Raw genomic sequence first — 144179 nt, 5'->3', positions numbered from 1 at the left:
CATTAAAGGCATTGATGGTGGTAGAATGAAGAAATCACATCCACATATAGAGAAAATGCAGAAGAGAACACTAAAGAATGAAGGCAAAGATTGATATACAAATCATGAGAACAAACTAGAAAGCAAGATCAGTTCAATTCAATATAGAATGAACACTCAAAATGTAGAAATGATGAAGAACATGAGCAAAGGTGGCAAAGACCAATGTTGGAATCAATTTGATGAATCAAGAATGTTTGATCATGCACCTCACCAAATTGACAAATCAAATAAGCAAAATAATGCATTTCATTGGTGACTTGAAAAGTTAAAGTCATAAGACTAGGCATGCTCCAAGCCATCAAATCTTGAAAGATCAATACATGGTGGTTTCCCACATTCTAGAAGTGTCCAAGAAATCAACAATGCAAGGAAGAGATAATGAGACATGTGCCTAATGGGCCATCACTTTTCATAAAGTATAGTCAAAATGTAGTCACAAGGTGCCATGAAGTAAAGAGGTTCAACATCAAATTTTCTAAGAAATAAAGTAATGCTTCTTATTGACCCCATGTATGCCACAGTGTACCTAACTAGAAAGAAGGACCTACATCGGAAAAAGAGAGACTTAACAATGATTTATTACCCCCATCAGATCTTGGAAAATTTGTAGCATGCGCTTTCTGACTTTCCAAAGTTGCACAAAGTTTAGACAATGCAAGAAAGTGACCATTTGACACATGTAATGGTGGACCCATGGAGGATTTTCACATTTATTCTCTTTTATATTATGACTTTTTGTCTGCTAGAATTAGAAAGGATAACAACTAGCTATAAATGTAACCTCATTTGATAATATAGAGGTCAAAAAACATGATGGTGAATTGGTTTATAATTCCATTTATCCTATTTGCTTGTCATGTTTTGTTACCCATGCATAGATTAGTTACCCATGAAGGACAATTATATGTGATCCTATGATAATCAAATAGATTCCATTCCATTTTGATATTTGTAGTTAAGGTGATTCTATGTACTTCTGTCATATATGATTTTACTTCCTCTCTTGTTCATTTCATTTCATATTATGTTAGATAGTTGATTAGGAATTGAAGGATAGATGTGTATGAATCTAATTCTATTTTATTCATGTGTGGTTGTCAAAATAAATTCCATTTTCCCTCATGTGCATTTATTTTTCCATTCATCTTCTACATTTAGATGAGTAATTTGCATTTAGAATAGAATTAGAAGTAAGAAAATAGCAAGATAATCTACTACAATCAGTCCATTGTGTGTGATAGTTTATTCATATACATCTTACCTAAGTTGTTTGTGACTACAAATAATTTGGTTATCCTTTACTGCTTTTAGGTTAAGAGCTTATAATATCAAGAATTTGTGATCATGTAAAGGCATATTCATTGCATATTATTGTGAGAATCATAGTGAGATGTACCTAATTAATTTAGAGGAAAGTGATAGCATACATACATCAACCCATTTATTGGTAAACATCTTTTTGTTTCTCCAAACATTGGGTATCAAAGAGGCAAGATTATTAAATCTAATAGGAGAAAAAACTGTCAACCAACAGTTTTTGGCAACTCTACTGGGGAGAATTCAAATGAAAAACTTGAATAATTTCCCTTCAATTACACTCAAAATACATATATTTGAGTTTCAAGAAAATACTTGTGGCATTCAAGTGTTTTCCATAAAGGCTTGATATTAGTTTATAGCCTCAACCTGAAAAAAGTACAAACAAATTCAAAATTTAAGACTAGTAAGATAAATTTAAAAAATACCATTTATCTAAACATTTGATACACTTTGGATCCCAAATATACTAGTATTGCCAAGGAGAAAGGAAAGCTTGAACCAATATATGAAGATCTCAAGAAGGCTAACTTTCCTATCCTTGAAGACATTTGTAGAAGAAGAAGAACATGTGTAAGGGAATCTTTAACCAAAAAACTTCATCATACTCCATTGTCTATAATTGTTCCTCCAAATATAACATAGAAAAGTCAATCCCCTACTCCTCCTATTGTCAAAAATTATATTCCTTCTATTTTTGGTGCTTTGCTATTGATTGTTATTGTTCTTCCTATTTTTGTTACTTTTCAAACAAATCTAATCACTATACCAGCTGTTATGGCACAACAATGGGGAAATGCTATTGGTCCTCTTGCCCTTGGGGCTAATAATGATCAGCAAAGAGCATCAGGGAAGAACTTTCCCAAATTCAGTGGAGATCGCTCCACTTCTATAGAACAACACTTGAGTGCTTTCCATATGGCTTGTAGTGTAGTAAATCCTCAACATGAGGTAGTGGTAATCAAATTGTTTGTAGACACACTGGTGGATAATGCTACTAATTTGTTTCATGACCTACCTATAGGATGCATCACAAATTGGAACATCATGAAACAAAGGTTTGAGGAAAGATACAAAAGCATAGAAGATGCACAAACCTTGTTATTATAATTAGCACAAATAAAGAAAGAAACCTTAGTTTCTATGAGAGATTTTAATGCAAAATTCAATAAAATTTTCAAAATAATTCCTACTAAAAGTGCACCTATTGATGATAATAAGAAAATGTTCTACATTAGCTTCATGCCACCTAATCTAGGCTACTATATTAGAAGAGAAAATGTAGCCAACTTACAAGCTATTCAAATGCTAGTGGTGGAGATGGAGGATGACATGATAACATCTAGTAAGTTGAAAAGAGATTTTTAATCTAGAACTATGGGCAATATAGCTAACTCTTCCAATACTACAGAAGCCATGCTTCAAAAATTGACTAATGAGCTTATTTCATTGAAAATTAAGTCAATAGACCTACTTATCAACCTCATTGGAAAGGTTTTAGAAATCCAAATGAAGGTAAAGCTTTGAAAATACAACCTATGCAATAGAGATTAGCAATAGAACCTACTCCAAAAAGACAAAATATGTTTTCTTTTCACCTTAGAGCAAATCATGATGGAGATACATATGCTGATATGATTAGATATAGACATATGGTGGATAAGAAAGAACAAATAATTGAATATCTTGAAAGTGAGGATGATCATGCTCATTGTGGTGACTCTAAAAATTATTTCTTAGAGTATGAGTTAGATTTAGAAGTAGGAGGATACTGTTTCACTACTCTAGAAGGACCTCAGTTAATAGTAATGACCAAAGATCAAAAAAAGTAGAATTTAAAATAACAACTCAGTTCATGTCAAGAATCATGTACCATCAAATAAAGGTGATAAAGACAAGGACATAGTAACTTGATCTTTACAAAAGGAGTATAAAGGTAAGTTTGCTAATTCCTTTGACATGGTAAAATATTGTGAAGAAACAAGAATTCAGATATCTCCATTAGATTATTTGTAATCTAATCTTGATCAATTGAAAAGATTACTTGAGCATTGCAATAGTAAAGAGACAGATCATGGTAATCTTAATGCCAATTTTGAACATCATAATAAGGCTAGCACTAGTGGAGCTTCTTTTGATAATGAAGATTTTTGCAATTCCTAGACTATTTCAAGAAGAAGAATCTACTGTTTTAGCTACCTACCCACATAAAAATCTAGATCCTTTCTATATTTCTTTATTCATCAATGAAAATAGATTGACTAATTACATCATAGATTTAGTAGCCTTTGATAATGTGATTCTTTCTTCCATTGCAAAAGTATGAATCCCATTGACTACAACTTTTGGTAGATGTTACTCAATGGATGCCAAACAAGTGTCATTACTAAGATAGATCAAAGATGCTCAAGTTGCCCTTGCTACTTGCCCCTCTAAGAGATTGAAACTTACCATTCTGGTAGAAGATATCCCTACAAGCTATGGAATGATCTTGAGTAGAAGTTTTTGCAAAGACATGCGGGGAGATATAAAATTAGATTGGTCTAGTGCCACTATACAAGTTTGAGAGAAAAAGGTGAAGCTAGAACTAGAAGAGAAAGAAAAAATTACTGTTTTGAAATTAGATGAGCCTAGATCTCAAATCTTGTATCATGGAATATAGTTTGGAAATTATATTTTTTTCTTTGGTATCCTTGAGATCTTAGAAGAATCAAAACCAAATAAAAGTGATCAATTGTGAACCCTAGAATTTTATGGTAGTTATGCAAATGTTGGCTTAGGTGCAAGTGTGGTGTTGATATCACATGATGGAAAAATAAATTGTTTTAATTATAAATTAGATTTTGAAAAACCTAATAATAGGGTATAATATGAAGCTCTCCTCATTGATATAATGATAGAAAAACAAAAGGGAGTCAAGATTCTTACATCTCAAGGAGATGGAAAATTGGTGGTTAGACAAGTCAGAAATCAATAAGTAGTGAAGAATTCAAGATTGAGAAACTACCATGGTAAGGTTTGGGATGAAATTGAGGGATTTGATGCTTTCTCAACTACATGAATACTTAGAGAATTTAATTCTAGAGTTGACTCTTTGGTAGTCTCCACATCATTGCTCTTACCACACCCTTCTTTAAAAAATGAAGCCTATAAAGTAGAATTTCTATTTAAGCCTAATGTCCTTGATAATGAGAAGTCATGGTGGGTATTTGATGATGATAAAAAAATAATAAAATTTGTTGAGGGGGAAGATCCTTTTTAATGTTTTTATTTTCAAGGAAGCACTAATTCAAATGGTGGTGATTCAATAATAGGTGACAAGAAGAAAACAAAGCCTAATATGATTCAATTGAAAGGTAATAGATTCCATCTCATTTAATCTCTTTAGACAAACTCTTTGATAAGAATGATGCATATATAAAGAGAGAAAGAGAAAATAAGGGAAAGGCATGTGGTGAATACAATGGTTTCAACATAGGGATAAAAATTAACCCCAAGATGATAAACATTTGAAAATGTTGCACACCAGAAGAGAGAATAAAGATAAAGAAATTACTTATTTAATTCCAATATGTATTTTCTTGGAGTTATAAAGACCTAAAGAATTTCATGGGAAGGAAGTTCAAACATGAAACCCCTTTTAAACTAGAAGCAACACCATACAAACAGAAACAAAGGAACTATAATCCTATAGTTGAAGGAGCAATCTTCGAGGAAATTGAAAAAATGCCATAGGCCAGGATTATATACCCTATTCATCATTCCACTTGGGTGGCTAATATTGTACTAATGAGAAAAAAGAATGGAGAAATAAGAATTTTTGTAGATTTTAGAAATCTAATCCAAGCCTCACTCAAAGATATTTTTTCTCTCCCTACTATGGATCATCTTTTATAGACTATTATAGGATTAGAGATGATGCCCATGTTGGATGGATTTTCATGATATAATCAAATTCAAGTAAATGAACCAGATTAGTTCAAAACTGCATTCACCACACCATTGGGTACTTTTTCCTACAATAGAATCCCTTTTGGCTTAATCAATGTTGGAGAAAATTTTCAGCATGGAATGAATTTAGCTTTTGAAAACTTGAAACATATAATTGTTTTCATATATCTTGATGATTTGATAGTCTTTTCTAAGAAGAGAAAAGATCATATCAGGGATCTAGAAAAGGTGTTACAAAGATGTAAAGATAATGATATCTCTTTGAACCCAAAGAAATCAATATTTTGTGTTACAGAAGCCAAGTTTCCATGTCATATTGTATCCCAAGAAGGAGTAAAGATTGATCTAGATAGAGTTGGAGCTATTTAACAACTAAGTCTACCATTGAGAAAAACTAGAGTGAAGTCTTTTTTTGGCAAATTAAATTTCTTGAGAAGATTTGTTCCTAATTTTTATGAGATAGTTACAAATATAGTTGATATGATGAAGGGAAGTAAAAATTTCAAATGGAGTGACATTAGGAAAAGGGATTTTGAAGATATCAAGAATGTTATTGCCAAAGCCCTTGTACTTGTCCATCCTTATTACACTAAGAAATTCATCATTTATTGTTACGCCTTAGAACATACCATTTTAGCTATATTGATGCAAGAGAAAAGAGAGAGAATACAGGCTCCAATAGCTTTCATAAGTATACCATTTAAAAAACAAGAGTTGAAATATTCTCAAATTGAAAAAATGCATATGCAGTGGTGAGAGCCCCAAGAATTTCAAATTTTACGTCTTGCATTTTAATTCAATAATATATGTGTCAGATCCTATAGTAAAAAGTATTTTGACACAACAAGATGTTCATTGTAATAATAAAGGAGTGTGGATAGCCAAATTTCAAGAATATGATATAGAAATAAAAATGACCAAAATTGTACGAGGAAATGCAACCTATAAAACCTTAGTAGAAGATCAATAATTCAAATAAAAAGATATGCCAAAGGTTCTTATGGTAAGTCTTTAGGATCCTTAGTTCTCAAATATTGCTTTTTTTCTAACATATGGTGAATGTCCTAATGGATTGACTACTAAGCAAAGGAGAGATGTAAAAACTAATGTTTTAAAATATGTAATTCATGAGGATTTCTTGTATAAGAGAGAAATTGATGGAACATTTTAAAGATGTGTGAATAAGGAACAACAAGTAAAGTTTTTAAGATCTTTTCATGATGAGGCATGTGGAGGACATTTTTCTAGCACTATCACTACATTCAAAATTTTGAGAAAATGTTATTTTTGGCATGGTATGTTTAAAGATGCATATAAGTGGGTTGCTAATTGTGAAATACAAGATGTTTACTAGTTGCCTTACCTCTTAGGTTAGTAGTAATTGAAGCTCCTTTCCATCAATGGGGTTTAAACTTTATAGTCCCAATTAATCCTCCGCCTAGTCAAGGACATTTATATATATTGACTACCACATATTATTTTAGCAAATTGGTAGAGACAAATCTAATGAAGAAAAATTCCTCACAGGTGCTATGTGAATTTATCAAGGAACATATTCTAGTAATTTTTGTAGTTCCTATGAAATTAGTAATGGATAATGCATCTTACTTTTCCTCCTTAGAAATCATTGATTTTTTCTATGATAATGATATTCAAGTTGGGTGTTCCTCTAATTATTCCCCTCAATAAAATCAAAAAACTGAGTCTAGTAATAAGAACCTAATTAATATTTTGAAGAAATTGCTCTCAAATAATAAAAATATGTTGGCACAAGAAAATTCATGATGTTTTATGGGCTCATAGAACTACACCTAAAAGAGCTACAAGTATTTCACCATTTGAATTAGTCAATGGAGTGGAATCTAATTTGCCACTACCATTAGAACTATCTACTTGTAAATTAAAAATTTCAATTGAAGATGATGTCTTCCAAGATGTGTTAGAGAAGAGGATCTTGTATCTTATTAAATTGCAAGGATAGAGAGAGAGAGAGAGAGAGAGAGAGAGAGAGAGAGAGAGAGAGAGATGGTTGAAAAAATTACTGAACATTAGGGAACGATAAAGAAACTATTTCATAGAAGAGCAAGGCCTAGAAAATTTATGGAAGGTGACTTGGTGTTGTTATGGGATAAGAGACATGAGACAAGAGGCATGCATTCCAATTTTTAGTCTTTGTTGAAAGGACCTTTTTAAATCACACAAGTAAATCAAAATAATTCTTTCAAATTGGCATTTACAACTAGAGAAATCTTGCCATAATCTTATAATGGATAGGATCTAAAGTTATATAAAATAAAAAATTGAAAAATAGGTAATGCATATGTAGTAGATAGCTAGTTAGGTTTTCCTTTTCATGCATTTTGCTTAGTTTAGTTTCTTGTCTTCCTTAGGTAGTTCCTTGTTGCTTTCTTAGTTTAGCCTATTCCTTTTGTTTCCAAGTTGTCACCCTTGTGCAGAAAAACATATTTCTTGGATTCTCTCAAGAATTAGCATGCTTAAATCCCCAAACAAAGTTAGTTGTTGCCCAAGTTTCAATTCATATCTTTTCCCTTAAGGTTTTCAATCAACTCAAGTGTCAAAGTCTTGAGTCTGAGTTTAGATTGCCTATAGGATGATCTTTCTTCTCATCATTCCTTGGAGTTAACCTAATGCAGGAATCATGTGAGAAATGCATCTATCCAAAGCTAGGTTATTAGGGTTTTGGGATGGTTTGTTCATGCTTTATCCTAATAAGAAGAAGCTCTAGATATTCTACTGATTCATATTTTCTTGTTTCTTATGATGTTGAAGACAAAGATTTATGCTGTGAAGTAGTTCTTTATGAAAGAATTCCTCAAATCTCTAAGAAACCATAACTCTATGATCAAATGTTCCATTAAAGGTATTGATATAGGTAGATTGAATAAATCACATGCATATACATTGAAAATGGAGAAGATAACACTGAAGATAAAGGTGAAGAATGATATACAGATCATGAAAACAAACCAAAAAGTAAGATTAGTTTGATTCAATATAGAATGAGCACCAAAAATGTAGAAATGATGAAGAACACAGTCAAAGGTGGTGAAGACCAAAGTTGGAATCAATTTGATGAATCAAGCATGTGTAATCATACCCTCACCAAATTGACAAGTCAAATGAGTGAAATAATGCATTTCATTGGTGCATTGAAAAGTCAAATTCTTACATGTTAGTTGGGTCCCCTTTTTTAAAACATAAGATTGTCCATGTTCCAAGCCATCAGATCTTGAAAGATCAATGCACGATACTTTACCACATTCTTAAAGTGCCCAAGAAATAAACAATGTGGGAAAGTGACAATGAGACATGTGTCTAGTGGGCCATCACTTTTCACAAAGTATAGTCAAAATCTAGTCATGAGGTTCCACTGAGTAAATAGGTTCAACATTAGAGTTTCTAAGAAATAAAGTAATGATGCCTATCTACCACATGTATGCCACGATGTACCTAGCTTGAAAGAGGGACCCACACCACGAAAAGAAAGTCTTGACAGTGATTTATTACCATTGTTAGATCTTGGAAGATCTACATCATGCACTTTCCCACTTTCCAAAGTTGTGCAACATTTAGACAATGGAAGAAAATGACCATTTGACATGTGGAATGGTGGACCCATGGAGGAAGCTATAAAGTAAAGTTCTAATGTTTTAATCTTGAGTATCAATTTGAGATCAATGATGGGAATTCAAAGTTTTGATGACCATTGGAATATAAAATATATGGATTTGGACCGAAACAACAAAATATGAAGAATTAAAAATTTTCTATAGGAATTTTTGAAACTACATGAAGATGAATAGTCATGGTGTATTTTTAGGAATATCATGGATTTAGAATCATCAATAGAAAGGATGCCATGTGTTCATATGACATTATATTTTCACATTTATTCTCTTTTATATCATGATTGTTTCTCTACCAAAATTAGAAAGGATAATAGATAGCTATAAATGTATCCTCATTTGATAATACAAAGGTTGGAAAACTTGATGGTGAATTGGGTTATAATTCCATTTAACCTATTTTCTTGTCATGTTTTATTGCCCATACATATATTAGTTATGCATTAAGAGTTGAAGGACAATTATATGTGATCCTCTGATAATTAGATGGATTCCATTCCATTTTTTTATTTGTAGTTAAGATGATTTCATTTACTTCTTTCATATATGATGTTTCTTCCTCTCTTGTTCATTTCATTTCATTATGTTAGATAGTTAATTAGGAATTTAAGGATAGATGTGTATGAACCTATTGGTAACTTGATGAATTCTATTTCATTCAAGTGTGGCAGTCAAAAGCAATTCCATTTTCCCTCATGTGCATTTCTTCTTCCATTCCTCTTCTACATTTAGATGAGTAATTTTCATTTAGAATAGAATTATAAGTCATCAAGATAATCTATTGCAATCATTTCATTGAGTTTGATAGGTTATTCATATACATCTTGCCTGAGCTGTTGGTGCCTACAAACAACTTGGTTATCCTTAACTACTCTCAGGTTAAGATCTTATAATATCAATAATTTTTTATCACATAAAGACATATTCATTGCATATTATTGTAAGAATCATAGGGAGTTGTACCTAATAAATTAAAAGGGAAGTGATAGGATACATACACTAGCCCATTTGTTGTTAAAAATCCTTTTGTTTCTCCAAACACTGGGTATCAAAATGTTGAGATTATTAAATCTAGTAAGGGAACAAACTATTAATCAACACAATCAAATAATAGAAGGAGTCAATTAGTACTCTAGTGCATACCTTGAACATATTATAGTTGAAGAAAGACTCAAATCAAACTCCTTATGAACTATGGTGTGGATACAAACCTAATGTAAGTTACTTAATAGTATTTGGTAGCAAATCTTATATCTTGAAGGAATCTACAAAGCATAAATTTGATTGCAAAGGTGATGAAGGAATATTCCCTAGGATACTCTTGCAAAAGTAAACCATATAAATGTTTGAATTTAACAACTCATAAGAACATAGAAAGTGCATATGTAAGAACTAATGAGTTTGAAGAAAAGAGGAAAGAAGAAAGTAGCAAAGAACCTAAGGATTATAGAAAGTTTGTCAACTATGAACCTAATACATTTCCAAATCAAATTGGAAGTTGGAAGACTTCACCTCCCAAGTACCCAAAATCTCTAAATGCTACCAAGTTGCAACTAGTGCAACCCAAGTCATAGTCAAAAGCTACTGAGATGTTGCCAGAGAAAATCAAGTCTAATGAGATCGAGTCATGGACAATGGGACCTGATCTTGATATAGAAGATCATGGAAAGGTTAGTGGAACAAATTCCAAATCCAAAGTACCTATGTTAGCAAGATATGTTAGAAGGCACCACACACCTTATCAAATCATTGGAGACAAGTCAGATGGAACAATTATAGGAAATAAATTGAAAGGTACATGTTTGCTTGCTGAATTTAAACCTAGATCAGTGAAATATGCTTTGGATAATGAAAATTGGATTGTAGTTATGAATGAAGAAACAAAAGATATAGAGAGTGTAAGAATTTGGTATAGCTTTGATACCATGTAAGAATTTTCCTAAGGGAAAAATTCACCCAAGAACTAAAAACTCAAATACAAGCACATCTCTAGACCAAAAATGGATATGACCAATTAATTAGAGTATGTCCTAATACATTTCTCTAATTAGTACGTTTAGTACATGATATACAAACACAGTAGGAGTGCCTGTATATAAAGGCTTCTCAAGAAGCACTTGGAATGTCTCTAGAAGGAGCCAAGAGATAAGATAAGCATCATGACAACTAAGCACATGTCTTATCCATCATTCTAGATGAGTGGATAAGAATGACAAGGTTGTAGACACCATGTGCTTAATTAGTGTGCTAACTCCTATGTTGTAGACACCATGTGCATAAAAGAGGTTGCGAACTCTTATGTTGTCAACATGACAACTCACAAGAGTGCACATACTCCTAGGTGGACAATAAATAAATAATAATAAATATGGATAAACCTAAGTAAACTTAAGTAAGTGTAAATAGTAAATACTTATTTACACCAACACTCCCCCTTAAGTGCAATTTAGGGGAATGCCCTTAAGCTTAGGAAAACTAGGATGATATGCATAATGGGTCCCGGCTACTAGGCCATGTTAGGTACCCATGTACAGAATGATATGTGAATCTCTCATAAAGAAAAGAAAGAGGGAAAACCTCATGGGAAAAAACCTACCCCAAAAGAGAGATGAAAAGGGATGCATGGATGGGTGGAGTAATCAAGACTCCCCCATTATGTATGTACATCAATTATATACAAGAGAAAAAAGGAGAAGGACAAAACCCCCTAAGAGGAAAATGTCCCCCCCAAAAAGGAGGAGACAAGGTTGCTCCCCTCCCCACCCCCCCTAAAGGTAGTGTGTTGATCATTGAGAAATGCTCTGATGTAGAAGCCGATCCATGACCACTAAATGATGTTCCTCCCCTTTGGAATAAACAAGAGGAAGGGTACAAAGGAGATGCATCCCCTAGTTGGAGAAGGAATCTCTATGATGAAAAATATCTCTAAAACATGTCCAAGTGTCCCTATGTTGATGCTGATGATGGCTTCCTCCAAAACTACTAAAGAGAAGTGCAGATCAATCAAGTAGTGATTTAAAATATGCTTTAGGAAACTAACTATCTTCTCAAATGTGAAAGAGACCTCCTATAGATGTTGTACATAAGTATCCACAATCATATCAGCCTATAAAGATGGATCATGTAGAGAATGGACAATGACTAGAGAAGGGTTGTCCTTAGCAAAGAGAAGTGAGAGACCATCAAAGAAGTCTTCCATATCTATTGTGTGTGACTCCAAGAACATAACTGAAGTGTCTGGCAAGAAATTGTCACCTAGAAGACCATGTGTACCCTATAGTGCTGAAGTACATGAGTATGTCATTACGAAAATGGATGAAGTATCTACCTCAAAAAGAAGATGAATGTCATCAATAGTGTCTCACACATCTTCAATGTGAGACTCCATGAATAGGCTTATAATGGCAAAAAGGAAATCATCGCATGAAGGTATAGTAGGAAGACATGAAGGGTCCTACTACATTGAATCTGAAGCATCTATGGTTGGAACAAGATCAGTAGGAGCAATAGGATTTGGAGGTATGATCTCATCTAAAGAGGATGTAACAACAACTAGATGTAAGATATCTTCTAGGAATGGAGGGATGTTTAGATCTTCATACTTCTCCCAAAGATACATCCAAAAAAAAATGGATCAAATGACTTAATGTTGGACATTGTATCCATTATGTCATCAACCATAAAGAGAAAGTGAGTATGCCAAATGATGAAACTCGTGTTAGCATGATACTCAAGATCTGGCGAATAGGGTAGTGCATTGTGCTGACTAAGATATTTGACAAGAAGTTGATTCCATTCCTAATAGTTGTCTAGGGTCAAGTAAATCAAATCTTCCTCTTCCATCATGGACCAATCAATGAAACCTCCAAGAAATCAAAGAACCCCCCCCTATGAAAAATTACGTTGTTGGCACTTTATAACCACTTGTTAATCTAGGGCCTATTTCTGAAAGTAGTATTTCTATTCAAAAAACCTATAATCTAATTGTAGATCTAGAAAGTAGACCAAAAAAATGGCACTTTTGAAAAAAATGGAACTTGATTTGGTGTCTAGATGAGCCCGTACTAAGCATTTTATGTGGCAAAATTTGGAGATTTTGAGTTGCAAAAAAATTTAGGAGCAAAGATCTCAAACCACCTGCATCAATGTGTAGATCACAAAATCCTACCCCAAAACAAAAAAAAAAATGTTCACAAAAGGGAGTTTGTATGAGGGGAGATATCACTGTTTGAAAATCAATGCTATTGTTAATTTTTTTGAATCATCACTGCACCTCCAAAAATCAAATGGCTCTAGATTTTGCCTAAGATGTCTGGTTTGGATGAGAAAAAATATGATCTAGGGGTTTTTGGACCTTTTGAATGTGATGAAAATATCTGATTTGCACTAGCAAGCTCCAATCTTCACCTAGAAAAAATCTTTCCTATGGCCCGATGACCAAAAAAATTCTGAAAAATAATGCAAATTTGGAAAAAATAGCAGAGATGTAGATGAAAAAAATGCAGATCTAAAAATTAAATCTATAGATCTGAAATGATCATATCGATGCTGCAAATCTATCCTTCAGGTGTCAATTTGCAAAAAAAATTGCCTCACAATTGACTTTGGCCTAGGCTAGGCAACTTTATAGGCAATTTTTACTAAATGAACATTCTGAACACAATGGAAAGGTCAGATCTAGCTCTAGACACTCCCAATTTCTATAGGACTCTAGATTCAGGTTGAGGTGTTGAAGCAACCAATGGTCTCAAATGGCTATGTGATGAGAAAATCTCCAAGAGCTCTGATACCATGTACGAATTTTCTTAAGGGAAAAATTCACCAAGAACTAAGAACTCAAACACAAGCACAATTATAGACCAAAAATGGATATGATCAATTAATCAGAGTATGTCCTAATACATTGCTCTAATCAGTATGTTGAGTATATGATATACAAACACACTAGGAGTGTCTATATATAAAGGCTTCTTAAGAAGCAACTAAAATTTCTCTAGAAGGAACCAAGAGATAAGATAAGCATCATGACAACTAAGAACATGCCTTATCCATCATTCTAGATGAGTGGATAAGAATGACAAGGTTGTAGATGCCATGTCCTTAATTAGTGTGCTAACTCCTCTGTTGTAGAGACCATGTGCATAAAAGAGGTGTGAACTCCTATGTTGTCAACATGACAACTCATAAGAGTCCACATACTCCTAGTTGTACAATGAATAAATAATAATAAATATGCATTAACCTAAGTAAACTTAAGTAAGTGTAAATAGTAAATACGTATTTACACCAATAGAGAAGAATAAGACTTGGAATTTTGTTCCTAAAGCCAAAGATAAAAATGTAATTGGCACAAAGTGGGTTTTTAGAAATAAGTTGAATGAAGATGGAGAAGTGTCTAGAAACAAAGGAAGGTCAGTATGAAAAGGTTATTCTCAAGAAGAATGTATTGATTATGGTGAAACCTTTTATCTTTTTGCTAAATTAGAAGGTGTTAGAACTTTACTTTCTTATGCTACACATAAAAGATTTAAAGTTTATGAAATGGATGTAAAAATTGCATTCTTGAATAGATTTTTTGAAGAGGAAGTTTACGTAGAATAACCTAAAGGTTTTTTGGATCCTATAACAAATGATAGGGTTTGTAAGTTACAAAAAGTGTTGTATGGTCTCAAGCAAGCTCCTAGAGCTTGGTATGAAAGACTTCATAACTACTTGATAAAGATTGGTTTTCAAAGCACAAATGATAATAGTATTCTATATATCAAAGAAGGAAAAAACAAGAAAATTGTGTTGGTTGAAATCTTTGTGGATGACTATTTAAAGAAAATGATGATTCATGAAAGGAGTTTTTAGAAGAGATGCATAAAGAATTTGAGATGTCCATGTTTGGAGAGATAAATTTCTTTGTTGGATTGTAGATCCAATAGAAGAAAGATGGTGTCTATATTACTCAATCCAAATATATTGAGGAGATACTAAAGAAGTTTGAAATGGAAGATTCAAGACTAGTTGGAACACCCATGTCTACTAGACATAAGCTTTCCAAAAATGATGATTCAAAAGAGGTAGATCAAACCACATATAGATCAATGATTGGAAAATTGTAATATGTAGTGCACAGAAGGCCTAATATTGCATTAGTAGTTATTATGGTGGAAAGATTCTCAAAAAATTCCAAAGAAAATGACATGATGACAATCAAGAGAATCCTAAGGTATCTGAAGGGTACTAAAGACTATAGATTATTGAACAAGAAATGAGGCAATTCGTATTAGAAAGAATTTACAAATGCTTATTGGGTAGGAATTGTTGATGACAAAAAGAGCACCAGTGGTTGGAACATTCTTTCTTCGTAAAAGACTAGTGTCTTGGACAAGCAGGAAGCATAATTATATTTCTCAGTCTATAGTAGAGGCATAATATGTGGCACGAGCGATTAATTGTTCCAATGTTTTTTGGTTCAAGAAACGGTTGCTCGGTATGAAGATAGAAATCAAGGATCTAGTGATTATATTCTATGATAACACTAATGTAATAAATATATCAAAGAATCATCTGATGCATACCAAAACTGAGCACATTTCCATAAAATATCATTTTTTAAGAGAATTGGTACAAGATAAAGAGGTAAGATTGACATATGTGGATACTAAAGAACAAATTGTAGACATATTCACTAAGCCATTATCTAAGGATGCATTTTGTATATAAGAGGTAAGTTAGGGGTCATTCCCCTATCTAAAGCTCACTAAATGAAGTTTAGTGATGCATCAACCAAACCATGTTGAGGAGCAATCAATTGATGCAGTTTTAAAAAGGGCACATTGCATATGAATCTATACATAAGGTACACTGATATTGATTGAATATTGTCTTTGGCATGAGATGTCAAAGAGGAAAAGTTTTTTGTTATATCACAAAAATTGTCTAAAGAGGGAGAGTATACATTTGACATAATTTTTTTTATTTGAAGATGTTAGAGAAAGAAGATGAACTTGGTTTGATATCATAAAGGGAGAGTGTTCTATCACAAGAAGATGTTGAAGAAAGAGTTTTGTTGACAGAGGGAGAAACTGAATGAAGAGTAGAGGAAAATTGTTCCTCAGTTAGTGTATACCAAGTAGGGTCAACTAATGAAGGATTTTCTTATTTTGGCATATTGAGTTCAATTGATTTGCTTGTTGGTTCTAGCTAAGGAGATGAATATTAAGTATTCTAAGTTGTACCCAAGCAGACTTGACAATGTGTAAGATATAAATATAAGGTCAAGTTGAGGATCAAATGTGTGCAAGTAATAAAATGTTAGAAAATGTTTAGAGGAAATGAATTATAATGATAAGCAAAATATCCTTGTTGAGCTGGAAAGATACATTTGATTAGAAAAGATCAACTATACAAGCTAGAATTGAGATATGTATTAAGAAATTTAGTTGCACCAGAAATCGGGTCATCTCATTGTTACTCTCTAACCATTGTAGCAGTGATCTAAATCTCTTAATAGAGTTGCCTTAATAGCTATTTGTAAATCCTCTAACAAGGTGGCATTTCTAGAGTGAAGTGTCTAAAGGCCTCTAACAAGGCCACTCCTAATAGGGTGATTAAATACTCTAACTAGGTCACACCTAACAGTGTGTTTTGTAACCTTTAACAGGGTTGGCTCCTAATAGGGCTCACTTTAGAAAAGTCAAAATTAGTAACTAGTTGCAATTGGTGGTTTTTCCCAAATTGGCTTGCCACTTTAAATTTTGGTGTCACTTGTGTTCATGCTATTTATTTTATGTGTATACAACTAAGTCAAATAAGGTTAATCACTGATAATATCTTAATATTTGAATTTATCAAGTTATTGTTGTTGCTTCAGTGTTTGCCAAGTTGCAACATTTACTAGTGTAAACTGAGTGCCTATGTATTTACCAAGCATTAGTATTTTCAATGAAGTTTATATTATGTACTGACATCTAAGGGATCTAGGATTATTTTAGTGGTAGCTAATTCACCCCTCCCTCTTAGTTACTCCTCTTATATTTCCAACATATCCATGGTCTGAACAGGGCATTATGCAGAGGGAGATAAAAGGTCTTAAAAGGAAAGTGCATCCTTTTTAAGATGGTATAGTTAATAAGTTTAATAAAACCAAAAAACTAAAAAGAATGAACACTAAATGAAAACCTCCAATTATACCCAAGGTGAAGCTTAACTCTAACAGATCTACCAAGAACAAGGAAGATACGCAGGGAGGAATTATTAGATACAATGTTCATAAAAAACTTTTGGCTTATGTAGGATGCTTAAGCAACAACATAAATAATGCAGCCAAAGTGGTGATCCAATTTTGGAGACTGAAGTTGATTTGCAATTTAGGGTAGGAGCATGTTAGCATTGGAGGTGAATCTATACTAGTGGTGGAGGTAGTTAAAGGAAACCATGCCCCAGGGTGGTCACTAAGAGGAATTTTGAGGGAAATTTGGCATCTTCTCACAAAAAAACAAAAAATTATGACCAATAGCACACTTACTAGGAAGGTAACATTGTGGTAGATGCCATGGTGAGTCTGGGGTTCCAAGTCGAGGCTTTATAATGTTAAAGTTAGATGGACGAAATTCTTGTCGATATTCACACTCTAATAGAGAAGGAACAAAATTTTGTACAAAGTGTTAGATAAGTGCATTTAAAATAAAATTATTTTATTGTTATTGCGGGTGAAGACTTTATAAGGCTAAACATAGCTTCAAATTTGATTTCAAACCATGAGGATGAAAAAACTTTATTTTATTGTTAATATTGTTAACCAAAAATGAAATGATGGAGAAATTATGAAACATAATGGTTATAAGATGGTAGAGATTTTGGAAGATTATGTCAGTTTAAAACAAAGAGTAGATATTTATTATTTAATTATGAATTATTCAAGTGGCTTTTTGAAGTACAATTTCTAGAGGCTTAGGTGGCTATTAGGAAAAGTAAGGATGAAATTCGACATGTGGTTTTCTACTATCAAAGGGATGTATGTTTTAAAGTCATTCCTTGTAATTATCACTGTAGTTTGGCTTCTAAATTTCTTGTGAACCAATTTGAGTTCATTTTCTTCCTAAGTCTTTTGAGAAATAACCAAGGCATTATCAAACAAGGTTTTAGGGAACTCTAAGTAGGGCTCAAATATGGGGTATATGATTCATACTTTGACCTCTAGAATTGAGGATTATGCCAAGAACCATGAACTTGGATGGTTTTGAGGAAAGGTTTCTTATTTTTGTTCATAGAAGCCATGGAAAGGTATGATGACCATATTTCAGATCAATTTATGAGATTTTGTGTTGCAAGGAAACTTGTCATTAATGGTATCTCTTTTCATGTAAATAAGGAGATAATCACCATGATCATTGGTCTCTCTATGGATGGACATAAATGGAAAAGGGTAGTGAAGGTTATGGACGAGACCAGCATGAATAGATTTTTCAAGAAGAATGACAAGCTAATGACGTTTTTGGGTTGTTTCAAGAGAGAAAGTCTCCCTTCCTTATGGAATGAGTTATGCTTAATCATCATGAATATATCTTACCTTAGAGGGTAGGTTTAGGGTCTATTATTTTCATCATTTTTGTTATTTTATCTTATACTATTATCCACCAAGGCTTATTTCTTTGACTTTATAATTACTGCGTTACCCTTCCGCTCCCCACTCTGCCATTAACAATTAGGGCTTTCCTTTTCTTCCTAGCAATGGTGGGAGTTGTTTTCACACCTCACTCTAAATCCCTCCCTCATCTCCCCTAATCTACCCTTTGAGGAAATCCAAAGAAAAATAGGACCAAGAAACAATTGAAAGTTGAAAATAAAGATGAAATCGACATAGTTGAGTTAGAAGTAGAGAATAAGGGTGGTGGGAAGAGATCTAGGACCAAAAGTAGGATAAGAATGAAACAAAAAGCCCATAGGGAATTAAATATTAATGATGAAATAGAATGTGAAACCCATGAAAATGAAGAGTAAACAATCAAAGAAGAGGATGGAGAGGAATAAAGAATAAAGAGAAGAATAAAGCGTAAAAATTTCTATCTTATCCAGTAGGGGCTTATGAAAAAATTATATATCCAACATCTAGCCAAAAACTCACCATTCTTGGTTATCCCTCTAGCCTCTATCACCCCCTAAGAATCCTCAAACCTTGGACTTGGCCCTAGCCACAAGAAATTCAAGAAAACCCATGGCCCTAAAATCAAATTGACCTTGAGGTTAAAATCAACTTCATTGAGTTAGATTTGGATACTAGGAAGGGTACATAGAGTCTCAGGAGAACCTATAAACATCTCTAGTTTGAAAAATTGAAGTCCCCCCCCCCCTCCCCAAGCATGATTCCACCTCTAATTCTTCTTAAACTGATGCCAAACCTTCGAGAAAGAAGACTCTACTTTTGGACACCAAACTTGGCCCCAGTCCTCTTAGCCCTACCCATATCTTTGACACTCTAGAGGCTACCCTAGATAGTAGGTAGGAATATATCACATTCCCAAGGAAAGAAACCACCAAATATGCTAGGAAGAAAGTAAAGCATAGCCACAATATGGCAAGACTGGAAAGGCTTGAGCAATCTATGAGGGAATTGGCAAACAATCAAATTGGTCTATGCTAGAGATTTGAAAATTTGGTTGAGTTTCCCACCAAGGTCATGCACTCTGTGGCCATAACCCTATACCTTTTGTAGGTCAGTAAGGAGGAGAAGGACTTGGGAAAAGCTACCAAGACAACTTGATCCATCTATGGGTTTTTGGCAGAGGAGTAGCTAAAGACCAACCTAGACAAACTAGTTAAGGTGGAGGGGGAGGATGTAGACAAGGATGTTCCTAAGGAAAATAAGAAGGACAAGCATGAGTAGGAAGAGGGTAGCTAGCCCTAGTTCTGGTGTTTTTATACTCATAACTCTGAAGTTGGTACCCCAGAAGGTTTTCATTTTTATATTTATGTCAACATATAGTAGTGATTTACTTAGTTGCCACTGGTCTATTTTATAATCTTTCTCACATATTAGTTTAACAACTGATAGTACCATAATTGGGCTATGGATATATCTTATTTTTTGAAGTTTAAAGTTGGCATAGGGTATATGACTGGAAGGTAACCTTCTGCTAATTCTTTAGCCTTTTTGGCTACTATCTAATACTTCAAAAAAAAAAAAGATTTGGAGGGGATGGGATCTAAAGGGAGTACTTCAGTGTTGGAGGAGATCAAAAATAAGAAAAATAAGAAAAAAGTTAGTCACAATGAAACCCATGTGTTGGCTAGATTTACTATGAACATGGTGGATATCACTTTTGGAGTGGTTCTTTTCCTAAGAAAGAAAAATGATGACTTGCCTATGATGGAAACTTCCCTTGTGTATGTTGATAAAAAAACTAAGAAAATAGTTTCTACTAACCCCATGTTTTTACATGTTAAGGCTAAAAGGGCAGGAAATGATAATTTTTTTGGTTCCCAGGAATTATTTAGCACTATCAAGGACATTAAGAAGGCTATGTTCATTCTCAAGGAACACTTTGAATCTTTAAATGAGAGTTTCACTTCTCTATCCAAATTCTCTCTCCAGGTCACCATGTTGCCACTATCACTCTTCAGATGTTAAAATAGGAGAACAAAGAGAACAACCTCAAAGTGGAAAAGTCTGCTAAGCTCTATGGCTTCTTGGTGGATGACTAGGTCAAAGTCCCAATGGCTAAGAAAGGGAAGGAGAAGTCCAATGTTCATGCCTAGTATTTTTTAATTTTCTACTAATGAGACTCTATACCTAGATATGTCCAACTTTTACCTTTAATTTTAGGTTGATAGGCCTTATAGATTATTTATTTTTAATTGTTTAGATATATAGTAGATGTGTTTGAAGTTGTGTAGTTATACTTTTGTTTATAAGTTAAATCTTGGTGTGGTTCAATAGATGCCTTTTTAGTTATGAGTTGAATTTTCTTTCCACTAGTTTTTTAGTATTTCTACCAGTGTTCATGCGGGTATGTATGCTTATAACTGGACTAGGAGTACTAGTAGAGTTAATATATTTATTTTATTTTATCGGCAACATTGGTTACTAGTAATTTTTTGTTGTAAATGTGATGTTAATGGCTTAACCATGATTATGTATTGAGGACCAACCCCCTCGTTTGGCTTCCATTAATATAAAAAGAAAAGGGTACTTTCAATGGTATGAGAATAAAACATGATCAAATATAATCATAAATATCATAATTGATGAAGATTATCACAAGCAATTATTAAAATTTAGGCCCCTCCTAGTTGCGATAAGGCAATAAAAACACTATTTTGTTCAAATGTGATGATTTAAAAATGGTCCTTGTATAATGTTTGGGCCCTAAATATAAATGTAATATAATATTTTCCATTGTATAATGAGTAAATTGTAGGTTTTAAAATAATATTACAAGGTGCTATGTGAAATTACCAAGGCAGATAAAGTGTGAAATTGATAACATATACAATATATGACCACAAAATTAATCAAATCTCAAATATGTAAATTTTAGGAGACTCACATGACTAATAGAGAAGTTACCATTTATTAAACTATTTGATGTCTTTAATGGCATACCAGTCTTTTGAGAGGAATTGTACATTTTTGTTATAACTCTACAACCCTAGATTTGGATTTGAAGGCATAGTAGTTGATTAGGGATGAGTGGAGTTGGATTTTTTTCTTTCACTGTCATTTTCATTATGAACTAAAGTTAGAGAGTTAAATTATGTGAAAAAAAAAGTATTTTGAAGCTATTGATTATCCTTTCACTTTTCTAGCTTGTTTGAAAAGTTGTAATTTTTCATCTATGTAATTAAGAAATCCATACAATACATAATTAATTCATGCTTGTTTTTCAATATAGATCCTTGATTATTCTTAAATTTAGATGTCTAACCTGCCAAATATTTAGGTTATTCCATTTATGTCTCATGTATTGAATTTTTTTTTTTGACAAATAGTCCTTTTTAATTAATAAAATTTACTAAGATTAAAATTCACAAAAAAATGGCTGGGGGATACAGGATCACCCCGCGAATGAGTTCAATTGGCTAAAGCTGGAGAAAACAACATGGCCGCAACCATCAACTATAAACTATTCATAAAAAAAAAAGAAAAAAGATTTAGAACAACCTCATGCTGCCAAGGTAGTACCAGCAGAGGGAGGAGGATCATCTTTATCAGGAAATCCCCACGCATCAGTGGGATTGTGAGGCAGACTAGGAATAGTCCAGCCGTCAGTAGCATCTGTAGGATCTTGGGTAGTTGCTATCTCTACATCCTTCTTGTCTGGCCATGGAGGAGAAATTTTCAAGGCCAGCCGAGGAAACTTGCCAGAGTGTGCCCGTCCAGGGGGAGGAGCCGGAGACTAGCTAGAAGCCTGCCCAGGGGGGGATCCGGGGACCAGCCAAAACCACCACGTGGTGGGAAAGTGGAGCGGCACCTCCAACGGCCATGATCACCACTGGGAGAGCAGTGGCGGGGACCCTAGGAACACGACGTGTGCAAATGGCAGCTAGAGGAATGGCGTCTGGAGCGGCGACTGCGAGATGAGGAGGCATTAGCCAAGGCATCCGAAGGCACTCTAGCAATGGTACAAGGAGCATTGCCAGAGTGGTTTAACAATTCTTGTAAGTGGGAAACCTCCAGGGAAACTTTATTAGCTTGCACCTGTATCTACATAATGACATTGTTACAAATGCATGCCTTAGTGTACATTGCAATGTTAACATCCAAAAAACTGTGAGTGAATAAAACTGCATTACTGTCTTTCCATCTAGAGAAAACAAAATTTCCATCCTGAAAGTATGCCAAATTTGGGAAAACTTTCGAGGAAATCTGGGGGAATCACCCAGCAGGATCATGTGCCATGAAAAAGGTTCGGGCCTGAAAGGCATGAAAAAATCATGGTTCCAGTGCCAATAATTCTGAGCACATTTGCAAAACCAAAAAATATGCAAAAAGGACTCAGGTTGGCCATAGAAAGGGCATCTAGGATCAAGAACCCCAATGTGCTTGAGCCGAGGCCCCAGGGGAATACCTTGGAAATCAAGGCACCAAGAAAAGTGAGCAATCTTAGGTTCTGTAATGGCACTCCAAATGGTGTCGAACCGTTTTCTCCATTGAAAAAGTGAAGAATGCAAATGCCATCGTTGATTAAGCATGTCCACCATCAGAAGGTGGGGCGAAAGCCATCTTTATCCCATATTGGGCTTATAATTGGTAAATGGAGTGGCAGGAAACCACTTCCAATCATATCACCAAGGTTGAACAGACTGAGTCCCCACTTTATGAAGTAAGTGCATAGGGATAGAAGACAACAGAAGCTCATAAGTCTAGCAATCAGCACATACTTGAGGTGGTATTGAACTTGCATATCCTCCCAAGACCTAAAATTCATGGTGACTCTTGAAAAAATGTCCTTAGTAGTGTGAATGCCATGTTTATAGAAATGCAGAGCACTGGCACCTTGAGTCTTGGGAAGAGGAATACCCTGGAAGGCAAAAAGGGGAGACCACCAAATGTTCTGCTGATTTAAGGATAGCCCATTGTGGAACTCATTACTAGCCCAATGAAGCCAAGGTTTAATAGCTTCCCAGGCTTTCTAGATGCTCTTAATAATGAAAGAGCCCTGTATGACCACTAGTTCTTGCATAGTGAGAAGGGTCTAGAAACCAATTCCCTTCCACGCCAGTCTATTAGCAGGGAAGCCTGAAGAGATGCAATGCCTGACAAGAACTTTCCAGGCTTCATCTCTAGAAATAGCTCTGATAATCCATTTAGCACAGAGGGCAAGGCCCTACTTCCGAGTGGAAAGTAGGCCGAGACACCCAGATTCCCTTGGGAGATAACAGAAATCCCAAGCAACTCTGTGAAAACCATGATGATCAAAACTAGAGGCCCAAAGAAAATCTCTAAGCAAACATTCTAATTTGATATATGAAGCTTTGGAGGGAGCCCAACAAGAAGAATAAAACACATGGGTGGTAGCCAAAATCTTAGAACAAATCTAGAATTTACCAGCAAGAGAAAGCCTCTTAGTGATCCAATAATCAAGCTTTTTGGTAATCTTTGTAAGCATAGCATTCCAAAGTTCCATAGGGGAAGCTTGGAAAGAAAAGGGAATGCCAAGAAAGTGGAAAAGCTCTCCATGAGTAACCCATTTCCATTGGAATTGGCTGAGCCAAGGTGGAGCTAGCAAAAAAGACTATCGGTAACAGAGCGTTTTATGCCATTGAATGGCAGAGCCAAAGGCTTGACAAAAAGTGTCAAGACAATTTAAAGCATTTTTTATGTTCTCATCATCTTCAAGAAGAGTGAGAAAATAATCATCAGCAAAATCACCATTGACTAATTGGGAGGAAAAATCAGGCAAGAAAATGCCACGGACCAACCTAGAAGACACAAAGTGAGCAAGTAAATAACCAAAACCTTTGGTAGCAAGGACATATAACACTGGAGCTAATGGACAACCTTTTCTAATGGAACAAAAACGTCCAAAAGCTTCAGATTGCAAATTATTGATGGTGATGCAAGAATTAGCATCACCAAAGAGCATCTTCACGGACTGAAGGAAATTGGGACCAAAACCTAGAGCCTGAAGCATAGCCAAAATGAAAGGCCATTCAATGCGATCATAGGTTTTAGCAAAATCTATCCTTAAAAAGATAGCCTGCTACTTGGACTTACGGGCCCATTCCATACCTTCCCAGACAGCAATGATGTTGTCAAGAATATACCTGGATTTGATGAAGCCAGTTTGTTCAGGCCGCACAATTAGAGGAAGCATATGGCAGATTTTGAGAGAGAGCACCTTAGCAATGATCTTATAAGACACATTTAGGAGGGTGATGGGCCTCTAGTTGCAGATGTCCTCAGGATCACCAGCTTTAGGTATGAATTTAATATTGCCTTTATTTATGATCACTCCTAAGCTTTTAGAATGGTATGCTTCAAGATAGACTTTGTGTAGATCGGGACCAATTTGCTCCCAAAGATGTTTATAGAATTCACAGGGAAATCCATCATACCCAGGGGATTTTTCATCCACCATGGAGTAAGCTACCTCTTTAAGGTCTCGGAGGGAAAGAAGTTGCTCACAGAAAGCACATTGCTCAACTGCGAGGCGGTTTGGAGTAACAGTAATACACTTTCTGAGAGCCTCCTCCTGAGCAACCGAATGGGCCTGCGAAGCAAAAAAGTTCTCATAGTGAAGAACAAAAGCTTGCAAGATGTCTGGCAGAGTAGAAAGAACATTAGTTCCCTATTTTATTTTTTTAATCCCAACATTGGTATGACGGGCTCGAAGAGCCTGGAAGAACTCCTTCGAGGCTTTGTAACCAACCTCCAACTAGTGGAGACGGGCTTTGATTTGAGCTCCTCGGCCAGCATAGTTATCAGCAATTTTCTTTTCATGGCGAAGCTTGGCAAGCTGAAGTTGCAGATCCACATCAAAGGGGTTGAAGGTGAACGCTTCAGAGGCTTTTTTGAGGGCAAGGGTGTTGGCTTCATAAGATCATTTTCTGAAAATTGCCAACTGACGCCCGTAGATGCGCAAAAAATGAGCCATTTTGGTAATGGCATCATTCCACCATTGAATCCAACCTCGATGGGAATGTGGACATGGTTCCAAATTCCAGACACGTTGTATGTGGGAGATAGTGGAGGCATGCAATAGCACAGATGTGTTAAGGAAGAATTGAGACTTAACCACTTTGGGGATAGCTGTTTGCCAAGAAATACCAAAATAAATGGGATAGTGGTCTGACAATGTCACATCTATCAAGGGAATGACAGGTAGATCACGATCTTCAAAAAAATAAAAAAAAGATTGCGCCGAGATCATAGCACGATCAAGATGTTTCAATATGCGGTCAGGACCGGCTCAAAAATTAGACCAAGTGTGCCAAGCCCCATTATCATGACGGTGGCTAGTATTGGGATCAAAGAGGCCCAATTTATGATGCATGTAAAATCAGGATTCTCTTTCCCTAGCTATCCAACGGAACGGCAGAATGCCATCTTTGTCAGAGGCCACTTCAACCATATTGAAGTCCCCACACAGGACCCAAGTAGTTGGCGGCAGGTTGTCAATAGGCAAAACCCACATTTGTGCCCTTTCCACAACATCATTGGAGGCATAAACATTAATGACTCCAAAAGAATGATTGTTGTTGGAAAGCAAAAGCCAAATAATACGGTGTGTGGGGTCTGAACCGTGCGAAATAATAGCAGAATGAAGGCGAGGTGACAGGAGAGTAACTACACCACCTTGGCCAGCTTCATGCTGAGAAGAAAACATGATGCTATCCTGCCAAATGATGTGGCATGCAGCAGAAAGCATGAAACCAGAAATCTTAACTTCTTGCAGGAAAAGAAAGTCTAAATTCCCAAGTCTATGACGAGTATCCCGGACATAGAATTTTCTGGGGAGGTCTATGAGACCTCAAACATTCCAAGAGAGGAAGTTCATGAAAACTCTTCCATATCATCCTCGTCCTCGAGAGAGGAGTAACTATTCTGCAAAAAGGTAGAAACTGGGTGAAAGTCAGACAAAAAATCCTCTGGACTTACAGCCTGCCATTTGACCCCTGATATCTCCACACATTTAGGAGGACTGCGAGTACTATGGAAGAGACTGCTAGAGGAGAATGACCCCCAGCCAAGGACAAGGTCTTGATGGATTCCTTAATCCCCTGCGAGCCAGCAGGGTTTGAAACCTACAGAACCGAAACCGATGCAACAGAAGCCGCTGGCGTCTCCACGCTAGCAGGTGCTGACACTTCGATGAAAGCGGGAGGAATCATGATTATGGCCACATAGGATGGCTTGTGGGCCAAAGGATTCAAGGTAGGCTTGCCTTTGCGCCCATCAGTAACCCATTCTTCTTTTTTTCCTTCGACCTGCTTGACAGGTGTTGCTTTAGGCTAGGGTTTGATCCTAGGCATGGCCAAAGGGCAGTCCCTGATCTTGTTTTTTGCAGATTGGCACCTATAACAAGTGTTAGGTAGGTTCAAGTAAAGCACCTTCTGTGTGAAGGTTTGAGCGCTAATCTGGATTTCCACCGAATCCTTGAGATCTTTAGAAAGATCAACTTCAATGTAAACACGCCGCTAAGGGCGAGCATTAAAAAATTTATCTAGCTCCCTGGTAACAACTTTGCCAAGGGCTTGGGCAATAGACTCAATAAAAGGCTAGTAGGGCAAGGGTAGACTTGGGAATTCAATCGAAACAGGAACCCCAAGCTTTTTATCATCCGAGATAGAGAAGTCTCAGGACCATTTCTGAAAAACAAGCAGAGAGGAACGCATAGACCAAGGGCCGTTGGTAAAAATTGCGTCAGCTTGCGACGGGTTAGCGAAGCGAAATAAAAAAAAAGCCTTTGGTAAGGTTTTGCATAGCGTGAAGGCAAACGCCATGAGGAGTCCAGCTTTTGTTAACCCATTCTTTGTGCATAGCTTTAGGGGGGGTCCTACCAACAAAATACCCTATCAAGGTATGTTGTTCTAATCAGTCACATGCAGCATCAAATTCTTGCAAAGGAAGGACAAATATCAGGATTACCTCGTGGACAACCTTCGGGACAAACTTGCGTGGGTGTTTGTTTGGTAGTGGCACCATGGCAGTCCGAAGTAGCAGCGTGAACACCAGAAGCAACAACAAAAGTATTGAATTTACATTTCTAAATTATCCCCATAACCAAAGTAAATAGCTATCTTCTTTAGTGCATCCAAAAATTCCTTCATTGACAAAATCGTTTGAATAATTTAGTTTAATTTTTTTTAAACTAGAGTTAGATAAATGGAATTTGTTTTCTTCTGCATCTAGGGTGTTATATCAAAATGTCATCTTCGAAATTACATAATTTTCAAATATGCTTATTGTAATCTATAAGGCATATTCAAAGAATAAATGGAGCCTACTCTGGAGGATAACTAACAACCAAATTTAGATATATATTATGTGGATTTTCTCCTTAGGAGGGAAAGTAAAGTAGAATGTATAGAAGGGAATATGAGTTAGGTTGATTGAGATTATGGTTTTAAAATTGATAGCTTAACCTATGACAACTAAATCCTTAGATGGAAATAAATCAGAGATTTTCCATTCCTATTAACAAATGGGATTTTCTTCTTATTAAAATCTAAGTTGACCTTTTTAGAAGAGGCTTCATTAACCAATTAAAACCATTTTTAGGTCAAAGATTACAATGTGCACATAGTCATCCAGAGTGAAATGGAAGACATTAAGCATAAGAAGATCTAGATATTATCTTATTAAAAATGAAGCCATCATTCAAAAGATTTGAAGGGCTTCATTTTGTCTTATACATGTCCAATTGATTTTTTCTAATAAATAGGTTGAGTTGCAAGCTAATTGCTTTATGAAAACTAGATCTTGAAATACTTTTATTTGGAGTAGTTAAAATTATAAAAATACATATTTTTAAGGCTTGCTTATTATTTTGCTATTTAGTTTCTTACAACTTAGCCAATAAAATACTATGAAGGGTATTTTATTGTACTTGCTCGTACCATTGCATTCAGTATCAAAGATTAGTGAATTAGTTTTGAACATGTCCACCAATTGTACTCAAGTATTTTTACCTCATTTTATTTTTTCCAAAGTTTAAATGTTTTTCATCAATTAAATATATTATTAAAATTATTTTTTCTGCACTATAATTGGTTGAAGGCATTTGATATTATAGGAGCCCTTTTTTGAAAGCTCCCTCCATATGCATTTTTAAGGGCAACATTTTCAGAATATAATGATCTATACACATTCTAATTAAACATAATTGCTTAGATCTGAAAACTTACACATTTGAAACTAGCATAAATAAACTAATTTATTTGTTTAATCTTTTAACTTCTAAATTTATCTTTTAAGATTTACTATTTTTGAAAGAATATTAATTCAAATCTTTTTTATATTTTCCAAAATTTATCTTTTAAGAAGTAATATTTTTGAAAGAATATTATTTCAAATATTTTTATATTTTTCAAAATTTTATACCTTCCAATTTGTCTCTCTTTATCAATATTTTCTTATAAAAATAATTTAATTACCATAAAAATGAAATAAATGAAATTATTTTTAAAATTTGAATTTGAATTTTTTTACATTATTATCTAACTTAAATATTTAAAAATTATCAAGCATCCACTATTTAACAAAATAAAAAATATCAAATTACAAAAAAAATTCTTTATATGACGAGTACAATTAACAAAAAAAATTTTACATAAAAAAAACATTAGTATGTAATTTTTTTTTTTAAAACTTTCAATTTAATTTTATTTAAATTAAAATTGAAATGGTATTCATTGTATTTTCTATAATATTTTACTATAATATATTTTGATTATACAACTATTTTTATCTATGAATAAATCTTTCTATAACAATACATTATTGTAATGGTGAGTATATGTCACTATGTGACACTTGTTAAATATAGCTATTCATCAAACATTTAGAAACTAAAGGGAAAATTACTATGACATGTTTAGATAGATTACAATGATGAATATGAACACGTCCATGATAAAAAAATTATTTAGAGATCTGAAAAGACACATCTTTGAATAAGATTGTAATATTTATTTCAGATAAATTAGATTGTGAAAGAGGTATTATATCAAAGGTTTTTTTTTCTTCTTCTTCTTTTTCTTATGTAAGGTTTCATACAATCTCATTGATATGTAGATACAAGATATTATGGCAGGATCACTACTAGAAACGTTAGTGAATTCATCAAGACCCTATTAGCAATAGATAAGAAACCCATTTCACCGCCAACTCTTAACTTTGCCTGTTTATGTCGAGGGAGAAGAAGAAGAAGCGGTGCCGAGAACCTTGGAGTGATTTATCAATGGGTTATTTTGTAGTGAACAAAATGCCATTGATTTTCAGTAATAAGTTAGGTTTTTGTTCTTCAGTGTTTCGGAAGAATTCTGATTGCTTTGTATTTAAGAAGCATTCTGTTTTAGCGTATGCACCAAGTTACTAAATAGAACTTAACATCTGTTTACATTTCATGAATTCTTCATATAGTGAACAACTCCATTTCAAATAAGTTTTCTTCTGATTTCTCTGTGGATTAATTCTAGCAATCTTACTGCTCATTGCTCTGTCTGTGATGGGCATCCTGATTTAGCGTATGCACCAAGTAATCCTCAGTAAGCTTTAATGGATTTTAATTCCGTTGACGTTGAAGAGGAGGTGTTGTGAGGTTGTGCTTTTTTTGGTTGCTTTGGTGGGAATTTTTAGTTATCGAGGTCACTGTTTCATTGGCGATGGGAAATTTACATTTTATGGAGGAATGTGACCGTAATGTCCAACGCACATCGGTTTTGTCCTTTTCTGGCGGGCTAGGATGCCTAGGGATTGTGTCCCTGACAGTCCCTGATTAAGAAAAATAATTTGTTTTAGGTCAGCTTAAATTTTCAGATGAGTTGAAATAAGTTACTTGGCCGAGGTTTTTAAATATATTTTATTAACATCATAAAATTCTTAAACTTTCATTCGATGCTAGGAGGGAAGATAAAAAACCAGTTTGAGAGAAAAAAATTCTTGTGTAGTCTGGTATTCAAAAAGAAAAAGAAAAAAGTATTTTGTTCATAAAGTTTACATAAACATATGTAAATTAGAGCTTTTTATATATCTATGACAACTTTATATCAAAGTCAGAAGAATCATATGGCTTTCTCATACTCTTTTGATAACATCTACATGTTTCATATCCTACAATTTCCACATCTAGCATGATTGTCTATGTGTGACAAAAACTCCTAGCAGTATGTTGGTAACACAATTAGATTTTAAGTCTATAAATAACATTTGATTAAAGAGATTCAATCATTATAGGTATTTCTAGTCTTCACATACCAAACAACCATATTTTTCAAAGAAAAGTGGAAAGTGTACAATAAGCATATAGCCATCGAGTAGAAGAAAGGACATGAATGAACAAACCTTGAAATTATTTCATATATTTTAAAAATCCTTGTAATATTGACTATTGTAATTGCTCCATAAGAAAATAGTTAGGATGAAATATAATTGATACAATCACGTTTAAAAATGGAGAGTAGAAGGATGATTAGAAAATAAGAAATATAAAAAGTCTCACTGGAATTTTTTTTATTCTAGTTGAGGCTGACAACCTCCCACATATATGCCTAATTACGATCATCCACTCGTCTTATGTTAAGCCCAATGGCTTACTACAATCACAGACATGGGGTTCAATAGTGTCATGTCAAAATAAAATGAAATATAGAACGAAATGCAAACATTATACAGAGTTAACAAAAATAAAATAAAAAATTTAATTGTTTTCTTTTTAAAATATCCCATTCAAAGTATACAATTTACTTTGTTGTTATTTTAATTTTTTTTAAATAACTAATTTTGAAAATTGTGTATACTTTTCCACTTTTACAATTTTAAAAAAAAAATTTAAAAATTAATTATTTACTAAATCAAGCTTTGACTAAATGGATCAAATGGTAAACCTAAACCAAATTAAACCATCACACTAAATGTTTAAACATATCCTTAAACAAACTCATCCCTAATCCTTATTAAATTATAGTTATTAGTTTAGTCATAATAATAACTTTAATTTGTTTAATGCAAAACATAATAATAAACCATATTAAACTTGACTAAAAATCAAAATTGTGGATGACACTCACTCCCAATATATATTACAAATATATATAAGAAAAGTGTAATTATAGATGATTGAATATTATTAGCATTTAATTATTTTATTAAGTTTAAAGTTGATTAAGAATCATGATAAGTTATAGGATTCTATTGATGTGCATTTTCCTCCATTTTGTTTAAGTTTTGAATGTATTTTAAAATCTGTGTTGGTTGTGTGCCATTGATTCTCATGTTTCTTGGTCACTAAGATTTGATGCACGAGTTGATTAGAAAATATAAAATATAATGCTTTGATTTATTCTGCATGTTTAAATAATATTTGTTTTGATGGACAAACAAATTTTAGGTACCCAATACGGGCCCACATGTGCCTAAAACCTCTTTAGCTAAGAGCCCATGTTTAAATAGTCATCTAACTTTAGACAATGATTGCACAATTAATAGTGCAACAACTCATGTAGTTATTTTTTACATTGTCTTACTTTCACTATGTGCACAATTAACAACACAACCATGTAACAATTACACAACAAAAGATTATTTCACACAACACATTATAATGCATTTGATGAATCTTAAAATAGTTGTACACAAAATATTGAAATACAAAATTATAAATATGTTTTTAAAACTTTTTATATCATGATAGTAACTTTATAAGTTAAAATATTTAAAATTTTATTATTTTCTCAAAACTAATTTAGTTATAGTAGAGTAGATCAGGTAGCTAAGTTCTTTTTTAACTCACTTCTAAAGAAATAATTTAAGACTTATTGGTAAAAAAATTTGTCATTGTAAAAGTGGCCTAATGGAGTGTATATGTCAAACCATTCACAATAGTTGGATAGGCCCTTGATATGCGGCCTTCCTCTGCATTTAGAGGGGCAACTCCCTCCTATGATATAATTTTGAAGTTTTTTGAATAAATATGAAATCAATTTTTTTACGATAAATAGAAAGCCATTAATGATAAATGCACTAGATGAGTTCAAAGCTTTCCTAGACTAACTTAAACTCAATATATACAACAATCAAGATCTACAATTGAAGGCTACAATTACCACAATGTTGATTTGATAATTCATGAACATTTTCACAATACCATGAAAACACCCATTACATAGAAAGGATCAGCTTTTCAACTTTCAGATATGTAAAAAGAGAACTCAAAATGTTTTTCCTTTTTATTTTGTTGCACTAAGAACATAAAAGAAATTTCTCATCACAGGAACAAAATCTGTACACACTTTCCAAAAATTATCTTGTTACCAAAACTTTAACATAGTGTCCCCTTATTTTCAAATCCAAAAAGTCCCTAACAAGTCAAAAATGACTCCTTATATAGACACAGAGGTTAAGAACCACCTCTTCATGGTAAATAAGTACCTCTAAAATACATAGCTTGAGTAAGATTAATTAACCTTTACAAAATTAACTAATATGACTTGAAATTTAGACCTTACACCTTTTAAGAGGAAGATTGGATAATCAATCCTTGTCGATCTCCTTTTAATATTTGAATGACTTATTCAAGTTACATCACTTTATTGACAAACACATCTCTCTTTTCATGAAGAGTTCCAGAGCATTAGGCTATCAATATGGATGGAATGCTCAATTTGTGGAAGGAGCTATGACTGAGAAATGAGACTATCGAAGGTGCAGGTAGAAGTTGCGGTGATATTGCTATATGTCAGAATGTGTAAGGTGTAATATTTCACCACCTTGTTTCACATTTAATGGGCTTCGTCATTATTATTAGACCCCTCATTCCTACAGAAATTGTTGACTCTTATAACACATCCATGAGTTCTTCAACATAAAAAGCACAACTCTATGGCTACTGGCTTTAGTATCCTTTCCTTGGTGAGGAATAATACTGTGCGGTTTGTATATGTTTTTATGTCTTCAAAAATTTTGTTAATTCTCTCTACGTAGGGTGTAAAAGCATCATAGTAGTCCAGAATAACTATCTGCTTCAATTCCAATGCCTAATCCAAGGAAAGGCCTTCAATGTTCTTTTCTATGTGTGATCTGCCACTTAAAACTTCAAGAACTACCATTCGAAAATTGTACACATCTGCCCTCTCTGTAAGTTAACCTTCCATTGCCATTTATATAATTACATTGTTCCATTGCTTCCATTTTACACATCTTGTCTGTGCTTGTTTGATGAGCAAATTCACGGGTTGAAGTCTGGATCATTTTGTCAAACAATTTGTACACCACCTTTTTCTGAGCTCAATGCATTGTGCCAAATAATTGGGCTGTGAATTTCACTATTTCATCAGATACAATGTTTTGTGAATCTCGTGTATGGCCTTGGGCTCATTGAACACTAATCGTGAGAAGGGACTGGGAGCTCGTGAACAAGATGAAATAACTAATGACATTCAAAATGTATCTACCCATGTGATTCATCATCTGCCAACCAATCTTTCTACATCCAGGCTGGACTGACGAAATGGTAGAGATTGAATTGTCAGGAAAGTTACATGTTTAGATTACCAGTTCTTACTTCTATATTCAAATGCCTTTCAAAAAATATGTGTTTTGAATCTCTAACCTTAATCTTTTTGGATGAGAGGTAAAGGTTAATGGTTTGGAATGCCTGTTTTGAAAAATTTTCTTAACCACTTTTTGATGGAGAGGTTAAGATTTTGAAATGAAACTCATTTTTTGGACCCCGAATTTTAACCTTTATAGAGGTTAATGGTTCAGAATACATGTTTTGACATTTTATCTTAGCCTCTTTAAAGGTTAATGGTTAAAATTTTGATTGAAAATACATATTTTGGTTCCCTCCATTATGACAACTTTTGATTTAGAAGCTAGATTTTAAAAATTTGAAGTGTCGGACAAAGTTGGGAACAAGTTGGAGATATTTGAATGGAAAAATTTCTCAAAAACTCTAGGGTAAAATGGCCATTTTAATGCTTAAAATGAGGCATATTTTGAAGATAACCATAGCACAAAAAGGCAAGGATTGAGGCAATTTTGATATATGGGCAACAAGACTATTCAATTTTTATGTTATTTTATTTATTAATTTTTGCATGTCATTTTCAAACATGGTGAACTTCATGTCTAAGAAAATATAATCATATGCATAATTGTATTTATATATTTTTCATTTTAAGTTGTAATGTGTATACTATTCAATATGAAGAAATTATAATAAAAAATAAATATTTCTAGAAATATTCAAAAAGGTATCTATTTTAAATGAGATTGCACTCAATATAATACGAATGTGAAAAAATAAATTGTTTTAAATAAAAATGATGATTAAAAATGAGATTAAACTTAATAAAAAATAAATACTACAAAAAACATAGGACTAAATAGAATTGAAATACTTATAAGACTAATCTTCCATAATATGAGTAGAATGTCATGTTTATAATGTGTAAAAACAAAAAATAATTAATTTTTAAAAAATCATAACCAAAATAAAAATAAAAAAGAATTTTTTTTAGATCAAGCTAGCAAAATACCATAGAATAAGAAAAATAAATAACTAATAGTTTGGCAAAAAATTAACCTAAAAAGTAGAGACATAATTTTAAGAAAAATATAACTCAAAAAAATTAAGTAATATCGAACTATTTAATTAATAAGGCTCCAAGGTATGACTATGTTTTACATAGCTATGTAATTTGAGAATATTAGAAGGGAGGTTGTGGCTTGGAACAAATCCTCCTTTAGGGACATCTTCAAATAGAAGAAGGAAATACAAGGGAAACTTGAGGAGTTTTGGGATAGTATCGCGAAGGGGGGCCTATCCCTTTCCACCCATGAGGAGGAATAGAGTTGGTGAATGAATTGGAAGCAAGATACTAAAAGAGAAGAAGTCTTCTAGAAATTAAGATCTAGGGTCTAGTGGCTTAGTGAAGGGGATAGGAATAATGATTTCTTTGATAGATCAACTTCTAAACATAAGAAAATGAACACCATTCAAAAACTTTTTGACGGTAACAATGTTGAGCTAACCAAGGAGGAAGAGATTGGGGGTTGGACCACAACATATTTCTAGGAAATATATAATCTTTCTTAGATGTAGGTGGATCAAAATAAGGAGAATGATTTTCTCGAGGTCATAAACCCAGATGTTGATGATAGAAAAAATCAAGATTTGATTAAGAAAGTGTCTAAAGAAGAGGCTAGAGATGCAACTTTTTCTATGGGATCCTTTAATAGTCCAAGTTTGGATGGATTTCTTCCAACCTTCTTTCAAAAGTTTTGAGATATGATAAAAAATTATTTGGTTCATACCACATGTGACTTTATCATAATGGGTAGAATCCTTAAAGAGATGAACTAGGCCTTTATTATTCTAGTAATAAAGATAGAAGATCCTACTCAACTTGAGGAATTTAGACCAATTAGCTTGTACAGTACCATTTGCAATATTCTATCCAAGTCTTTTGTGAATCACATTTAGTCTATCATGGAGAAGGCTATTAGCCCTACTCATATTGGTTTTGTCCCTAGGTGTCAAATTTTGGATGTTGTGATAACTTCTCATAAGGTTCTTCATTCTATGGAAAAAATTAGGATCCTAGGTATGGAAATGAAACTTGATATCTAAAAAGCATATGATAAGGTTAGGAAAGAATTTATTCTCAAAATTATGGGAAATTTTTGCTTTGAGGAGAGGTTCATCTCTTCGATTAGAAAAATGATTAATATTGTTCACTTCTCAAATTGATAAAAGGTTCTTCAAGGGAATTCTTCATGGCTAAGAGGGGGCTTCGACATGGAGACCCTCTATCATCCTATTTATTTATTAAGGTGGTTAAAATTTAGGAAGAAAAATTATGGCTATGGTAGCTCAGGGAAAGATTGTAGCATTCAAGAAAACTATGACTCTTCCACTAGAGATTCAGCAATAATTTTTGGATGATAACTTCCTATATGGTTTATTCTCTATTAAGGAAGCAAAATCCTAGAAGAAAATCTTGAATCAATATAATGAAGTATCTAGAAAATGTGTTAACTATCATAAAAGAGAACTATATTTGTTTAACCCAAAAATGGCTCTCAAAAAAAGGATAACAAGGGAACTAAATTGCCAACTGGTGGGCCTCCCTAACATGTATATCTGGGTCTCCCCCTCATGGTGAAGGAAATTAACCCTTAATTCTTCAACACTAGTGGAAAGAACATAAAGGAGCTAGCGGTTAGGAAAGGTAAGGTGCTCAAAAATTACAACTCATTACTTCCTCTCTCTAGGGGATCCATGTCTATTTTTTGTCCTTATCTAGCAACTTTGGAGACATCCTATAAAAAATTTAGTGGAACTTTGTTGTATCCATAATGGAGAAGAAGATGAAATTGAGTCTTGTTAGTTGGGATAAAGTGCATAGATCCAAAGCTTTGCAGAGTAGAATATTTAAACAAGGCTCTCATAACTAATTTTTGTTGGAGACTAGCCCAAGATTTAGCTAAATTGTGCCAAATTATGAGATCCAAATGCTTGGGAGGAAGGCCTTTTAATCAAGAACTTTTCAGTTAAGGTCTCCCATTTAGATAAAGGATATAGACCAATATTGTGAAGAATATAAAGTATTTAAGGGGAGGTATTAGGTAGATAATTGGAGATGGGAATTTGGTGAGATTTTGGGAAGACATATGGATTAGTGGCTCCCTCTAATTTTCACTAAATTTTCTCATTTAAAGGAACATGGAGTTTATAACTTTGGATTCAAGGTCTCCAATTATATTGAAACTGGTGAGTGGCAAAATTTTAACAATGTTAGTTTTAATTTGGTGGAGAAAGTTGTTTATGTGGAGGTGGGACCCTCCTTAAAGGTGTCTATATCCCCTCATTCCTATCAATATAAAATAATTTTGGACAAAATTTATCATGGATAATTTGGTGTGAAATCGACATATTATAGTATATTTGGAGAGTGGAGGCCTTGGACTAGAAATATGTTTGGCATACTCATTTCCTCCCAATGATCAATTTCTTTTGGTGATCTTATATGCATAGTATACTCATAATTGATAAACTCAAAAGGTATGGTTTCCAAATTGTTAATCATTTTTTATTGTGTAGTTGTAAGGAAGAGACTGTCTCCTAGCTCCTAATCTATTACTCCTACTCTACATAGATTTTGAAAAATTTATTCAATTAGTTGGAAATTTCTTGGGTTTTGAATTGTGATTCTTAGTAATTCATTCTAGGATGGATATGTCCCCCTATCACCTCGTCATTAAAATATTATGGAAAGCCATTCCCCCTATGTATGTTGGAACATATGGAAAGGGAACACAACTATATATTGAGGCAGAAATTTACCTCACTAGAGGTGGTCTTTCAAATAATTATTGTTCTCATTAGAGAATGTACTCTGATCTAGAAATGGAAGCCACATACCCCCAACCCCCTTACAGAACTAGACAAGTGTTGGGTGAAAGTGTGGGATATATCTCATTTAGTGGAAAAAAAGATAGCTTAAAGGCCCAAAAAAGGAAGGGTGCTAGATGGAAGTCAACCCCTCCCCCCATGCCCTCCCCCTTCGCCGCCACTACCCCCCCTCCACCCCCCATCCAAATTAGTGGAAACATAATTTTGATAGATCAAGGAGGAACAAAAGGGTAGCCTCAAGAGAGATTATCCAAGTTTAATAGGGAATTTGCATGAAGAGATATGCGGGGAGTTATGGGAGAGTTTCTAGTAATGAGAATTACTCCTATAGAGTTTATGCTGAATTTCTTTTGTTAACTGACCCAACTTGGTCAACATTGTCTTTGAACTTGGTTAACACTAAAATGCTGGCTCAACTTGGTTGAACTTTCACTTAATCACTCCCAATAGTCACAACATTTGAAAATTGGTTGGATTAGTTGGGAAAGGTCTTCAAATATCCCTTTTAGGTAGGTGGAAGACAAAGAGACACACACAAAATATTTAATTTTGCATTTTGAATCAATAAAAGATCCCATTTTTCTTGTGAAATGTTGCACTTTCATAGTGTACAGATTGGTACAGATTGACACATGTGAATAACCAATTTTTTTCAAATCTTGAGCATAATAGCAAAAGAAAATAATTTGTTTCATTTTTTTAAGTGCTCTATAACTAAAGTTATTTGAAGTTCTTTCTTGGGTGCATCAAAACCCTCCATTTAGTGACTAGCTTTAGGAATGACACCCTAACTTGCATTCCCACCATGGGAATTTTATGCCACTTGGAAAAATGCAAGTTAGGAGGTTGTAAAATATAGTCCTTGAAGGAAGGGAGATGGACAGAAAGGCAATCACATTTCCTAGCAAGCCCTAGGCCAAACATCTCTATGTGTTTGGTACAGGACAACAAGTATTGAAGTGTTGTAGGTACTTGGCAGATGGATGAAACTAATCTAAGGGCAGATAATGATCTCTTGTGGTTTTTTCAATTATTGATTTGTGTTTCATTCACAAAACCTAGCAATTAGGCCTAAAAGACAAATTTTCTATCTATGACCCTTGGGAACAAGATAGGTAGATCAAACCCATCAATTTGAATTACATAAGTATTTTGAAGCCTTTCCACTCCCCTATAGAGTTGTAGGTTCCCATTTCAAGTATAAACCTAGTATTTGGAGATTTTGTGGTTAAGACCTAGTTTTGCTCTTTTGTGTGCCTAGGCTATGTTTTTGTGCAACTCTATTTAAAAGGTGTAGAGCCTTCTCTTTACTCTATTTTGGGGTGTTTGAAGTAGTTCAAGGCCACACCACATAATTTTTTCTTTTTTAAGGGATAGCTCTACATCAACTGGCATCCGAGTAGCCTAAGATCCCTTAGTGTAAGAGATTTGACAACACCATGGAAGGAGAAGATGAAGGAGGGTTATCTTCAAGGATGACCAATGTATAACTTGTAAAGTACTTGGGAGACCAGAAACTAAGGCAATATAAACAAAGAGACAAAGAGATGTAGTTGATGAGGCAAGAGATGGATAAGCTTAAAGAAGATATTTGTAATATAAGTAGTGAAAACTCTAAAGATGTTAGACAAGGGAGTGATGAAGAACCCCTTGAATAGTAGGAACAAGAATGTCCTTTTGACCAGAGGCTACTTGTGAGGACTTTGAAATCTATGGAGAGAAGAACCATGGATGCTAAACTTTACTTGCCCACATACAATGGGAAGATGGACTTAGAGGCTGCAATAGATTGGGTATATGCCCTAATTAGTTTCTTTGATTGTAAATACATCCCTGAGAACCAAAGGGTGAAGATTGCCAAGTCTAGACTCAAGGGATCTGCACTCACATGGGGGAACTTCACTCAAGATGATAGGGTGAAGAATGAAAAGAATCCAATCACCACATGGAAGAAGATGGTGGCTCTACACAAACAAACCTATGTCCTTGAGGATTATGAAGTTCAACTTCATCAGAAGAGGATGATTTTGAAGTAGAAAGAGATGGACATCGCTACCTATACTAAGAAATTTCAAAAGTTGGTGATGAAATCCAAACTTGTTGAACCTAAAAGTGTGAAACTTGTAAGGTACATGAAAGGACTAAGGATTTCCATTCAAGATGAATTAAATTTGATAAGCCCTATCATTATAAACTAGTGATATTAGTTGGCACTCAAGATTGAAGAAACATTCAAGAGAAGGAATGAACAAAGTGGTAGAAATAAGGGAAATAATGATAGAAGAAAATGAAAAGTTGGTGGTAAAGGAACACAAGGAAATAGACCTCAAAGATATTATAACAAGGAAAGTACCCAAGGTGAGAATACTTCAAGAGGTTGATATAGAGGAAGGACATGAAATGGTAGAGGTAGAAATGGTGGAAGAAACAATGGGAAGATCAAATGCTATAATTGTAACCAGATGGGCCAATATACAAAATAAATATCTCGAAAAGAATAACAACCAAGGAGAATGAAGAACTAAACTTGTTCAAGGAGATGATGATGATGATGAAAGTATTAGAGATTTTACTACTGAAGAAGGGGCTACTCTCATGATGAAGAGGACATTAATCCAGACACCTATACTAGTAGAGCCTCCATAAAGGAAACCTCTCTTTAGGAGACACTACAAAAATCATGAAAAGTTATGTAATGTAATTGATTTTGGTTCTACTAAAAATCTTGTTTCTAAAAAAATGGTAGAAAAATTTAATGTAGAAAGAATACCCCACCCTAATCCCTCCCATGTATCTTGGCTAACCAAAGGGCATAAAACACTAATAAATCAATAGGCCTGGGTAGATTTTCAAATAAAAGATTACAAGGATAGAATCCTTTGTGACATTGTAGACATGGACATTTGTCACCTTTTACTAGGTTGTCTAAGGAAATATGACCTTAAGGTCAAACATGATGGTGTCACTAACAAATACCAAATCATGAAAGATGGAAATAAATATAATTTTCTTCCCAACCTTGACCGTCACCAAGAAAAGCCCAAAGAACAGTTAGTTTTCATAGAAGGTGAACAAGAGATGTTGAAAACCATCCAAGACTCTCAAATATGGTATACCCTAGTCCTCAAACCTAAGATAAAAGTAGTCACCCAAGAAGTTCCTAAATAAGTAATGGATCTACTACAAAAGTCAAAATGGATACTTGTAGTAGATACTCCAAATGAACTCCCACCATTGAGGGACATCTCACACTAGATTGACTTCATTCTAGGTGCTTCTCTACCCAACAAGGTTGCATATAAAATTACCCCTGATAAGAATACGAAGGTATCTAGAAAGATCAGTGACCTATTTGTAAAATGACTCATTCAAAAGAGTCTTATCCCTTGTGTAGTCCCTAGTGTTTTGGCCCCTAAAAAAGATGGCAAATCAAGACTTTGCACTGACTCTAGGGAAATCAACAAGATAACCATAAGGTATAGGATCCCTATACCTAGGATTGAAGGTATTTTAGATGAACTTGGAGGAGCTTTCTATTTTCTAAAATAGACCTTAAATTAGGCTATCATCATATAAGGATTAGTCTTGGAGGTGAGGGGAAAGTAGAATTCAAACATGAATGGCTTTGCATGTCATTTGGTCTAAGCAATTGCCCTAGAACCTTCATGAGGCTAATGAATGAAGTAATTCATGAATTCATAGGTAAGTATGTGGTCATCTATCTTGATGTCATATTGATCTTCAAAAAGTCCAAATAAGAACACATGAAACATTTGGAACTAGTCCTTCAAAGGCTACATGAAAAGAAGTTGGGAATCAACCTTGGCAAGTGTACATTCATGTAGACAATATTGGAATTCTTGGGATTTGGCATCTCAAAGAGTACCTTGAAGATGTATCATGAAAAGGTTGAGGCTATTATTAATAAGCCAACACCTTAAATAGTAGGAGAAGTCATAATTTTCTTTGAATTGGAAAATTTCTATTCAAAATTTGCCAAAAACTTCAATCACATATGTGCACCTCTTTTGGATACCATCAAGGGAGGAAAGAAGACAAATTTTTAATGGGCAACTCAAGAAGATGAAGGATTTGAATACTTGAAAGGTAGGGTAGCATAGTATCCAATCTTGGCAAGTTACCTACCTTCAAAAAATTGTTCATAGTAGTAACTGATGCAAGTAACCTTTCCATAAGAATAGTTCCTAGTTAGGAGGGAAGACTAGTGGATTTCTTCTCTAAAAAGCTAAATGATGTCAAGAAAAAGTATAGTGCATATGACCTAGAACTATATGCTATGGTGTAGGATCTAAAGAAATGGAGGCACTAGTTTCATCCTAAGGAATTGATTGTCTATATGGACAATCATGCACTAAGCTTCCTGAATAGCCAAGACATGTTGAGTTACACACACATGAACTGGGCTGAGCAACTCCAAGCCTTCACATTCTGACTCAAGCATAATAATGGTACAACAAAAAAAGTAGTAGATTATCTCAGTAGGAGAGTCACCTTGGTGGAAGAAGTTCAAGTGAAAAGCATGGGGATTGATGCCCTTAATTAGTTTTACAAAAATGATCTAAACTTTGGGGGAATTCATAAGATTTGATCTACATTACCTAATGCATATAACTCAATATATCATGAATATTTGTTGAAGAATGGTCTATTGTAAAGGAGGACAAATTTGCATTTCTAGATGCTCCATGAGGGAAAACCTGATCAAAGAGAATCATTTTTTCACATTAGGAGGTCATTTTGGGATTGACAAAACTCTAGAACTCCTAAGGAGAAACTATTATTGACTCAAGCTACCTACTAGTATCAAAAAATTTGTTGAGACTTGCACAATATGACAAATTGAAAAGGGAGTAAGGAAAAATCAAGGTCTTTATAAACCTTTACCTTTTCCAAAAAATCCAAGGGATAATGTGAGCATGTATTTTTTCTTAGATCTTCCAAGGACAAGACAAGGTTTTCATAGCATTTTTGTGATTGTAGACAAATTTAGTAAAATGTCTCATTTTGTTCCTTGTAAGAGCTCTAATGATGCTTCACATATTGCTAACTTTTTCTAAAAAATTAGTTAAGATTCATGAATTAAAAACATCCATTATCTTAGAGAGAAATGTGAAATTCCAAGGTCACATTTGGAGGACCTTATAGAAAAAGTTGGGCACAAATCTTTCCTTTAGTTCTGCGTATCATCCACAAATAGATGGGCAGATTGAAGTAGTCAATAGATCATTAGGCAACCTTTAAAGGTGTCTATCAAAGCAACATGAGTAGACATGGGATGTGATCCTTCTCAGAATATAATTTTACTTCAATAACTCAGTCAATAGGTCAACAGTGAAGACACCATTCATAGTAAACACTAGTACATTAGGCCCCCATTTTTGACCAAAGGCCTATTTGGGTTAAATTCTTTTTTTTTGAAAAAATGGGCCCAATATGGTTGAAATTATGACCAAATTTTGACCATGGCTAAATTGGTTATATTTTGACCTTTAGAACATAAGAAAAAAGGTCACAACAGTGTTAATTTTGTTTTGGCGTGCACCATGACTGCAATGGGTGGGAGTTTGGTGCAGGGTCAATAGGAGAGGAGAAAGGAGGTAAGAATCTGGTCATTAGATATCATTCCAAGTTTTTTTATCTATGAAAAAGTTGCAGAGGCAAATTCCAAAGCTATTCAATGCTTTTACATTTTCTCTTTCTCTTCTACTCATCACAATTTAAAAAATAGAGCCACTGTTAATTCTTTCAGGTCACAGAGTTGTTCTATAGATGATGTTTAGGTTTAGGGTTAGCATAGATTTAAGTGCAAGGATAAAGCTGTGGAAAATTTATATTTCTGATATAATGCACTATTCATTTTTTGTATTTCTTTTGCATGTAGGGAATCTAGAGATGTCTTGGTGTTGGAAAACTTTGGATCGGAAACAAAGAATGTAATATGCCATAGCTACTCCCATTTTCTTTTTCACTCAAATTAGTAGCATTACCTCTGATAGAATTTGATCCAAACCCATTCACATAGGTTTCTGGCCATTTTACTGTAGATTGCTTTGCAAGACATTAAACATGAACTCAATGTTTGGGAGGATCGATATATTGTAGAACATTTGTATCTGCATTCCTTTCCTTTTCATTCCAATAGTTTATTTTCATCTTTCTGTATGGCTTGCATCCACAAAATGACCTTGTTGAGTCAGGAGTCTTTTTCACTACTTTATTTAAAGAAGAAAGGAAGCTTAGCTTTCAAGTTTTCAAAAGAACTTCATTGTAGAGTTTAGAGCCCCGGCAATGTAAACACTATGAGGAAACTATACGAGATGCATTGTTATAAGTTATAAAAGCTTTCTTGGTGTAATCTAGAAGTACCATTTTAAGGAACTATTTCTCCCAAATAGAAAATGTACTATAGTGATTCTAGTAGATGACGTGTAGATGAGTATGCTTGTGTGGGAGAAAAAAGAAGAAGAAAAGAAGCAATTTGCTTTATCATCTCTGGCTAAAGACGTAGCTCATACTCTTGAAGTTGTGTTATATTCTCTCATAGATAGTCTTGCTATAAATTATTATTCATCTTTTCCCTCATGCTTGTGCTTTGAATGATTAGGAGTAGCATGTATCTGATGTACTCATTAAAATATACTTTGTCCTCAATTGAGGGATGATTTTTGTACAATTTAATGTGAATAGCACACAAATTGTATTGCACATTTATCTGCTAGATGTTGGGTACGTTGATTTGACATAATAAATTAGTGGCTGCTAGTTCTGATAGATTCAAACTTGTGAAAAAAATTCTAGAAAACATTTTTACTATCCAACATAGTTAACCTGAAAAACCAGCAACTCCATGGATATATCCACACAACCTCTGTAAGTTTTTTATATGCATAGCTATGGGTATTTTGTTTAAATTTTCAAACTTAGTGCCATCGACTTAAGTAGTCCTTGATATGTTCTACTGATAAGTCAATGAGTCACTACTGATATGTAAGACATAGAAACAAATAGATTCTTATTATGGACTGGCGTATTTATTGCTTCTAGGCACTAACATACTATAGATCTTTACTTTTGCATTAGAAACCTTGTGTTTGTTAAGCAGTACAAACTTAATAATTTTACTACCTAGATCAGTGGGATCAAGAATGCTTTTGAGCACAGATCTAGGTCAATTCTTGATTTCCAACTCTTCAACTATTTTTTGTCAAATTTTCACATAACTCTTGTATCACTTCTAGTCCTCCAGGAAAATTCTTGTTTACTTTGTGTTCTTGTGATGTAACTTTTTAAGCTAAGCCAAAGCTTTTTGATGTCTGGGTTTCAGGCTTGCATGCTTATCTGTTCAGTGAGATACATTATATGATCTTTTTCCTGTTGACATGATGAATTTTGAAGAATGCACTGGTTTAGGTCTAGCCCTTTTTCGTACTTCATTCTTGCATTTGTAGAAATGTTTCTTTCATACTATTATTTGAATTTGTAATAGTAGGTTGGATAGTTATGGACATTTTAATCTGTAAAATATATACCCCCACTTGGGTCTACTCACCATGTCATCATTCTAGAAACTTAATTTATAGCAAGGTAGTTGTGAGGCCTTAGTTTTATTTGTTGTTTTAATATAGAATTGCAAATATACAATACCTTGGGAATAGTAAATAGTTTCTAGCTATTGCTTCCAAGTTCAATGACCCTTCTCATGTTCGTAGTTGTGTCTAATTCCATGCACTGCCCCATAAACAATGATGTAATTTCCACATTTGAGTGGTATCTGCCTTTTTCCATAAGATAGTCATCCCCAAAAATAATGGAAACTTTATGCATGATTTCATTTTTTTTGAATTTCATTTTTTTCAATCTATTGTAGGAAACTTTCCCCAAAAATACAATCATTGCTTTTGTGGCCCGAAGAGAGAAATTTTCCAACATTGTCAATGGAAAGGTGGTATTCACTAGCCATCTCCAAGCATCCAAAAGCACCTTTGAATGTGGTATCCCTTTTGAGATCACAATTTCTTCCACACAAGATATCTACCACTCTATGGAGGATTACGAGTGATGCATTTTTGAGTTTGTATTTGACTTGTGTACTTGCCTATCTTCTCACCAATCCTTGGCATTGATTTTCCTTAGGTCTATGAAGGTCATTGCATGCATACGATCCTTTGACTCGATGGTCACATTAGAAAGTTGGGTTGCATCCATGCTTCCCTCTTTTTTTACCATAATATTTTGAAACTTTAGAATGTTGCAAGTAGACTTGAGAGGATCTCCATCACTTTGTTAATTTTCCAGTAATACAATCTCCCCTAGGAAAACATTTGTCATGATAAGACAATGTCCTTCCAAATGAAATTTTACAATTGTGATTGACTTCGGTAACTAGACCCAAGCACAACCTTAGCTTCTGCTATGTTATTGGCTCCAATTATTGATTTCTATGTATTCAAATCTGATGCATCTTCTTTCGAGCTTGCTATTCCTCATTGAATACTAGAGATTGTCAAAATCAAATGTGTTTAAGCTATATTTGAGATTGTGTTGGATAATCTTGCCACACATCTCAAATTTAAGTTTTGTGTTTTTCTGAAAATTATTTAGGATTGGGCAATAAAAACCCAATAATCTAAAAGAGTGCTACAGTAGCACATTACCAACCATCCAGTATTATTATTAATTAAGTGTAAACTTAGTCCCATCACAAATAAAGATACTCATTTTATTCAGGTAATTTTTCCATCTCTACCATCACCTATCATTATTTGCAGCAACTTACACATATTCATAGGGATCATATCACAAATCACACACGTCGTGATTATAATGAGCACCTGTCTCAAGTTAATTAGGTTTCCATACATCACATACATAGTAAGTAGCTCCAAAATACATCACAAAGACTATAGTGACCTGCTCACACATGAATCACAAGACATCATGGGTCAACGCAAGAATTTGGGTCTCACTTTTGGCCAAAAAGTGGAATTGTTTTTCCTATTTTTGAATTTTTTTTGTCAATTGATGTCAAAATTTGAGGTATTTAGAGATTGAGCATTAAAAAACTCTAGAATAAAATTTTTACTATTCGGAATATAGTTTTTGAATATGTAATTTATTTGTGCACCCATATGATAGATTATATTTTTGGTATGGATCTTTAAAAACTACTTTTTCAAAATGCCTATTTCGGGACCATACCATGCTCATGTACGGACACCATAATTTGACACAAATCAATGAATTTTTGCAAATCCTTTTAAAGGGAGTTACCTAATACACCTAAGATTGATGACAATATTTTTCCTTAATTTTTTATTGAATAATTTTTTTATTATTAATTATTAATTGGCTATAAAGGTAAATTTTAAAACCTCTCTTGTACAGACCACATGATTTGATCAAAATCTCACTTTTTTCAATTTTTTTTTTAACATCAAAAGAATTATATGTAGATTGATGACATATAAATTAATTTAAGAAAAATTATAAAATAAAAATGTTATTAAATTTTTAGTGAATGTCACTTTTTAACATTTAGGAGATAGTTTTGATTAATAATAAATAATGAAAAAATAGAAAATAAACTAATAACACTATAAAATTTACAATTTTGAAATCAGAATAGTAAGACCTATAATGGGTTTTCGTCTTGTCAAAAAAATCAATAGGAATGACTATAAAAAATTACGACAATACCAAAAATTGTCGATTAAATGCCTTAGAAAAAAAAGGATCACAAAGGCATGGCTTGGTGGGACCAAGCCTATGCCATGCCTTTCCCCAAGGAAAAATCCCATGCAAAAGTCAGGAGCCATACCAAATTCCTGCTCACATCTGACGAATTAGGCACCTAATTTGTAATTCAAAAATTAGGTGCCTGATTGCTTTGAACCGTTGTACCCAACTTTTGAAAATTGGGTACTCGATTCTTTTAAAAATTGGGTACCTGATTTATAAATGGTTACCCGATTTATAAACAGGTACGTGATTTTTAAAGAATTAGCTACTCAATTTTTAAGCAATCAGGTACTCGTTTCTAATATACTCGTTGGGCCCCAAAAGCTACCCCACTGACCCAATTTCAATGATTGAAATGATTGAACAATAGTTTTGACCTACAACACCTAATTTCATCATGCTTTTTCTATTTTCTTGTCCTCTTATACAATTTGTAGGCTACTAATTCAAATTCAAAATTAGTGCAAACATGGGATCAAAAAAATGAAGAAAGAAGAAAGCAAGAGCTCTAACAGATTAGCAGATTGCAGCAAATAAAGAGAATTAAGCACAATGTCAATGAGAGAGAAGATAGAGAATTAGAGACTTGAACAATGTTTCAAAGGAGAAAGACATTGAGGATACCACAATGGATGAAGAGGTCAAAGAAGAGAACCCAATACAAGAAAATTCAGGTGCACATTCTAATCATGCATTCAATAGAAGTATGTCTCCAAACCCTCGAATTTTCTCTCGTGATGAAATTGGTGATTTTTTAGAAGCAAGTTACGATTTAAATGATTTAGATTTTCTTCATGAGAAGCAATTGTCAAAAAATCATGCACAAAACACTCCAATTGAAATGCCTGGCCCAAAAGAAATACCAAGAAAATTTGAAAATGATATTCAAATCCAAAATAACAGTGAAAATAGTAAAGTGTCTAAAAATAAAAATTGCATGAATGTAGACATAGAAACGCCAACTACTCAACAAACATGTCAGGATGATAGTAAAGCGTCTGAACATAATTTTCATATTCCTAATGATGTGTTAGATAATCTTGAGGGATTGGTTTCATGGAGACAAATTAGGACACATGCTAATAGATTGCATAGGCATTTTTTTTATAATAAGAAATTTGGGTTTCAATGTCAACTAATGTTGCAACTAATTATAATGTCTAAAATGCGAAAAGTAATGAGAAGGTTGGGAATGTATGCAAAACCCAAGAATAAAAATGAGTCTTTAAAACAAGTTGTATCCACTATTTCTCTTTCTTTTGATGTTATCGAAAAGAGAACTCGGTCTAAAGATAAGAGTGCAGCAAAAGATAAGATTGCAGCACAACGAGCAATAACAACAGCTTTAGTTAACAAATCAACATCTGACAAAAGATTGATTACCAGCATAAGTGGATATCTTAATGTGAATTGTAAGACTTTAGAAAGAGCTATAAAGACAAGGGTTAACTTTGAATGTGATCCATCAAATATTTTATGGAGTTCTAGTAGTAGACTCCTGAGATGTGATATGAAACTTACTAGTGAAATCAAAAGTTTGATTGAATTTTTTTGGCATGATAATACAAGAGTATCACCTAATTCAAGAGATGTTCTTAAATTGAGAATTGGGTCAAAAATATGTGATCCACATCTTAAACACCTTTTGGAAATGACTCAAACTGAATTGTTTAAAAAGTTTGTAGATGGTAAGGTATTAAATATTACCATTAGTCAAATATCTTTTGAAAAGTGTAAACCATGGTATGTAAGGATTAACAAGGAAAGAATCACATGTTGTTGTAAAACTCATATTCAATTTCATTACCATTATGATGTATTTCAATCTATACATGGTACCATGCATAGCAAAGAAATGTTGCAAGAATGTGGTATAAAAATACCACCTCAAACTATAAAAGATTTCATATCAGGTTTTTTTTGTAAGCCACCTAATGATTAATACTTTCATTTCAATGCATGTCTTTCTAGTACATGTGATATGTGTGGCAATCTTTCTTTGTTAGATGAATGTTTGCATGAAAATGCTTTGACTACTTCTGGACAACAATTAGTTGAGGTAAAACTATTCAAAACTATTGAATATCCATTGAAGGATGGGAATATTGGAAGAAGGTGTGATCTAGTTACAGATAAAGTTAGTTGTCATGCATTTATGGATGAGTTTAAGAGTGTTATTATACCAAAATATGTTAAACACTCTCAATATTCTAGATGGCTTGGTGGACAATTTTGCATATGTAAGAATACATTTCCAATTGGTACTATACTTTAAGTTGTTGACTTTGCAGAGAACAACACGCTTGCACCGCAAGAAGAGGTACAACCACAATATTACAATTCAATGCAAGTAACAATTTATGTTCATATAGTTTATAGGCATACACCTGACAGTACAGAGGAAGATCAAAAAATATTGAGAGAGTATCATTTTTATTTAAGTGATAATAAACTCCATTAATCTGAGTTTTTCCAATATTGTTTCAAGGTCTTTTATGATAATTTAAAAGAGAGACAAATTCAAATGAGACAACATTGGATATGGTCAGATAATTGTATAGGATAATTCAAGAATGCTAGAATGCTCTATTGGTTGAGTAGGACACATAAGCAAACTAACATCCAACATATGTGGAGTTTTCTTGAGGCTGGACATGATAAAGGAGAACATGATGGTGTTGGTTCATGTGTGAAGAGAGCCCTTAGTAGAGAGCAATTAAAATTTGAGGGAAAAGCTAAATTCAAAAATGCACATGAGATTGTCGAATGGTGTAACAAATATTTATACACGGGATCAAGTCAAAACTCTACAATCAAACGTTTCTTCTACCTAGTTGAAGAAAATAATATCCCTTCAAGATATGATTGTGATACAATTAGTGGTTCAGCTAAATGACATTCATTTAGAAGTTCAGATTCTAACACTTGGACTATATGGATTAGGGAGCTTGCTGGTTTTTGTCAATTTTGTCTTGCAGTTGAATGGGAAGAATGTGAGAATACATAATGGGTTGAAGATTGGCAACAAAGATCATTAGCACCTCTTGACACACATTTTGAAGATGATATAGTAAATGAAGGCCAGAATGTTACTTTTGCATCAAAAGACTATCATCATATTTCAAACCTCATAGAATCTGGTATGCATAATTTAATTAGATTTTTTTGCGATCTCATGCTTCAATTTATACAATTTGCATATGTACACTTATGTGATTAAAGTGTTTCTATACTTTATCTTATCTTGTAGGACATTTTTATGCTATTATTGCACCTACTGATAATGATGAACAGATTGAGTATTGACTAGCTAGATGTGTGGAACCTAAGAAAAAATTGACATGTCATCAAGTAGACGATGATGGTTTTGAGTACCCAATTGGGTCTGTTGTTGTGGCTGGCACCTGGCTACATAGATACCTAACAAGAAGAAATGGTTTGCCAGCATTTGAAGGCTACCAAACCAAAAGGAAGATTTTACACTACTCTCATTTGGTTGTGGCAACAAATATCAAATTAGAAAGATACAAAGGGAGACCCACCAATAAGGTATTATGGACAATTTCAATGGATGAGCACAAGACAATCATAGATGCATTACAAAAGAGAGAGGATGTAGATGGTACAGTGGGATGACTACATTTAAATCAAACATATGTAAGTTTTTTCATTATTGTATTATTTTTATATATATGTAGTTATATAATTTAATTGCATGTATGTTTGTGTTGTCAATACCAATTTAGAGAACTTATATACCTCTTATTCAGGTCTCAATTACAATTTATGCAAATTTAAATGTTAATGTGGATCGAACATCAACATCTTGCGCAATTTCACATAGTAAGTACATAAAAATTACACATATATATTTACATAGTTCAGATACCTTGAATATTAATTTATGTGTTTATTAACATGTGTGTTTTTGTTTTACATTTTTATTTTACAAGACCTCATTTGAAGAGATGTGTTCAACCAATTTTATGTTTCAAATGAGTTCACTGAACTATAAATATATCATTGACATTGTCTTAGATATATTGTGAAATATGTTGTAAAAACTAATTAAAAAATGAGAGTTTACTTCTATTTGAAAGTTAAAGGTATGTGCACTTGATAAATTATAAATTAATTGTCAATTTAAGTAATGACCTCCTATTTTGTTCCATTACTTTTACATTCAAGCATGTTTAAATTAATGTTTGTTTGAAGTTTCAAATTACTCTTGATTGTAATATTAAAAACAAGTCACTTGCACATGATAATTTAAAGATCATTACTCATTGTATTGATTATATGTTAGATCATTACTCAATGTATTCATTGTATTGATTATATCTTACATTACCAAACAACACATTAAGATCACTTATGATGTACATTGTTAGGTACGTTATCCATACATGTGTGTCTTAAGGGGACATGGGAGTCCTAATAGGTCATGTTATGTCTGTTATAGGCTATGATAGGTATTCATATGTTTGTTACCACATAATAGGTCTTATTAGGTGATAATGAGTCTTACATTAGCAAACAACACATTAAGATCATTTATCATACATTTTTAGGTACGTTATCAATACATTTTTTAATCTATTAGGTCAATTTTATTTGTATGAATCTCAATGCATAAATTGATGTGATATTTATCCAATAATGCTCTATAGATAGTTAAAATTATTGTTCATCTTGCATATATACTTACAAAATGTGTCATATGTTCATGAAAAAAGTATGTTAGAATAAAGAAAATGGTTTGAATATACTTAAAACATGGTGAAACATAGTAATATATGTACTGTATACACAAGCATGATAAGAAGTCATAAAAAAATAGTACATGGTCTAACATACAGTTTTAACTATCCTAACACAAAGTGTATACATCATAAATAATATATACATCATAAAAACACAATCTATAGGTGCCAACAAGACCTAATCTATCTGATCAAATATCCCCTTTGCTCTACACGAAGAGGACTCAGATGGATCATCATGTGTAATATGAGTCATCTCGTCATGTCGGACACCCTGTGAGGTAGATGTATCACCCTGTGTAACATGAGGCACGTCTCATCATGTACATGCTTAATTGAAATGGGTCTCAAAATCTAGCTTGCAAATAAATTAAATATTCACTACATAATAAAATAATTATACCACATGAGATGGGTGTTCCTTAGTAATGGGAGGAGGTGCACTGTCAAAACTACCAAATGCAGTAGTGGTGAGGTCCTGTAATTTAAAATATATACATTTTTTAAATTTGATTTTAGAGCATAATGAACTATACATTATGTACATATATCATAATACTGACCTCAAATGATGACGTAGGTACCTCCATCTGGCTAAGTCATGTGCTCTCAGCAACACTCATGGTGACGTAGTCCTAAAATTATGGATACATAAACATTTAGTCAAAATTAAATATACATGAATAATTACAAAGTACATAATTTGTACACTAAATTTTTTATAGACTATAAATTTAACATGTATATATAATGTATATATCATACCTGAGTAGTAGCCAATGTCATAGATGTGTCTATAGGTATGCTAGCACAATAATCATAAGATGGAGTCAAAAATAGACTATACCAAGGCTTGTATGGATGAGTATGATATCCATGCTCCTGTTTGTAAAATCAAAACACATAAAATATATATACATGTGAGTCAAAATGGTTCAGATTATAAGTTAATAATAATGTACATATATAAAAACAATACAAATTATTTGTCTTCAGTCAAAAGTTCATACCACATGTATTTGAGGCTGTGCCTCAGTGGTAACTCGAGTAGGACTTGTACTAACATCAATATGTGTAGATGCAAAAAATCTCTACAAAATCAAATAAAAAGAACATATGAGCACATGTTATTAAATTCAAATTTGAATTTAAATTTTTACAGTGTAATTCAAAGTGCATACTATATAAGGGACACCAACGTCTATAGGTCTCAGAAAAAGAGTACACTGCCTCCTAGGAGGAACAATATCATCCATCCTTTGTTATTTGAAAAGTACAAATTAATATAGTTAATACAATTACAAATGTACGTAATAAGTAAATAATTATATGAACTTTATATTTATATTGAAATTAAAATTTTACCTGCTGCTCTTGACACTCTCTAGGCTCTCCCTGCTGCATGAGGTCAACAAATGATGACACGTCTATCTTGTCACTAACATCACCATGGGAAATGTTTACAACATCATCAAAATATATACCCTCAGCATAATGGTCATCATGTGCTACACAAAGATTGCTCTAGGGGCCTGTGCATATGCCTCCATAGCTAGTACAAACATGTCCAAGTGGACGAGCATGTACCACCTGTGTCCATTCCTATATTAAATTACCTGAAAGCGCACTCAAATGGGTAAAAGAAGATGAAACTACATGATGATGATGAGGAGTAGGCACAACAAGTGCAGGAAGAGGTACAAGGGGCTCAGCTCACCTGTGGTTTTTTGTTCTGTCACTCAGCTTTGCCCCAAGCCTATCCTGAGGCATCCCTCTAACAACCACCTGAAATGATTTCATATCAAAATAGTTGGGTTTCAAACCCAACTCAAACTCAGCCCATAAATTACTAAGGAAGTACATGGGCACCTCATGGTTAGTGTGTGGTGGATGGTCAAATACCATCCACCACTACTCCCAAAAATGTGCTGCTATGCGTAGACGTATACACCACCTAACGAAAATGTGAGGCTTCTTATCACTAATTGGTTCACCCATCTTAGGGTTTACAAAATAATGTTGAAAAATCCCTTTATCTATATGCAGGTTATAAACATCTCTGTATGATAAACCATCAAAGTAGAAGGCACACATGCTTTCCCTCCATGATCTAAATGAATTGATGTCTAAATCAAAATGATGGATGGATTCAACCACACCTTGCATGCTATTTGCAAGATGTAGTAGGTGAGGGGGGGTGTCTCTCACGTTGAATAGCCTCTATATCACTCATGAGGTCATTGAAGTTATGCCTCATGGTCTCACGGAGCTCATCTACGATGGGTGGTGGAGGTGTGGGTGGAGGTGGAGGTGGAGGTGGAGGTGGAGCTAGAGATGGAGGGGGCAGAGGTGGGGGTATGGGAGGGGGAGGGGGTGGTGGTGGGTCCATCAAATATAATCTGCATATATATTTAAACAACATAAAACATAAAACATGACAAAAATACATCACAACATAATACATGACGAAATTACTATTTAATAAAATTTAAATCTAAAATTTATCAACTAGATCTATATAAATTTGTATATCTTTATTAAAATCATATCAATTAAATAAGTAAAGTTAATCACTTAAATCAAATTAAACATTAAATACTAAATTTTTAAGTCTAATCATAAAATAATAGTCGAAAAAAATATATCTAGGTTAGTTCAAGGTTTCTTTTCTTAAAATAGGAGCCTCCAAGCTAATTTTGCTTTCATATACACTTATTTTGTGACATTGGGGGATTGTATGAACTCATTACGGATTATACATGTTCATGTCTCAGGATGAAACAAAGTTAAGATTATGACAAAGTTATGGTTTACAATTTTGTTATGTTAATAGTTTTCATGATGGCTAAGCTTAAGATTATTATAATGATTGTGATCCTTTAATGTTAGGGAACTTACCTAGGATTATGGTTTTAGTTAAAATTATATTTACCTATTTCAGATATTTATTATGTTCCTATTGTTTATAGGATATGTAATAGATGGCGTTAAGATGAGAGTTAAGGTTACAATTATCTAATGAAATCTTACAGATAGAATTATGATTTGATTAAAAAATATTTATGATTGTAGTTTGAATCCTAACTATTATCCACTTTTTAATGCAAACTATAAGTGTAGATCATGTCAAATAATGAACTAATACATGTGAACCCTATCCCTAACCATATAATAATCCTAATTCTAATAATAATCCATAATTCATTACGTTATGAAGCTTTGGCTATCCATTTTATTGCTAGCGTAATCCCTTGGCTATCCACAAAATGTTCCTAATAGATTTATATAGAAGACCAAATTGATTTAAATAAAATGAGCAGGAAGAAGAGAAACTTACACTCAATATTCAAGGAGAGAATCTTTTAACATACTTGAATTCTACCAACCAAAGTGAGATAATTAGAGTTCCAGTTGTTAAGTTTTCCAAAGATTTTCTTGTTGATATAAAGAAACATTTCATTTATATGTTAGGGTTTACTACAAATGGAATCCCTAGGTACATAACCACTTAATTATGAAATCTCCATCCAATACCATATTTACTACACAAGGTAGGGGACTCAATATTTAGCCCCAATAAGATAGATGTAGAGACATAAATCTTACTACCCAATACAAAGAAAAGAGGTCCAATTTGATCATTAAATGACTCGTGTTGCACTCCTCTAGCTTAAAAAGAATACAAATATATTATCAACAAACTATGTACATTAGATATTTATTAATTATTTGTAGATTAGATCCTCTAACTTTTAGAGACAACTAGTTATCTCTAAGGAGATAATGTAATGAGTCAATGTTCAACAATAAAAAATAAAGATGATGCAAGATGACACCCTTTCATTATTGATCTAGAAAGTCCTAAAAATTATGATCTAACCCCATTAATTTCTTTACTAAAACCCTAACACCAATCATAAGAGAGGACACCATTTGACTTTTAATATTGGATGGAGGGCTTGCAACATCATCATAGTGAAATTCCATTCCACCCTTTTGTAGACATTTTCATAATAAATTACTTGAGCATGCCTACACTCTATCCTAGAAATGTTTCTCAATCCAAAGTCTTCCAATAGGTTATCAAGTTCTCCAATATGCATAAATATCCTTAACAAAACACTTTTGTGTAGGGTTAATGATCTTGGGTAGGATATCTTCTAGTCTAGAGGCTAAGACCTTGGCAATAATTTTTTTGCATGATATGTATTTAGGAGTGTCCTGTCTCTAATTTTTAATGAGATTCTTATCTCCCCTTGGGGATCAATTGATTACTTGACCTAGGGATTTTATGAGCCCTTCGTTGATCACTTGATCAATTTTATGAGCCCTTCATTGATTACTTGACATAGGGATTTCTCATTACTAATTTTTTGGATCGAGGAGTTGATTTATGATAGAAATGGGTTTATCACTTGGAATAATGCATCTTCATTCTAGGAGTGATGGTTCTCATTTTATCCCTATCTTCTAAATCATTTTGAACTATCATTGTCTTCTAGCCAAAAAAAATGATATTAAAATTAGGAAAATGATCTTACTATATATATCACTAGGGGGTGGGTATTTCTTTTTATAGAATAAGGCAATATTTTGTTATGTGGCCTTCCATTTTGCAAAGGAAATAAATATTTAGGCTACCCATACAAGAAAATAGGAAACAAATAGGGGAATCTCCAGTCTCCAAAAAACACTTTTAGGCACTTCCAACCCAAGATAAATAGAAATTAGTCCATCCTAACATTATTATCTAGTTAGGGATTGCAGTGTTAGAGTGCTTCAATACCCTCCTAATTAGATATTACATGATGAAGACTCACTTAGGATATAAAGGTTTAGGCATCCAGTGGAAAGACAAGTAATTCACTTCTTTAGATATATTGTTAGGCATCCAAGAGTCTAGTCTGGGCTCCTACTCGAACTGATGTGGACACCTCCACCTCTTGATGGTCAGGGAGGGTTACTTAATTAGATGCCTGATTCGTTCAAGTCTCTTCTTATTTTTTTATGATGTATCATTTTGAGACCTTGATATCAATGTTTAATTAGTTTTAGGATTAGGGTTCAATTTGGTTTGTACTGTTTGATTATGTTTACATGCTTAGGTTTCAATTAGAACAAGAGTTAATAAATTGAATTAAGTTTTAAAGTGCTAAATTTGGTTTTAGATATAGAATTATAGTTAGAGCTATTAGATTAAAAACCAACATTAATTCAAAAAAGTTAGGTTTGAATTTTGTTTTAAAGTGTTCAATATATTATTGAGTTCTAGTTTAGGGTGATTTGGTTTAGTCTTAAGGTCAACATTTAACTTGGTTCAATCTTCTAGGGTAATGGTTCAATTTGGTTAACAATTGGGGAAAGGATTTTTAAGGTTAAATTCAAGGTTTCTACTCTTAAGCTGGGATATATAATTAGCTTTATGATCATAGTTTAATTCAATTTGGTTTATAAGTATAATATTAATTAGTTAAGGGCCAAGGTTACCTTTAAATATTAGGGTTTGACATTTATAAAATTAGTACTCAAGGTAAGATAGGAAAGTTATTTAATTATTTATATATTACCTGGTCTAGGTTTTAGCAAATTAAGATTAAGGTTAAGATGATAGTAGGGGTTATGATTAGAGTTAAATTCAATAAAAATTGACATTATAATTAATCCTAAATGACACCCCACCAAGGGATCCAAAGAACTAATCAAAAGTTTTACTAAGCAAGCAATAACATACATAAAAAAACATAAGAGATTGCATTCCTTAATGAGCACATTTACATTTCATTTTTAAATAATTATAAAATACTAAAAGTAAAATAAATAACACATCCACATGAAAGAATATTAACTACTTCAGTTCAATCCATTTAAATAATTTATATACATTTGTTCTGAATGCCACTTGGCAAATTAATTCAGAATGCACAATCATCCACTGTACATGTCATAGGGTATGAAAGGCTAAAAGAATATACATTTATAAAATAGTTTACATCATCCATTTTCGATCCATGAAAAAAAGTTCAATACAATTTAAATAAAATCATTTTAAATACTATAAGTTTTTTGTTTGGATCCCTTGGCAGACTGTTATGTGATTAAGTACTTTATATATGTTTAGGGTTTTATTTATATGGTAAGGTCAAGATTATAGTTTAAAAAATGAATTTACATCTAATCTAATCATTCAACATTGTAATAAATACATAAATTAAATACATTTCAAAACATCTAAAATAATAATTTTTTAAATAAACATTTATGAAACTATATTTCAATTAACAAATACAAAAATTTAAACATCTAAGTTCATTAAAAATGTAAATTTACAATTTTACGTACATATTAAAAGTGAAAAAATAATAAATTAACATACATATTAAATTGAAAATTGAAAAAAATAAAGTAAAATAGTATAATACATATTAAAATACTTGGTGTATCGAAAACTAGCAGCAAGGGGGTAGTCGATAGGGCTAAAAATTAGGCTCCCGTATGCGTCTCTTATTGGGCTCCCATTTTTGAGGTCATGAAAATGACCTCAAAAATGCCAAAAAAGAAGTTATATAAACTTTTACAAATTGGGTACCCGATTTTTAAGCAATCAAGTACCCAATTTTTTAAAACTCGGTTACCCAATTTGTAAAAGGACGGGTGCCCGATATTTGAGTGGCTTGGGCACCCGATTCGATTTTCAATATTGGGTACCCAATTTTTAAAATTTGGCTTGGGTGCCCAAAGCTTAATTTTAGAAACGGGTACCCATTTCTGAGAAGTACAATTTCGCAAATCTGACTTCCACAGAATTGCGACCCAACTTCTTGCGGTCACCCTCATATATATATAATCTAGAATCATTAGGTTCATGCAATAGTTAATGCTATCGGCATATCCGTCATTTGAAACCTCTTTTATTGCCATAGTAATTGACTGTGAGTTTCATTGAAAAATTGTTGTTATTTGTCATACGGATACCAATTTTTTTGAGTTTGTGGGATTGTTTTAATCATGAATAGAAATTTTCATGTGGGAAGAAAAGTGAAGAATGGAGTTCCTCTGAGAACTCTAGAAAGGTTGCATCAGTGGCAGCAGGGATGCAATTTGGATGGGCTTTGCAGCTCTCCTTACTGACACCATATGTGCAGGTTTTAGGTATTCCTCATACATGGGCTAGTTATATATGGCTATGTGGCCCTATTTTTGCCATGTTTGTGCAACCAATAGTGGGGTATTATAGTGATAGATGTGAGTGCTCTCAGGGAACAAGGAGGCCATTTATAGTTATGGGAGCATGCATTGTGGTAATGGCAGTTATCCTCATTGGATTTTCAACAGATTTAGGATGTATGTTTGGTGATTCAATCTCATACAGGCCAAGAGCTATTACTATTTTTGTTTTGGGGTTTTGGCTCCTTGATCTTGCCAACAATATGCTTCAAGGGCCTTGTAGGGCAATCCTCACAGATTTATCAAGCATGTCATGCTTCTATTGTTTTGCTATTTGTTGCAATGGTATCTAGAAATTTTATGTTTAAGATGATGGTTAAGGCCTTACTTACAGCCTTTTTGAGCTATATTTATTTTTCCCCTATCTTTTTTTCAATCTCATCTTGTAGTATTGTTCAAGGTAACGGTCAACTTGCATACATTTGTCCTATGTTGGTGTTAGCTCCAATCCGACTTGAACATGACCATTTATACAAAATTTCCAACAAAAAAGTACCATGTATAAAACAACTCAAATATTTAGAGAAAAAAACCTTTTTGATTAATGCAAAACTTTGACATTTCCCACCTCCTGAGGTTTTCAATCTTCAATGCCCAATGTTCAAGACTTTTCCATGAAGGGTTGTCTATGAAAGCCTCCTTAGCTTAGCCATGCAGAAAACAGACCTTAAAGGAAGTATATGTTTATAGAATGTCTCTGTTAAGATCAGCCATTATAGGATGGTTAGGTGATTAATTTTTAATCTACAAAGACTAATGTTTAGATTCATGAAACTATTACTATATTAATCTGCAATCAACTATATTTATTCCCTTCGGAGAAAGTTTTACCTATGGGATATTTTTAATTTACCATGTACAAAGGGATGTACCAAATGTTTTTGCTTTCAAAAATTTCATCAAGCAAAATATTTCATTACCATAGCTCATCATAGGTCTTTGAAATTGTTTCCCTACCACATTTAAAGAGGCTTTGGTTGAAGCCAATAATTTCCTATGGTTTATCATTAGATTTCATTAATTGTTATAGAGTTTTAAAATTTAGCTCTTGATGGTTGTAATTTGAATAATTATGCTCATCAAAGGCTATATCTCACTATCTTATGTCAAGCATTTCCTTTTAGGAGTGCATATTTCATCAAAGGCAGTGCTAGATAGGTTTGGATTTTTTATATTCTAGTGTGTACCCATTAAAGACTCCTCTACTGCCAATGTAGTTTCTTTTCTCAATGGAGAGACTTTCCAAAAAGAACATCCATACTTGGTTTATATTTCATTGAATGTATCCCAGAAAGGTCTAATTTCTTCGCATTCCTTGGAGAGGGACATTGTCCATAGGGAATTTCACTCCAAGGAAAAAGTTGTTCATTTTCATGGGCTAAGTAGTGCAAATTTTGAGGGAAGAATTCTCAATCTCCCTATCATTGAAGGACTCAATATAGTGTTTCCATGAGAAAATTTTTCTCTTCACAAATAACCACAAGAAATTAAAACTAGGCAACCATAAATGAACTCTAGATTGTATTCTCTTGCTAAATGAAGGACTTTAATTTGATAAATGAAATATTTTACTGAATTCTAGTGCCTCTTGAAGCTCCACCCATATGTATTTCTAAATGCTTTTCCTCTAGCCGGAGAAAACTAGAGGCAAACTAGGAGTGCCAATGCCTTTTTATCACTATTTATGGTAGTAGGGAATGTGTTAGGATTTGTGATTGGTTCTTACAGTAAATGGTATAAAATTCTTTCGTTCACAAGAATAGAGGCCTGTGGTGTTAGTTGTACTAATCTAAAGTCTTCATTTTTTATAGCAATAATCCTCTTAGTGGCTACTACCATTCTTAGTGTAATAGCCACCCCTGAAAAAAGATGGTCAAAGGCTCAAGCAGAAGCATAAGTGAGGGCAAAGGCAGTGGAAGGTAAAATTAATAATCCAGTTGATGAAAATGATGAAGATGATGAGGAGCAGGAGGCTGATGAAGCAACCCAAGAGACATTCATATGGGAGCTATTTAGTGCTTTCAGAGATCTCCCTTCTCCAATGTTTTATTTACTTATTGTAACTGCACTGACATGGCTTGCATGGTTCCCCTTCTTACTCTTTGACACAAATTGGATGGGTTAAGAAGTTTATAAGGGAATGCCTTTTGGTCCTGAACCTCTTCCAATTTTATATGATGAAGGTGTCAGATTAGGATCATTTGGCCTAATGCTAAATTCAATAATGCTAGGAACAACTTCTTTGATGATAGAAACTATGGCTTGCAGGACAGGCCCTAGATTATTATGGGCAATCACAAACTTCATTCTATGCCTTTTTCTTGCATGTACTATTATCATCACCAAACTTGCTAAAAATCACAAATCTGTACCTCCTCATAGTTCTGTTAAAATTGCAGCTTTGGTTGTTTTTGCAGCCCTTGGAGCACCTCTTGCGGTATGTTTTAGACCCTCCCCCTTTGATAGTTATCTTGGATGTTATGTATATACATATATAATTTCTAGTTTCTATTAAAGTGACTAGTTTGATATTAAAGTATCATGGTAAGTGCTATTCTCTATACTTTGGGTAGTTATAGTTTACGAATTTGATAAAGATTGATTACCTATGACATTTGAAGGTAACATATAGCATTCCTTTTGCATTAATAAGAACCTTTACTTCAGATTCTGGAGCAGGTCAAGGTAAATATTCTTTAATCAACTTATTTCCTTTTTAGTGCTTTCACAATTATTTTGAACATTTAATTTTCACTGTCAATTCAATCAACATATTCCCTCAAATAAACGTATTTTTGTTTTTTATGCTTTCATGATTATTATGAACATTTCCAAGGCTGTGAGTAAATTTACTGCAAATTCAATCAACACAATCCCTTCTGAGTTCACTTTTGCAGTGCAACTATTTTTTGGTTTTAGAAGTACATGGTATATTTGAATATTTCTCTTGATGGATATGAAGAAATGCAAATTATTCAGAATGCAGAATTAGCAGTTGTTGTATAGTAGAGAGCCCATTGAAATTACTACTTCCACCACATAAACATTTATGCATAACTAAACAACTAACCTCAAATTGTCAAATACCTATGAGAAATGTTATTAACTTAGTAGATTAAATAAAGTAACAACATAGCTATTTACAGTCAAAAATATCACTCACACTATGCTCTTGGCTGAAATATCTAGCTCATTTTTTTGACGAATAGTGCGTTCTCTATTAATGAAATATTAAGTATTCACAAAAAAGGGTTGAGGGATACAAGGTCACCCTACAAGTTTAAATAAGATGTGGCCAGAGATATCTAGCTCATTTCAATATAATAGTCTTCTGATTAATAGTTATCATCTAATTGGCCCCTTTGTTGTGATTTACAAGGATAGTGGCACTTATGCTTCTGAACTTGATGCAAACTAGAGCCTTGTATTGCATGTCGTATTCTTGTTTAAATAATCATAAAAGAGGGATTTTGAAAGGTTCTCAACCTATTTACAAAAATCAAAAAATATTTATAGATGGACAGGCTAGCAGAAATAGTCACCTCGACTCACAAAAAGGGACAAAAGGAACAAAAATATTTGAGAATTAGCTACAGCCAAGGGTCCTATCCACAGGATCATTGAGAGGCAAGTTTCCTTTGTATCTTTTCTCAAATTTTCTAATTTCCAATCCTAAATCAGGAGCACTCCTAATACACCTCTCATCAAAATTTTTTCTCCTTATATTCCTTTTTGAGGAATGTGAGGAATGTGAAATCGAAAACTCATACGTGGGAGTGGTAACATTTCTCCCAAATAACTTTGTATCAATCCTCAAAAAATTTCTACTTGCTACTAGCCTCATCTAAAACTCTAATATGGACCAAGGGTCTCTTGTCATCGAACATTATTCTAGTCAAAGTAGAGAAATCCTCCTCCTTATCTAAAACTCTAATATGGGCCAAGGGTCTCTTGTCATGGAACATTATTTTAGTCAAAGTAGAGAAATGCTCCTCCTTTTTTGGGCTTTGCAATAGTTTTCAATTTAACAAGTGAATTTTCTGCTAGTCTCAAAGACAACAACCATATTAAAAAGAAATTGTGAAGTTTTATTATTGCCCTAATGTGGCGATTGAAAAGGATTTTGGCCCTTCTGATCATTCTGGCTATAGTTTTTTTCTTGATAGGAAAACTTTTCTTGGATCTGTTTAAGTATGCTCTAAATATATGAACTGGCCTTTTCACAAGATTGGTTGTGAATACAATCTTAATATCTTTTCTAACATTTTAGTGCTTTGAAGATTTAGTTTTAGATTATTTTAATTTCACTCTATTGCTTCATGCTACATAGTTTATAATTTTAGTTACTTTAATTATTAGGTTTCCTTGGCCTTTTGATTGGGTAGTGAACTTGTAGAAGTTTTCTGTCTCATTGATTTATCGTGGTATTTTATTGATAAAAATTGATCCAGCTCTCTTTTTATATCCCTAATTGTGGAGAAATGTTACATTTTTCACTAGTATCATCTCATTTTGAAGGATGCATCTCCTTATGATCAATCACTGCCTTTGAATATTGTCTATTTAATCTTAATCATAGTTCATGAGGGATCATAGCTTGTAGATGCATTTAAGTAGTAGTTGATAATTATATTTTGTTTAAACTAGTAGCTGGCATTAATGTACCATTTAGTTGTAGTTGGCCCATGTTAGAATTTTACTCAACCTTTCAAATGAGCATCTACCCTTTTTCCTTTCTTAGTAGGGGCTTACCTCTTACAATGGATTGCTATTAAATTTAATTGCAACACCTAGTTTTTATATAATTATAAGTCTACAATTTACAGTAAGGGCTTGACAAGTAGCTCTTGATTATAGTCCTAATCTTCCTCAACACCTTAGTCATCAAAAGGTGACTAAGGGTTTCCTCAATGCAAAATTAGCTGGTATAAATGGATTTGTTGGTAGCAGACAAGTTTTCTCAATTTCCTTCACAACAAAAAATCTGAAATAATTAACAAGTTCAACTCAATTCCCAGAATAGTAACTAAACCAAGGACTACTGACATTTGCGTCTGAACTATCTAACTAGCTTGAGGGCTTCCTTTCCTGCAAAGGTATTGTGCAAAATTGCAAAGACTAAAATTTAAATTGGATGACCATAAATGTTAGAACATGCCCTCTCTATTTACATCTATTTCTCTTTGAGTACCAAAGTGTGCAAGTTGAAATCCCATTGAACAAATGCCCACTAGAGATGATGAGTCAATCTTAAATCAAAGTGTTTAGTCAAGTTTTGAATTTGTTAATTGGCTCAAAACCATTCCATTAATTCTCAAAATACATCTAATCAAATGGCTAACGTAGATAGTGAAAGAAGAGGAAGGTCTCTATATTGTTGCAAATATTATGAATTTGAGGTATACTTTGATTGTTATTCAGGCATTTGATGCTGAAGTTGGCTCATTCATAATATTTCTCCATCAGAACTATTCCACTTTTTTCTATGTCATATTTTAGATTCACAAAGACGGATATAGTTTCTAGCTCAAGTGATTTATCTTTAATACACATGCTATTCTTATTCATTACTAGTAGAGTGATATGGATCAAGCATCTCATTCTCCTGGATAGTTAGACGAATAAATTTGCAACTAATTTACTAAGTTTCATGTTAAGACTGAATTTCTTATAGTTGTTATGCTACTCAAAGTCTCTACTTCAATCCTGAGCATACTTTGCTAGCTGCGCAGTGTTTTTCTTGAGGGCTACTTTTGTAGATGCTTTCCATTTAATATATGTTGCAACATTTGGGAGCATATTTTACTTTTTGTACTTTATAATATGAGGCTAGACTTTTGGATTAAATATCAACATAATGATTTTCAAGGACATAAAAAAAATGAATATGCTCATACATGCATTAGTAGTATTGAAGCTATTTTACAAGGCGTAGATTTGTAATTGGAATAGCTACAATATACAGAGTCTGAAGTAGGAAGGGATTATAGATCTTGTTGGACAATGTCATACTTACAAGCAGTGTGTGATGCATCTTGTCAATACAACTTTGTAAGTTACATTTTCTATTTATGATTTTCATTTAGAATCCATTGTTTTGGTTCTGAGATGAATTTGGTAAAATTCTCTTTGAAATGAGTGAAAACTCTAAAATACTGGGATGCCCTTTGTAAATTATTATGTTGAAACATTGTAATCATTTTAAATGCTAACTTTCATCGGAGACATTGTTATTATATTTGAACACTCATATTTTTGGTTTGGATCAGTAATTGCATCAAGAACTTGGGAGTGAACTATTGTAACTGGTAGCAAATAGTACCACCATATTTTTCACATTTCAATTTTAGTAACAAATGTAGTACTCAATTGAAGCATGACATTAGGCACTATGAGGATCTAAACAGATAGAGGAAAATTGCTAGGTCTGGACTCTGGACTATTGGCTATGATCAACAATCGGTATAGTTGAACTATTAGATCTTACAAAAACCATGGTTAAAAATAAAATTAAAGTTGGGGTTAAGCTACATGAGGTTCTCAGAATGATTGTAAACGATTAATTCAGTAGAGAATCTTCAGAAAGGGTAATCCTTCATTGACCTTGGCACATGTCAAACAAAACAGGCTCAAATCTGTTTTATTTCATGCAACATACCATCAACCTATTATTCCAGGAGAAAATATGAATACTATTTTAGAGAACCTAGATAAATAGATTCCAAAAAGGCAAAAGATCATCAATGGTAAATAGGCTCAAATAGAAAGTCAATCCTTAGAACTAGCTGCTATTGCTCTTTCTCAGACAAATTTGTGAAAAGCAAAAGTAAATTTGCGATTGAAGGTAACAACCAGGAACACAAAATTATCGAGTTTTGCATGCTTGAAAAATATAAGGCATGTAGATGGGACTATTTTAAGCCAAAAGTACATAAGTAAAGTAGAGAGAGAGATGACAAAGAACAAGAGAGAGCTCGATGTGTAGTGTCATTCCACACAAATAGGGACATGTGCTATGGAAGAGAGAGCTCGATGTGTAGTGTCATTCCACACAAATAGGGACATGTGCTATGGACAATCACACAAGTCTAGATAATAATCCATCTTCATTAGATCTGTCTTCAACTGTAAGCCAGTTTGCTAGTTTCAAGCATGTGCTGAAGTCGATAGCGTAGAATACTCGGCAACATCTTCCTATTTCTTTTATAGCAGATAATAAAGATGAGGCAATAGAAATAAGTCTAAAAGCTTCAAAAATGAACATAATAGATTCAAAAAAGAAGCTAAAAGTAGAAAACCAACTCCTTGAGATACATAACTCTTATAACCTTCAAGCTATAGGAAATTACATAAAATGGGTAACACTCAATGCTGAGCTACCAACATTGCATGCTTCACTTTCAAAAAATGGTGCAGGCATGCCTACTAAAACTCTCTATTTTCTGAGATATGCTATTTCAAATTTGAAACTTGATTAGGTTTCCTGCTGTTCTTTTTAATGCTTCTTACCAACCATTAAGATGGGCTAGGAAATTGTACAAAAATTTAAAAATCTCACATTTGTCACGAGTTTTTTCGTTTAAATTGTTGTGGGGATAATCTTAGGCCAAAAAGATCATGAGGAGGCTAAGCATGGAAATCTCCCATTATGTGAGATCTCTACTCCAGAAGATTTTATTTTTCTTTTATCACGCCTATCAAGAAGACAAGTGATAATGTAGATGATGGTTGTGTGTGGAGATAACAAAAAACGCAATACGCATCAAACATACATTTCGTATCAAAATGTTCTATTTACTACAATACTTCAACTCTCATTAATATATTAATTGTACAACTATTATATGTATTCAGAATGTTACAAAATTCACCTTATCGGGAATGTTACATTCACCTCAGTCTCCATTGTTTGATCACTTAGGCATACAAACAACTAACTTGATTGCTTTAGTTTACTTTCTATTTTACATAATAAAAATCTACATCTTTGTCCTACGTAAATTCAAATTGAATGATGTGCTCCTAGATAGTTTTAGACTATTTTCATGCTCAAGGTATGTATTATTGTCTCTTGCAGAGTCTGTGTGACAAATATTCGAGAAACAAATATAAGTAAGTGCTGGCCTTTTCCTCTGTATTTACTGCAAAGAAGAATGTGGAAAAAGATAGTCTGTTTACTTCCCCCTCTTGAAGTGCCTACATTCAGATATTGGCAATGCTTAGATTGTGTTGTTAATGATAACTTGGATAGTTTACATGAAATAAAGAAGGTTCAGCAGTAGTTAGATGACTTGATGAATGCAGCAGTTAGAAAGACTGAGATGCAAAGAATCTCAGAAGCTCCATTATGTAGCTCACAAGAATTGAAGGCTCCAGCTGAACCAAACCTAGAATTTATGGATGATAAGAGGAAAGTACACTGCCAAGACATTTCACATCAATCCTTACCACAAGATAAGTTTGTAGAAGTATGTTTCTTTATGGTTGTCCTCTAAACCTTATTTATTTTGAGCTTTATTTGCTTTAATTCTTTTAAGTATCGATCAATCATTTTGTAGCGAGTATCTAGATGTCATAGTCATTGACTTAGGCTTCTTCCAAAGTGATTAAAAATTGCATCCTCTTGACAGTTATGCAAGATCCATTCTTCACATTCTCCCAATGTCTAAAATTTTACTATACTTGCTACCATAAGAAATGACTGACTTTTGACATTTAATAGTGATCTCAGAGGTCATAGATATTATATTAAGACCTATTCTTCTTGTTCAATATAAGATAATATGAATAGTAGCGAGATGATGCTTTGTAAATTATTTATTTGTCTTTGTATATTTTTCTACATGAGTTTAAGCTATAGACATTCTTCTTTTATTTGTGAGTTTTGCTTACTTTTGATATTGGGGAAGTAACATATGTGGCTATTGCTGGTACCTTAGGCTCCACTTCTTTGCTAACATCGTAGTTTCTAAGTAGTGGAAATCTTCCCTTATGGTTTACAAAATTGCTGATAAACCAAAAAAAAAAATGGTAGCATCTGTTTACAATTTATTTTTAGGATAAGTTGGCCTCACAGACTCTAAGAGCCCTTTTAGAAGGATTTATATAACACATTAAACAAGAAAAAAAAGGTGCTTTCAATTAGAAAAATGTACAGAACAAATGGATGAAACATATTCTATTATAATGTTAGGGAGATGCATTCAAATCCTAAAATTGAAAAGTATCTTTTGCTGGCATTTATCTAGGAAGAAAGAATGGTGATAGAACTACTTTCAAAGCTTTTTGAAAAGAAAGTACATGAGGAAGAGCTTGTACAGAATGGATCAGAGAAACAAGAAGCTTCACATCTAGAACATGATTTACTGAAAGATTTGGCACATTTTATGGCTAAAAGTCAAATTGAACAACCTTCAACAGCACCATGGTCTCACAGTAGTACGAAAATTTAGTTTCTCAAAAAATCAATGGTTCAGAACAAAGAAGCTGAAGATAGTAATTGTTTTGTGATAGAAAATAATTCTACTAATCCAACTCGGTTTCACAATTATCAATGTTTGAAGGATATTATTAATTATTATATAGTTTTAAAAAATAAAATTAAAGAACATAATGCTTCTCCCCATAAAGTGCAAGTTAAAATATTGTTTTGAAAAACACACTTTTTTTTTAATTATAAAAAATTTGATTAATAACTATGGATACAGGTCAACTTACATACACCCATTGGCATTGTTAATAGTGGAAGTTCTTTATATTTCTCTTATATTTTTATTTCAAACAGATACATAGGAAAGGAAAAAGGAAAGGAGGTTTTATAGTCCATGACACTATGCCCTCCATGGTATTCATATTTTCTCCTAGAATAATAGATTGATTTTTCTTTGTGGGTATTTGATGAGTGAACTCAAAGTCAACTTGGCAAGCATACTTGAATAGTCGACTTGGTGACACGACTTGGTGGGGTGACTTGGAAAGCCCACCTGGTGAGTGTACTTGAACAGTCAATTTGGTGAGTTGACCAAGTGAGTTGATATGGTGAGTGGGCTTAAAGAAGCAACTCAATGGGGCAACTAGGCAAGCACACTTAACGAGCCAACTTTCCAAGGAAAGGTGGTAAAACCACTGGGTGAGCCGAGTTGGTGAGTTAACTTAAAGAGTCGACTTGTTGAGGTGATTGGATGGGGGTGACTTGGTGAGTTGACCTAGGGGGCAAACTTGGTGAGAAAACATAAAGAGCCAACTTGGTGAGCATACTTGAATTGTCCGCTTGGCAAGCTGACTAGGGGAGTCGGCCTGGTGAGCTAACATGGCAAGTTGACTTAAAGTGGCGAGTTGGTGGGGCAAGTGGGGGTGACTTGGTGAGCTGACCTAGAGAGTTGGCCTAGGGGTAGACTTAGTGAGCGAACTTAGAGAGTTGACTTGGTGAGCGTACTTCAATTGTCAGCTTGGCGAGTTGACTTGGGGAGCCAGCCTAATGATCTAACATGGTGAGTGGGCTTAAAGTGGAAACTTGGTGGGGCAAGTTGGCAAGCCAACTTAGCGAGGCCACTTAGAGATGCAAAATGGCAAGCTGACTTGGTGAGCAAGCTCGATGAGAAGACCTAAAGACTGACCTTGATGAGGTACTTTGGTGGGGTGACTTGATGATCGAACTCAAAGAGTCAACTTGGTGAGCATACTTGAATAGTCAACTTGGTGGGGCAAGTTGTCGAGCCAAGATAGTGAGTCTAGTTGATGAGGCAAGATGGTGAGTCAACTTGGTGTGATGACTTGGCGAGCTGACTTGGTGAGCGGACTTAAAGACTAACCTTGATGAGACACTTTGGTGGGGTGACTTGATGAACGAACTTAAAGAGTCAACTTTGTGAGCATACTTGAACAATCGACTTGGAGAAATGACTTGGTGGGTTAGCTTGGTGAGCTGACCTAGTGTGTGTACATGGATAGTAGACTTGGTGAGTTGACTAAAAAAGTCAACTCATTGAGGTGACTGTGTGGGAGTGACTTGGTGAGTTGACCTAGGGTATGGGCTTGATGAGAAAACTTAAAGAGTCGACTTGGTGAGTGCACTTGAATTGTTAGCTTGGCAAGCGGACTTGGGGACTTGGTGGGACATGTGGGTGAGCCGACTCGGTGAGGTGACTTGGTGAGCTGACTTGGTGAGCAAATTTAAGGACTAACCTTGATGAGGCACTTTGGTGGGGCAAATTGATGAACGAACTCTAAGTCAACTTGGCAAGTGCACTTGAACAGTTGACTTGGTGAGTGTACTTCAATTGTCAGCTTGGCAAGCTGACTTGGGGAGTCGGCCTAGCGATCTAACATGGTGAGTGGGCTTAAAGTGGCAACATGGTGGGGCAATTTGGTGAGCCAACTTAGTAAGGCCACTTAGAGACATGACATGGCAAGTGGACTTGGTGAGCAAGCTCGATGAGTGGACCTAAAGACTGACCTTGATGAGGCACTTTGGTGGGGTGACTTGATGACCAAACTCAAAGAGTCAACTTGGCGAGCATACTTGAATAGTCAACTTGGTGAGGCAAGTTGGTGAGCTGACTTAGCGAGTCCACTTAGTGAGGCGAGATGGTGAATCGACTTGGTCCGACGACTTGGCGAGCTGACTTGGTGAGCGGACTTAAAGACTAACCTTGATGAGGCATTTTGGTGGGGTGATTTGATGAGTGAACCTAAAGAGTCAACTTTGTGAGTGTACTCCAATAATTGACTTGGTGACATGACTTGGTAAGCTAGCTTGGTGAGATAACTTGGCACACGTACTTGGTTGGCATGCATTGGTGGAAATTTTGACCGATGGAGGTGGAAATTTTGACTAGCGAAGGTAGAAAAAAAATTAGGTGTTAGTGGAAATTTCAACCAACAAAGGTAGAAAAATTTAGGCGTTGGTGGAAATTTCCATTGACAAAGGTAGGAAAAACCTAGGCATTGGTGTAAATTTTGACCATTGAAGGTGGAAATTTCCACCAACAGCTAGGTGTAAATTTTTTCAGGCATTCTACAAAATAGTTCACATGTGTTGCCTATGATATGACATTTTTCATGCATCCTGCACTCTCTCTCATCTGACTAATGATGGATTATGTAGAGTGATCTAAAACCATGATGCTAAAAAACACACAATCAAATCCAAAATGAAGTTGCACTACAAATGGATTGTGGAAATTCGATATTGGTAAAATTGCATGCATGTATACTAGGAAAACCAAAACTTAAACATATATTTGTCTTGGTAGACATGCATGAAAAATTAACAATATTAGATTTTCACAATCTATTTGTAGTGCAAGTTCATTTTGGATTTGATTATGTGTATTTTTTAAAATCATGGTTTCAGATCACTCTGCATAATCCATCATCAACTGGATGAGAGAGTGTAGGATGCATGTAAAATGTCATATCATAGGCAAGACATGTGAACTATTTTATAGAATGCTTGGAAAAACTTTACACCTAGCTGTTGGTGGAAATTTCCACCATCATTGGTCAAAATTTCCACCAATGCCTGGGTCTTTTCTACCTTTGTTGGTGTAAATTTCCACCAACCCCTAAAATTTTTTCTACCTTTGCTGGTCAAAATTTCCACCAATGCCTAAATTTTTTTCTACCTTTGTTGGTCGAAATTTCCACCAACGCAAATTTTTTTCTACCTTTGTTGGTCAAAATTTCCACCAACGCAAAAATTTTTTTTCTACCTTTGTTGGTCAAAATTTTGACCTTTATTGGTTGAAATTTCTACCGATTCCTACTTGAACTTAGTCAATGTCTTTGGTAGGTTTTCAAACAATATATTGGTCAAAATTTTGACCAACCAGTGAGTTGGTCAAAATTTTGACTAGAAAAATATCGACGAATGGGTTGGTTGAATTTGGTCAAAATCTAGGTCAAAAATTTGACCAATAAAAGTCAAAAAATGAACCCAAATGTACTAGTGAAATTATGGATTCCATCCTATAGGAGTAATGGAACTAAGAGACTCACCAAGTGACTTCAAAACTAGTGCATGAGGTGAAGAATTATCAACATGGATCAAAATAATTCATGATCAGGTTAGAGATGCTCTAAATTAGAATACTACAAGACACAAGAAGTAGGTAGACAAGAAAAAGAGACATGTTTCATTAAAAGAAGGAGATCAATTATGTGCTTATCTAAACAAAGCAAGACTACCAAGGCAACACAAAATTGTAGATGAGGAATATTGGACCCTATCAAATGATGCAAAAATTTGGAGAGAATGCATATGAAATTTCATTGCCTCCTAACATATTGATTTCTCTTATCTTTAATATTTTTGACCTCACCCTTTTCAAAGGTGATGCAAGTAATAATGATTTAATGTTGGATATTGACAAACACGTAGAATGGATCAAGGATCTACCACCTAGTCAACCCCTTTATTAGGAGAATATTTTGGATGCTAAGGTGGTTAAGAAGAGAATGAAGAATACCTACTCAAAATACTCAGTCAAGTGGAAGGGTCTTCCAGACATAAATGCTACATGGATGAGTGAAGAATGTATTGCCAAGAATGGCACTATTAGAAATAATAGTCCACCATGATAACTGAGAGGAGGGAGAGGGGTGAATCATTTATGCAATTAAAACATTTATCAACCTTAATTAATCTTAACCATTCAATAAAAATAACAACAACCATAACAAGATGCACATACATAGTTACACCAGATTTGTTAACTAGGGAAACCCTTGTTCAGAGGGAAAGCCCCAGTTGTAATGATGCCCACAAAGATATATATATATATATATATATCTTGTTAAAGGATGGACCCTATTAGGAGTCTATAAAAACATTCAGTAAATAAGAATGCCTATTAGGAGACTTTGAATATGTGTTAGGAGATTTTAACCCTATTATGAGTTGTTTCAATCCTATTAGGAGTTGTAAAAGGTAGAAGGGCCCATTGTCCAAATAGTTTTTGGGGTAAGACCACTAAACTTCATTATCTAGCTAATCTCTTAACTATTCCTTGTAGAATAATTGTTTGTACTTTACTTTATCCTATTTGCTCTATCCTATCAAACAAAAAAATCACTATCAAGCCTTGTAGACTAGGTCATGAACCTTGGATCCAAATATCAAACCTCAAATCTAAAAATAAAACCTTGGCAATGAGGTTTTCTCCAACTTCTCTTTGCTCTACTTATCCTTGCATATCAAACTTTTTCTCTTATATTTCACTCTTTGTGCTTCATGCGATCATTCATATATAACAAAGGAAAATGTCATTCCTTTATACTAAATCCATAAAATAATTTCCTGAGTCAGTTATTACACCTTCTCAATTAATTATTATAGGACTCCATCAAGAACATGTTATACTTAGTGATAACATTAATCTATCACCTTGTAACTTGAATAACTATGATGAGAAAGCTTAGCCATGCACCATCTCCAACATGTCTTCTACCTGCCTTTAGCCTTGCTTATTAGAATAAAAACTCTGTTAAGAGATATAACAAGTTTACCAGAACATTCTTTTGTAAACTCTATCTTAGAACAATCTTCACCAAGACTTGTATAACTTCTTCTAGAATTAATATCTTAGGCACCTGAGGTTAGCTACATATGATAGAAACTTCGTAGTATCTCACATTATTCTTGCTAATGAAAATCCTCAATAATATGTCTATACTAACTTGATCTTTACAATTATTCTTCTGTCAGATACCACAAAAAATTGCTATGTTGACATCAATGACAAACATAGACATGAACACAATATATCACCAAAATAATGTTTCTACAATTCTCCCCTATAGGAATATCATCAAAATTCATGATTCCAATTACCCGAAACACCCCCCCCCCCCCCCCCCCCCCATCCTTTGGCATTGATGGCAACATAGATGAAAAACATCTAGTTCCAAGAATACCAAATGTTAAATACTATTATCCTCTCTTGAAATCCTTTTCATCAATCATACACACTTCTCCTCAATGTGCTCTATATCAAAATGTTTTTCATGTTTTAATTTCTCCCCCATTGACATCAATGTCAAGGGTTTCAGCAACCATCTAACACTACAACAACTATCTTTGATCTTCTCAAGTATCTAAAGACACTATTTAAGGAAACATCTTTCAAGAGTCCTAGATGACTCTATCCATCATAGATACTTCCACATATAGGAAGCATCAACATTCATTCCAAAAAAACAATAGTGCTCTATATCATTGGACTGATGCACTCTTGCATCATCTACTCTTATGTAGGTAGGACATAACCTCTAGTATATCTCATAAATACTCCAAAGTCTCCTTGGGAAGAGGCTTGGTGAAAATATATGTAATCTTCCCTTTGGTACCTACATACTCCAATCTGATTTCATTTTCTACAACTTTCTCTCTCAACATGTAATATTTGATAGAAATGTGCTTAGTCTTGAAATGCAACACTAGGTTCTTAGACACATTCATTATGCTTGTGTTATCACAATGTATGACAACAAGTTCACTGAATTCTATCTTTATATCCTTTAGCATCTACTTCATCCAAAAAACTTGATTATCATTTTTTGCTACTGCAGCATATTCTGCCTCTATTGTACTCTATGAGATACAGTCCTACTTCTTCATTAACCAAGAAACCAATCTTTTTCCATGAAAGAATGCTCCACCATTGGTGCTCTTTCTATCATCCATACTGCCTCCCCAATCAGCATCAGTATAAGAATATAAAGTGAAATCATCATATTTTTTATACCATAATCTGAACTCTGGTGTTCTCTTTAGATATCTAAATATCCTTTTAACTAGTACATAATGTGCTTCTCTAGGATCCTCTTGAAATCTTGTAATAATTCCAGCTTCATTTGCTATATCTGGCCTTGTGTGAGTCTGATATTGCAATCCTCCAATCATAGATTTGTACTTCTTTTGCTCAATAGTAGGTGCCTCATCCTTTTTAGATAACATGTGTCCAAATATCATAGGTGTTCGAACTAGTTTACATGTTTCCAAATGAAACCTTTTTCAATAGATATTTCAAATAATTTTTCTAAGAAATAAATATTCCTTCTTTATCCTACACAATCTATAATCCTAGGAAATATTTCATTTCTCCTATCATGCTCATTTCAAATTCCTTCTTCATTTCTTCTACCAACTTTTCACTTTCACCATCATCTCCTCCAAATATGATATCATCAACAAATATCACCAAAATCATCAATCCATCATTTAATTCTTTCCAATATAGATTATTTTCTGCCATACATTTTCAAAATCCAAGTTTTTCCAAATGCTTGTCCAACCTTGAATACGTGGTTTTGGGTGCTTTTTTTTAATCCATACAATGTTTTCTTTAATCTACATCCCATATCCTTGTCATCTATTAAAGGAAAACCTTCAGGCTATTCTATGTATACCTCTTCTTCAAGTTCTCTATTCAAAAATGTTGACTTGACATCCATCTGAAACAATTTGAATTTTTTATGTGTTGCATAGGCTAAGAATAACCTTATCACTTGAATTCTTGCCATAGAAGCATAGGTTTCATCGTAGTCTAATCATTCCTACTATGAGCAATCTTTACATACCAATATTACATGTTTCCTTACAACTTTACCTTGTCAATTCATCTTGTTCTTGAATACCCATTTTGTTCCTATCACAATCTTGTCTACTAGGCTAGAGACCATTTCCCATGTATCATTCTTCACTATCTGATACAATTATTATTTTATAGCTTGCTTCCAATAGTCATCTTTGCATACCTCATCTACATTCTTTGGTTCTACTTGAGATATTAGGCATAGTTCCTCATTGATTCTACTTCTTGTCATGACACATTTGTCTCTACTATCGATGATCTGCTTTGCTGGATGATTCTTTGTCATGTTCTTACCAAAAGTAGGAGTTCTCATCTCAACTCTATTCTTGAATATATTAAAATTTTCAAGTGCCTCAAATTTTTCTTTAAGAAATGCAACCCACATAATTCTATAAAACTCATCAACAATAATCATGAAGTACCTTTCACCATAGAATCATTTAGTCTTTGTAGGACCACTAAGATTTGTTTGTACAATCTCGAATTTTGTTGTAGTAGTCAACTTCTTGCTAGGAAAAGAAGTTTAGGTATGCTTTTCCAATACACACTCCTTCCAAATTGTGTTACTAAGCTTTACAATCTTTGGAAAATTTTTGACTACAAATATACTACTAGTTTTCACAATGTTGTTAAATTTTATATCACAAAATCTCTTATGTCATAGCCAACTATCATCTACCTTTGCAACCAAACTTGTCATTTCAATGGGATTTAGCTACAATACATTACCTCTAGATTTGGCTCCTATTCCAATTACATTTCCAACTTTTTTTTTGATCATGTGTGTCATCTCTGTTAAACTACAACTAATAACTTTTATCCACTAGTTGTCTAACACTCAAAAGATTGTGTTTCAAACCATCAACAAAATATACATCCATAGTTTTAGTCTTACCATCAAGAGTTATAGATCCAATACCTTTAACATGGCAAGTTGCATTATTTCCAACTCTGAAAATGCCTCCATCATAAATTTTGGAGCCAACAAACTTGTTCATATCATGAATCATATGATGTGAACAACCACAATCAATTATCTAATTAGATTTATTTTCAACCTGTGACACCAAAACCATTTTCTCTAGACTTTCTTCTTTAATAGCCATAAATCTTATTTCATCATCACTGGCACTTACTGGTTGTTCATCAAATTCATCTTCTTCATTGGCATACAAACAATCTCTATCTCTTCTAGGTTTGAAGTTTCTTTTATAATTTTTCTCTCTTTTAGGGTACTTCAATGCATACTGACCAAACTCATTACAAGTCCAACATTTAAAGATTTTCTTACCATATTTTTATTTTCTTACAAGAAAGGCTACTCCATCTTATATCTTTTTGTCTTCACCAGATTTGCTACTACTAGCAACATCTCCTCTAGCACTCATTCTCCTTGATAGACTAGGTTGAATATTTAGGGCATTGAAAGTTGTCTATATTCTAGACAATTCTCTAGACTATCTAAGCTCATTCTCAATTACTTCAAGCCTCCCAAGTAATGTTTCCTTGGTGAAATGTTTGGTACAAGAGATCAACAACTATATCAATTGAACTTTCTGCTTAAATGGTGGCATTAAACTATTCAATAACTTTCAAATCACATTATCATATTCCTTGGTTACTACTTGAGATATGATACCTATAGTAATTTTTTATATTCTACCTACATATGTTCTTATAGATTCATCTTCCATCATTTTAGTATCTTGAAATGCACAAATCTAGCTTTGTAGCCTCAATTTCTTAGAATGTTCATCACCTTCAAAACTATTTTCCAAAGCTTTCCAAATCTTATGAGAAGTATTAAGTGTTTTTACTTGGTTGTACTCTATTTTTTAGGAAGTGTAGACAATAGTGCTTCTCTAGCTCTCATGTCACACATGAAAAGTTCTCTCTCACCCTTAGTACAAGTTTCCAGTGCACTTTCAGCAATATATGTCTTTTCATAATTTGTCCCATCAAACTTCAAACTATCCTTTTGAATATGTTAGCCATGGATCTCCCAAAGTTGTTAAAGTTTATCTTCAAGGACCTACTACTCTGATAACAATTGTTAGAAATAATAGTCCACCAAGATATCTGAGAGGGGGAGAGGTTAATCAGTTATCCAATTAAAACATTTATCAATATTGATTAATCTTAAACATTCAATCAAAGTAAATAGAAACCATAACAAGATGCACATACACAATTACACCAGATTTATTAATTATGAAAACCCTTGATCAGAGTGAAAGCCCCAGTGGGAATGATGCCCACAATGATATATATATATATATATATATATATATATATATATATATATATATACATAGTTAGAGGATAGACCATGTTAGGAGTGTATTCAATACATAAGAGTCCCTGTCCAAATAACTTTTGGGGAAAGACAACTGAACTTCACTATCTAACTGATCTCTTAGCAATTCCTTGTAGAATAATTGTTTGTACTATGCTTTATCCTCTTCCCTCTAATCTCTCAACAAGACCAATCACTATTAGAACTTTTAGACCAGGTCACAAACCTTAGATCAAAATATCAAACTTTGGATGTCAAAATAAAAGCTTGACAACGAAGTTTTCTTGAACTTCACTCTACTCTACTTATCCTTGCATATCAACTTGTTTCTCTTCTGTTATGCTCTTCATGCTTCGTGTAATCATTTATGTACAACAAAGGAAAATGTTCTTCCTTTATATTGAATCCATAAAACAATTCCCCGATTCTACTATTACACTTTGTCAATTAAATATTATATGACCTCATTAAGAACATGTTATACTTAGCGATAACATTAATCAGTCACCTTGTAACTTGAATAACTTTCCATAAATGTAATATTATTTCGAGCAATCTTAGCCACATCATCTCCAACATGTCTTCTACATGCCTTTAACCTTACTTCTCATAATAACAAATCTGTTAAGAGATATAACAAGTTTACTAGAACATGCTTTTGTAAACTCTATCCTAGAAAAATCTTCACCAAAACTTTCATAACTTCTTCCAAACTTAATATCTTATGCACCCATGGTTAGCTTCATTTTCTAAACACTTAGAACTATCTCCCATTAACCTAACTAGTGAAAATTCTCAATGATCTATCCCTATCAACTTGATCTTTACTATTGTTGTTCTATTAGATACCAGAAAAAACTACTATGTTGACATCAATGACAATCGCAGTTAGGAATGTAAGATATCATAAAAATAATGTTTCTCTAGTACTCCCCCATAGGAATATCATCAACATTCATTCTTCCAATAGGAACCTCTATTCAACAACTATCTACAAGTGGGACTTGAGTTTTTCAAGCAAGGGAGTATGGTGCAAGAGCACCCAACCCTCCATTCTCCAAGAGAATCTATCATTTTAACTCTATATTAGTCCTAGTCAAATGAATTTCTTCCTAAGAGACATATGTAATGGATAAAAATAGTTATCTAATAAATCAAGCCTACTTGTAAGGCCTAGTCACCATTGCTTTTTATAAACCATGGAGTTTTTACTATAGTCATTAGGCACATCCTAGTCCTAGGATAAGATAGGTGTGCTCTTAGGATTCTAAAACTATTACTCTAAAAATATTGGGAATCTTTGGTTAACTGAATCAACTCAATCGGCATTGTCTCTAAAATCAGCTAATCTGTCTGCACAACGAGGTTGACAGTTTTTTGTTAAATTTAACAAACTTTCACCTAATCACTCCCAATGGTCATTACCTTTAAAAATTGGCTATATTATTTGTGAAAGGTCTTCAAATAGCCCTTTTAGGTGGGTAGAATACAAAGAGACACACACCAAATATGTAATTTTGCATTTTGAATCAATAAAAGATCTCATTTTTCTTGTAAAATGTTGCATTTTCATAGCACATGAACTGGTATCGATTGGCACATGTAAATAACAAAACCTTTTGGAATCCTAGACATCATATCAAAATAATTTAATTGGTTTGAGACTTTGAAGCACTCTATAACTAAAGTTAGTTGAAGTTCTTTCTCAGGTGCGTCAAAACCCTCCATTTAGTGACTAGCTTTAGGAACGACGTCCTAACTATCATTCCCATTGTGGGAATTTCATTCCACATGGTAAAATGAAAGTTATGATGTTGTAAAATATAGTCCCTAAAGGAAGGGAGATGAAGAGCAAGACAATCACTTTTTCTAGCAAGCCCTAGGCCAAACACCTCTATGTGTTTGGTACAGGACAACAGATATTGAAGTGTTGCAAGCACTTGGGGGATGGATGAAACCCATATAAGGGTGGATATTGATGTCTTGTAGTTACCTAAATGTTTCCTAGTTGATATCCTAACTTGATATATCATCAATTTTGTGTTTCCTTCACAAAACCTAGCAATTAGGATTAAAAGGCAATTTATCTATCTATGACCCTTTGGAACAAGATAGGAAGACCAAACCCATAAATTTGAATTGGATAAGTATTTTGAAACCTTTCCAATATCCTATAAACTTGTAGGTTACCATTTCTAGCATAAGGCTAGTATTTGAATATGTTGTGCTTAAGACCTAGTTGTGCTTTTCTAGGTGCCAAGGCTATGCTTTTTTGTAACTTTGTTTCAAAGGTTTAGAGTTCTCTCTTGACTCAATTTTTGGGTGTTTTATGTAGTTCAAGGACACATCACAACATTTTTATTTTTTTAAGTTTGATATTTCTATCAATTGTATAGGTCTATGATTGGCAAGTTACAATATGTAGCACATAGCAGACCAGACATTGCATTAGCTGTTGGGATAATTCCAAGTTTTTATGCAAATCCTAAGGAGAATCATTTGGTAGTTGTTAAGACAATTATGAGATATCTAAAAGGAACATAAGAGTATGGTCTATACAATAAGAAAAATGAAAACTTTGAATTAAGAGCCTATACAAATGTTGATTGGGCTGGAAACATTGATGACATAAAGAGCACAAGTAGTGAAGCATTTTTCTTAGGAAAGAGATTGGTCATCTGGACTAGTAAGAAATAAAATCGTATATCTCAATCTACTATTGAAGTTGTGGATATTGCAGTAAATAGTGCAAATGTCGTATGGATCAAATAGCTACTCAAAGGAATGAAGGAGGAAATCGTTGAACCTGTGGTACTTTATTGTGAGAATACAAGTTCTATAAACATATCAAAGAACCCTATGATATACACAAAGACTAAGCACATTGCAATCAAGTACCATTACTTGAGGGAGTTGGTTTAAGTCAAAGAAGAAAGGATCGAATATTTTAATAAAAAGGAACAAATAGCTAATATATTCATAAAATCTTTACCTAATGATGCACATTAATATTTTAGAGGTAAACTAGGGTTGATAACCTATCCCAAGCTACTTAAGGAGCCTGTGTAGAACCCTAAATCAATTGATTTGAATGTTGTTTGTTACAAATTGATGCCATGGATCTTACTTTAAGAGCTTCCTAAAGTAATGAAGGAGCTAAATTAGAAGACTTACAGTCACATGCAAGGTGACAAAGGGAGAACCTGAATTGATTATGTCTGCATACAAAGATGACTAGTATTTGGTATTTTTGTCAAAGAGCAATATATCAAAAAGAGGGAGATAATAAAAAGAAAAAATAACCTATCAAGGTAGATATAAGAGAGATAGATTGAAGGAGATTGAAAAATTTTACATTACCCTATACAGAGGAAGGAAATATACTAATAGAGGGAGAAGTTTCATAGATATTATTGAAAAGATATTTCTTTCAAGTGAAGAAATTGTAATGAAAAAATCATTATTTTGTCAATGATGTCAAGTATGCTACCTGGTAGTGAGACAAGTTCTTTTCAGTTTTAAAGCTATCATGTAGTTGATTGATGAAGATGAATTGAAAAGAGGCTATAATAAAAACAACTAGAGAAAGGTTGAGTTATTTGGTATATAAAAGGATCACTAAGACCAAGGAAGACATTGATACTATAGTGTATTATTTATGTACTTAAATTCTAAAATGAAAAATTACTCATGTTAAGACTGAAAGAAAATCAAGTAAGAAGAGTGTTTGTCAAGCCTTTCTGAGCAGTTGGTGCAAGCTGAGTAGAAATTAGTAGAAGCAGAGTGAAGATTAATAGTGTTAGCATAAATACTAATGATACTACCTTGGAGCAATATCCTAAGCATTGGAGAGTATTGACATGTTGCATTCATGAATGTGTTTGTCATTGATGTCAACATAAAATGGTTGTTGTAAAGACTGGTTGAGTAGAAGACATATATCTTAATGGTATCGACAATGGTTTGATTGTATGCTGATGCATAGTCATGGACATCTTTTACACTATGTCTTGATGACATAATCAAGTGCATAGAGTCTAAGTCAAAGACATACAGTAGTTGTACTTGATTTACAAAGAGCAGTTTAGAGACAGAGTATTGGGAAAGTAGTTCTTGATGTTTGTTCACTATCTTACATTTGAGATGCAGTAAGAAGATATGTAGTTAGACAATAATAGAGGATAGTTTGTTAGAGTTTTTTAGTGATGTTAGTAAGTGCACTAGCCCTAGTATTGCACATGTGATTTTTTTTATAGATTGTGAGCTAATAGTTCTATTATAATTGCTATTAATTAATTATCTTATTATAATTAATTAGGAAAGCCTCAAGGCCTACTCAAGAAAATATTTTGAAGATATGGTATAAAGGAAAGATGTTTTCCTTGAATGTAATGGGGTGTGATCATTGTATGAAGTAAAAAATGCAAAAAGGAGAAAATTATTTGAGCAATGTGTGTAAGAGATCCAAGGAATTATTGGATGCAAGTTTTATGATTTGGTTATAAGATCAAAAGGAGTAGAGGTCTAGTTGATAGGGAAAAAGAAGAGGAAGGAAGTAAATTTCATTTATATTATTTTACAAGGAATAATACAAAGATCATTTGGTTAATGGGTTCATTGGTCTTGCCCTTGAATCTATTTGGGAAGTGGGTCCAACTATCTTCCACAACTCCTAACAAGGTTGGCACAACTCCTAACAGGGTTGGAATCTCCTAATAGTGATTCAAAGTCTCCTAAGAGGGACACATATATACTAAATGTATTCATAGGCTCCTAACAATGATTCAAAGTCTCCTAATAGGGACTCATATGTACTGAATGTACTAATAGACTGAATATTGATATTAGTACATCATCTGGTGGGTACCATCCTACTTAGGGTTTTCCCTTTGATCAAGGGTTTCCCTAGTTAACATATTTGGTGTTATTATGTATGAGTATCCTTTGTAGTTTTAGTTTATATTTCTCATATGGTTAAGTTTTTTTAAGGTTGATAATTATGATAATAGTTGGATAACTAATTCATCCTCTCCCCCCCTCTCTCAATTATATTGGTGAACTATATATTATAACAATTGGTATCACAGCATGAAGTCAATGAAGGATAAGCTTAACAGCTTTGCAAGATCGATGGTGAATCATTTAAAAAAGGATAGTCCTAGATTTGGTGGGGCCAACTATCATGGTTGGAAGGGGAAGATGAAGACTCATATGTTGTATATGGGTTTGGGTTATTGGATCTTGACAAAGAGTCGAAAGATAATTGTGAAATAAGATCAGCTCAAACAATGCAATAAAGTAGACATAGATTTGTTCATGTGTAGCATAAGAGATAGAGAAGCTCTATTATCAGCTCTTCTAGAGAATAAATATGGTCAGGTAATGTCACTTCAAACACCTCATGAAATTTGGAAAGCATTAGAACATACTTTTGGTGGTGATACACATGCAAAAAGAATGAGATTATAGAATTGGATATGTGCATTTCAAGATGCTAAGATGATGGAAGATGCATCTATAAGAAGCTATATTGGTAGAATATTAGAAATTTTTGTAGGAATTCGGTCTCTTGGTGGAACCAAGGAAGATGATAAAGTAATATGAAATTTTTTGAAACCTTTGACACCACCACTCAAACAAGTGGCTTAGATGATTAAGCTAGTAAAAGGAGATGTTTCTTGGAAGATTCAAATAGGCAGAAGTAGATTTGAGATAGTCTAGAGATTTAGCTAGAGTCAAAATAGATTTTAGTGCCCCAAAAATTCAACCAAATCTAACAAGGAGTGAAAGCACATGTGAAGATTTTGTTGGTAGCAGTAGATCTGATGAAGACAAGAAGATTGAGGAAGGAATAGCCTTTCTTGTAGAAGGGAAAAAAATATGGTAATAAAATCTTTAAATGTTGGACTTGTGATGAATTTTGTCATTATGCATCTAAATATCCTAAAAGAGAGAAAAAGTATAAGGGAAAGTTAAAGCCTAGAAGAGATAGAAATTATTTATATGAAAATGAATATGAAGAATCTGATGAGAAAGGTCAAAGTGAAAGTGATGATGATTTGGGATTTTTGGCTATGAAGGAAGATGATCTTGATAGAGAAATTAGAGAAGAAAGAGCTCTAATTTCACGGGTGGAAAAGAAATCTGATTCGATAATTGATAGTGGTTCTTCACATCACATAACTACTGATATAAGTAGGTTTGTTAAGTTCAAGAATCATGATGGAGGTATTGTTATAGTTGTAACAACAATGTAGCCTATCATATAACAAGAATTGGATCCATTACTTTTGATGGTAAAACTAACACGGATGATATTTATTTATTTTATCTATTGAAGCATAACTTGTTGAGTGTCGGATAGTTAGTGGATAAGTGTTATTAGTTGCAATTCATTGAGAAGACCTACATTATCAAAGATTGAGATGGTAAATTGATTGGAATAGGAACAAGATCTAGAGGAAATGTATTTCATTTGAATTTTACTAAAATTACATGTTTGGTAGCTAAAGTGGAAAATAGTTGGTTGTGGCATAGAAGATTCTATCACATAAAATTTGATAATATTGTGAACGTTAGTAGCACATTTTTAGTCAAATACTTTCCTAAGATAAAAAAGCCTACTAATGTTGTGTGTAAAGAATGTATTTAGCAAAATAGAAGAAAGTATCAATTCCTAGCAAGAAGTTCACTACCACAGAGAAGCTGGAGATCATTCACAAGCATCTAAGTGGTCCCTCTAGAACAAGAGGATTCTATGGTGAAAGGTACTTTATGATTTTTGTTGATGATTGTTAGAAATGCTTTAAAATAACTAAGAGGGGGGGTGAATCAGTTATTCAACATCCAAATATCCTAATAAAAGAATTTAACCAAGTAAAGTGAGCCCATTAAACTATTCATCCATCCAATCTTAAACTTTCCCTCTTAGCAAGTTATTATAAAATAAACATGCAAGAATAACACATGAAAAATCAACACATAACACAATGATTTAAGTGGAAACCCAATTTGGGAAAAACCACCAATAACATGCTACTCAATTCTCACTCTTCTAAAGTGATGTCCTATGAAAGGCCTACCCTATTAAAGGCTACAACATATCATTAAATGTGACCTAGTTAAAGGATTTAACCACCTTGTTAGATGTGGGTCTGGATAGAGGACTTTAAAAAATTCACTTGGAATGCCACCCTATTAAAGGATTTTAAAATGGATGTTAAATTGACCTAATTCCATAGGATTTTACCCTAACTAATATAATTGTTAGAGAGAAACAACAAGGGCTTTTGATCTGATACAACTCACAACTTAACTTACATATTTTAGATCTCACTTTAGCTCTCAAAATTTTCCTGGCTTTCAGTCTCTATGGCTTTGATAGTTTGTCCTCCTTTCAAGCTTTGTCTTCTTGAGTTTCCATGCTCGCTATACTAGAGAAATCTCCTATAATGCCACTTATTAAAGGAGAGTCATTGTACTCTATTCTCCCTTCTTAATTCCTTCTCCTTGACACCCTTCAACAACTTTGCAACTTAGCACACCAAAAAAAATTTCTTTTTGGCCTGTGACTCCTTAAATAGATGTCTAGAATACTTTTCCCACTCGAATCTTTTTGCTCTTTCTTTTAGTTTGAATGGATTAGGTAGGATTCAATGAATCTACCACATATCTTGTTTCTTCTAGAAATGTCATCAAGAATCCTCCTAAATTTTTCTAAAAGAGATTTACCTAAAATTTTGTGCCTCTAGCTCATCATCCTTATCCTCCATCTGGTTCACAAAATTCAAGGTAACAAACATGTTAGCTTAGATCTAACAAATCTTTGACTTTTCAAATAATATAGCAACTTGGCACTATTGAAATTCTGGTGCTTGAGACATATTTTGTTAATCGACACTAACTGCATTTTACTGATGCTTGACACCTATTGTGGATTCACTCGACATCCACTAAGTTCTCTAATTCTTGAAACCTATTACTTGCTTGGCACCTAAACTTGCTCAACTCCTTTTATTTCACTTAGCACACACTAGATTTTGCACTTGCTTGACACTTACTAAAAACTTACTCGGCATGAACTAGCTTGGTCCACACCTGCTAATGAACTTAGTCAAACTTTGTAGTCAACCTTGTTACAAATTATACTTCCAAAGTTTCTAAGTGTGGCCAGCTTCTATATCTTCAAGTATATTATTAATACATCATTTTATCATTGTCTTAACTAATCCTTGTACTTCATTACAAAACTATAACTCAACATTTCCCTTAGGGACTTTTGTTACATCTCATTGATTAAATCCTCTCCATCAATCAACTAAGTGATAGTACTTGGATCTTATAAGAAATTGTCATTATAGCAAGTTTGACATTAGTGACAAAAAAATGACTGAAAACATTCTTTAACAATAATCTCCCTCTTTGCAAACAATCTTTCTTCTTCAAAAATGATCTTTTCAATCAAAAATTCTAACAATCTCTGTCTTTCGCATTGGTGGCAAACCAAACTGATAAACCAAGTTATCAAAATGCTAGCTAGGGTAAAATAGAAAATTAAATGACAAAAAGAAAATTTGTTACAATTATTATTTTCATCAGCTTTCATATCTCCCTCTCTGTTGATACACTATCTTGTCCTCTTTGTTCTGCTCTCTCTCTGCTTAATGCTTCTCTATAATATTTTCTCCCTTCAAGCTACTATTTCCTTTCTCTTCTAGTTTTATGTTATTCTCTCTTTACACATTTCTAATCAATTTCAGTATATCTCCCTCTTTTCCTCTTTGACCAATTCTGCTCTTCCTCTTAATTGCTATTTCTCCCTCTTACATTATTTCTCCCTCTGCATGCATTGATCAATTTCTACTATTCTGGTATCATCTCTTTCCTTTGATCATTTTAGCTACTACTCCCTTTGTCCAATTGATTTTTTTGATTAGTTTCTACTCTTTCTCCCTCTTTGACAACAATGCCAAAGACATACTATTTCAGTATCTCATCATGCAGGTATAACATTTGTAGGAACTTCCAATTTCTCCCTCTATCACCTTTCCCGTGACCTATTTGGAATTTTGGTACTTTGATTACTTTATGCAAAAACCTAGAGTAAGTATCCTCTTCATCAATTTATAACATTTCAACAATCAACTCATTTGATGTAGGGCAATTTTTTTATTACTCAAGTAGCCTTGGATAGGAGTATTACCCCTAACTTACCTCTCAGATACTCAAATGCATCTTTAGGTAATGCTTTTGTGAAGATGTCAATAATTTTTCCTTTGAACTGACATATTCCATCCTCACTTGCTTTCCTTCCACCAATTCTCTTACATAGTGATACTTGATTGCAATATTATTTGATATATTGATGGCATTAGTGTTATCACAATACAGTATCACAGGTTTATTTATCTCTTCCTTCATACCTTGCAAAAAAAATTTAATCCATACAATATTTATGTAGTTGATAGCAACAACAACATACTCAACTTTTGTTGTCAACTGTGAGGTGCAACTTTGCTTTTTTCCAATTCATGTAACCAATCTTTTACCTGAGAAAAGTGTTCCTCCACTGATGCTATTTTTGTCATCAATATTACCTCCTCAATCTACATCAGTGTAGGTTTTCAACTCAAACTTTTTACTCCTTTTGTAGTATGAGCCAAAGTCATAAGTTCCATTTAGGTACCTCAATATTCTTTTTATTGTCGTCAAGTGATTTTCTCTTGGATTGGCAAAAAATCTTGCGACTATTCCAATAGCTAATGCAATGTCTAGTCTGCTATGCACAACCTAATGCAACTTTCCAATCATTGATCTATACATTATCTAATTTACCTCAACTAACTCATCATTCCTAGATAACTTATGTCATGTTACCATTGATCTACTGACTGGTTTTGGGTCTTCTAAGCCAAATGTCTTGAGTATCTCCTTGATATATTTTGATTGGCTCACAAATATGCCATGTTTTATTTGATGTACTTGTGATACAATAAAGAATTTGATTTCCCCAAACATTGACATTTCAAACTCATGTTTCATTTGATCAAAAAAATCTTTGCATAGGGCATCTTTTCCTCCAAATATCATGTCATCAACAAAGATTTTATTTATTAGAATATCTTTACCTTTTTGTGCCTTGATATATAGGTTGTTGTTGTCATTTATTCTCTCAAATCCTATCTTCACAAGATATTTGTACAGTCTCACATACCATGCTTGAGGTGCTTGCTTCAAACCATAGAGTTCTTTATGTAGTTTATAGACCATATCCTCATTTTTGTAATCAAAAAATCCCTCTGGTTGTTCTATGTAGACTTCCTCTTCCAGTATACCATTCAAAAAGGTAGACTTTACATCCATTTGGTAGACTTTAAAACCTTTGTAAGTAGCATATGCAAGTAGTGTTCTTACTCCTTTCATCCTTGAAACAGGGGCTAATGTTTCTCCATAGTCCTATCCTTTTTCTTGTGCATAACCTTTGCAGACTATTCTAGTCTTACTTCTTGTGATCTCACCATTCTCATCTAGCTTGTTTCTAAAAATCCATTTGCTACCAATCACATTCTTATAAGTTGGTCTTGGAACTAAAGTCCAAATTTTGTTTTTCTCTATCTGTTCTATCTCTTCTTCAATAGCTTTATGCCAATTTTCATCTTGTAGTGGATCTTTCACTATTTTGGGCTCAATCTTGCTTAGTAGAAATGATTCATTCCTTAGTCTATTCCTTGTCATTGGTCTAGCTTCCTTGTCACTAATGATTTGTTCTATATGGTGATGTCTCTTCACATACTTGGATAATCTTGGTTCTATCCTTCTTTCCATGTGAGTCACTATGCACATCTCTTTTAGGTATTTCATCATCTCTTTCATGTGTACTAACTTTAGAATTAGAATGTGCATTATCTTGATTCTGTAACTTAGCTTTTGAATGCAACTTGAGATTCACTGGTTGTCAGTTGATACTAAAACTTGTGTTGATTCCCAATTTGATTGGCAACATCTTCTTCAATAGGAATTCCTTCATAAAAGCATACAAAGGATCTATACTCTTCTAGTTTCTTAATTTCATCAACCTAAGCTTCTACATGCTCATCAAAATGTACATTTGGACTCTCGACAATTTTGTTAGTGTTAGTATTCAAACACTTATATGCTTTACTTCTAGTGGAGTATTCAAGGAATATGTCTTCATCACTCTTTGCATCAAACTTGCCTTTTTAGAATCCTTAAAAATATAGCATTTACAACCAAACACTTTGAATTGCTTTACATTGGGTGAGTGACCATACCATATTTTGAAATGTGTTGCATTTGTACCTTTCTTGACTTGTACTTGATTCAGGGTGCAGAAAATTGTATTTATAGCTTCTCTCCAATACTTCAGAGCAACATTTTTCTCCATCATTAATATTCTAGCACAATCTATTACTAATCTATTCCTTCTTTCTGCAATGCTATTCTAAGGTGGAGTTCTTGGTGCTGATATTTTTCTCTTGATTCCTTTGTCATTGCAAAATGTCTCAAAATCTTTTGATGTGAACTATCCTCTTGTCTGATCTTAGGCACTTCAAACTCTTTCTCGTGTCCTTGTTAACCCTAGTCAAATGCCACTTAAATATTTGAAATGCATGAGATTTCTACTTCAATAACATGACAATCATCATCTTGGAGTAGTCATCCACAAACAACATTATGTATCTATCTCTTTTGTAGCTTTGGACCTTGAATAAGTGATTCACACCCCCTCTAATGTTTCTCATGTATCTAGTACTTCTTTGGAAGTGTAGCTCTTTCTTTTGAAACTTGACTTGGTCATCTTTCCTAGCTAACATTGCTTGCACATTGTATTTTTAGGCTTCTTCAGTTTAGGCAAACCTCTAACTTTCTTCATTTTGTTGATGCTAATCAAATTATCAAAGTTGACATGACATAGCCTTTTATGCCATATCCACACATCATCAAATTTAACAAAAAAATAGGATGCATCTTCCATATCTAATTAAAATAGATTACTCCTAGTTTATTCTCCTTTTTCTATCAGATTTTCATCAATGTCATAGATTTTGGCAGATTTGTTTCCAAATTCTACTTTGCAACCTATATTGCCTAATTGTGACACACTCAATAGGTTATAATTCAATCCTCCAACATAGTATGCATTATCACATGAAATTTTCTCTATAATTTTAATTGAACATTTTCCTTTGATTAGACATGGAGCATCATTTCCAAATCTAACACTATTTTCATCATATTGAGTAAAGGTAATAAACTTAGTTTTGTCTCCTATCATGTGATGTGAGCATCCACTATCTATGATCCATTTATCATTCTTGTTGAAACAAGTTACTAGTGTTTTTGCCTCATAATTGATCTGACTCATCCTTCATGGCTACATAGACTACCTCATCATCATTTTCATCAGAATCCTCTTCTTCAACAATGTAGCACTTTTTGCCTTTGTCTTTGTAATCTTTGCTATCATCTTCTCTTTTATTCTTATTCTTGTTGCCTTCTCTTTAATTATTTTTCTATCGGCATCTTGTACCAATTTGTCCCACTTCATTGTAATTAAAACAAATGATAGGAAGCTTACCTTTGAATTTTCCTTTACCTCTATAAAATCTTCTAGCCAAAAGTGCTTCCCATTGTTCCACATCTTCGTAATCTATGCTACTCTCACTAGATGCATATTTTACCTTTTTCTTCTTCTTCCTTGGTTTCACTTCCTCAGTATCTCTCAATGATAACTTAGCCTTGAAATAAAATTCAAGGTTCTTAGGTTTGTAGTTATCAAAGTTGGACAATTAAAATGTAGTGAGTCTTCCTACTATACCTTCAAGTGTTAGCTAGTTTCCTAGCACACATCTTAACTCTTGGATGGCTGACACTCTAATAGCATAGATGGGTAGCAAGGTTCTTAAGAATTTTCTATTAATAGCATAATCATCTAAATGTCCATCCAAACTTCTTATTGCACTTACTATTTCTTTCATTCTAGAGGCATATTGAGCAACATTCTCACCTTCCTCCATTTTCATGTCATCAAACATTCCTCTGAGACTTTCTCTTTTTTCTCTTTGAACATTTTTATCTCCTCCATAGATATTAATCAATGCTTTCCACATCTTGAATGCATAGTCACATCCCTTGATGTAATCAAGTTTAGCATAGTTGATGGCAGAGGCAATCTCCAACATTGCCTAATTATGCTCCTTCTTTTTCTTTATATCTTCTATAGTGGGTACAACTAGATCCTCATGTTCTACTTTGATTGAGGTTTGTACATGGTCACTTATTGATCCAAGCTACAACTTCATTAACCTTTTCTATGCAGTGAAGTTATCTCTATTGAGCTTCGGGACTTCTCTCTTGCACATCTTTATCTTCCTACTTCTAGTACCTTAAAACCAAATCAGCAGATGACTCTAATACCAATTGTTAGAAATTCTTTAGAATAAATGAGAGGGGGTGTGAATCACTTATTCAAGGTCCAAATGTCCTAATAAAACTTTTTCACCAAGTAAAGTGAGCCCATTAAACTATTCATCCATCCAAGCTTAAACTTTCCTTCTTAGCTAGTTGATGTAAAATCAACATGCAAGAATAACACATGAAGAGTCAACACATAACATAGTGATTTATGTGGAAACCAAATTTGTAAAAAACCACTAGTAGCATGCTATTAAATTCTCACTCTTTTGAAGTGATGCCCTATGAAAGGCTTGCCCTATTAAAGGCTACAACATAACTATTAAATGTGACATGGTTAAAGGATTTAACCACCCTATTAGAAGTGGACCTATTTTGAGGACTTTAGAACATTTACTTGGAATGCCACCCTCTCAAAGGATTTATAAATGGCTGTTAAACCAACCTAAGTCCATAGGATTATACCCTAACTGATACAATTTTTATAGAGTAACAACAAGTGCTTTTGATCTAATACAATGCACAACTTAACTTGTAGATTTTAGATCTCACTTTAGCTCTCAAAATTTACCTAGATTTCAGTCCCTATGGCTCTGATAGCTTTTCCTCCTTTCAAGTTTTGTCTCCTTGAATCTCCATACTCGATATACCATAGCAATCTCCCATATGGCCACTTAGCAAAGGAGAGTCTCTGTGCTCTATTTTTCTTTCTCGATGCCTTCTCCTTGGCACCCTTGAACAACTTTGCAACTTGACACCCAAACAATTTTTTCTTCTTGGCCTATAACTCCTTAAATGGAAGTCTGGAATAGTTTTCCCACTTGAATCTTCCTGCTCTTTCTTTTAGTTTGAATGGATTGGGTAGGATTCAATGAATCTATCCCATATCTTCTTTCTTCTAGAAACATCATGAGGAATCCTCCTAAATTTTTCCAAAAGTGATTTACCTAAAATTATGTGCCACCAACTCATCATCCTTATCCTCCATCTGGTTCACAATATTCAAGATAACAAACTAGTCAGTCAAATGTGGTGAATCTTTGACTTTTCAAATAATGTAGCAACTCGACACTATTGAAATTCTCACACTCGAAACATACTATGTTACTCAACACCAACTATATTTTACTGATGCTTGACACCTACTGTGGATTCACTCAGCATCCACTAAGTTTTTTGATACTTGGAACCTATTACTTGTTCCCCACCTAAACTTGCTTGGTTCCTTCTATTTCACTTGGCAGGCACTAGATTTTTCACTTGCTCAACACTTACTAAAACATTTTCTCAACATGAACTAGCTTGCTTGGCATCCACTAATGAACTTAGTAAAGCTTTGTAGATAGCCTTGTTACAACTTATACTTCCAAATTTTCTAAGTGTGGAAAATGTCTATATCTTCAAGTATATTATCAATACATCATTTTATCATTTTCTTAACTGGTCCTTGTACTTCATTACAAAACCATAACTCAACCTTTCCCTTAGGTGCTTTTGTTACATCTCATTAATTAAATCCTCTTCATCAATCAACTAAGTGATAGTACTTGGATCTTATAAGAAATTGTCATTCTAGCAAATAACATGTTTGACATCAGTGACAAAACAATGATTGAAAACATTCTTTAACAATAATCTCCCTCTTTGCAAACAATCTTTCTTCTTCAACAATGATCTTTTCAATCATAAATTCTAACTGATTTAACTAGAATGATGTGGGTAGCATTTCCTAAAGAGAAGTTTGAAGCTTTTAATAAGTTTAAGATATTTAATAATAGAGTTGAGATTGAATATGGTGTTAAGATATAGTGTTTGAGATCAGATAGAAGAGGAGAATTCACCTCTAGAGAGTTTAACATATTTTTTGAAGAGAATGGAATTAAAAGAAAAGTATCTTCACCTAGAACACCTAAGAAACATAAAATTTTTGAAAGAAGGAATTAGTCAATAGAAAAAGCAACAAGAGTGATGTTTGAGAATGATGTTTCTAAGATGTTTTGGAGAGAAGCATTCAATACAACAATATACACTCTGAATAGAGTACAAATTAGAAATGGTATGAACAAGACATCTTATTAACTATGGTTTGGTTGTTCACCATCAGCCAAGTATTCAAAAATATTTGGGAGAAAATGTTATATTAGAAGAGATGATGAAAATCTTATGTTTTATCCAAGAAGTGATGAAGGTATGTTTCTTGGCTATTCATTGAAAATCAAGGCATACAAATGTTTGAGAATGATGTTTCTAACATATTTTGGAGAGAAGTAGTTAATACAATAGTATACACTCTAAATAGAGTACAAATTAGAAAAGGTATGAACAAGACACCTTATGAACTATGGTTTGGTCATTCAACATCAGCCAAGTATTTTAGAATGTTTGGGATAAAATGTTATATTAAGAGATATGATGAAATTCATAAGTTTGATCCAAGAAGTGATGAAGGTGTGTTTCTTGGCTATTCATTGAAAATCAAGGCATACAAATGTTTTGACTATAGAGCTAAGACAATAGTTGAATGTGAAAATGTAAGGATTGTTGAAAATTTTGGAACTAAGGAAAAGATGGTAGATTATAGTTCAAATGAAGAAGAAGATAATTCTAGAATTGTTACACAAGATGCCGATGTTTTATTTGAGACTAGAAATGATTTGCAGAATGATGTGCTAGCTATTGAGAAAGGAGGAGAGTAGATATCTAAACCTAGAGAAGAGATAAGAGTTGAGATGTCGACCCCTAAGCCTAACAATAATTTGACAAAGAATCACCCTCCTAAGAAAATAATTGGAACCAAAGACAAAGGTGTAATGACAAGTAATAGAGTAAATGAGGAGATATGTTTGATATCTTATGTTGAACCTAAGAGCAAAGATGAAGCATGTAAAGATGATCATTGGATTCAAAAAATGAAGGAATAATTAGATCATATTGTAAAGAATGATACGTGGGAGTTAGTTCCTAGACCTAAATAAAAGAATGTTATAAGAACCATATGATTATTCAACAACAAGATGAATTGGCAAAGCAAAGTTGGGAGGAACAAGGCTAGACTTGTACAAAAATTATATTCACAATAAGAAGGCATAGACTATGAGGAGACATATGCACCAGTAGCTTGAATGGAAGTAGTAAGGATGTTCTTGGCTTATGAAGAAAATAAGAAGTTCAAGGTTTATTAGATGGATGTTGAATTGGCCTTCCTGAATGGAGAACTATATAATGAGCAACCTAAAGGTTTTCCTTTATCAGAAGATAAAGAATTGTATCTAAACTAAAGAAATTTCTATATGGTTTGAAGAAAGCACCTAGAACTTGGTATGCAAGGTTGGAAAGTTATTTGGAAAAGCTTGGATTTATTAAAGTTATAATAAATAGTAAGTTATATTTGAAAGAAGTTGAGATTGGTTTGTTGATAATAATAATATTTTTTGATGACATCATTTTTGGAGGTAATGACGAAGCAAGTGATAAGTTCACTGAAGAAATGAAGAATGAGTTATAAATGAGCATGATAGGAGAAATGATTTTTTCCTAGGATTACAAAATGTGCAGAACATTGATGGAATTTTTATTTCACAAGCTAAGTACTTGAAAGACATGTTGAAAATGTCTTCTTTAGAAAGTTGTAAACCTATTGGTACACCTATGATAATTGGTCACAAGTTATCTAGCAAAGATGAGACATGTGTAGTAGAGAAAAAAAACCACATATCCATGATTAGATCTTTGTAGTATCTAACTCACACCAAACCATATATAGCAAATGTAATTCAGATTTTAGCTAGATTTCAAGATAATCCTAAGGAGTTTCATTTTGTAGCAGTAAAGAGAATATTTAGATATTTGAAAGGAACATTTGACTATGGAATTTGGTATAATAGATTGAGTGATTTCACTCTGTGTCCATATATTGATGCAAATTGGGTAGGTAGTATGGATGCAGAATGAGCACTAGTGGTGGGCATTCTTTCTTGGAGGAAGATTGGTTTCTTGGCTAAACAAGAAGCAATATTGTATTTCTCAAAGTATAGGTGGGGCAGAGTATGTTGTAGTAACAAATAACTATAATCAAGTTATGTGGATGAAGCAAATGTTGAAGGATATCATAATTGAGTTTGAAGAACTTGTTATCATTTACAGTGATAGCACGAGTACAATATGTCTAAGAATCTTTTATTAAATTCTATTTAAAGTAAGCATATATCTTTTAAGTATCGTGTGTTGAGAGATAAAGAAGTAGAAAAGGAGATCAAATTGGAGTATGTGAGTATTAAAAATCATAATGCTGATATATTTAAGAAGGCTTTACCTAAATATATATTTGAGTACTTGAGAGTTATGACCCAATCTTCTTCTAAGTAGATGATGTAGAGATTGCATCAGTCTAGTGGTATAGAGCACTATTGTTAGATTGGACTGAATGTTGATGCTTCTCATATGGGGGAGTTTCTATGATGACTAGAGTTATTGAGGACTCTTGGTATTTGGTTTTGATTAGTGTTTTTGGACAATTGAGATGGTGGAAGTCTTGGAGTAGCATATTAGCAATTGGTATGTAACAATTGGTAACATTGAGGCCTTTGACTCCTTGATGTCAATGGGGGAGAGAATATGCATGAAAAACAACTCCTAAGTATGGGGGAGAGAATATGTATGAATGAGGGACAGATATATCTTTAGAGAGATTTAGAAAGATTCATGTAAGGAAGAAATAATATGCATCTAATGTATTGTGAATTATTTAGTATGAAGTAAAAAATTGTTGTTGAAGAAGCATGAGTATGCACCTATTGTGTTGAGATTTTTTAGCTTCTGAACAACTAATGCTAGTTAGCAGCAGCAATAGAACATTGTTTGATATTCCCAAAACTTAGATGGTTTTTCATCTATGTTGCATCAATGCCAAAGGGAGATATTTCTTGCATGAATTATGATGATATCACTTTGGAGGATTTCACTCAGCATCAAAGATTATTGACATGCTACATTCATGATTGTATTTATTTGTTGATGTCAACATAGCATGGTTTCTATAAAGATTGGTTGAGTTTAGTGTTTCCCTAAAGTTAAAGAATTCATAGAAAGTGGAGCCCTAAAATTGAAGTTTAGTTTTCCCCCCTAGTGGTTTCTATAAATAGTAATGGTTAATAAAGTTTTTAACAATCTTGTATATTCTAGGTAACCTTGCATCTCTAGATGAAGTAATAATGTCTTGTTTGGCATATTCTCTAAATTTAATGTCACTAATAGGGGATGGTTCTAGTGAGATGGCCATAATATTTTGTGAAATATTTTTAAATATATATATAATCTAGAAACCTTTTGCCTTCTAGGTTTTGTGAGACTCCTTATAATATATCATTAGTTAGTTTGTATTATTCAATAAAGTCTCTTCACTATCTATCCACTTTACAAGCTCATCATCCACATATATATTTTTTCTTATAAATGTCTAAAGTATATAAAATTTATATCTAAATATTAGTGTTATTAAATATTAAATAACTATACTATACTTATTATTACATAGGATTATGCATTGCATAGTATTTTTGATATTAGAGACATAGGAATTTCCATCTTATTATTGTATGTGGTGAAGGATAAATTTCACTTTAGATATTGATAATTGTTATCACATCTTTAGTTTATGTTTGAGATCCACATTTGGTATAGTTATCATATTTGATCCCTCATATTCTTATAAATATTATTGAAACATTTCTTTGATGTAGAGTTTCATCTTATCACACCAAAGTAACAAGTTCTACTTTGAAATTTAGGACCTTCATTGCTCAACATCCTAATATTTTTCTCAAGTTGGTAGAGTTTACATAAAGAGGCCCAAAGCTCTGATAACAACTATTAATATGTTCAATGTACTAGCTAATTACTTAGAGTAGGGCGTGATGAATCATTAATCTACAACATTAAATGACTTAAGTTTGAAACACAACTTGTCAAACTATTTAACCAAAATTAAACTTATCATCTATTCATCCATTTATGTTAACTAACAAGGAAATTAAGTTAAAATATTAAAAAAGATATTCATAGCCCTATTAAAAGTGATCTTGTTAGATACATTTCTAATTCACATATTTTTAGGATTGGTTCTTTGATATAATTATTATGGATAGTTCTTTGTAATGTCCACACTACGACATTCCTACCAATAGTATTTTTTGTTAGGCTAAATAATTAATTATTATTACACTTTACTTAAGTTTACTTAGGTTAAATGCATTATTTTATTATTTACCATATAGACACCTAGGAGTATGCGTAGTTATATGAGTTGTCTTGTTGACAACATAGGAGTTTGCATAATCATCTGAGTTATCATGTAGACAACACCGTTGTTTGCACTCTAACTAAGTACATGGTGTCTACAACATCTCTTAATGAGATACACTTTCATAGTCTTAGCCTCTCATCATCACACTAACTCTTATGCTCAATGGAGGATAATCCACTCTTTGTGGACATGTGCTTAGTTGTGAGGCTTATATTTTGCTAATTTCTAGTCAATCTAGAGGCCTTTATATACAGACACTTCTAGCGTATATGCACACATATGATATTCTCATTATTGTTATTTTGATCATCCATTATTGGTCCATATTGTAATAGTGTTTGAGCTTCTTTATCCTAGTGTTATTTTTCCCTAAGAAAAATTCTTACATGGTATCAGAGCTAAGGGAGCTTCTCTTCACATAGCCATTAGAGACCATTTTTGCTTCACTTCTCAAAGGACCATGATTTAGATCTAGAGTATTTACAGTTATTGAGAGTGTGTAGAGCAAAGGCGGACCCCACCAATGCATCCAAAGGATTGATTCGATGAATTTGATCTATAAATTTGCCTACCCTAGGCCATATTCAAATCTAATATAATTTTTTTTGCAAATCAGAACCCGGAGGCCCAATTTATGAAAATGGTATGACCTCTTTAGTTCTATGCAATTAATTTTTCAGATCTAAATATTTTTGCATCTCTACATTTTTGTTTTTGGGATTTTTATTTTATTGCTTGAATTATGTGAAGAAATTGGCCTTTTAGGCCAATAGGAGAGATTTTTCTTGTGCAAGACATGATTGCACTTTGCTGGTGCAAATCAAATATTGGCATCATATTCAAAAGGTCAAAAAACCCCAAAATTGATATTTTGTTTTATCAAAATTGAACATATGAGGTGAAATCTAGAGTCAATTGATTTTTGGAGATGTGATGGTGATGATTTCGGAATAGGTCCTTTTTTGCATTGTATTGAACTTTAATTAAGCTTCAAATATTTTGTATATCTGAGCTACATTGCTAAGTACTAAATTTGAACTCCAAGAGGAGGTTGTAAATAGAAAAACTAGAAGTCCACTTTTGTCCATTTTGACAAGTAGCCTATTATAAACACACTACACATAAAGTGCCTAAAGCATTCATTTGGTTGGGGGGGTCAGGTGGGGGAGCGGGGGGGGGGTGTTCTTTGATTAAGTGAAAAGGGGTGTGTGTCTTGTGTTGTTTTGTCTCCTTGATATTGTGCTCTTTCTTTTGCATTATGGGTTCTTTCTCTAAGTTAACACCACATAATTATGCTACTTGGAAACAAAAGATAAAGGAACCATTGGTTGAAAAATGTTTACTGCATTATGTAACTAAGGCAGCAAAGAAACTTGATGATGATGTTGATGAGTCTTGTAAAGAAGACTAGCCATCAAAGCAAGAAATGGCCCTAGGAAAATTGTTAAAGAATATCTCAAATCCTATCAAATATCACATCAAGAACCTTAACAATCCAATAGAAGTCTGCAATAAACTTAAAGAATTTTATGGGATAGTAGATGAAGATAAGGCCTACATCATTGAGGAAAATCTTCTCAAATTGGATCTTAGGAATTTTTACACCATCAAAGATTATCTTACCCAAGTAAACATGTATAGGGCACAACTTAAGGATTGTGGTGAACCCATCAAGGATGGAATGTTGATCAAACATGTGATGACTCATCTTCCTCCTGATTATGTAGCTTTTGTTTCTAGTTACAATAATCATAAGTTAACAATGGGTAGTGCCTTCATTAAGCTTTCATTCAAGTCATTTTCATGAATGTTGGTCTGAGAACATGAAAAGTTAGTGAGTATGGGAATTCTCCAGTCTTCCAAGACCAAAGCCTTGGTAGCTAATCAAGGGAATCAAGGTGGTAAAAATTCCAACAAGAAGAAAAAGTAGTGGAAGGATAAGCTACAAGATGATACACAACAATCTTCCTCTATGCAGCAATCTTCCTCTACCCAACAATCTTCTTCACAAAAAGACAAGTCCTTTTTCAAAAATAATAAGAAGGGGAACGACTTCAACGAAAGGAAGAAGAAAACTTTTCGCTATTGTAAGAAGAATGGTCATGACGAACATGAGTGTAAGCATAAAAAAATTGATGAGTTTCTAAACATAATAAGGAAACATAAAATTGATGTGTCAAATTCCTATAAGGATAGTGGATCTTCATCCACTTCAAAAGATAAGGGAAAAGCTTTGGTAGAAAGTACAAACAATTCTAAGGAATGGGTTCTTGATTTAGGAGCTATGCATCATATGGATGCTTCAAGGGAGAATTTTTCATCTTTGAAACCATCACTTGTACCTTACATCTATGTGGGAAATGACACACAAGTGGAAGTTGAAGGAAAAGAGAATGTTGAGTTAGACAATGGAGTCTTCAAGGATGTTCTTAATGTTCCCAAACTTAGCACCAACCTTCTTTCAATCTACCAAATAAATCACTATGGATGTGGCAAAAAAGTGGAAATCCTTCCTAATTTAGTTGTGGTGAAAAATATAAAGGATGATTCTATGGTGGGAATTTGAAAGCCTAATCATGAGACAAGAATTTATTCTTTTTCTCATTTTGTGCCTAAGTCCACCTCCCTTTCTTTGCTGACCTAGTCAAATTCACAAAGTAAACTATGGAATGAGAGGTTTGGACATCTCAATTACCACTACCTTAAACAACTTAGCAACAAGGATATGATCATAGGTCTACCTCAAGTCAAGTATTCAGAGTTTTACATATAGGTTGTGAAGCAAGCAAGCATGCTGAAGAGAATTTTCACAAGGGGAAGTCTTGGAAAGCTACTTTCATTATTAAATTGGTTCATAGTGATGTAGATGGCCTATTCCAAGTACCATCATTTGGAAAGACTTGCTATGTTCTCACCTTCATTGATGACTTTTCATGTTAGACTTGGGTCTTGTTTCTTGCTCATAAGATTGAAGTCTTCAAAGATCAAGTTGAGAAGCAATTAGGAAAAGCCATCAAGATTCTACAAAAAAATAATGGGAGAGAATATGTGAGCTCAAGGCTTATAGAATATTTTACTCATGAGGGTATTGATCTTAAATATTCAATTGCATACACTCCACAAAAAAATGGTGTTGTTGAATAGAAGATTATAACTCTTAAGGAGATGACCACTGGTATGCTACAACATAAGTCTCTAGATCAAATTTTTTGGGCAAAAGCCATGTGTTGTGCCAGTTACATCTAAAATACAAGTCCCCACAAGGCCTTAGATGGAATTACATCTTTGAGGTTTGGTGTAGCAGATAACCAAATGTAAAACACTTTAAATTTTTTGGTTGTCCAACATGGGCAAGGATACCTCCACAAAGATTGAAGGCATTGGAACCTCAAAGAAAACCTTGTATATTTGTTGGATATCTTGACCATATTAAAGCATAAAAACTCATGGATCCAGAGACACATGAAATCTTCATTGAGAGGAGTGTTCACTTTGAAGAAACTTTTCCAAGTTTGGCTCCTTCAACTCCTCCTTCCTCCATCATGGAAAGTGATGATAGTGATGATAGTGACTTGGACAATGATACTCCTTCAATGTTGAATCATAGCAAGGTCCAGAAATAGTTGAGGATATTCCTTCTTCTTCTTCTACTAGACCTCACTGGGCACAACAAATAATTGATTCAGTAGGTTCATTGGCAGGTAATCCTTTAGATACTAGGAGGACAAGGTCACAACACAAATCATTTCCACATGCATATATTGTCATTGCTTCTGATCCATAGTCATTTAAGGAAGCATCATGGATTCTTGAATGGGACAAGGCCGTAGAGGAAGAATACAACTCTTTAGTGAAAAAAAACACTTGGTACTTACTTCCTCTTCCTAAGGGAAGAAAGGTTGTTTGGTGTAAGTGGATCTATCAAACCAAGTTTACATTAGATTGAAGTATGGATAAATATAAGACTAGACTTCTTGCCAAATGTTTCTCACATGTTCTTGGCCTTGACTATATTGAGACATTTGCACTAGTAGCTAAGATGAACTCCATTCATGTGACACTAACTATTGCTATAGCTCATGGTTGGGTTGTTCATCAGATGGATGTGAAGAGTCAATTATTGAATGATGATCATCTTGAAGAGATTTATGTGGAGGAGCCACATGGTTTTTTCAGGATATTACTTTTTTTTGTAGGTTGACATAGTCTATCTATGGCCTCAAGCAAGCTCCTAGGGCTTGGTATTCCAAGATGGATTCCTTTCTACTCTTAGTAGGATTCATTAGGGTTATTCAAATTCAAATGTCTACATTCTTTAGCAGGATGACTCACACTTGATACTCATGTGTTATGTAGATGACTTGATCATTACAAGAAGTACTTCATCCATCATTTCCACTATCAATACTTCTTTACAGGATAAATTTTTTATGATATATTTGGGTTTACTTCATTATTTCCTTGGTATTGAGATCACACAATCTTCTGTTGGGCTCACACTTTTCTCAACCAAATATGCTCTTGATTTACTTGCTCTTGATTTTTAATGAGTGATTGTAAGCCTGCTCCATCTCCCTTTTGTTTAGGTGTTAAGTTAGAGGCCCAATGTTCAACTCCACTTGTTGATGCTACATTGTATAGATAGTTGGTTTCTCACTTCATTCAAGAGCCACATGAGGTTCATTGGAAGGTTGCTAAATATACAGGGTACACATACACAAGGGATACACTATGCAACATATACTAAACTACAATTTTTTCGTTATATAGACTCAGACTATGTAGGGGATCTTGATTCTCACAAGTATACTTTAGGTTACATGTTTCACCTTGGTTCCAGCCCCATTTTTTGGTAGAGTAAGAAGTAAAATTCTATTGCTCTTTTCTCGACTGAGGTCTAGTATTGAGGAGATATCACCGTGACTACATAAGCTATTTGGCTACAACATATTCTGATGGAGTTTAGATTTGACATACCTAAACTCATAGTCATTCATTGTGATAATTAGAGTGCTATTGAGATCTCAAAACATCTAGTTTAGCATCAAAAAACCAAACATAATGAGGTTCACATGTACTATATCAGAGAGTTGATTCATGAGTAGGTCATTGCATTGTAGTATTGTCCTACATCAGAGCAGGTTGTAGATATCTTCACTAAACCCTTCACTGAGGTCAAGTATCTTCATTTGTGAGATCTCTTGCGGGTGTAGGATATTTCAAAAAGGGGAGTCCCTTGACTTCTCTCTTCATTCTTATGGGAGGGATTTTTTCCTTACATAAGGTCTTCTTCTCTCCCATCTTCTTTATTGTACTTATCTCTCCTTTTGGGGGAGGGTTTTTCTCATTTATTTTTCCCTCTTTCTCCATTTTCAGAGAGATTGCATTGCATTTCATAGAATTGTATGTAGAGTATTGCATTCTACATGGGTACCTAACATGGCCTAGTAGCTAGGACCCATCATGCATTTTCATTATGGTTTTTATGAGCTTAACTTCATTCCCCTAAGTTGCACTTAGGGGCGGTGTTAGTGTAAATAATTAATTATTATTACACTTTACTTAAAGTTTATTTAGGTTAAATGCATTATTTTATTATTTATCATATAGATACCTAGGAGTATGCGTAGTTATATGAGTTGTCTTGTTGACAACAGAGGAGTTTGCATAATCATTTGAGTTGTCATTTAGGAAAGATATTTGTTCACACTCTAATCAAGCACATGGTGTCTACAACATCTCTTTATGAGATACACCTCGGTATTCTTATCCTCTCATCATGGCACTAGCTTCTGTGCTTAATGGAGGATAATTCACTCTTTGTTGTCATGTGCTTAGTTGTGAGGCTTATCATTTTGCTAACTCCTAGTTAGTCTAGAGGCCTTTATATACAAGCACTTGTAGTGTGTATGCACACATATGATAGTCTCATTATTGTTATTCTGATCATCCATTATTGGTCCATATTTTGCTAGTGTTTGAGCTTCTTGATCTTGGTGTTATTTTTCCCTAAGGAAAATTCTTACAATTTTGGAACCTTGGAATGGCAATGGCACCCAAGGTTGGTGTTGAAATAATGGGTGTTGCACACATTGAATTATATCATTTATATTGTATTATTTTATTTTTCTATGTAATAGTGCACCTAGGAGAACCTAGGTGCATGTGCAACATGAAGATATTCTCATGGAATATTCTTGATGATTTGTATTGTAATGCTATGATAAGATTTGATGTAATTATTTAATATGCCAGAAATAATATTGAACATCCAATATTAAATGTGGATCAGTGGGGGTTTGGTACGACATGGTTTATGAAATACCACTTTGTTGTTTTATGGGATCATGGTACTATAAAAATACCACAAGGGTAGTACTAGAGGCAAGGCAAAAAAGAAAAGTCAAGAAAAAAAAGGCAAGCCAGGTTAGCCAAGGGAGAATTAATGAAGATTAGAAGTGTGGCATGAGATACATGAATTTGTGCTTGTTTACATGGACTACTTGGTTGTGGCTATGACTCTGAAGACTTCCATGGTTGTATTTTTTTTTTAATAATACATAGGGATGGATGCTTTTGGAGGATGGATTTTTTTGCCTCGACGAGGATTTCCCATGATATATCTTGTGTCGTATTTTTCTATGCATTTTGTCTATTCTTGTGCATGTAGCTTCTTAGTGTTTATTTGCTTTAGATCTATTATGGGTTATGTAGAAATACTAATATTTTTGGTTGCAAGTTTCCTAACAATTGATATCATGGCTATGGTTTTGTTGTTATAAAACTTGATTGAATCCATGAAAATACATGAAAGCATAAAAAAAAATGAAAAGATACATGGGTTTTGTAGGTTTTTTATTGTAGATCAAAGGGTTTTGGATTTTCTGTTATGATGGGTTGTTGGGAGATTTTGTGCATGCAAAATTTTTGTACAAAAGGATTTTTTGAATGGTTTATTTAAATGAGTTTTTTAGGGGGGGATATTTCAGTAAAAACCTCTAGCAAAAAATAGACATTGCTATTGGATCTAATTTGTCTTTTCCATTAATTTTGATATATAATATCCCTTGTTTGGCCATATCGAGAGGAAATGAAAATCTATTTTAGTTCAAGGTGGCCATAGTCATCAAACTTAATCCTATCAAAATATTTGTCAACTAAGAAAAAATTAAAAAAATCTCTTTGAAATTTATAAAAAAGATGCCTTGGCAAAATGGTCATAACATTGGCTTAGTGTTATGATCAACCACAAACAAAAATAGAACTTACATGCAATATAACCAATATCACAAAATAATAAATTACAAAAAAGAGAACACAAGACACAAAGATTTATTGTGGTTCACTCAATCCTTGGGTTACATCCACCAATAGAAAGTCCAATATTATTATTATCTAGTGATTATAATATGAATTCCCTTACAAGTCAATACCACCTCAAGAAGCTAAAATCTCATCATACATAATGAAATCGGGCTAACCCTAAGCCATTTTATACAAGGTTTTTTCTCTTACAAAATTTGGGTTAGAATAAGTCATCCAATAGAAAAATAACACTCGATGTCTTTTACAATAGTAGAGTCATTTTTGTCTATGGGGGTGTCAACCCTAAAAACCCCAATGGTTGGTTTTCCCTTCAATGCCAACCTATACTATGATAGGGAGTGCAACTAGGGCACTAACTCATGAGTGATCTTGTAAAGTGATTTGAGTTCATTTTTTTCTTAAGGCTTTTGAGAAACAACTAGGGTATTTTCAAACTTAGTAAACTAGAGTTTTCAAGGAACTCTAAGTGCCACTCAGAAAAGACAATGATATGGTTCATATTGTGACCTTTAGAATTGAGAATTAAGCAAAGAAACCATGTACTTTGATGACTCTGATTGAGGGTGGCCTAGTTCTATTCATGGAAGCTATGTCAAGGTATAATGACAAAATTTTGGCTCACATTGTAGACTCTTGGGTTGAAAGGAGAGTTAGTATTATTGGTATCTCTTTTCATGTAAATGAGGGGATAATCACCATGGCCATTGGTCTCTCTATGAATGGGAAAAAAAGGAAAAAGGTAATGAAGATTACACACAAAACCAACATTAATAGATTTTTCAAGAAGAATGAGTAGCTAGTGAGGTTTTGGAGTCGTTTAAGTAGAGAAAAATGCTCTTCCCCATGGAATGAACTCTGCTTAATCATCATGAAGTATCTTACCTTATATGTAGGTTTGGTGTCTACTATTTTAATCCTTTCCCTTTTTAGAATCACTTCAGTGAAATTTATATCCATATTTTCCTATCACATGATCTTGAAGCCATTGTAATTGATGTTAGGGATAGGAGAAATAAGTGCAAAAGATAAACTATTTTGCACCAAGGTTTATTTCTTTGACTTTATAGTTTCCACCTTTTCCTTGCCCCTCCCTACTCAGCCATAAATAATTAGGGCCTTCCTTTTCTGTCAAGAAATGATGGAGATTATTCTATGGCCCCTCTCCAAATCCCTTCCCCTTGTCCACCCCCTCAAGAAATACCAAAATGGGACCTAGACAAGCTTGAAAAGTTGAAAAGAAATAGGAAATTAACCTAGTTGAGACTGAAGAAGAGAATGAGGGTGGTAGGAGGAGATCTAGAAGAATTTCAAAAAGTGGGATAAGGATGAAACAAAAACCTTATGCAAAATTAGATATTAATGAGGAAATGAAATTTGAAACTTGTGACATAGAAGAGAAAAAAGTCAAACAAGAGGGTGGGGAAGGATAAAGACTTGGAGGGGATGTGGACTAAAGAGATTAGTTTTGTGTTGGAAGATATCATAACTATAAAAAAGAAGAAAAAATTTAGCTAATATGCTACCCATGTGTTGGTGAGCTTTACTATGAACATGGTAGATTTAACTTCTAGAGTGGTTCCTTCTTCGACAAAGCAAAAAGATGGCATGCCAATGATAGAGACTTCTCTGGTGTGTGTGGATAAAAATGCTAAGAAAATGGCTTCTACTAATCCCATATTGTTGTAGGTTAAGGCGATAATCATTGGAAATGATAATTGTGTTGGTTTTTTGGAGTTATTTAGCACTATCAAGGATATTAAGAAGGATATGGTGGATCTCAAGGAACAATTTGAATCCTTGGAAGAAAGTTTCACTACTCTATGCTATTTCTCTCTCAAGCTCACCCATGTTGTCACTCTTAGTCTTTGGTTTATATAGTGGGAGAATAAAGAGAACAACCTCAAGGTGGAGGACTATGCTAAGCTCTATGGCTTCTTGGTAGATGACTTGGCAAAAGTCTCATTGGCTAAGAAAGGGAAGGAGAATGCCAGTGTTTAGACTTAGTTTTTAAAAAAAATTCTGCTCATGAGACTCTAATGCTTGTTAATCCAACATTTACCTTTCATTTAAATTTATGGTCCTCAAAAACTATTTGTTTTTAGGTTTCAAGCTCTATAGTAGATATTTGGTAGTTGCATAGTTTGAATTTTGTTTATAACATGGATCTTCATGTGGTTCATTAGATACATTTGTAGCTATGAGATGATTTTTCTCTCCACTAGTTTTTTTTGGTATTTCTACTAGTGTTTATGTGAATATTTATGCTTATAACTAGGCTAGGAGTACTAGTAGTATTACTATGATTTTGATGTTATTGGTAGGGTTGGTTATTGGTGCTATTTTTCTATAAATGTGATGTTAATAGGTTAACCATGATTATGTACTAAGGACCAACCCCCTTTTCTGGATGCTATTAATATAAAAAAACAAGGTAATTTTAAAGGTGTGAGTACAAAACATGATAAAATAGAATCATAAATATAAATGATGAATGCTATCACATGTAATAATTAGAATTTAGGAACCTCCTTGTTTCACTAAGGCATTATAAATCATATTTTTTTCAAAGGTGGGGATTTCAAAATAGACCTTGTAGAATGTTTGGTCCTTACATCTAAATATAATATACTTTTCTCCATTCTATGATGAGTGAATTTTAGGTTTTAAAATATTATTACAAGGTGGTATATATAAGAAGTGGTAATATGATGATCTAGGAGAAGCCATACTATAAAAGCTAGTAGATAGATTGTGAAATTACCAAGGTAGATAAAGTGTAAAATTGATAACATATATAATATATGACCACAAAACTTAATCAAATCTCAATAATGTATTTTATACGAGACTCACAAGACTAATAGAGAAGTTACCATTTATTAGACAACTTGATGTATTTAATTACATAATAGTATGTTGAGAGGAATTGTACATTTTCTTTATAACTCTCCACCCCTAGATTAGGATTGGAAGAGGTAGTAGTTGATAACGGATGAGTGGACTTGGATTTTTTCTTTGAGTGTCTTTTCAATTTTGAACTATAGTTAGAGCATTAAAATTATGTGAAAAAAAAGTAAATGAAGATATTAATTATCCTTTCTCTTTTCTATCTTTTTTGAAGCAAATGTACTATTTCTTATATGTGATTGAGAAATCCATACAACGCATGCATAATTCATGCTTATTTTTCCATAAAGTCACTTGATTATTCTTTAATGCAGAGTCCTATCCAACCAAATATTTAGGTTATTCCATTTAGATGTAATGTATTAAATTTTCATTTATAAATTATCCCCATAATCAAAGTAAATAGCCATCTTCTTCACTACATCTAAGCTTCTTTCATTTACATAATCATCTAGATAGTTGAGTTTAGGTTTTTTAAAGCTAAGGTTTGAAGGATTGAATTCATTTTTTTGTGCATATAGGGTGTTTTATATGTCAAAATATAATCTTGGAGATTACATAATTTTAAAATATCCTTATAGTAATCTATAATCCATATGCAAAGAATAAATGGAGCCTACTTTGGAGGCTAACGAAGGACCAAATTAGGATATATATCATGTGGATTTTCTCCTTACTAAGGACAATGTATAGAATGGAATAACATGAAGAGACATCAACAATTGGGGAGCTCTAAGAGTTAGGTTGATTGAACTTATAGTTTTAAAGTCATTAGTTGAACCTCTGACAACTGAATCCTAATATGGAAGTAAACATGAGACTTTCCATGCCTATTAACTAAAGGGATTTTCATCTTGTTGGAATCTAAGTTAACCATTTTAGAAGAGGCTCCATTGGCCAACTAAAACCATTTTTAGGTCAAATATTACAATGAGTGCATAGTCATCCAAAGTGAAATGGAATAGATTGAGCATAAGAAGATCTATATATTCTCTTAAAAGTGAAGCCATTATTCAAAAGATCTGTAGGGCTTAATTTTGAATTATACATATCCAATTGATTTTTTGTAATAAATAGATTGAGTTGCAAGGTAATTACTTTATGAAAACTAGCTCTTGAAATATTTTTATTTGGAGTAGTTAAAAGAATATTAAAAATATAATTTAAAGGCTTTCCTATTATTTGTCTATGGTAATTTTTTCAAGAGCATGAACAATTTGTAGTTTCTTATAGCTCGGTCATAAAATACTACGAAGGATATTTTATTATATATAGCTATTCATCAAACATTTATGAGCTAAAAGGAGAATAACTATGTTGCACAAAAATCTCATGACCTATTCATATAGATTACAATGATGAATATGAGCATGTCCATGGTGTCACATCTTTCCCTTAAATCATTTTCTTTTTCTTCCTTATGTAGCAAATAGTCAAATGTTGACTTTTTCAAAAATGGTTTAATCTTGTTTTAAGATAAATAAAGGTTAATTACACTAGTAATTAAATGAATTACTTTAAGATGTTTTACATGACTTGTTATTTTATTATGACATCACCATTAGACGTGTTCTTAAATGTCATGATTTAGTATCTGTGTGATTATGCTAATGTATTTATTTCCTAATGATGATGTAATTAAGATGTGATATATTGATTATGATGGCTACTCACTCATTGTTGGTTGCAAGTGTCTAAGTGGATACATGAATCATCACAACAAGAGTGTGGTTGAGGTAGAGAGGGCTCGCCTCTCATAACGGAATCCATTAGATGCATATGCTATCACACACACATCATGTAGAACTTCATGTTTGTTTTTGTTTTTCGTTACATTTACTAAAGTTAACCTTGAAAGTTTGAAATGAATTAGATGTTTCATTTGATTGGTTTAATGAAAGATGTGATAGATTGTTAATATGTTAAATCAATAATAGATTAGTTTTGATGTTTTATTATGATATATAAATAAAAGTTCCATTTTGATTGTTTATGGGATAGAAACTTAGAAGTAATTATTTTTAGCATATATGTGTGTGTGAATGTGTGTGTACTCATAATACAAAATTTTCTTAAAATGATTCATTCTTTTAAACTTCTAAATGAAAATATATATATTACAAAAGATAGAATTAGGTCGATTATTCATTTTTGGGGGATTTTGTTTTAAGAGGGAAGTTGGGAAGCAATAAAAGATAGCAGCGAACTGGAGACAATAGTGGATTGAGTCAAGTGTGGAGTATTCTCAGGTTCCCATCCTTGTCTTTGCAACAATCTTTTTACATTTGAATCGTTTTGTCTAGAAAACTTGTTGGTTATTATGTAGTCTTGAATTAATTCTTGTTGTTGGTATGTGAATTTGAGTTTGAATCCTTGTTGAATGAAATGTTAAGTTTGAATTCAAGTCTTGCATGTTGAGCAATGACTTTCTACCCTAGCCCTGAGATGGCAAACATTTAGTTGGAATTCAAGGTCTATGATTTCCTTAGCTATATAAGAGGAAGAGCTCTTTACCCTAACTAGTAGGTGTACAAAACCTCAATTTTTTGGCCTTCCATTAGAAAAATATATGCAAATTATTAGCCTGAAATGCTTCTCACCGCTAGTGTGGCTGCAGTCATGGTCTTGCTCATCCAGTTGCTCATTCCTTTCCCTTCACTCTAGCAGGTCTCGCACAGTATGTTTTACTCATGATAGTCACCCTAACATATTGTTGATTGCCACTTTCCAGTGGTTAAGAAGACACGCTCCAATTACTGGTAATGTACACGTAAAAAAATAAATTGAAAAGCCTATCTCCTACTGTACACAATGCAAAGTGAAAGAAAATTTGTTTCCATAATAAATGAATCTGTCTGACAAAACCCAAAAGTGTGAATCAAAAGTTGCATGGTAATTTTTTTTTTTATTATTCTCTTTCATATGATATCCTATCATATCAGTACTTGATATTTTTCCATATCATGTCTCACGGAGGGTTTATTCTTCAGTTTTCTAAATTTTAATTTATAGAACCAAAAGTTTAAAGGTAATTTCTATAAGTGGCTCAATTTCAATGCTACAACAAGATTCCCTCTATCTATTGCAAAAGATCTCTTTTGACCATAGATTTCAATCTAAAAGTTTCTAGAAATACCACTATGCCAAGAGCAAAAAAAGAAACCATCACCACAAACAAGTTAACTATTTTCTTCCTTTACAAAAATCATCAGTTAGTGTAGAAGTCTTATATTCTTTTTGCATTTTATTAACTAATATTCATTTTGTTTTTACTTCTTCCATTATGGAATGTGGCATGTGATTGTAGAGTGCTATTAAAAATGAGAAAAAAATACCATAGCAAACTGTTGTTTTATTTTGGATAGTTTCAATTTCCAAAATAAATTGTTTCCAGTTTTTTTTGGTAGAACTAGTGTAATTTTAGCATTCATAATGTTAATTAAGCTTTGGTATCTTCCTTCAATGATTTATCTAAAGACTAGTGTTTAAATGAAATTTTAGTTGACTATTTGAGACTTATTAGTACTTCTTTCAACATCTTAGTGCTTGACTAAACCATAAAGAAAAAGAACTTATGAGTGTTATATTGTTGCAATAGTTTAATCACTACAAGACTTAGACTAAAATTTTGAGATCAAAAAAAATCTTTAGTTTAGAAATGAAGGTATTGCTGAGTTTTTGAGCCCATCATCTAGAAATACAATACATTCAACTTTAGTTCAAACCTCTTCTTGTAAATCAGCATGTAAATGTGTATTTTCCTTCATGATTTGGTGCAATGTAGCAATATTGGGAAGGATATAATGGATACTTCATGTTTAGTTTCAACTATTTGCCGATTATCTAGAATGGATACATGCTATTCTTATTTCATCTACTGCTAAATCTGGCTCTGTAAGTGCTTGGTCAAGCCATTCAATTTTTCCACATTTAATTATGTGGCCAGATAACATATAAGTTTTTGTGTGTGACTATGCTTATTTGGTTTTACTACATATGTTTAGATGTGTAGTTTTATTTGTATTCCCTATTACATTCTATGATTAGGCTACTAGGCACATGGTTGTATGTAGTATGTTTGACGGCTGCACTAAATCCATCCAATCCATCCTATTCCAGGAAGCTAGGGTTCTCATGTTAGGATCAAGGCATTCTTCATGTTAGGAAGAATCCTAGGGGAGTAATCACTCCGTGGTTGGTGAGGTAAAAGTGTAAGGCCACACTCCTATCTTAGAAAATAGATGGATGATGTCCTACAACTTTGGAGATAGGTTATGCTAAAATACACAATAGGGAAGGATAATTTTGTTTTATTGTATCTTTCATCCTTAAGATGAACTAAGCTATGTAATTGTGTATGAAAGCAATGTAATTTTGGAAACTTATGTAAAATATTGCATTATAATTGATGTATGTTGGATCAACAACTATTGTAATTAATTCTCTAACATAACATGAGATATGTTAATGTGAATAATGAATACCTCCATGATGTAACACTAAACATTCTTGAATATGCTAAAGATGTGAAATTTTAGATCAACACCTTAATGTTTTTGATTAAGTAAAATAGGTTTTATAGGGTTCCTAAAACCCAAAAGTTTTTAGAACATATCAAAAATATAGATAATAAATAAAGTCCAGCACCCATGCATCTTCTTAAAAAAGCCTAAAACTAACAACACGCCCACAGCTAGGACACAAAAAGCCTACAACCCTATAAGGAGATGAAACAAAAAGAGAACACTAAAAATTAATTCTCCTTATCAAGAACCTTTAGGGTCTCTATAGTTTCATTGGCCTTCTGGTTGTCGACACCCTCCTAAACCTAGTTCTAGACATCCTCCTAATCCCTGGTCTCTTTCTAATCATCCTCAGCCTGTCCAATATCCAAGTTGGCCTTCTCCATCACATCCCCACAAAATGCAACACTAATCAGAGAATCCCCTAGACTGACAATATTCTCGTTCAGGGTATTCAAAGTGGCAATCATCTGATTAGCCAAGTTCTAGTGTGTGGATTTCACACATTGGACTTTTTATTCAACCATGGTGATTTTGTCCTCCTGGTCAGCATTGTATCCCTAGACACTACTATGTCATTATCTTCCATCCTAGTCTCTCTTTTCTTCATTGTGCCCCTAGTCACAGCTATTTTTTTGGTTTCCTTCTAGCTTCTTTTCCCCTTAAGGTCTTCAATTTCATGAAACAACCATTTGATAGATTGAAAATTGCCAATCATGCTAATCTTAGCATTGTTCAAAAGGTTAAACCCAGTTTCTTGTGCACTATCTAAGATAACAACGAGGGCTGGATCAATTAGATCATCATAGTGGGCATTACCATGAAAGTCTTCCGTCATTTGGATATTCAACAGCTCCCTGACAATCTCCATATTCTCGGTGTTCAAGTTAAACTTCCTTCGTACCCTCATGTTCTTTGTTATCACTTCTCCACTTCTTTTCACCAACATATATGTCATCTCCTCAAGTGGAGAAAGAGTAGGGCTAGGGGTCTCAGGAATTTGGACATTGGTATCTTCTTGTAGTGGGGCATCATTAGCTTTTCTTTTCCTAGGGTTCCCCAACATATCAACTAAAACCTCCTCCCCCTTTTCACTTTCCCTCTCCTTCACCTCCTCCTTCACATTTTCCTCCCTCTTCTCCTCTTCCTCTAAATCTATCTCCTCATCTTCATCATCATCCTCCTCCTCCTCTTGAGGCTCATCCTTGGGGGTAATTGGGGGAAGGCTTATAGGGCTTTTTCTATAGGGGATGCAGGCAAAAGGGGTAACATTCCTTTCTTCCATAGGGATTTTATCTTTAATGGAGGTATTATCCTCATTATTACAATTTATGTTGTGCACTTCCTCAGCATCTGAACTCCCAATTTCCTCAGATGCACTCTCGGTATCACCTAGGGATTTTCCCCTTGTTTGAGTCTTCAAATACTCATAGACTAGGAGGAGTAATCCTTCATGAAGGGTGGGATTAGTAGCAAGTTTCTTCTTAAAACCCTTGATACCCTTGCTCATAGAGGTGAAAAGATAAAAAAGAAGAGATGTTTTCATACCATGCCTAAAATGATTAAGCAAAATGAAATGATGCATCTTGATCCTATCAAATCTAGGGTCTAGAGAAATATATTCAATGACAACCCTAAGGCCATACATCCATAGCTTTTTAATGGACTCCATCTTGTAATACATCTCCTCCTTGATGAGTTTCTTCCTCTCATCTTTATCCTTCACAAATTCTTTGACACCATTGGTTGACATTTTCTTATCCATGAAGAAGTTAATCCCTTCCAAGGAGATCTCCATAACCTAGGTAATCAACTCCACATTGACATGGTGGGTGACCCCATCAATTTTAACTTTCCCATTTTTCAATGAATCCATCATTAACTTGGTGATTTCCACATCAAAATCATGGAGCTTCTCTAGAAATTTAGTAATACTGTCCTTTTCCATCTTACGCCAAACCTTCCTTTTATTTTTCTAGTTCTCTGCCTCTCTTGATGGATCCCTCCTAATTCTCTCACCTACCATGGTTTCTTGTAGTTCAAAAAGCCTCCCACTACTCAAAGAATTATAGACTTTAGCCTACTTCAAAATGTGAAACTTGAAAACATTTTTGCAAAATTTAGTGGTTCTATTCATGATAGTCCATAAAGCATGCCAAAAGTACACACTATAATTATTTGAAAGAGTTTTCCATGATTTTTAATAACTCCCATCCTGACATGCAATTTGGCGTATCTAAAGATTATTAAATTGGGATTATCTTGGTACTTCCTTTGCGTGCAATCCTATTCTTCATTGACATGCCACATCATCACCAAATTTCTAGCTACTGTTGAATTAGCCTCCCTATACACATGGCTAATATGGATCTTTTTGAATTTACCTAGGTCAAACTTTAGATCTTCTATTACATTCATTTTATTCTAGGAAGGCTTAATCTAGCCTTTAATGCAATTTATGATATTTAAAGAGTCCCCCTCTAGCCAGAGGTTCTTGATCCCAGAAGCCAAGGCCAATTTAACAATGTGATTGGCTACATTGGCTTCTACAAAATTATTAGTCTGATGACCTAGAGGGTAGGATAAACCCACTACACTTCCTCCATAACTATTTTTGACAATACCTCCACTACTAGTAGGACTACAGTTCCCTTTAGCTACCCTGTCAAAATTAGCTTTATGCCAATTTTCAAGGGGGAGTAACCACCTAGCCTCCTATCTTTTCCTATCCCTAGCCTTTTTCCTTGCTATACTATTCATACCTTCTCCAATGTTTCCTTCCTTTGTGATAGCGAAGTTCTCCTTCATTAATCCATCAATTTTATTAGCAATAATTAACTTGAGAGATTCTCTATCTCGGAAGATTTAGTTATTACGTTCTTTCCAAATTCCCCAATAAAAGTGCAAAAGGGACCATGACCTAATTAACTATGTTATCAAGCCAAGGTGTGAGCTCTTCTATTGGTTTAAGAACTCTTGGATGTTAGCTAGGGGAAACCAGCTGACCCAAAATCCCTGGTCAGAAGGTTCAAAACCTTTGAAAAATAGGGATAGTGAATAAATAAGTGATTGACCATCTCCGAACCATGCTTACATAGACTACACCTATTGGGGATAATCTACCCTCTCTTAGCCAAATTGTCCAAAGTGAGAATTTTGTCTTGGAGAAGCCAGAAAAATATGTTAATTTTTAGTGTAAGACCAAGAGTCTAGGCCTTAGCCTAGATGGGTTTCTCCATTCTGTCCCACAAAGAGAAATATCTAGAGGCCATAAAGTATAGCCTATTCAAGTTATCTCCCCAAATGACTTCATCCTTCTTGTTGTTAATAATTATAGCATTTAGGCTAATCATCAAAGAATTAAGGTCTAGAGATATCATAGATAGGTCATGCCAACCTAGGCTAGATCTATAATTATTGACTTTTGGGCCATATCTTCTTATGCAAAACTTTTCCCATCTTCCATAACTAGGATGATCAATAAGAGGCCTTAAGCTTGTCCAGTTGTCCTACCAAAACAAAATATTGTCAGCTTTACCAACTTTCCATTTAGCCTTGGACTTAGCCAGGAATTTTTCCTTTAGGATCTTGTTCCATATGTAAGATCCCTGAGGAGTCTTAGTCTCATCCAACAAGAAACTAAGAGATTGATTGCTCAAGTATTTCTCAATCATGATATCCCTCCATACTTTGGTGCTCTGAAAAATGCACTACATCTATTTGGCTAATAAGGCAATATTAAGATGTTTGATTTTTCTAATACCAAGACCCCCATAGCATTTGGGAAGGCAAACATGGTCCCAATCAACAAGATGATATCTCTTGTGCTCTTCAACTCCTATCCAAAGAAAGTCCCTCTGAATCTTCTCCTTTCTATCAACATGCTTTGTCAAAATCCCAAAAAGGCTTAAAGCATAAGTGGGAAGATTTTGGAATATAGATTTCACCAGAGTGCATTTTCCTACCTAACTAAGGGTGGCACCTTTCTAGCTAGCTGATTTCTTGTTAAATCTACCTAGGATGCTATTCCAAAAAGAATGTAGGGGTTTGGACCCTAAAGGAAAACCAAGGTAAGTAGCTAGAAGGGTCCCAATACCACTTCCTAGGATTCAAGAAATTTTCCTCTGTCTCTCTTGTGGTGTGTTGATGAAGTAGACCAAACTCTTTTCCCAGTTTATGGCTTGGCCAAAACCCCTAGTGTAGGCATTCAACAAACCCTTGAACACTTTCGCCTCCTAAATAAAAGCATCTCCCCCCAAAATAGTATCATCAACAAATTGCTGGTGAGTGAAAGAAGAATGACCTAAAGAAGGCTTGAGACCTTGCAAACTCTAGTCCTATCTTTTTCTCAGAATAAACCTTCCCAAACATTAGCCAAAATGATAAAGAGAATAGGGGATAGGGGATCACCCTATCTCAACCCTCTCAAAGGGAAAAAGAAATTTGAGGAGGAGCCATTAACCAAAATAGACAAAGAAGGTGAAGAGACAATCAGAAGGATAAGTTTACAAACCTATGCATCAAAACCAAAATCTTGGAGGATAGCCATCCAGAAATTCCAATCCACCATATCATAAGCTTTAGACATATCCAGCTTAAGTAGAAAACCTTCCTTCTTGCCCACCTCAAGAGAGTGAATCACCTCATGCACCGTCATAATGGAATTGAGAACCTACCTCCCTAGAACAAAACCAGTATTCTATGGGGAAATAATCAGATGGAGAACACTAAGGAGCCCAGTGTTAAGGACTTTAGATATGATTTTGTAGAAAGAATTACATAAACTAATAGGCCTAAACTTATCCATCGAACCAGCCCTTGAGATTTTTGGTATGAGAACCAAAAAAGTACCATTGAGTTCCTTCAAAATATTTCTAACCCCAAATAATTCTTACATAGCATTCACAACATCCTCTTGAACCACCTCCTAATATAGCTTGAAAAAGAAATGCGGGAAGCCATCCGGGCCAGAAGCCTTGTCATCCAAAAGGGAATTAAGAGCCTGAAAGACTTCCTCCAAGGATGGGACAGCTTTCAACATAGAGTTGTGGTGGGCTTGCAAAAAAGAGCGGATAACATATAAAATGTCCTCTTGGTCAGGCACCAAGAGTGAAGGATCCTTGCTGAGAAGAGAGGAGAAAAACTGCACAACTTCATCCACTATCTCATCATCCTTGGATAGCATAGTCTGACCTTTCTTGATCCTAGAGATCCTATTCTTAGCATGTTGTTTAAGGGTGGATAAATAGAAGAACTTGGTGTTCTATTCCTCTTCTTTGAGCCAATTAATTCTTGATATTTGTTTCCAAAAATGTTCTTCCCTAGAAATGATGTTGTGGAGGTCAGAGAGGATAGAACTTTCCTCTAACCAATTCTGATCATTATATCCAACTTTTTGAATCTCTTCCTAGACTATGCAAAGCTAATTACTCTTCTCGTCCTTGTCATGAAAAATGTGGCCAAAGTATGACCTATTCCAGACTTTAATATTTATTTTCACATTCTTCAATTTTTGGGCTACCCTAAACATTACAATACCCTCCACTTTAATATTCAACCAAGTAGAGATCTTGGATTCCAAAGCTAGATGGGAAATCCACATTTTCTTGAACCAAAAAGGAAATTTTTTTTTGATTACTAAAGGCCAAGTAGAGAGCGATATGGGGGAATGGTCTGATCCCACTCTGGCGAGAAGGGAGAGTTTTTGGGAATGAGATTGGAACCAAATAGGGGAGATAAGTGCTCTGTCAAGATGAACTTGGATGCATTCCCCTCCAACTCTTCTATTAGACCAAGTGAATCTACCCCCAAAGAGATCAACATCCATTTAAGCCAAATTGTTAATGAAATTTGAGAGGTTTAACTTACTTTCCTGATCTAGAGCAAGACCTCCACAATTTTTCATCATCAATGAGGGGGGAATTGAAGTCCCCCAAGATAATCCCTTTGTTTATATTATTAGTTCTAAATACCTCTAAAATCTTAGCCCAAAAGGCTTTCCTCTCCCTTTTAGAGTTGGGGGCGTACAGATTTAGAATAAGCTAGGAGTCATCACTATGAGTGTGGGACACCTTACACAAGAGGGCATTAACTGCATTATAAATGGTAGAGATCTGATATGTCTTGTTGTTGTAGAGAATCAATACCCCTCTTGAAGCTCCCTCTGAGTTAGTATAGCCTCACTACTAATGAATTTATTGAAAGAAAGCTTGCCAACCACATCTTTTCTCATTTTGGTTTCTTGGATCAACAAAAAAATTAGGTCTTTGATCTCTAATCATGTTCCTAATTACCTCCTATTTATGAGGCCCATTTAGGCCCCTTATATTCCAAGACATGATCTTCATTTTTTTAGTTCCAGAGAATTCCTTGATGGTTCTCTGGGTCCCATTTCTGGTTTCTTCTTGCAATAACTAAATAGATTTTGTCCTTCCTGGCATCATCGGAGTAACCCCAACATCAGCCTTAACCTTGCTTCTAGTTTTCATTGGTGATAGAGGGGGGTGGTAATGATTTTGATTCTTCTTTTTCTTTTCACTAGACTCTAGCCTTCTAAACTATCTTGAGAACAACTATCAATCCAATCTTCCCATTGAGAGATCTGGTTAGGGGAAGATTTGTTAATAAGCTCTAGAAGCTTTGTCCCCAACCTAGTGGAAGCTAGCAGAATCGTATGAGGAGCAACCATACTTCTCTGCTACCCAGATCCATTACTGAAAGGTCCATCACGTTGATTGTGATTAGTGGTTCCATTACATTGGTTGTGATCCTCCAATCTTAGGGGAACAACATCACCATTTTTCAGGGATCTTGAGTTAGAGACCATTGCGATCTCCATCTAGGAGGTCTCCTGCCTTTCCTCATTCAAACAAGGGGTCCCCTGCCTTTCTACATTCTACACATTCTTAGGCAACATGTTGTCTCCCACCACAACTATGGCATCAATAGATGGGTCTACAGTAGTAGGTTCCTCTAGAACTATAGTGCTATTTTGGACTCCATCTAGCTTTTCTAAGACAAGGTGATCAGGACTATTACTCATATCCTCACTACTCTCCCTAGTGTCAGACTGCTTCGAAGATTTACATCTTCAAATTAGTTTTTTCTTCCCCTTGACTGAAGTGCTAGTGAGTTTGGATTTCTTCTTTGCTTTGGCAGAGGTATCAGGAGCCTTACTCTTCAGGAGCATTACTCTTCTTCTTGTAAACCTTAAGGCATTGATTTGCCTTATGTCTAACCTTGAGATAAAGGAAATAGGCAAAAGAAACTATTTCATAGATCAATTTTTGAATATGTACTCCAAGTTTGGAGTGAAAAGCCATAGTTTTTGGCATGTCTATACCCTCCCTAACCCCTATGCAGATACAAGCATAGTTGTGACATCTTTTAGAGCCTATGATCAAATCAATAGATAAAATTTCTCCAAAAGTCCTAGCTAGCCTTACAAAAACAACTTCATTCTAGAATTCTAAGGGTAGTTTAGGAAGCCTAACCCATATAGGGGCATGAAAAAAGAATGAGCCATTCAAATTCAACTAAGATGACCTCTTCTAGAGAACCAGTGTGGAATGACCAATAGCCCTCTATCCTTCACATTAAATGTTGGAAAAGTCTTCCATGCATGTGAATTCAAATGACAGAAAGCCCTTTACCATAGCTGTGACCAAAACTTTACCTTTGAGAACCCATTTCTTCTTAATGAAATTCCTAACATCATCTATGTTAGGTCTAGGCTCCATAAATTTACCAATCAAGGTAGAAGGCATGGATCAAATGCTATTATCTACATTTTCATCCAAGATGGCAATAGAACAAGAACCTTGCTCAGTCTTAGGAAAAGTTTTAACAGGCAAGAAAGAAGACTTACCTAAGGGCTTAATCCCAAAAAGAGATGACCATTTAGAGGATCTTGGCTAGCCCACTTTGAGAACTAAAGGAATCTTGTCCATTCCCTTTGGGGGAGAATCTGGGTCCCCTTCAACATTCTCCAATTGACCCCCTATACCAGAAGATGCCTAACCATCCCTCGCTTGTGACCCATGTTCCAGTCTAGAGTTCCAATTCCAACATTATTGAGGAATCCCAGCCTTTTTAGAATTCAAATTTTGAAACCCTCCCTTAGCTCCACTCATGCTCACCATACACATTTTTAACTATATCAACATTTTAATGTTTATGTTATGTTAATAAACTATTTGTTAATGGATAAATAGTTTGACTTTTCCACTTTGTTATGATTAGTTATCTTCTGCTCTTTCCACAATTTGATGATGTGAAAAATTTAAAGTAGGACATGGTGCTTACATATGGTATCAGAGCATGGTTTGAACCTAGGTCCTTAGGCTATTGTACTTACTTCTGCCAATATTTGTCAGGTGTTTGATTTATCAGATATTGGCACTATTGACCCAATAGGGGGCTTTGTTATAGCAATAGATTGTGACCATTAGATTGCCCTCCTTAATTATGATAGTGTATAGATAGTAGCTAACTTGAGAATAGATCTCAAGAAGGTGATTCCACCCACGTTTCATGGTAGAGCTTCTACGGAAGATGTTGAGGGATGGCTTACTAGTATGGAGAAGTATTTCTTGGTTTGAAACTATATGAGGAAATGTAGAGCGGTTTGGGCCACATATTAACTAATTGGTAATGCAGCTACTTGGAGGGAAAATGTAATGGATGAAAAGAAGCTCCAGTATGGGGAGGTAACTTGGGAAGAATTCTTGTAGGTTTTTTGCAAATGATGGTTATGCCAACTATCCTATGACAAGAAAACAAAAGACTTCTACAAACTAGTTTAGGGTAACATGAACATTAATTAGTATCATGAACAATTTTGTCATTTGGTGAAGTATGTCCCTTAATATCAACATGATGAGCTATTTAGAATTTGGAAATTTGTAATGGGTTTGTGACCAGAGATCTATAGTGAAGTCAAGATGTAGGAGCTCGAGACGATGGACTTTGCACTACGTAAGGCCCTTAGTATGAGCAATGACTAAAGGATGCTTCTTCATATAAATCCTCTTCCAACAAAAACTATAAAAGGAAGCTCCAAGATAATAGGTTATATTAGGATAAGAAGGGTTATCAAGATGATAGACCAAAAGAAAATGGAAAGAAGCAACACATTAGAAATATAAAGGACAAGGCACAAGAGAATTTTGACAAGAATAGGAATAAGGAAAACTGGAATAGCAAAAAGAATCAAAATCATAGAAATAGAAAGTGAAGGAATGGAAACAATACAGGTGATTAGAATAGGAAAGATGATAGGAGAGGCCCTAGGATAGAATGTTTTTTTTATGTCAATAACCATTTTACTGCTAAGTACCCACAACAATCTTATAAGAGATAACTTCCTCCATAGCACTATATTCATGTTGCAATTGATCATAGTTAGGTAGGTTATTAGGTCACTCCTATATAGATGAATAGTACACTTTTTGGTTACCCTATTTCTATCCTTATAGATATTGGTGCTACCAAATTCTTTGTAGATCCTAAGATTGTAGCAAAGATACCTATTACGGCTGGTTTTATGGCTGAACCTTGGACTATAGAGTATGGTAATAGGGCTGAACATAGGGTAGAGCAATGTTTATTATATAGTGAGTTGGAACTCCATAGCTCTCGAATAGAGGTCAACTTGTATCTAGCACCTTTGGGCTCATATGATGTCATCCTAGCCATTAATTAGGTAAGTGAGGATAAAGCTTTAGTAAATTTTTGGGATAGGGTGATTGAATGTCTCGATGACATAGGGTATTGAGTGATACTAAATATTGTCAAATGACCCTTGGAGTTGAGGCAAATTCCAGCAATGCACTTGAAGAAAGCCAAGAGGAAAGAATGTTAGTTATACATTGCCCATTTTAAGAACCTGGAAGAGACTCCACCTCGATTGGAGGATCACCCTATTTTGTAGGAGTTTAGAGATGTTGTGATATGAATATCAGGATTTAAGTGTGTGATTTTGAGTCAAACTTGATGACCCATGTTTCATGAGTAATGATTCAACATGAATCCATCTCTCATGAGAATAAATGGAACTATTAACACTCATTGGATCTAGGTGATGCTCACAGGGGTGAAGCATCGGGACTTCTCAGGAGGTCACCCATCCCAGTACTACTCTAGCCTAAGCATGCTTAACTACAGAGTTTCCTCCATAGTTAAACCCAAAGCTTGCAACCCCATTTGCAAAACCTTCACCAAGTGTTGTGCCTTATGAACCATTCATTAGAAAGCCCCTTAAGCTCATCAATTGATAAGTAGGAGATAATTTCCATAGCAAGTCAAATTGTGATATGAGCTTAAGGGACTTTCTAATGAATGGTTCATAAGGCACAACACTTGGTGAAGGGTTTGCAAATGGGGTTGCAAGCTTTGGGTTTAACTATGGAGGAAACTCTGTAGTTAAGTGCGCTCAGGCTAGAGTAGTACTGGGATGGCTGACCTCACAGGAAGTCCTAGTGCTTCACCCTTGTGAGCATCACCTAGATCCAATGAGTGCTAAGTGTTCCATTTATTCTCATGAAAGATGGATTCATGTTGAATCACTACTCATGAAACATGGGTCATCGAGTTTGACTCAAAATCACACAGTTAAGTCCTGATATTCATATCATAATTTGACTTGTTGTGGAAATTATCTCCTACTTATCAATTTACATATGTGTTTCCAAATGATTTTCTTAAACTACCCCCTAAGAGGGAGTTCAATTTCTCCATAGATCTTGTGCCAAGAGTAGAACCCCAATCAAAGGTTCTCTACTATATGACTTCCAAAAGAATGTATGAGTTGAATACTTAGCAAGAGTAACTCTTGGATAAAGGTTTCATTTGACCTAGTGTGTCACTGTGGGGAGCTCCTATAATATTCATCAAGAAGAAGGATGGTACCTTAAGATTGTGCATTGACTACTGCATGTTGAATAAGGTGACCATAAAGAATCGATACCCTCTCCCAAGAATTGATGAACTTTTTGATCAAATGAAGGGAGCAACCGTATTCTCTAAAATTGATTTGCAATCCAGATATCACCAACTTTTGATTTGGGATGAAGAAATACCTAACAAAAAATTTAGAAAATGATATGGGTATTATGAGTTTGTAGTCTTACCTTTTGGACTAACAAATGCTCCTGTCACTTTCATGAATCTAATGAACAACATTTTTAGATATTTTCTTGATAAATTTGTGCATATATTTATAGATGATATATTAATATACTCTAAGAATTTAGAAGACCATGAAGAGCATTTGCACATAGTGTTGTAGCATCTGAGAGACAGGAAACTATATGGAAAACTCTCCAAGTGCTCCTTTTCTTAGACAGAGATCCACTACTTGTGGCTCATTTTATCAAAAGAAGGCATAGTAGTGGACCTTGCAAAGATAAAAGCCATTCTTGAATGGCCAACTCCACAAATCCTAAGAAAAGTTAGGAGTTTTATGGGTCTTGTTGGGTATTATACAAAATTTTTTGACGGATTTTTTAGCATAGCAACATCGTTTACTTCTCTTTAACACAAGGATGAAAGATTTAAGTGGACAAAAGCATGTGATAAAGCCTTCCAGTTACTTAAGCAAAAGATTACTACCACTCCTATATTGATTATACAAAACCCAAATGGACATTTTTTTGCCACCACAGATGCTTTTGGAGATGGGCTTGGAGGTGTATTAATGCAAGATTGTAGGGTTGTTGCCTACAAATCCAGGAAACAAAAATTGCATGAAGTAAATTATGCTCCTCATGATTTAGAGTTGGCTATGATAGTTCATGCTTTGTAGATGTCGTGGCACTACTTATTAGGAAAACCATTTTAGCTTAAGACTAATAATATGGGGTTGTGGAACATTTTCACTCAACCTAATCTAAATGCCAAATATAGGCAGTGGCTCAAATTCTTTAGTGAATATGATTTCAGCATAGGGTATATTAAAGGAAAAGATAATAGGGTGGCATATTCACTTAGTCACAGGAGATATATTACTGTTATCTCTACATCTCAAACTCACAAGAGAGAGTATATCTTTAAATACCTTCCTAAAGATACCAATTATGAATAGGTGAAGTCAATCTTGAACACTGATGCCTCTAATTTGCAATTTGATGATTATTCTTTAGATGAAGATGGTGTGCCTAAATACTAGAACAAGATTTATGTTCCCAACCATGAAGGGTTGTGGAGAGTTATTCTAGAGGAGATGCACTGCACTCCATTTTTAGGGGACATGGGGGTAAACAAAATTATGGGTGATTTGAGACCTTTATACTTTTGGTTGGGACTCAAACGAGATGTGACAAAACATGTGGCCCAGGGTTTGGAATGTTAGCATGTCAAGCCTGAGCATGTCCATCTGGTAGGTCTTCTGCACCCACATGAGATTCTACAATATAAATGGTAGGTTATTACCATGTATTCTATATAGGGGTTACCCATGGCTCAATGCAAGCATGATGTCATCTTGGTTGTAGTCAAAAAATTAACCAAAGTTACCCACTTCATTCTTGGTAGTCTGAAGGATGGATCTCAAGTTTTAGTAAGAAAGTTTTTCTAGGAGAATTTTTTACTGCATGGTATCCCACAGACCATTATTTTTGATACGGACACCTGAATGACTTCAAGATTTTGAAAAACCTTGAACTCCACTTTGGGTACATGCCTAAATTTTAATACATCTTACCACCCTGATATTGATGGAAAGACAGAGAGAGTGAATTAGGTTCTAGAAGATTTATTATGTATGTACTACATGTATCAACAGTACAAATGGGAGTATCTTCCATTGGTGGAGTTTTCCTATAATAAGTCTTATCATTCTTCCTTGGGAATGGCTCCATTTGAGGCTCTCTATGGCCGAAATTATCAAACTCCTATAAGCTAGGATAGGGTTGAGGATAGGGTTATTGTGGGTCCTAAGATGCTAAGGCAAATGGATGAGCACATGATCTTAATCCATAGATAGTTGAAGGAGGTAACAAATTGACAGAAGAGTTATGCAGATAGGAAACACACTTTCTATCAATTCCAAACTAGGGATAAAGTGTTTCTAAGCATTAGACCATAAAAGATTTCAATCTCTTTCAACAAGAATTCAAAGGTTTCCCTGAGATTTGTCGGTCCATTTGAGGTCTTAGAAGTTATCAACCCAAGTTCTTATCAGCTTGCTCTCTCAGCTCCTTTGGCACAAATTCATAATTTCTTCCATGTGTCTTTGCTTAAGCCTTATCATCCTAAGATATCTCATGTTCTTGATTGGCATGCATTGTAGGTACAGGATCTAGGGGTGATGGCAGTTCAACCCACTTGACTCATTAAGAAACATACCCTTAGGGTGCAAGATAGAGATGTTCTCCAGTATAAGGTCTAGTGGGACCAATTTGGCATACATAGTGCCACTTGGGAGGATGCAGAGGATTTACAAAAATATTTTCCCCATCTTTTTGTATAGCTATTTATTACAATTGGATATCACTTTTGGTATGTGTACGCTAATTTTGTTGTGAAAGACCTCAGGAAAATGCCTTTTTCCTTGTGGGGAAGCATGTCACGTCTTTCCCTTGAATTAGTTTCTTTTTCTTGGTTATGTGGTGAATAGTCAAATGCTAACTTGGTCAGAGATGTTTTAATCTTGTTCTAAGATAAATGAAGGATAATTACACTAGTAACTAAATGAATTACATTATGATGGATTACATGATTTGTTATGTTATTATGATGTTGCCATAAGATGTGTTATTAGATGTTTTTATTTAATATCCACCCTTGAATTAGTTTCTTTTTCTTGGTTATGTGGTGAATAGTCAAATGCTAACTTGGTCAGAGATGTTTTAATCTTGTTCTAAGATAAATGAAGGATAATTACACTAGTAACTAAATGAATTACATTACGATGGATTACATGATTTGTTATGTTATTATGATGTTGCCATAAGATGTGTTCTTAGATGTTTTGATTTAATATCCACGTGATTATGCTAATGGATTTATTTCCTAATGATGATGTAATTAAGATGTGATATATCGATTATAATGGGTATTGAGCCATTGTTTGTTTCAAGTTTCTGAGTGGATGCATGAATCATTACAATGAGAGTGTGGTTAAGGTAGAGAGGGCTAGCCTCTTGGAAGGGGATGTATCAGATGCCCCTACTACCACACATGCAGATCACATAGAATTTTATGTTGTTTGTTTTTTTTTTTCATTACATTTACTAAAGTTAAACTTGAAAGTTCAACACGAATTAGATGTTTCATTTGATTGGTTTAATGAAAGATGTGATAGATTCTTAATATGTTAAATCACTAAAAGATGAGTTTTGATGTTTCATTATAATATATAAATAAGAATTCTATTTTGATTGTTTATGGAATAAGAACATAAAAGTAATTCCTTTTAACATGTGTGTGTGTGTGTGTGCGTGTGCGCACACTCATAAAATAAAATTTATTTGAAATGTTTAATTCTTTTAAACTTCCAAACATATATATATACATATATATATATATGTATATACATATATATATATATATACATATATATATATATATACATGTATATACATATATACATATGTATATACATATATATATATATATATGTTTATACATATGTATATATATATATATATATGTATGTATATATATATGTATATACATATGTATATATGTATATATATGTATATATGTATATACATATGTATATATGTATATACATATATATATATATATATGTATATGTATATATATATATATATGTATATATATATATACACATACATACATATGTATATGTATGTATGTATACATACATATATATATGTATGTATGTATATATATATATACATATATGTATGTATATATATGTGTATATATATACATTATACATATATATTACATACATACATACATACATACATACATACATACATATATATTACAAAAGATGGAATTAGGTCAGTTATTCATTTTTGGGGGATGTTGTTTTAAGAGGGAAGTTGGGAAGCAATGAAGGATAGTGGCGGACTGAAGACAGTAGCGGATTGGGTCAAGTGTGGAGTATTCTCAGGTTCCCATCCTTTTATTTGAAACAATTGTTTTGCATTTGAATTGTTTTATTTAGAAAACTTGCTAGTTATTATGTAGTTTTGAATTAATTCTTGTTGCTGGTATGTGAATTTGAATTTAAACCCTTGTTGAATGAAATTTTAAGTTTGAATTTGAGTCTTTCATGTTGAGCAATGACTTTCTACCCTAGCTCTAAGACAACAAACAATTAGGTAGGATTCAAGGTCTATGATTTCCTTAGTTGTATAAGAGGAAGGGCTCTTTACCAAGGTATATTTTAGTGGCTAATATTTACAAGTTGACTAATTTTAGAATTTTTTGGCTAGTAATTTGGCTAATAACTTAAGATTATATACAACCTAAATCACCATAGTTTTATAAAATTTAGGTCTAGAATATTTAAAAATCACTCAATAATTTATTTTATTGAAAAATTTAAATTCAAATATTCGCCACAATATTTGTTACATAATTACATTTGAGTCACCTAAATATTATATATTATTGGAGAAATTAAATTTAACTAACTAATAATTATCATAATTATTAGTTACTTTAGGCATATATCACAAATATTTAGTTTTCACTATTGATTTAATTATATGTAATGATTCTAATAATATTCCACGAGGTAAAAAAATGTTCAATTTTGATTTGTAATATTCCATGGTGATTAATAAACTTCCGATTATTTTTTAGATTCATCAATATTTTAAACAAAAAATTATGATTCAAAAGTAATCACCAATATTAATCATATTTAGAATAAAATGTTGGGAAATTTGCAAATAGAAATAATTTTGTTTTTTCAAAATAATGAAAGATTTGCCAATATTTTATATGCTTTTTCGCAGACAACTTTCTTAAATTTTACCCTGCTCTTTACCCTGAATAATAGGTGTACGAAACCCCACTCTGCCGGGCTTCCATTACAAAAATATATGCAAATTCTATGCATGCAATGATTCTCATAACTGTTATGGCCATGGTCAAGATCTTGCTCGTCCAGTTGCTCATTCCTTTCCCTCCACTCTAGCCGATCTCACACTGTATGTTTTACTCATGATAGTCGCCTTAACATATTGTTGATTGCCACTTTCTAATGGTTAAGAAGACGGTGTCCAATTACTAGTGATTTACATGTAATAACAACGAAAAGCCTGAAAGGCCTATCTCCTACTATACACAATACAAAGTGAAAGAAAACCTATTTTCATAATAAATGAATCTGTCTGATAGAACCCAACACTGTGAATCAAAAGTTGCATGTTAATATACTCTTTTTTTATTATTCTTTTATTATTATTCTCTTCTATGTGATATCCTATCATATCAGTACTTGATATCTTCTTAAGCTTTCTAAATTTTAATTTATAGAACTGATAATTTAAAGGTAATTTATGTAAGTGGGTCAATTTCAATTCTACAACAAGATTCCCTCTATTTTCCATAAAAGACCCCTTTTGACCATAGATTTTGATCTATAAGTTTCTAGAAATACCACTATGCCAAGAGCAGAAAATAAAACCATCACCACAAACAAGTTAACTGCTTTCCTCCTTCGAAATCGTTAATTAGTGTAGGAATCTTAGATTCTTTCAGCATTTTAATAATGAATATTCATTTTTTTTTTACTTCTTCCATGATGGAATGTGGAATGTGATTGTAGAGGATTGTTAACAATGAGAAAAAATATCATAGCAAATTGTTGTTTTGTTTTGAATAGTTGTAGCTTCCAAATCGAACTGTTGCTAGTGTTTTTGATAGAACTAGTGTAATATTAGCATCCATAATGTTAATTACACTATGGTATCATCCTTCAATGATTTATCTACAACCTAGTGTTTAAATGAAATTGTAGTTGATTGTTTGAAACTTATTAGTACTTCTTTTAGCATCTCACTGCTTCACTAAACCATAAAGAAAAAGAACTTATGAGTGTTATACTGTTGCAATAGTTTAATCACTACAAGACCTAGACTAAAATTCTGAGATCAAAATAAATCTTCAGTTTGGAAATACAATACAATTAGTAGTAGTTCAAACCTCTTTTTGTAAATTTGCATGTAAACTTGTATTTTCCTTCATGACTAGGTGCAGTGTAGGAATATTGGAAAGGATAGAATAGATACTCCATGTTTTGTTTCTTCTATCTACTAGTTCTGTAAAATGGATACAAAATGTTCTTGTTTCTTCTATAGCTAAATCTGGCTCTTTAAGTGCTTGGCCAAGCCATTTGATTTTTCACATTTAATTATATGGCCCAGATAATGTATAAGTGTATGTGTGAATATTCTTATTTAGTTTTACTACATATGTGTAGATGTGTAGTTTAATTTTTATTCCATGCTACATTCCCTAATTAGGCTACTAGACACATGGTTGCATGTAGTATGTTTCACGGCTGCATTGGATCCATCCAATCCATCTTGTTCTAAGAAGCTAGGGTTCTCATGCCAGGGTCAGGGCATTCTTTATGTCAGGAAGAATCCTAGGGGAGTAATCACTCTGTGGTTGGCTAGGTAAAAACACCTAGCCACATTCCTATCTCAAATAGTAGACGGATGATGTCCTACGGATTTGGAGATATGTTATGCTGAAGGACATAATAGGAAAAAATAATTTTGTTTTATTGTATCTTTCATCCTTGAGTTGAACTAAACTATGTAATTGTATATGAGAGCAATGTAATTCTAGAAACTTATTTAAAATATGGCACTGTAATTGATGTATGTTGGATCAGCAACTATGGTAATTAATTCTCTAACCTAACATGAGATGTGTTAATGTGAAGAACCAATACCTCCATGATGTAACAATGAACATTGTTGAATATGCTAAAGATGTGAAATTGTAGATCAACACCTTCATGTTTATGTTATGTTAATAAACTATTTGTTAATGGATAAATAGTTTGACTTTTCCACTTTGTTATGATTGGTTCTCTTTGGCTCTTTCCGCAATTTGTTGATGTGGCAAATTTTAAGTAGAACATGGTTCTTACACATGGTAAGAAATTTATCTAGAGACCTAGAAAGACATATCTTTCAATAAGATGGAAATACTAGTTTCAAAAAAATTAGATTGCCAAAGAGATGGTATTTCCAAAAAAAAAATTTGACTTTTCGGAAAAGGTTTTATACAATGTGTAGGTACAAGATATTATAGCAGGACCACAAACAAAAAGCTTAGCCGGTTCATCAAGAACCTATTAGGAAAAGATATGTTATACTTATTTATCTATTTATTATTATTCTCTAGTTATACAATAAAGGTCCATCTATATGATAGAGTTTTCAAATGTTAACTAGTACAACAAATAAGTTTCTTTTTAAAAAAAAAAATTCCTCAAAATAATTCTCTTCACCACAAACCTAATTCGAACCTAATTTTTATGTTGGTGTATTGTCCTAGCTGTCCACCTGTTTAGATGTTATGCCCATGCCCATTTTCTTCAAAAGCCATTTCAACTATTGTCTACTATTCTCTTGTTTGAAAGCCTTGTGATATTTTGTTTTCTTTTCTAGGGTTGTTTCTAGTGGAAAGCTCTCAATGGATCTTGGAAATTCTACAGGTCTGTTAACAATTCTTTCAATCTTGAGGAAATTCTCACCCTTTTTCAGCATTATCTTAATGGTCTATGACTTTTTATTTTATTTATTTATTTATTTTTTTCCTGTAGCTCCCAATCCAATTCCAGCAGTGAGGGTAGAGGAGAGTACAAGACAAATGAAGCTCTTTCAATACTTCAGTGGGGCAGAAAGGAAGAAATGGTGCTTGACATTGCAACAAAAGCAGAGTATGTTGGCTTATAGATCAATGGCTTATGTTTTTAAAACAAAATGCCATTGATTTTCAGTAAAAAATTAGATTTTTTTTCTTCAGTGTTTTAGAATAATTCGGTTTCGGAGAAAGTAGCATACTATTTGGATTGCTGTTTATTTGAAAAGCATATTGTTTTAGCGTATGCACCAAGTTATTAAATAGAATTGAACTTCTGTTTAAAATTCAATTCTTCATATAGTGAGCAAGTCTATTTGAAATACGGACAAGTTAATTTCCATTAAAAAAATACTAAAAGAAAAGAAAGTCAAATCTTTTTATTCTAGATTCATGAAAACATATTGATTTTTTTCAAATTTTTGTTTCTTTTGGATCTTTTAAAAATTGATCAACTATACATATTTTGGTGGAAGGATAATCATGTCAAAATAAGTAATGTACAATAAACAGAGTAGTGTAAAGAGAGTTTTAATTACCTTGACAAGACAATGTATGATGCAAGTTTTCTTTTGATTTTCATGGGAATTCATAGTTATTAAGCTAACAGGCTTCACTGGGAAATCCTTGACCAGATTGTCTGGATTTTTTGGCAGTCTTATACTATTAAATGTAGAAATCAGTGTTGTGAAATGTAGGAAACGGAGCAGAGGATCTCGGTTGGCAGTGGACATGTCATGTGTGATTTGGTGCTCTCAACCAGTGGAACTGGACACAAAATGAGTCAGCATGATAACACTTTCCAGAAGGACAATGACGAATGTCATGATAACACTGCATGGGTCCCTTGGCAATAGTGGATCCCAAGCAGTAGTGGACGAATAGTCTCCAGGAGTAGTGCAAGGAGTGTAGTGCATGTTGATTATTGTTAGTTGGACAACTGTTATTTCTGACCCGAAAATAACAGTTGTATTTATGGGTAGCTTGGATAGCTGTTCATCCTTATCTATGAATAGCACTTGTATTTATGGGTGGTTTGGATAGCTGTCTGTCCACTTGCCAAAAATTAGTAAATGGTTATTATTTACTAATTTTAGTGATTCCCTTTTGGACACTTTGCAACCAATTCTATTATTGGCTGTAGAGTTTTCTTAATCTCAGTCGTTGGTTTGATTTAATCTCGGTCGTTGCTTTACCAATAGGAGTAGTATAAAAAGGGGTCCTTGGGTCATTTAGATATGAATTTTTTGGAGAAACGTTTGCAGTGTTAGAAAACAGTCTTGCAATGTTAGCAAGGGTGAAGTGTTAGCATGGAGATAGCAGTGGGGAATATCAGTGGGAGAAATTAGGAGGTTGTCGAAGTTCTGCCAGTGAGAGGCAAGGAATTTTGTATCTCTTGATTTGCTGAAGTTTAATATAATTCCTCATCTAGAACTGGTTTTCCCTTAGGGGCTTTTCCAGGGACAATTTGTCCGAAAATATTGTGTTCATTGTGTTGCACATTTCTTTCCATATTTTATAAGTGAAGTTGCAATTGTGTTATTTTTTGATATTACCTGGGTATTTATTTTCAAAAGTTTAATAATCATTTATGATAGGACATTAATAATCAGTGACTGCAATAGTTTAATTTTTCACATGGTATCTGAGCATTGTTAAGGGCAGAAGAGTTTTTTCCTAGGAAAGAAATTTTGATCTCTTTAGATTTATTATTGCTTTAAACCCTTGAGATGGCTTCAGCTGGTTTGAGAGATCAAGATAGATTGGATGGTGCCTCAAATTTTGTTGTCTGGAAGGCCAAAATTTCTTTATTGTTGGAAGAGAATGGTATCAAGGATTATGCTACCAGTGGTGTACCTATACCAATGGATGCAACACTGCTTGCATCATATAGGCAGGATGATGCCAAAGCAAGGAGGATTATCCTTGATGGTGTCAAGGATCATATTGTTCCACATATCTCAGAGCTAGATACAACAAAGAAGATGTGGGACACCATTCTAAATTTGTACTAGAATTCTACCACCAACAGGAAGTTGATTCTCAGAGAGAAGCTAAAGAATACACAGATGAACTAGGGAGAAGATGTCACAAGTTACCTCACCTGGCTCAGACTTGTCAAGGATGAGTTAGCAGCTGTTGGAGATAGCCCTAGTGATGATGAGCTAGTGAGAATAGCCCTACATGGGTTTACTAAACAATGGAGTGTCTTTGTTCAAGTTGTCAGTGGACGAGATACTTTACCGAGTTGGGATCGACTATGGACTAATTTCACTCAGGAGGATTTTAGACTAAGTCTTGTCAACAGGGCCAACAAGAGTCAAAAAAATGAGGTGGAACAAGAGAACATTGCCCTAGCGGGTAAAGGGAAAGAAAAGAAGGGATCTAGCAAAGGATCAAATTCAAAAAGTGAAAAGAAGAAGGACCTTTCTAAGGTCAAGTGCTTTGGATGTCACGAGTTTGGCCACTATGTCAGTGATTGGCTAGAGAGGAAGAAGGGTAAGAAGCAGGTGGTAGCTTCAACAAGTGTAGAAGAACTCTCTAGTAGAATGGAAGATGAGTTTGCACTCATAGCTTGTATGGTTAGCTCAACCTCATAGTGTGTTTGGTATATAGATAGTGGGGCATCATTTCATATGACAGGAGTTAGAGAGTACTTCTCTAGTTACAAGGAGGAGGACACCAACATCCAAATTTCTATGGGAAACTTGTCCAAACTCAACCCTGTTGGGAAAGGGACTGTTCAGTTTTAGAGGGATAATGGGAAGATAATTCCACTTCATGATGTGTTATATGTGCCAGGCTTAGGTATGAATTTGATTTTTGTATCCGTTCTTCAGGATAGGGGGTATAATGTACTCTTTAGAGGGACACATGTGTTGATTAAGCACAAAGATTGGAAATCACCCATAACTATTGGAGTTAGGAGTGGTCGCCTTTATAGATTGCAATTTGATACTCCTAAGGCACTTATGAGCAACAGTAATCCTAGAGATCTTGGAGAGCTATGGCATAGGAGGATGGGCCATATTCATCATGGAGCACTTAGATTGCTTCGTGAGACTGTGACAGGTGTTCTAGAGGTGAGCACAGAGCATGACAATGTATGTAAGGGATGTGTATTGGGGAAGTTTACGAAAGCATCTTTTCCAAGGAGTGACACTAGATCTAAGGGTGTTCTTGATCTAGTACATTCAGATGTTTGTGGACCAATGTCAATGAAATCTCTCAGAGGATATGAGTACTATGTTAATTTTATTGATGATTTCTCTAGAAAGACCTAGATATACTTCTTGAAGACTAAGGATGAGGTTTTTAGTCGATTCCAAGAGTTCAAGGATCTTGTGGAGAACTCGACAGGAAAGAAGATAAAGGTTCTTCGGTCAGACAATGGAGGCGAGTACAAAGGAAATGTCTTCCAGGAGTTCTGCACTAGAGAAGGATTCAAGAGAGAATGGATTGTTCCTTACAATCCATAGCAGAATGGAGTTGTTGAGAGGAAGAACCATTCTATATCGGAGGCAGCAAGAGCTATGCTACATGACCAGGACATGCCCCGTTACTTATGGGCAGAGGCATGTAATACAATAGTCTACATTCATAATAGAGTTCCACACAAGGTGCTAGGGAAGATGACACCGGAGGAGGCTTTTACAGGGAAGAAGCCAGATGTCAGTCACTTCAGGATATTCAAGAGTTTTGCATATTTCCATATTCCTGGAGATATACGTACAAAGTTAGATCAGACTGCAGAGAGGGGGTACTTTGTTGGGTACAGTGAGACTTCAAAGGCATATAGGATTTTCATTCCAGGGACTAAAAGAATTATTGTCAGAAGGGATGTCAAGTTCATGGAGGACAAGGCATTCAAGAGATCCAGAGATTTGCCAGCAGATGATCAGAGTGAGTAGCCAACAGAAGCTCCAAGACCAAGTCAAGGGCAGCAAAGCTCAAGTACAGTTATCGGTACGAGTGTAGACTTAGTTAGTGAAGATTCACAGAGTATGGAGCAATGGGTGCGACAGGAAAAGCATCTAGAAGACTTAGAGGTTGACATTTCATCCTGTACAGTTGGCAGCAGGAACCATGTGGTTCCAGATACACAAAGGGATACTTAGGAGTTTGTGGGAGCTCCTAGGAAGAGTACTAGACAGCAAAGACAACCAGCCAAGTTCAATGACTATGTGGCATTAATTAGTCAGTTGGTAGATAGTGAGCATTCTAGCTATCAAGAAGCTACAAAACATTAGGTATGGCGAGATGCTATGGTTGACGAATATTCTTCAATAATGCAAAATGATGTGTGGGAGGTAGTACCTAGACCAACAGATAGGGCTATAGTTGGATCACGCTGGATCTATAAGATAAAGCATGGTGTAGATGGTAGCATCAAGAAATACAAGGCTAGGTTCATGGCAAAGGGTTTCTCTCAGAAGGAGGGAATAGACTATGAGGAGACATTTGCTCTAGTTGCCAGGTATACTTCTATACGAGCTGTAATCTCACTTGCAGCACAAATGGGATGGCAAATCCATCAAATGGATGTCAAGACAGCATTCATCAATGGTGAGTTGAAGGAGGAGGTATGCATAGAACAACCAGAAGGCTTTGTAGCACACAACAAAGAGATCCACGTGTGCAGATTGAAGAAAGCATTGTACGGACTCAAGCAGGCTCCTAGAGCGTGGTATGAGCGCATTGATACATACTTGCAGAAAATGGGCTTTGTGAAGAGTGAAGTAGATGCTAACCTCTACTACTTGATGGTTGGGGGTGAGATTATCATTCTTGTTCTTTATGTGGACGATCTATTTCGTACAGGTTCACTAGGGCTCATAGTGGATTGCAAGAGGAACCTTGCAAAAGAGTTCGAGATGAAGAATTTAGGACTTATGCACTACTTTCTAGGCATGGAAGTGTGGCAAACAGATGGGGAGATTTTCGTTGGTCAAGGGAAATATTGCATTTAAATCTTGAAGAAATTTGGGATGGAAGATTGCAAAGCCATGTCTACACCCATGATCATGAATTGGAGGAAGGTAGATACATCTAAGGAGAAAGATGTAGATCCCACTTTATATAGACAGTTGATTAGTTCGCTTATGTATTTGGTCAACACTAGACCAGATATAGCATTTGCAGTTAACTCTCTTAGTCAATTCATGGTTGAACCAAAGAGAATGCATTGGATAGCGGCTAAGCATGTGCTACGTTACCTGCGTGGTACAGTCGAGTATAGGATCAGATATGTTCGAGGTGAAGGTATCAGATTGATAGGCTATACTAATGCAGATTGGGCAGGAAGTACAACGGACAAAAGGAGCACTTCAGGGTGTTGTTTCAGCTTGGGATCAGGAGTTGTATCTTGGTTCAGCAAGAAGCAGAAGTTTGTGGCTCTAAGTTTAGCAGAAGCAGAACACATAGCAGCTCGCATGGTGACATGTGAAGCTATATGGCTTCGAAAGTTGTTAGTAGCCTTGTTTGGTCAGAAGGTTGAGACTATTGTGATACTTTGTGACAATCAGAGTTGCATCAAATTGTCTAAGAATCCAGTGTTTCATGATAGGTCTAAACATATAGATATCAGATATCACTTCATTAGAGATTGTGTACAAAGGGGATTTGTTCGACTACAATACATACCTACAGATGAGCAGGTAGCAAACATTCTGATGAAGGCTTTGGGAAAGGCCAAATTTATCTTCTTCAGAGATAAGATGGGTGTCTTGCAGAACAACTTCCTCGCTAAGAGGGAGTGTTGATTATTGTTAGTTGGATAGCTCTTATTTCTGACCCAGAAATAGCAGTAGTATTTATGGGTAGCTTGGACAGTTGTTCGTCCTTATCTATGAATAGAACTTGTATTTATGGGTGGTTTGGACAGCTGTTTGTCCACTTGCCAAAAATTAGTAAATGGTTATTATTTACTAATTTTAGTGATTCCCTTTTGGACACTTTGCAACTAATTCTATTATTGGCTGTCGAGTTGTCTTAATCTCAGCCGTTGGTTTGATTTAATCTTGGTCGTTGGTTTACCAATAGGAGTAGTATAAAAAGGGGTCATTGGGTCATTTGGATATGAAGTTTTTGGAAAAACGTTTGCAGTGTTAGCAAGGGTGCAGTGTTAGCGTGGAGATAGCAGTGAGGAATATCAACGGGAGAAATTAGGAGGTTGTCGGAGTCCTGCCAGTGAGAGGCAAGGAATTTTTTATCTCTTGATTTGCTAAAGTTTAATATAATTCCTCATCTATAGAACTAGTTTTCCCTTAGGGGTTTTTCCAGGGATAATTTGTCTGAAAATATTGTGTTCATTGTGTTGCTCATTTCTTTTTGTATTTTATAAGTGAAGTTGCAGTTGTGTTATTTTTTGATATTAGCTAGGAATTTATTTTCAGTAGTTTAATAATCATTTATGATAGGAGATTAATAATCAATGACTGCAATAGTTTGATTTTTCATAGTGCACGCTTTGCTTCCTGAAATCATCATCCCTAAAGTGATAAATCATCATCACAATTAACAGTACCAAATACTTTTTGACAATCAACATACTTCTTGCGATATTTGTTTGAAGAGTTCGCACAGATATTATAGCCATAAATAGCCCTAGCTTGCCATTGTAATAACCCTACCATTTTGTTTTTAGGGTTTACATAGTACTACTATTGGATATGAGGAAGATCTCCAAATTTGTATTGGTCTTCACAAGATACCAAGAGAATTGTCATCTAAGGTTCAATATTGCACTAAGAGATAGATGACAAGATTATGTGGCAAGGTGGATGTGCTTATTTTAAGGTTGCCTATTTGACCCATAATTTTTGTCATTCAAAGTATTTATTATTATTTATTGTGTGCAATAGAACATTTATATAGAGTTTTAAAAGGATAGGAATAAAATACAAATTAACCTTTCTAAGCGAGAATATTACATCTGTGATAGAATGGAACAAAATGATCATATTGTTCATTTTTTAAATGGATGTAAAAAATAGTCAATATGAAAATAAAATAGATAGTGGTCTTATTTTTTTTTTGGTTTTTATTTTCATGGTTGAAATTATAAAAATATTATGAAAATGCATCAAATATTGAAATTTTAAACCTACTAAGATCTAAAGGGCTTCAAAATGTACCTTCTTAGATTATGATTGAAGGTGCTGGGTGAGAGGTGGGATAAGTTGTTTGCATGGAGATGTTGCCACATTATTGCATCAATATCTTCTTCATCATGATAAAGATAAGTGAATATTAACCTTGTACTATTTTTTAAGATAGTTAGGGTGGTATAATTGTATACTTAGACATGAACTAATTCCTTACATTATACTTTTTATCTACTTATTCTCTCTATTTGGGTCATAATGTTTTTCCACAAATTTAATAGTCAAGCTTTACAATGTTGTCTTAATCTAGAATGAGCTTACTATTAATTCCTAAGGGAAATTTTTGTATTAGTGTGAAAGACTTAGTCATTTTATAAGCAAATTTGGTAGGTCATCACTGCGATTGAGCCATCATAATGGATTGAGCAAATATATGGAGTTGTGTAATTATTTAGTTGTGACAAAGTAGTAACTGTAAGGAAGCAAAGGTGCGCGGAATCGCTTCCTACGCTAGTCTTTGAGAGGACGATTATGCAAATCAAAGTAACTATTGCAAAGATCTCAAGAAATGCATAATAACATAATCAAAATAACAAAGAATACACAATACAGTGATTACCGTGGGGATACCCTTCCGGCAGAAAAACCCCACCCTCCAAAACTCACACAATGTATTATCAAACCAAGATGATTACAATACACTTGCAATGCAAGTTCTTATAAGAGCGCATCACCACAACTCAAACTTGGAGAGACTCCTTCTAGCACCAGTCTTGCAAACTAAACTCAATTACACAAACACCTCCCCAAGCCCTCCTTTTATAGTGATTTTACAACCTAGAAATCACTTATGGTTTTACAAAACCATGAGCAAAACTACCATGCCACATGTTACCCATTTTTGACATTTACATTTCCAATATGGAAAAACAACTAGGTTAAAAATAGTAATCCTGTCCACAATTTTGTCTCTTAGTCTAGACCCCCATAAAAGTCAAAAAATGTGTCATCAAGGCTCTAAGAATAGCCTACTTATATTCTACTAAGGACAAGACTCATTTAACAACTCACTAACCACTTGCCAATGCATAAACAAGTGGAAAACTCCCACAAACTAATTCTGAAAATTTTCAAGAAAAGATTGCGAGGTTGAGACACATGTTTCTCAACAGTAACAAGAGCTGACCATGCACCAACATCACTGAGTAGAACTATATATGTAGAGTGATATAGAACTCAAACAAGATAGAAGAGAGTAAAGAATAAGCTGAGCAATTTAGTTCATGTCCAAGAAGCAAAAGGGACCAGTCTAGATTGTTGATCATTGTCTAGAAGCTTCACCAAACAAATATATAAGAATGTTTTGAAACCTTATTCCAATGTGTGCAAGTGTGCACGATCAAGAGGATTTTAGATGCGAAGTTTTTAAGGAGAATCAAAGGTGAAAGACATAGGTGGTGGAGTAGTGAATTGCAGAGTTAGTGACATATCAGATTAGAAAGGTGATCAATGGGATAGAGAATATCTATTATGAACATTCAAGTAAAAACTAAAGGATCAGTTACTGATACATTTTACCAGGCGTTTTACGGTATAAACCTCTTAATAGAGTGGATCTAACATACCTTTTGTAATTCTCGTAATAAAGTACTAACTTTGCTATAATGTAACAAGAAGGCTTGGAGACGAGGCAGGTGCTGCTCGTGAGAGGGCATGAAAGACTAGGTATTCTGGGGTGCAGAAATTAGTAGAAGATGTGTTATCTAGGATGATTAAATGTGTAATAGAAGAATATTATATTGTGCCATCTATGGGTCAGTGCATCTGACACTTCAATTTTTTTAAAGATGAAGAGTATTGCCTTTCGGAATCTATAAAAATGGAAGAAGTTGCAGAGGCCTTCTAGAGTTGTGTGTGCGACAGTTTCACGGGCTATGTTGTAGAAATGTTTGCACTTGAAAACCTTGTACACATATGTAATATGAATAAGAAAAGTACCAATGTAATTAATTTCATGGTTGCGACCTGTAGAGAAAGGGAGGCTAATATCAGCAAGTACCTCACCAACGGATCCCTACAAAAGTTTATATTTGTCAGGAGGAGGAAGAACATTTAGTGGTAGGAGAGTCCCCGTTCAAGTCAATTGCATTTTCCTGCCTGGGCGTCCAGATTGATAGAGAAGGGGGAGTTGTAGAAACAGGCCGATGGGGAATGGAAGTGGAAGATGAATAGCATGAGGCACCATTACCATCTTCCTTAGAAGAATCTTCATATATTAAATTGAAAAATAATCATTTATTATTCATGAGTGGGTTTTTATTGAAAGAATGTATAAGTTGTTTTATTAATAAAAGATATAAATTGATCTTTTAGAATGTTTACGAATAAAAGATATGAGCCGATAGTTTATAATATATAATAATATATTTTTCATATAGATTATTAATATATTTTCCATATATCTTAATATAGTTTATTTTTGGTATATTTGAGATGCTATTAGGAAAAAAGTATTACTTCAACTCAAAGTGGAGTTTAATTATATGTTTTCCATGAATTCTTTTTTTGCTATAGTGTTATTTAATTTTTTTTAAAAAGATTTATAGTAACGATATCTTTTTAGATTAAATTTGGAAAAAAGTATATATTGGAATTTATGAATGAGATGAAATTAAAAATCTAAATTAAATAGTGAAAGAATTACATATTCTATTGTTTGGGAAATATTAAAGTTTGTCAAAAAAAAGAGTTTTAAATCCAAATGTAAAGACTTGAGAATCTTCAAAAAGAATAGAAAGTAGATGAGATATTGCATTTGTTTCGCAAATATTCTAATTTTATATTATAATAAAAAATCAAGTTTAGCTTTATCATTATATTTTTTATTTTATATATGTGTGTGTGTGTGTGTGTGTGTGTGTGTGTATATGTACATATGTGTATATATCTATATATGCACACACACACACACACACACAGTAAAATTTTTATTCATTATTTTTAATAATATCAATTTTAGTAAGCAAAATTTAATTCGTTATTGTGAATTATAAAGATAGATTTATATTAAAATAATATTGAAAACAAAAACATTTTTTGAAGGGTTCTGGGCTTGGCCGTTTTCAACATCAAAATTATCAGAGGAATAAATTTTCTACCCAAGATCTTACAGTAGATTCATGTCAGATGAAATTGGATACACATGCCAGTGAGAATAGTAAAAGAGGCCACATGGAGAAACACAAGTTCAAAGGCATCAAGTACATCAAGAAAACATGATTGTCACTAAGATGATGGAAGTAACCTTATATATATGTCCCAATGCATATTCCCCCATCACTTCTCCCTAGTTCCATTGTGAGAAACACATTGTTAGGAAGTCTACTTTGTCCACTCAACTACGTTCGCCACACTAGTAAGTGTCACTTTCTTCTTAGTATATTGCAAGCCAATTCTCTTTGTTTCTAGATATATCATGTTTTTACTGCTAATTAATTGTTTTAATTTGGAAAGGCTCAACATGTGCATTGTTTGTGACTGTTCTTTTCTTGATTTACGGTTTAGGTGGTATAAATGTATATTGATTTTTTTCCTCTAGACATGAACATAGTGAGAGTTTGGAATAAAATTGTTTTAGAAGGTTCCATATTTCAGCTTTTGAGTGAATTTCATAATGTCATGAATTCTATTTCTAATGTTTAACTATTTTTTGGTTCAATTGAAACAAATTTTCATTGTGTTCAAAATGGGCCATGTAAAAGGAGAAGAATCATTTCCTACAATTATTTGAATGACATTCTTTTGATATCAATTAAGCATCGATTTATGATCAAATTGGATTTTTTTTTTTTAGGACGTTTAAGAAAATCAGCCTTTATAGAATATTGGCATTTTCAAACCATGATTCCAAGCATTGGGTATGCAATGAACTATTCAAGATTGATGGATTTTTTTATAGAACTGCATGTCTATTGAAGAATTTATAGTACAGTTTTAATTACTTAAAACAAATCTATACTTTGTAATTGGTTTAGAAGTTCTGGTTTGTAATCATTTTATCTTCTTAGGAAAGTAGAATCATGTCAATATATTGTACACATGCAATTGTATTCTCCTCACAATATGTCAAGGACATGTAAGTGGTTTCTATATTTACAAGCCATGTCAATGTTGGATTGTCACATCTTACAAAAGATGTATTAGCTTTGTGTTTGGCTCTCCCATCACTTATAATTGTAACTATTTGTCTCCTACATGAGAGGTGTTGTCTCATGTGCATGTCATAAAATTGAATTTATTAAATTTCTATTATTTGAGGTTGCATTTAAATGGATTCTACAATTGGTTGTCTACATATTTTCTAAGATCATGGATAAATACATTCAATAATTTAGGAAAAGGTTGAGACCATTATAAAATAGTTGAACATAACATTATTCACTTTTGAAATAAGATTCTTAAGACTTATATGTAAGGTTGAACTATACCTTTCATTAGCTATTTGAATTATATGTTAAAGAAATATTTAACTAGAACTACCTCTTTCTTAGTCAGACATACCCATCAAAGAAGAAGACAAACAATCTCAATTAAGCATCATTTTGGATGAAGTGGAAAGTGAGGAGGATAGCCAAGAAGAAATAAAGGCTCAACAAAATAGATTGTAGATAAGAGTGGTACAAATGCTACTAGATGGAAATTGGTTTTTTATAGCCCTAGAAAATCAACTTGAAGGTGACCAAGAGAAACACTCAAAGTATAGTAATATGGTAGTGGAGTACATTATGGAGAATTGTACATACTTTGAGCCTTTCTTTTTTAGAAAGATGACATGAATTTTGAAGAATACTATGAAAAAATGGCAGAAGATGGAACTTGGATAGACCATTGTGAGATTTATGTAGCCTCTATGTGAGTCAAACTAACATTTATGTGCACTATTTGAAGGGCCAAGAATCCCAAATCTACAATATTCATAGCTCATAAACACCCACACTTCATCTCTCATATCATGATGGAAACCACTACAATAGTTTGTACTTCATTAATAATGATGCCAATGCTCATGTAGCACCCATGCCTTTGGAGGAGGATAAGCCATGTACATGCCAC

At 33.8% G+C, this 144179-nt stretch overlaps 1 pseudogene; it reads left to right on the top strand.

The window, feature by feature from the left end:
- The first annotated feature begins 59556 nt into the window (after positions 1 to 59556).
- Positions 59557 to 132744, top strand: LOC149569707 (sucrose transport protein SUC9-like; annotated as a pseudogene).
- Positions 132745 to 144179: the final 11435 nt, after the last annotated feature.

This window comes from Cupressus sempervirens, chromosome 3, assembly GCF_028749045.1.
Source record: "Cupressus sempervirens isolate cs-2001-9-10 chromosome 3, ASM2874904v1, whole genome shotgun sequence".
Taxonomy (NCBI): Eukaryota; Viridiplantae; Streptophyta; class Pinopsida; order Cupressales; family Cupressaceae; genus Cupressus; species Cupressus sempervirens.
This window is presented reverse-complemented; position numbering and strand designations above follow the sequence as displayed.